The 144,179-nt window shown below is 46.4% G+C and overlaps 2 protein-coding genes across 5 annotated transcripts; one reads left to right on the top strand and one right to left on the bottom strand.

Moving 5' to 3' along the window:
- Positions 1-39,027: 39,027 nt before the first annotated feature.
- Positions 39,028-55,107, top strand: CCDC167 (coiled-coil domain containing 167). 2 transcript variants are annotated; one of them, XM_068960954.1, is made up of 4 exons: positions 39,028-39,104; positions 53,118-53,212; positions 53,404-53,456; positions 54,809-55,107. In XM_068960954.1, the coding sequence occupies exons 1-4, from the start codon at positions 39,063-39,065 to the stop codon at positions 54,952-54,954; spliced, it is 336 nt and encodes a 111-aa protein (XP_068817055.1). In that variant the 5' UTR covers positions 39,028-39,062; the 3' UTR covers positions 54,955-55,107. The 2 variants fall into 2 exon arrangements, with proteins under 2 accessions (XP_068817055.1, XP_068817056.1); XM_068960955.1 differs by having other exon boundaries at positions 54,783-55,107.
- Positions 55,108-56,283: 1,176 nt separating this feature from the next.
- CMTR1 (cap methyltransferase 1) lies at positions 56,284-116,086 on the bottom strand. 3 transcript variants are annotated; one of them, XM_068961096.1, is made up of 24 exons: positions 115,972-116,086; positions 113,827-113,964; positions 103,697-103,848; positions 101,352-101,510; positions 98,453-98,545; positions 96,940-97,011; positions 95,817-95,911; positions 95,622-95,694; positions 90,550-90,748; positions 89,704-89,822; positions 87,713-87,809; positions 87,266-87,398; positions 86,439-86,618; positions 66,110-66,166; positions 65,290-65,347; positions 64,771-64,839; positions 63,680-63,811; positions 62,683-62,805; positions 61,907-61,998; positions 61,106-61,174; positions 59,764-59,811; positions 58,842-58,954; positions 58,195-58,303; positions 56,284-57,598 (listed from the first exon to the last, which is right to left on the bottom strand). In XM_068961096.1, the coding sequence occupies exons 2-24, from the start codon at positions 113,957-113,959 to the stop codon at positions 57,466-57,468; spliced, it is 2,508 nt and encodes an 835-aa protein (XP_068817197.1). In that variant the 5' UTR covers positions 113,960-113,964; positions 115,972-116,086; the 3' UTR covers positions 56,284-57,465. The 3 variants fall into 3 exon arrangements, with proteins under 3 accessions (XP_068817197.1, XP_068817199.1, XP_068817198.1); XM_068961097.1 differs by lacking the exon at positions 56,284-57,598 and adding an exon at positions 57,655-57,909; XM_068961098.1 differs by lacking the exon at positions 98,453-98,545.
- Positions 116,087-144,179: the final 28,093 nt, after the last annotated feature.

Genomic DNA, 144,179 nt, shown 5'->3' with positions numbered 1-144,179 from the left:
CCAAAGGTTTCTTTCTTTCGGAGCACGAGAAGCCGCAGGCTGGGCACTTCTCCCCACCCACCCACCCCCAACCTCATCGCCAGCTGCCACTGGTCCCTCTCCTGGCCTGTACCGCGGTCAGGAAAGGGTCACGCGGAGTCAGGGTGGCTCCTCCACTCCGCTCCCTACCCCAGACCCCGCACCAGGCGAGCGGGGGCGGGGCTGCGGGGACGGGAAAAACCCCGCGGAGCGCCGGCGGCTCTGGTGCGCGGCGCGGGCAGCCTCCCTGGTAAATAATGCACGCCTCCCAGCGCCGGCTGCAGCAGGTAGTGTATCAAAGTAATATCGCGCCGCGAATTGCAGTGTAATCGCCGTAATTTAGGGCCCCGTGGGTGAGCCCGTTTCGGCAAGGCTGCGCGCCCGGACGGCCAAGGTGACTGGAGCGTCTGCTCTGGCTTTGACCTCTGGATTTCCTCCAAGCTAAGTGAGGCCATAAAAAATTCAGAAGCCCAGGCTGTCTCCTAGCAAATGGGGTGTGGGCAGAGAGATTGTATTATCTATCTAGACCCACCGAGACGGATGCAACCGCCAAGAATAAAGCGATGTCGCCGATCGCGCTTAGGAGGGCCGGCTGGGAGTCCTGCCCTGAGCCCATCCTCTCCCGGGTGGTCGAGCAAGGCCCCGGCAGTGTGTTGGGGGGGTGTCCAGCCCAGAACGAGGAGATGGTTTTTCATTAGACTCGGAGTGCCCCTGCCGCGAGCCATCCGATCGGTCCCTCCCGCGGGCTGCGCAGCAACCAGACCCTCCCAGGACCTGCGGGGCCGCCGTCGGCCTCCTCGCGGCGCTAGGGAGTCAGTCCGGCATTAACATTCCTGCCCAGGTCCTGCCGAGGGGCCTGCCGCCCGCCTGCCCTCCCCCAGCCCCGTCAGGGAAAGTCTGTCTGGGCTAGAGAGATGATAACAGGAAATGCATTTGCAGGCTCCCTTCTAACTTCTTGATGGGAGCCAGTTGGAAGCGCGCGGAGCTGTGCTGTCCCTCTGAGCCCGGCTCCCGGTGACCTGGAAGGTGATAATCATGAGCTTCTCTAAGGAAAGACAAAGAAATGGAAAAACTTATCGGGCCCTGCAGCTCTGTCACATTGCATTAGCCGAGAGCCTTGTGTCTGTGGCCCCAGCTCCGTGTTGGAGGGGCTGTTTTCTGTGTTCAGGAGCTCTCCACCCCACGCCTTACTCTCCGCACCCAGAAGTTCTCTCTCCTCCTCGCCCCTCTCCGAATCATTTTCATCTCCCAGTGAAGAGATGTGACAGATGGCAAGCTTTCTGGAACTGACACTCGGCTGATCGTCCCCAACCCCATCCCAATTCCCTGGTTGTTTCTCTTGCCTGGGCTGTGAACTTGGGAGCCAGGAGGGCCCTAGAAACCAGTGGTTCTGATTAAACAAGCCATGGGGCATTCTGACAGCAGAACGTTCTACAGCCCAGCAAGAAAGAAGGAGATTTGTGTGTGAAGAAAAATGTCCAGGATATATTGTTCAATAGAAAAAGCAAGTTGCAGAATAGCATATAGCGAAATATCTCATTTGTGTTACATTTTAAATAAAGGCTATATATACTCACAGGCTTGCCTACGCAGAGAAAATGTCTGAGAAGAAAAAGAGACTGTTAATGGCTGTCCCATGGGATAAGGAGGAGAAAGGGACTTTAACCTCTCACTTTGAAATTTTTGTTTTGTTCGATTTTTTTCAAAAATGATTGCATTACTTTCACAATTTCAATATAAATCTTTTTCCCAAAAAAAAAGAAAGAAAAGAAAAGAGACTTCTAGTCTAACTTCTTCATTTGAAACAGAGCCCAGGGAGGGAAAGGCACTTTTCCAAGTTGCACTGTGCTCACAGCTTGGCCTCAGGCCCTATCCTCTATGTCCCTTTACCAGACTCCTTCCCAGGCACGCAGCCTGGCCAGCCAGGCTCAACAGGCCCACAGGAGAATCAGGGACCCCTTTCCCAGAGCATGAAGGGCCCCTGAGAGGAGTGTGACCTGATCTGAGGGAGCAGTCTTTGATTCCAAAGACAGGAGTTGGAAGCAGATTTGGACACCTGGCTGGATGGCCGGCACTTGTCCATGACCCTGCCCTTCTCCAGGCCCCACAGGCCCAGTCTTACCAAGGGTGGGAATAGAGGGGCTATATGCCTGGGGTGACCAACCATTGTGATCTATCCAGAACTGAGATGGTTCCCAGGATTTGGCCCATGGAATTCTCCAGGCAAGAATACTGGAGTGGGTAGCCATTCCTTTCTCCAGAGGATCTTCCCAGCCCAGGGATTGAACCCAGGTCTCCTGCATTGCAGGCAGATTGTTTGCTGTCTGAGCCACCAGGGAAGCCCTGAATTAAGACAGTCCTAGGCAAATTGGGAAATAGTAACCCTTCTTGTGCCAGTTCTTGTCTATGGCAGCCCACTGACAGTTTGGCAACTCAAGGTTGACGATTCTAGAAGGCTGTCTCCAGGCAAGGACGGCTTGTCCTTGTTCTGACTTCCCTAAAAAGTGTGAAGCTGTAAGGGTTAATTTACTTGTCGGTTATGGTTTCCTCTCAGTCCAAGCACGCATACACACACCCCACCACGCTTCCTTGCCTCTCTTAGTCTGTCTAAAGGCACATCAGCCAGGGCCCAGCAATACCCCCCTCTGTCTCTTTGAGCAACATAATCCTCAAGAAATTCTGGAGCCTTTAATTACACACGGGGCTCATCGCAATTTCTCATCTCTCCCTCCCCACCTCAGGAGACAAAAAAGAAATTTCACACCCTAGTGAGCCCAGCTCATCTTTTCCTCTTTGATGCCAGCCTGGGGTTAAAAAGCAGGGACAAGCGACATACGCCTCCTCTGGGTTCTGATTCCTTTGCTGATTTTGAGATTCCAAGCATGCATCCTAAAGATCTAATCTGATTTTGCCATGCCCGCCTTACCAGCCGATTAATGGCCCCCTGGCTTCCGCACTGCAGCACCCAGTATTCTGCAGAGGGCCAACTTCCATCACCCCTCTCACCTGCCGCTGGCCCCACCTGAGACTGACAGCCCAGAGGAGAAAGAGTTAAGAAGGTGGTGGTTGGCAGAGGCCAGGGTGGGTTCAATTTTCTGTTCTGGTCACAGTTAGCTGTGTGACTTTGGACAAATTGCTTCTCCCCTCTGGTTTTCTCACTCATAAAATGGAAGGGGTTGACCTAAGTGGTCTCTAAGTTCCCTTTAAATGCTGTATGTGCTTAGTTGTCAGTCGTGTCCGACTCTTTGCGACCCCATGGACTGCAGCCCACCAGGCTCCTCTGTCCGTGGGGATTCTCCAGGCAAGAGTACTGGAGTGGGTTGCCATGCCCTCTTCCTGGGGATCTTCCCAACCCAGGGGTCGAATCCAGGTCTCCCACACTGCAGGTGGATTCTTTCCCGTCTGAGCCATCAAGGAAGCCCAAGGTCCCTTTAGACCTAATAAGCCAGACTTCTGCAGTTTAAATCTTGGCTCCCCCTCTAGCTGGGGGAACTTGAGCAAGTTACTTAACCTTTCTGTGCCTTGGTGTTTTCATCGACTTCACTGAATTGTTGCTAAGTTGTGTCTGACTCTTTGCGACCCCCATGGACTGCAGCACACCAGGCTCCACTGGGTTGTAGTAAGAATTAAATGAGTTCATATTTGAAGAGTGCTGAGAACAGTGCCAAGGACATGCTAAACCCCTTGTGACAGGGAGACTGGTGCCCCTGCCACATGCCCTCAACACTCACCAGTCCCATGTGTAGCACTTGGACTTGCTCCAGCTCCAAGCACCCGTGTCTCTCTGCCTGACAGCTTTCTCCACCTACTCACCCCCTCCCAGTCTGCTTGCCCTGAGCTCCAGGCAGGCTAGAAGTACAAGCAGTTTCAGTGCCCAGAGAAACCTTTAACCGGTGATCTTAAGGTGTTTGTGTATACATACCCCAGCAAGCTTGGCCCTCGTTGAGATAACCAAGGCTTATTCTACAGTCTCCCAGGCTCTGGGTGGTAACTGCTCTTCAGTGCACCCTTTGCTGGATTTCTGCCTTCCCTGTCTCCCTTGTGCAGTGCTTCTCAAGATCACGCACCAAATAAGCAACCCTGCGCTCAAACCCTGGCCTCAGTTGTTACCTGCACTAGTGCACCTCAAAGACAGGACCTCCACTCATCGCAACAAGCTTGTGAAGTCAGTGTGGTCATTCCATGCCACAGATACAGAGACTGAGGCCCACGGAGCTCAGTGCCCTGTCCAAGATCACACAGTAGGCGCGTGGCCCAGCTGGAAATTGAACCCAGGCGTTCAACCCAAGTTGACTCCATTGGCTTGTACATCTCCACCCGCCTCCCTCCTCTCCCTCTGAGGGGCTGAATCCTGTTTTGTGGTGGACACCTCATTCCTTCAGAGACAGGGTGGCAGCTCTTACACTCCAGGAAGGGAAAGGGGGTGCAAAACCAGGCCGTCTGTGAGACTGCCTCCCTGGCAGACCTGAGGGGCCACCCAAGGACTCTTTTCCAATCACACGGATACCCACAGAGCCCTGGAGTGGTGCAGTCCTGGGCAGAGCAATCAGGCTCTTGGTACCACTGCCTCAGTTTAAGTGCAAACATGTGGGGACCCTTGGAGGAAAGTGGCCTCCCAAGGTGCCAGGGTGGTACTCAAACATTGCCAGTCCTGAGGGGGCACCGTCCTTCTGTGCCTCCAACCAAGCCCCTGTCTTGGTCTCTGGAAGTGTGCACTGCCAGCAAGAGCAATGGGCCATATGCCTGAGACAGAGGGGGCCAAGCCTCACAGTCAGCCCCAGCAGAGGACCTCACTTCAGACTTGGGCTCATTATGGTTCCTGCTGTCCCGAGTCAGGCTTTCCACTTACCAATGGCTTTTATAGGCATATGGCCCCACATTCACAAAAGCATTCCTTCCTTCCTTCTCTGCACCCTTCTTTCCCTCCCTGGAGACAACAGCCACTGTTGTTGATTTACTGTGGATCCTTCCAGAGATGTTCTATGGATAGACAAGCACATATATGTAGGCGTTACAGCATTCTTTTTTCCTCCAAAACAATTTATCTTGGAGATTCTTCTATAGGGGTATGTGAAGAACTTCCTCATTCCTTTTTACAGTTGTCTAGTATTCCATAAGCATTTGTGTCTCATAACTGATTTAACCAGTCCCCACTGGATGGTTATTTTGAGTTATCCTTGATCATTTGCTAATAAGAACCTTGTACCTGTGTTTAGTTGCACACTTGGAAGTATATCTATAGGAAAAATAGCTAGATGTGGGATTGCAGGGACGAGAGATACATATATATACTTGTAATTTTGAAAGATGTTGCCCAGCTGACCTCCAGTCACTTAAACTCCCACCAGTTGTGTGCTCTGCAGAGGGCTAACTGTGCCAAGTGTGTACAGACATTGCTGACTTTGCCCTCATGACAGCTTAGGGAGGGTGGCGTTATTATCCTTGTCTGATGAGAAAATTGAGAGAGATTCAGTTTTGCCCAAGATCACCCCTCCCCCCATAAAACAAAATCTTGAGCAGTATTACCTGCCAAGCTCTAGGCTAAGTGCTTTACATTTGTTATCTTATTTAACCCTCCCAGTAACAGTATGAGGTGGTTACTCTTACAACCACCATTCATTCAGATGAACCAAGTGTTGGAGCTCAGAGAGACTGAGAAGCTTTCCTAGTATCACACAGCCAGTAAGTGGCAGAGTCCGATTTGAAATTTCTCAGTGTGCCTCCAAAGTCTGGGCTGTAGCTGCTCCCAGGAGGCTCTTAGAGACTCCCTGTTTAGAGCCTATCATGTGACACCAACTTTGCTAGGTGCCGTGGTGCTCAGTCATGTCCAGCTCTTTGTGACCCCATGGACTGTAGCCCACCAGGGTCCTCTGTCCATGAGATTTCCCAGGAAAGAATACAGGAGCGGGTTACCATTTCCTTCTCCAGGGGGATCTTCCTGACCCAGGGATCAAATCCACATCTCTTGCATCTCCTGTTTTAGCAGACAGATTCTTTACCCCTAACGACGCCATGTAGGAAGCCGAGGCACTGTGGGGGCGGGGCAACAGCCAAGTCCCCGTGAGGTGTGAGACATATTCTTCAGCAGCCAGAGAAAAGGTCAGAGCCAGAAAGGATTACAAAACTGTTTTTCAGGGACTTCCCTGGCAGTCCAGTGGTTAAGATTCTATGCTTCCACTGCAGGGAGGCACAGGATCCCTGCTAAGATCCCACATGCTGCGAGGTGTAAAAAATAAATTAAAAAATAAAAAAGACCAGGACTAGAAATTGCTCTGCTGACCCCCAGCCTGGGGCTCGGTGCTCTGAGCGCTGCACGGTGCTGCCTCCTTCACACAGTTAAACAAAGAGAAGCTGACCACGCAACTTAGTGTGGCGGTGGGAGGAGGGGTGGGCTCATCTATTAAGCGCCTGCTGCATACACACAACCATAGGTTCCACAATAACCCTTTCATCTTACAGTCCCCAGCTGAAGCGGGGTGCTAGGAGTCAAAAAGCTTGAGGGTAAGTGGAAGCGGATTTGCAAGAAGCATGAAACCCAAGCAGAGGGCTTTACATACACTATGGCATGAACTGCAGTGAGTGAACAGGGCTGATTATAGGTTACGAACCAGGACATGATTTCTATCAAATTTGTGTTTTAGGACACTGGGCCTGGTGGCAATGCTTGGCATGTGCTGTTCCTCTGGCTGGAATGCCCTTCCTAGGCTTGAAAGGTCTCTGTGAAGCATTCCCTGATCCCCAGGGAATTTGAGCAGGTGCATCCATACCCCCTTTGCCAGGTGAGAAATGCCCCAAGGCAGTGGCTGGCTCTGGTCCAGTGTCAGGCACATACTGGGAGCTCCACAAATGCTTATGGAATTAATTAATTAATTAATGGAGTGATGAAGGCTTGACTGAGACAATGGCAGCAGGAAGATAGAGGAAATGTGAAGCCAAGTTGAAGGAAGATGAACAGGGCCTCTTGAGTGGACAGATCTAAGAACAGCTTGCACTTACATGGTACTTACTGTATAATGGGCCCCATAAGGGAGGCACTATTTTTTATCCCCATTTGACAGATGGGGAAACTAAGGCTCAGTGAGACTATGCAGCCAGTAAGTGCTTGAGATCATAGCTAGTAGGTAGGAGAGTTTAGCTTTAAACTCAGTCTGGCTGAGGGTGCAAGCTCTATTTTATAGCTCTTTCATCTATTTTATACAACTTACAAGAGTTAAAGCTCCAACACTTTGGGCACCTGATGTGAAGAGCCGACTCATTGGAAAAGACCCTGATGCTGGGAAAAATTGAAGGCAGGAGGAGAAGGGGACAACAGAGGATGAAATGGTTGGATGGCGTCACTGACTCAATGGACATGAGTTTGAGCAAACTCCGGGAAATAGTGGAAGACAGGGAAGCCTGGCATGCTGCAGTCCATGGGGTCGAGAGTCAGACATGACTGAGCAACCGAACAGCAAGGGCTGAAAGAGGTGAGTAAAGTCGAAATTATCCGTCCTGGTAAACTGGGATAATAATGCTCAGAGACCCCAGGTATTCTGACTTATAATCAGTTGCTTTATCCCTGCCTGCTCACCTCCTTCTCATTTATCACCTCAAACATTCCGACAGGATCCAAGCTTCCATCCCTACAGATTGAACAGCTTGGACAGAAGGGGCAGAGTCTTCTCCTTTTCGAGACCCAGAGTGCAGAAGTGGGGGCTGAGGGGCCTGGCAGAGCACCAGCAGGAGTCAGCACCCCACCCAGCAGCTCCTTGCCTGCCCCAGTGGGCTCTGGGCGAACAGCCAGTCCAGCCCCTGGTGCCATCTCTCCGCTGCGCCTCCTCTCTCACCCAAGTCACACTCTGCACGCTCAGGTTCCTTTGTGGTGGGTGTTTTGATTAATTTTATTCTAATTAATTCAGTAATCTCAAGCTGTTTGCAAAATCTGCACCGAACGCTGCTCCGTGATGGATCTGCAGAAGGGGCTGCAAACACACGATTCATTTCTCCGTTGGCGCTATATATATCTTACGGCTGTAAGAGGGTGGGCTGGGGAAAGAAGCAAGACCGTTCCCTGCCTGCTGGCTCTCAATGTCATTTCCCAAATGCCCTCTCTTCCCCGGGCTGGGCTTGCTGGCTGTGGTCCCACTTATGCCTCTTCTTTTTGGTGGGGCCTGGGGTGGTTTGCTTAACCTCACCGACTTCAGCACCCTCACCTCAAACCTGGAGATGAAACACCTGCCCTGGCTACCTCATAGGCCCTCAGAACCAGCTAAAGTATGAGGACAGGCTTGAGAAGCTGTAGGGAAACCTGAAGGGCTGCTGACGTCTTTAATGGAGAGACAGGAGAGTGTGATGGCTGAGACGCAAACTGGATTTCCTTGATCCACCTCTTATTAGTTGGGTACCTTGGAGAGATGACGTCACCTTTTGGTACTCCAGTTTCCACATCTGTAAAATGGGAGGGAGTGAAAATAGCACCCTCCGCATAGGGTTCTTGTAAAGAGTAGTGAATATGGGTTTTTAGAACAGTGCTTGGCATGGAGTCAAGCGTTAAACAGAATGTTATCACGGTTATCTTAGTCATCTTCATCCCTTTAAACTCTTCCACATGCAACCCAAATATTCAGTTACACAAGAAGCCTTCTCTGACTAACCATAGCGAAACTTGTACCCTAGTCCCAAAGAATGCATCCTTCCTTCATTTCTCTGAATGTACTGAAGTTTTCACCCATAGTCCCCATGTTTCCTTTGGGTGGCCCACTTTTCTTCTAGCTCAATGGAACGCCTCAAGTTACAGGGCTCATCTTACCCTAAGTCCATAACTCTTATCGTGGTGAGATTAAAAGGGCTTGGTCCATGACTGTTTCAGAAACCCCATCTAAAGGGATTTAGAGGCAGCAAGATAACTAGAAGGGAACTGGCCTTGAAGCTGGGTTTGCTAAGTACACACAGTGATTTTAATGTAAATCTAAATAAATATAGAAAGTTTTTGAAATTGACACAATGTCAATTGTCTATATAAAGAATGATCCTCTTTTATATGGAGGGAAGTTTGGAAATGATAGAGACAAATCCTTCCCCATACATCTTTGAAATCTGTTCTAGTGCTATAAAGAGGAAAACCAACCAATAAAACAACCAACCAACAAGGTAAAGGAATGAGGAGGGAGGTGATGCTTTAGAGGAGCGGTCAGGGAAGGCCTCTCTGAGAAGGTGTCATCGGAGCCAAGCTTGAGAAATGAGAGAAAGCCCATTGTGTGACCATCTGGGCACCAGTACTTCAGGTTGAGGGCACAGCCTTAAAAAATCTTTGAGACAGGAATGAGCTTGGGGTATTTGGAGGAATGCGATAGTGGCTGAGGGGGATGGCAGGATAAATCAGAGAGGCAAGGCCACAGGTCCAGACCAATAGACCTTGTGGGCCAAGGAAAGAAGTTAGATTTCATCCTAAATGCACTGGCAGCCCCTGGAAGATTTTAAGCAAGAAAGTGACACAAACTTATTTATATATATATTTCTGGCTGCGGCATGCAGCATGTGAAATCTTAGTTCCCCAACCAGGGACCAAACCCATGGCCCCTACAGTGGAAGTGCAGAATCTTAACTGCTGGACCACCAGGGAAGTCCCCACAACCTTATTTAGATTTTAAAAGGTCACAGTAGCTGCCTTTCCAGAATTCATCCATCCATCCTTCCATCAATTCATTGACATTTACTGCACACCTACTGTGTGCCATGCACTGGTGGTTCAGAGTTAAGCAGGACATTACCCTCCCCTCATGGAGTTCAGCTGGCGACAAAATGAGCATAGACATGCTTTAAAGGCAGGGTGGCAAGTGGCATGGTAGAGCTGCATACAGGATTTGTCCCTAGAGGTATGGACTAGGGGTCTGGGATTGGGAACAGGAAAAGCTACTGGTTAGAGCAGTGGTTCTCCGAGTTGAGTGGCATCAGAAACCACTGAGCCCTTGTTTAAAACAGGTTGCTATGGCGTGCAGCCTCCCACCACTGATTCTGATGCATTCACTCTGGAGTGGAGCCTGGGAATGTGCACTGCTAGCCACTCTCCAGGTGTACTGGCTGGTCTATGCACTTTGAGAATCCAAGGCTGTCAGCTCCTGTGACCGAAAAAATGCTAGTTCCAGGAATCCATTTCAGAACTGGAGACTGGACAGCTCCCAGCATCTCCCTTCAGTGCTTATCTTCTGCCCACTCCCGAGACAGGGGAACCCACTGAGGACAGCCATTTCCCCACCATCTCCTTCCATCCACTGCCCCCTGGATTCCACTCACAGCCCCTCTCTCCCTTCTCCCTCCTTGGGAGGCACGTCTTCAAACTTTGTCCTGAAACTGAAGGAGCAATTTCACTCTCAGTTGCCTCCATTGATTTCTTTCAGGATGCAGAAGACCTGTTACCACTCATCCCAGCTCCCAGCCAGCCAGCCAACAGCCCTCATCTCCCTCCTTCTCACCTCAGTGCCCTGGGCTGGGGAATTCCAAGTCCCTCAGCCTTCATCTGCTTGTTGCAGCCTTATTCACCTCACGCCCTAGTAATTCTGCCCCCTGCTTTTCTCTATGTCCTGAACGTCCCCTCCTCTCCCTCACCAGCCCCCACCTCCCTCACCCCTCTGCCCATCCCATCTGTGCTGAATTTGGCAAGCTCTCCCATGGAAACCGAAACTGCCAGGTTCCTGGTAACCTCAGCCCTTAGTCCCTCAAATTGATAGAGCTAAGGCTTCTAACATCAATCAGAGCCCCACATTTCAAAATCTGCAAAAAATTCCTCAGTTGGGGGTTTTCCCAACTATCCTTCAAGACCAGGGTTCTCCTTGGATTTTCAGCAGTCAGCTGACCCCGCTCCCCACTCCCCCCACCCCCACCAGATGGTAAACGCCCTGAGAACAAGGAGCTTGGGTTGGCCACTCAGCCCTGAGATAATATGCTCGCACAGGACTGAGTAAATGCTCAGTAAACATGATGCCCCGTTATCATTCCCATTGCCATGTGTGGATTGTCGCTGTTTCTGTTGCCTCCTCCCCTCGTGCCTTGCCGAATGCCTGGCGCCATAGGTTCTCAAAGTCTTCCAGGGAAACACGTAACAGAATGCAGAGTTGTCATTCTCACCTCCCTGGTCTCACCTCCTACTGCCTCATTCATCTGTAACAGCTTCTCTCTCATTTGCCTTTTTTTTTTTTTTTTCTTTTTCTTTCTCACTGCCTCTGTGTTCTAAGCTGGAGACTTTGAATGGTTTTCGTGCAATAACTCCCCACCCCCAACAGCCAGATCTTGGAGGCCTGGGAGATGAGTGTCAGGAGATTTGGGTGGGTAATGTGTTCTGGGAAGTAGAAAACGGCCCCCCTTACAGAGATGCAGTTATACAGGTCACACGTCCTTAGCTTCAGGCACAGCCACAGAACCCAGAAATCCTGGAGTCAGCTCAGATGGTGCATGGGGCCACATTATACAGAATATTCTCCACTTGCTCTGAAGCTGTTGACAAATATATAAGAAACGAGATGGTTTTCTTTTTCTTCTTTTTCTCCCCCCACCTCCTTTTAGCCAAACACTGAAGGCCCTCGTGAGTCACAAAAGTTTTGAGATATTACTCAGGAATGTAGGAGGAAAACTCCATATTTTCCCCTGTCAAAGGTTTGGTTTTCTTATTTATTTACTAGTGTGCCACTGGGTAAATTGAACTCTGAACAACATTAAAAGGAAATAAACATATCTCTCAGCTGCTCACGGACTTGGTGCTCACCAGGGAGTTGGGTTATCAACAAGCCTCCCCAGCCAGGGATAAGCTTGCAGCCTGGAGGTGGGGTGGGGGCCTGGGAGCATGCAAAGCGGGGGACCTTCCACTGCCCACTGCAGGCATGATGGAGCTTCTTTTGCATCCACCAGCTTGCAAGACCCACAACAAACACCTGCATTCAGTGCCCACAGTAGCTTGGGCAGACAGAATGATTCCCTTTTATCCCCACCTTTCTACATCTTGTGCTTCTCACCAACCCACTACACCACACACACAGAGACACCAGCAATGACCAACAAGAACCACAAGAGGAATGTCTTCTCAGAGTCATATCTGCATGGTTGAACCAGAGGGTGGGATGCCTGAGAGCCTTGTTTACAACCACCGAGAATCGATACTTACTTTTGGGAAAGAAAAAATTATATATATATATACACATACACACACATATATATTTGTGGTGGATGGATGGATCCCTCTCACTCTGAAAACCATGACAGATGAGTTTTATTCACCTCTCTATGCATTTTAAAGGTGCCTTTAGACTCACGAAATTAGAACCTGGGTTGCCGGTGGCACCCATCCAGCCCTGACCTGGCCTCCGCTCTTTCTCAGTGGGGTGGGGGCAGCCAACCAGGGCCTCATTCAGAATTCTATCTCGCCTGAGTGGTGTGACAGCTTCTCTCTTTCTCTCTGTGCTCAGTTTCCGTGATGAGAAAAGCTGGATCCTCTCCCCAGGGGTGCAAGCGAGGCTTGGTGGGTTTACAGGGGTGAAGGCAGCAGCCCCACTGTCCTGTGGTCTTCCCAGGCCCCGGTCCCACCACAGCTGTGACTCACGGCTGTTTGGGATCAGGGCAAGCAGCCCCCGCAGGCTCCAGGAGTACGAAATATATTCTGACACTCATCTCCTGCTCAAGAACATGCAGTGGCTCCAATTTACCCATAGCAACTAAGTAGGCAGTGACCACCTGAAGCTTTGGGTTGAAAAGGACTCTAAGGCCGCAGTCAGTTTCAGCAGGGAGAGTGCAGTGATTGACTAGTAAATATCTGCCGTGAATGGAGGCAGGTTGGAGGCACTCGTGCTGAAGAGCTCTCTTGCCTGGCTTACAGAATAAAGTTCAAATACCTCTGCAGCTCGTCCACGTCTCTCCATTGTCAGGCTTCTCCAGCACCATTGCTTACTCCCATCCAATAAGCCTAGTTAAGCCAGGCTTCACAGCACACCTGTCATGTGCCACCTCAGTCCAGCCTCTCTGCCTCAAGCTGGCAGCCCTCCCCTCCTGCCCCTTCTCCATCTCTTGTGTGTATGAGTTTAATTTTTACTACTTCTTGAGGTTCAGCTCAAATCCTCCTCTCCCATTTAGCCCTCCCTCACAGGGACCACAACCCCGTTCTCCCCCTCCACCCATATAGATCACAGCTGTTCTGCCCCGCCCTCCCCCATGTGGCCACCACGAATGGTGATTACAAAAATTACGGGAATATATCTGTGGCACAGCTCAGTGCAGAAAGCAGGACACGGCACAGCATGAGCAGGAAGAGCAGCGTCGTGTAAGAAACGTGAGCAACCACATCCAGTAGAGGCTGAGGGGACAGGCTCTGAAGCCAGACTCCCTGGGTTTAAACCTCAGCTCTGTCTCCTCTACTGCATGACCTCTACAAGTCATGTAACCTTTCCATGCCTCAGTTTCCCCACCTGTAACATAGAGATGACTAATACGAGTACCCTTTCAAGCGAGTTGATCTTCAGAAAGCATTAAACACAATGCTTCATATCACCACAGGCGCCACTGGGATGCAAGCTCGGAAAGGTACAGACTTTTGTGCCTTTTATTCACTGCTTTAGCCTGACACCTAGGATAACACCCAGCACATAGGAGGCATCAACAAGTATGTGTGAATGAGAGAAGGGGGGATGGGGGAAAACACATGGACCAATCAGAGGCTGCCACACATCCACTCTGATGGGAGAGGCAAGCACACACTGGGACTGTCTACACAAGTCTGTCCACAAACACTGAGTGCTCACTGGCAGGGGCACAACACCGGGATGAAGGAGGCCAGGGCCCTATGGCAGAGGTTGCTAGTTACGTCCTTCCGTTCTTCCCTTCCTCCCTGCTCCTGGAACTTTTGGCTGGTCACATAGTCAAACAGAATAAAGACTACATTTCCCAGACTCCCTTGCAGCTAGACAGCCATGTGACTAAATTCTGACATACACAGTGTAAAAGGAGCTGTCAAATGATGGCTTCCAGAATTCTCCCTAAGAGATAGCTGATATTCACTCTTCCTCCAGTTGCCTGGAAAGTGACAATTGCTGGAATGGGAGCAGCCATGTTAGACTGTGAGGAGAACTTGGTCACGAGAGCCGCTCATCACAGAGCCGCAGGACGGTGGAAGCCTGAGTCCCAGAGGACCGCATGGGGCAGAGCTATCCTATCAGCCTCGAACTCCAAAAACTTCTAACGCACAGGCCAATGCTTGGGAGCTGGCTATCACCTGCAGACCATCTCAGTCCCAACTGATACTGACTCCATCACTGGAAACTCAGTCAGCTGGGTGTAGCTCCGAAGGAACTAGACCTGCTCTGCCAGGTGTGGTGGTAATGGCTCTGCACAAGACACTGTAGGAAAAGTCTCAGAGGAGGGAGGACCAGGACCCAGCTGGGAGGGGGATGTGAGGGAAGGGGATCCAAGAAGCCTTCCTGGAGGCAGTGTCACCTACACTGAGATCCAAGGAACGGGGAGGAGTTTTCAAGAGGGTGGGATGTGGCGGGGGAGGGGTGAATGTGGCGAGAAGGACTTGGAAAAGCCAAGGCTGGGAGGAAGGGCATTCCTGGCTGAGGCACAGCAAGTGCAAAGGCAAAGAGGCCGTGACTGAACAACAGGGCTGACCTGGTGCAGTCTGAGCACAGCGTGCACAGGAATGGGGTGGGAACAAGGAAGGAAGGAAGGTGAGTTACGGATGTTTTCATCCTTGTGTGGATGAAGACTTGGAAGCTGGGCACAGGTGCCTAGTGTGTAACGTGTATGCATGCGTGCACAGTTGCTTCACTCTTTGCGGCCACATGGACTGTAGCCTGCCAGGCTCCTCTGTCTATGGAACTCTCTAGGCAAGCATGCTGGAGTGGGCTGCCATGCCTTCCTCCAGGGGATCTTCCTGACCCAAGGATCTGTTACGGCTTCTTCATTGGCAGGCGGGTTCTTTTCCACTAGTGCCACCCGGGTGGCTTAACCTCACACAGCTTGTGTGGGACAAGTACTCTCGTAATCTCTTCTCACAGATGCAGAAACCAGGCACAGGGAGATTAGACCTCTTGCCCCAGGCTTCACAGCAGGGAACGGTGGGGCTTGGATTGGAGGCTGGGCAGTGGACTCTGCAGCCTGGTGCCCTCCTGAGCCCCTCTGCACTCTCACAGGAACATGGCTTTGCAGAAGATACTCTCAGCCCTTTCCATCTACCTACCCTGACCCCTTTTCCCCCATTTGGTATCGTCTGAGGGCAATATTAGTGCCTGGCTGGCTTACAGCAATACTGTTGGAGTGGGCTTTTGTCTAACACTCAGATATGAATTGTCCAGCGAGAAGTAAGTGCTGACAAAGCAAGAAAATTTACTGGGAAGGAGCGCCCAGGCGGAGAGCAGGAGGGTAAGGGAGCCCAGGAGAACTGCTCTGCCACACAGTTCATAGTCTCGGGTTTTCTGGTGATGGGGTGAGTTTCCAGGTTGTCTCTGCCCAATCATTCTGATCCAGGGTCTTCCCAAGTGGTGTGCCCATCACTTAACCAAGATGGATCCCAGTAACGAAGGACTCTGGGAGGTTGGTGGGGCGTGTGGACTGATGTCTCCTGTCTCCTTTCGACCTTCCTCGAATTCTTCCAGTTGGTGGTGGCTTGTTAGCTTTGCATTTCTTGACTGATGCAGGTGGTCCCTGTGGTGCCTGGGCAGGGTGGGCTGTTTTGGATAGTGGTTCCCCTAACAATACCAGGAGATTTTGATCTTGGTCCTTAGGGAAAGAGAATTGAAGGGGCTCCAGGGAGCAGAGAGAGAGTCCAGAGCAGCCAAAGAACAGGGCACATCTGAAAAGAGGACTCCAGATTCATTCAGGCAGGGTCCTCCTTTCATTTTAGGGGAAAGATTTCCGTCAGGAAGCTTCACAACTCTAATCCTGTGTCTATAAAAGAAGATAACCATCCTCCATATATTAGTGTGTTTCTCAGGGTATCATGGGGTTTCCCCGGTGGCTCACACAGTAAAGAATCCGTCAGCAATGCAGGAGACCCAGGTTCAGTCCCTGGGTTGGGAAGATCCCCTGGAGAAGGGAATAGCAGCCCAGGCCAGTATTCTTGCCTGGAGAACTCCATGGACTGAGAAGTCTGGAGGGCTACAGTCCATGGGGTCGCAAAGAGTCAGACACGACTGAGCAATAAGCACCCATGCTTGTATGTCATCTTATTTTTACCCTCCCATCAATCCCATGAGGTTGACACACTTACCATCATTTTACAGATGAGACAAGGCACAGAAATGCTAAGTAACTCGCCTGGCTTTGCTCAGCTCATAAATGACAGGACTAAGAACCGCCCCTGGTCTGCATGACGCCCAAGCCCACACCCACAATGGCCTGACTCTTCCAAGTCCTCAGTCAGAGATCTTTCTCTCCATGACAGAATTCTGTTCAGACGCAGCTGCCTCTTCCCTCAGAAGCTCCCTCCCCCTCCCATCCTGCTCCCACAATCTGTAGTCAACATATGCCTTGAAAAGGCGACAAAGCCACAGACGTCCTCAGAGGTTTTTTAAAATGTAGTATTATCATGCAAGAGCTGAGCGAATTGTTGCTAGAAACACGCCTTGCCTTACTCAGTCCGGGCACGTTCAGAAAACCCTTCCTAAGACATGAATCTGAGCGCCTTCGGGCACCAAAGACCTTGGACTGGCTCTCCTGCATCCCCTGCCTCTGGGAAGGAGGCCTCTTAAATACTGCTCAGCTGGAAGAGGGCCTTTTCTGAGATGGAGATGTGGGCTTCCTTCCCTTTGGCCACGAGTCTATAATAACCTCTCCACAGGCAGAGGCCATGCTGCACAACCCCAGGGGGCGCCGTCCCCATCAAGCATAGCGTGCTTCTGTCCCTGCGGTCAGCCCACCTCTTCAGCAGCTGGCCTCAGCCTTCCAGCACCCCACTGACCATCCCCTCAACCCTTCCGGACCTTGTACTGGCCTGAGGCCCGCCGGCTCCAGGCCCTGCAGCATCTTAAAGCCCAAACTTGAGTCTGACTGATGGCTAGATACTGGGTAGCCCGCATGTCTGGAGTTCTTCCCGGGAGAAGCCCCAAGTACAGCCCAGTAAATCAATAAACAAATTAATAAGCAAATACTGCTGTCTGCTGAGCTGGACTGGGACTCCTGGGCGAACAGATTTCAAATCAACAACAGACGGCCACAGGGCATGCCGGGAACCGGGGCACCATTTCTTGGTGGAATTTTCAAAGCCCCCCATGGCTCCCAGGACTAGAAGCGAGGTTGGGGGACAGGGACCAGCAGGGAGCTGTAGGCTGTTGTCAACGAAAACGCCTTTCCATCCTCAGCGTCATCTTTCATCCTCACTTGCTCCAGTTCGCTCTTTCCTGCCAAGAGCAGGGCTCGGTGCACAGCTGGCAGGAGCTTTGATCTGGGTACCAGGAATGATGATGTGGGTGACAAAGGAGCCCCGAATCACACGAGGCACCAAATTAGGGGAGTCGGCCCTTTATCACTGACTCGCAGCTACACGGCAGTAGCAACCGCGTAGCTGCTTCTGTGCACTTCTGAGTGGGTCTGGTGGGTCGAGGGAGGCCAGTAGGGAACTGATCTCTGTGGATGCCACCCCCATCATCCCCTCAGCTCTGGGCAGCCAGCATCCGGCCCTCCAGACAGAGAGACCCTGGCAGAAACCTCCCTGCCAGCCCCCTCCACCCCTCCACCCCCTCCGGCATGCAGAGGCCCAGGGGCCAGGGTCAGATGCAAACAGAAGTGCCTGGTGGCTGAAAATAGACCCAACCGGACCTCAGGAGAATCTCCAGCCAGGAGGCCTGCGGCGCCCTTTTCTGAAAAGGCCTCCTGAATGCCTGTGTCCTCTTTTGTGCTCACAAATGCCACCCAATCGCAGCGAGCTGCTGAAGCTGAATAATAAGAGAGAGAGAGTGTCTGCCTGGGGTGCTGGCCTCTGGGCTGTCTGCCAGGGCTGTCAGGCTGCCCAGACTTCAATACCAACAGAGTTAAGGGACAAGGAAACAGCTCCGGTAAAGGCTTGGAAGTCGGGGAGGGAAATGACCTCTCTTGTGAGGCAACAGAGTTCAGTTGCCCAGGGCTTTCTGGCACGAGGCTGTCGCGAGGCCCCACGCAGGCAGGCTCCTCTGGCGGTGGGCGCAGACGGTGCGTGCAGTCAGTGGAGCCGGCCCCGTGGCCCTGCTCCCTCTGTGTGCCCGAGGCTCGCACGGCGAAGGAGCCTGGGCCCACCATTTCCTTTCTGGCCGTCGGGAAGGGGATCCTGTCAATCTGCCACAGCTCTCAGCAACCACATTTCAGAAACAGGGGACAATGCCTCCCCTCCCCGAACACCCCGGGACACCTGGAGAATTCTGATCATGAAATGCACGTGCTGAAAAACCTCTGATGACCCGCTGACGGCCCACAGAACAACATCAGGACTCACAAACATCCCTCCATTCCTTTGCTGCTTCAAACAATCCCCAGGTGTCTCTCTGTGCCAAGCCCCTTTGAGGAAGTTGTCCAGCTGGTGACAGTGAGCAGGACAGACGTGGTTCCTACCCTCTCTGAGCTGGCAGTGGAAAGGGGAGCCTGGCTCTAAAATTCAAAAGGTGGGCTCATGTGGGCAGGGGAGAGATAGATACTCCCTAGAGCAGTGGTCCCCTGACTCTGGGATCTAGTGCCTGACGATCTGAGGTGGAGCTGATGTAATAACCACAGAAATAAAGTGCACAATAAATCATCCCCAAACCGTCACACATGCACACACACCCAGCTTTCCACGGGAAAATTGTCTTTCACAAAACTGGTCCCTGGTGCTAAAAAGGTTGGGGACCGCTGTTCTAGAGGGAGGGTGAGATTTCAACTGGGCCTGGAAGGCCAGGTAGGCTGGGGGCCGGAGTGCATTGCAGAGGGTGGGGAGGGGATATTGGCTGGAGGCAGAGGTCGGGAGGACCCAGTCAGCCAGGGACGGAGAAGCGGAGGCCCGCTGAGTGGAGGGCGAGGCTGGGGCAGACACACACCGCTCCTTCCTGCAGGCTGGGTGGACACGCAGAGGGGCTTGTCCCAGGCCCTGTCTCAGGCCTCTCAGGCCACTTGCTGTCAGGCGTCACCCCACTGCCAAGCCTCCCACAGGACCACCATCAACCACTGTTGGCATGTGAGAGGAAGAGAGAAGGGACTTGGAGACAGTGAGAGAGAGGCCAGCTTCGGGGGCACAGGCCGGTCCGCTTCCTTCCTGGCCCCGGGGAATATCGAAGAGAAGCCCCACAGCCTGGTGCGGGAGCTCAGGCGCTGGGGCCACACCTTGACCCTGCCCTTTCCTGGCCGTGTGGCCTCCGGAGAATCTCTTCTGCTTTTCACGCTCCTTGTGTCACTTCTCTGGAAAAAGAAGGTAAAAATAGCATCAGCGTTCTGAGGGTTGTTGTGGGGATTAAAGGAGTTAATGCATATTAAGTGGCTGGAGCAGCTCCCAGTTCCCAGCAAGAGCCCTGTAAGCGTGGCTCTGTTATTACCCGAGAGAACAAGGTGTCGGCTTCGCCAGAGGAAGGTGCCCCGGCCAGGGCACTTCAGCAACGTGGGGAACCGGGGACACGGGTGAGTGGAGAAGAAAGGGAGAGAAACAGCCCCGGAACAACAGGCCACTCTGGACTCCTGAGCAAACTGGAGAAAACAGGGGGCCCGCTGGGCCCAGATGTATGTGTGCATGCGCGTGTGTGTGTGTGTGTGAGACTTACATGCAGGCAAATGCACTCATCTCTCAGTGGCCAGCTTGATCAGTTTTTACACATTTCCATCACCCCAGAATGTTCCATCAGGGACACTGGTCCTCCACACAGGCTACATCACAGCAGGGAGCCTACACTCCAAGGGGGCATGAAATAATCTTTTGGGGCTTTACTTCTAACTCTCGCATCCTATTCTTTTCAACTTCCCCTCTTGTATATGCTCTATAGTGAACAGACTGTATTAGCTCAGTTGTGTGTGTTTAGAATTTATTAATAAATACACTCACATTTGCTGGGGTTATGAACTTAGTATTTCCTGCTTGTCCCCTCAGCCCACCTTCAGCCGGTCCTGAGAATCCCTGTCCTAGGGAGTCAGGGAGGATTTGGCTAATGGGAGACTTCATGGGAAGAGGAAAGTGCAGTCGGGGCCTTTATTCCCACGGCTCCCTCCCGGCAGGGCCTCTCAGGTGGCTGTGTCCCTCCAAATCTGGGCGCTCCACTCTCTCCCCTCCCTTGCGGACCGAGCAGCGGTCACAGCTCTGTGCCATCCCTTGTAGCTTCTCTACACCCACAGCTTTATAAAGAGGTTCTGGGGCTTCACAGGAGGCACTAGCGGTAAAGACCCTGCCTGCCAATGCAGGAGACATAAGAGACGTAGGTTCGATCCCTGGCTTGGGAAGATTCCCCTGGAGGAGGGCATGGCAACCCACTCCAGGATTCTTGCCTGGAGAATCCCATGGACAGAGGAGCCTGGCGGGCTACAGTCTATAGGGTCACAAGGGGTCAGACACGACTGAAGCAACTTAGCACGCACGCACGTAAATAAACTTGCTTGAATCACCCTAAGTAAAACAGGACATCTGTTTCCTGCTGGGACCCTGACTGATATACAGACACATCCTCAAAAATGTTTTACCCGCAGGGGTGTGTGATCAAGTTATTTGGAGATCACTGTTTGCTGCACAGCGTGGTGCCTATTTGTGGATCTGGTCCCATCGAAGCAGTCTTCTCCAGGCTTGGAAGCAGCAGGCATTCAGATAATCTGCTATGCAGGTGGAGTTGACTGGACTCCCACTCACGGCTCACTGGGGGTCCCACCCTCTCAGAGACTGATGGCCAGGGGGTGATGGCAGCGCCCTTTTGCTCAACCAGCCTGTCTCTCTCGGTTCCCGCCATTTCCTGCTGGGGATTCAGCTGTTCCTCAAGTGGCTGCTACTTGATTAGTTCAGGGTCTTGGGAGCAATGAGATGACAGCCTCACCCTGAATGACATGAGGAGAGTTTAATAAAGAGCTTGTTTGCAAAGGTGTATAGGCAAGGCTTGGGGAATCTGATAAGGGGTACTGTGGTACCCAGGGCGGGCAAGTGTGGGGATCCCTGGAGAGAGCTGCAGTGGAGGGAGGGGCTGCCCGCTGGTGGGGAACCGTTGGGCAGAGGGACATGGCCAGCCCGTGGTGACCTTGCAGGGGGGAAGCTGGGGTAATAGATTCCCCGTCCTCACTGCCTCCATTCCTGAAGCCCAGCTGGAAGCCAGAGGGCAAAGGAGCCCTCGCAGGCATCCAGAGAGGCAGCAGTCATCCGGGCCAGCGAGCCGGGCGCTGTAAACTCACATCCCCGCCAGCAGAGCTGGGCAGGCAGCAAGCTAAGCCATGATGTGGCTCACCCCAGGCTCCAGCCTCATCACCGCCAAAGGGAATCCAGGCAGGTGGTGGAAGGAGGGGTGCTCCTGCTCTCTGGTTCCTTACAACCTCAAAGAGAGGAGGCGAGGGAGATGGGAGGCTGTAGATAAAAACACAGTTGCCTCCAGCAAAGCCGTTTAGAAAGAGCTCCTGAGCCTTTGTTCAGCGCAAAACACACAGATCAGGTTCTCACTTCCTCGGGAGCAGGAGGGGGGCCTGAGTGAGAGCGGAGGGATTCTCTCCTTCATCCCTGGGAAAACTCAGAATCCTCAAACCCAGCTCTGCCCACGTCTAACTGTAGCTCCAGGCAGGATCCCGTATTTCTCTGGATCGCAGTGTCCTCCTCTGGAAAGTGGCAATAACAGCAGCCGCTTCCTGGGGTTCTTGGAGAAGTGAGTGTGACAACACTTGGGGAAGCGTATGTTCCTCACCAGAAGAGGCGGGGGATGGCGGGCACGTGCCGTTTTATGGAATACCCAAAAGGAGTACTCGTCTCTAAATGCATCTAGTTGAAATGACAGGACCTTTCCCTCACCCCCTAAGGGTTTGCTGAACATCTTAATGGGCGGCACTGCCTTGTGGGCTCCTGGAGAGAAGGAGGGGTGGGAAATTAAACACCGACATGAAAGAACGGGAGAACTCTGGGCTAGGGACAGGCAGAGTTTCAAGGAATTCTGAAAGAAATATTGTCCTTCAGTCACCTCCGACTCTTTGTGACCCCATGGACTGTAGCCTCTCAGGTGGCCCTAGTGTTAAAGAACTCGCCGAAGAGACTTGGGTTTGATCCCTGCATCAGGAAGATCCCTCGGAGGAGGAAATGGCAACCTACTCCAGTATTCTTGCCTGGAGAACCCCATGGACAGAGGAGCCTGGTGGCTACAGTCCATACTGTCACTTCAGTCGGGTCTGACTCTTTGTGACCCTGGCACTGTAGCCCGCCAGGGTCCTCTGTCCATGGGATTCTCCAGGCAAGAATACTGGAGTGGGTTGCCATTTCCTCCTCCAGGGGATCTTCCTGATCCAGGGACCGAACCCAGGTCTCTTGCATTGCAGACATGTTCTTTACCATCTGAGCCACCAAGGAATTCTGAGCAGGGGGAAATTGGGCTGGGGGAGGCAGCTCTGGAAAGGTCAGAATTCCAGGTGAGAGGAGTCACCTGGTAGAAGCAGGAGCCTGGAATACTAACAACAGCCAGGAAGGAAGCAGGGCACGGGGAAGGCCTGTGTTCTTGCTGTTTTTCCATCCTGCCATCCTCAATTAGGGGGCATCCCTGGCAGTTCAGTGGCTAAGACTCAGTGCTCCCAATGCAGCAGCCTCAGGTTCGATCCCTGGTTGGGGAACTAGATCCTAAGACCACTAGCCTCGCATACATTCTCAACAGCTTCCCAAGTAGAATTGAAGGGGTCAGACGGAAAAATGTGGGTGGACTTCCCTGGTGGCTCAGATGGTAAAGTATCTGCTTGCAATGTGGGAGACCCGGGTTCAATTCCTGGGTTGGGAAGATCTCCTAGAGAAGGAAATGGCAACCCACTACAGTATTCTTGCCTGGAAAATCCCATGGATGGAGGAGCCTTGTGGGCTACAGTCCATGGGGTTGCAGAGTGGGACATGACTAAGCGACTTCACTTTCACTTTTCAGAATGACTTTCTTCTCACATAGGTCTCTTACGGAGGAAGAGAATTTCCTAGAAGTCCCTGTATATTATTTCTCATGTCTCATTGCCTTAATGAGGCCACACGTCTACCCCTAAGCCAATCACTAGAAGAGGGAGATGAATGGCCGGCATGGATTTGCACCCATCGTGATTCACCTGGGAGCTGAGCGCATTGACTCCTGGAGAAAGCAGAGGCCTCCTAGCAAAGGAGAAGGAATGCTGTGGGATAGGCGAGGGACAGTGTTTGCCACCTCCTTCCCAGCTCCCACTGCGCTCTTCTTGCAGAACAAAGGAAACACACCACTTCAGGCTCCTTCCACCACCTGCCTGTCCTCCCACTTCCTCCGCCATCCTTCCAGCTGCACGCTGGGGCCCAGCGCTCAGGGCCACTGCCCCACAGAGCTCACAGTGGCTTCCAAACTCCGCCACTCTGCTGCTGGCTCTTCTGCAGCAAACGGCAACACCATCTGAGGCAGAAAGGTGGGTGGCTTCCTCGACTCTACCCCCTTACTTACTCCCACGTTCCCTCTTTCCCTGGCTTTGCCTGCGCTGGGTCTTCGTTGCTCTGCGCGAGCTTTCTCTAGCTGTAGCGCGCTTCTTGTTGCAGTGGCGTCTCTTGTGCGGCACAGGCTCTAGGGTGTGCGGAGTAGTTGTGCCACACAGGTTTAGTTGCCCCAGGGCACGTGGAATCCTCCCAGACCAGGGCTAGAATCCATGTCCTTTGCATTGGTAGGAGATTTCTTAATCTCTCGACTACCAGGGAAGGCCCACATTCCCTCTTTAATCACCTCCTTCCTAGGTCTTCAAGATGTCATCCCTTCCCATCCTTCGTGTGATTGCTTTGGCTCAAGCTCTGGGCCACTGCCACCCCCCCCCCCCCTTAACCAGGTCCCTAGCTCCAGTTTCACCCCCTTCCAGATCAGGGCTGGCAGGAAAGTGAGGCAAAGGAGGCACCTGGGAGGCAAGATGTGCGGTAGCCCTGCTCCCCACTGCCCTCCACGCTGCAACCAGCTGATGCTTCTAAAACACAAAGCTGATTGCAATGCCACTTAAGCTCAGACCTGCCCAAGAACTGCTCTCTACCTTGGTAAGGAATCAGACTCCCTAGAACCGTCTTCACCCATCTTCTGTCCTCCCTTCTTTTTTTTTTTTTTCTTTTATGAGATATTTAAGACCTACACAAAAGGTGTAAATCATAATAAAATGAATACTTTTATATGAGCACCATCATCCAGCTTAAGAAACAAAATATTACCAACACAGTAGAAGCCCCTTGGGTACCTCTCCCCAGTCACATCCATCTCCCCAATTATGGAGATAATCACTAGCCTGCCTTTTTTTTTTTTTTTTTTTGAGTGCGGAGTCTTAACCACTGGACTGCCAGAGAAGTCCCTAGCCTGCTTTTTTCTTCTTTTTAATAAATCTACTTTTTAAAACGATTCTACTTCTTTCTTCATTTTTGGCTGTGCTGGGTCTTCGTTGCTGCGAGGGCTTTTTCTCTAGTTGCGGTGAGCAGGAGCTACTCTCTGGTTGTGGTGCACAGGCTTCTCCCTGCAGGGGCCTCTCTTGTCGCTGAATACGGGCTCTGGGGCACTCAGGCTTCAGCACTGTGGTTCCCCGGCTCTAGAGCACAGGCTCAGGAGTTGAGGCACATGGGCTTGGTTGCTCCGCGGCATGTGAGATCTTCCGGGATCAGGAATGGAGCTTGTGTGTCCTGACTGGGAGGCAGATTCTTTACTACTGAGCCACCAGGGAAGCCCCTCAGCCTGCTTTTGATGTTTGCTATTTAAACAGCATATGTTTGAGTAGTGAAGCAATATATAGCATTATTTTGCATGTTTTAAAACTTTAGGGAAATAGTATCATATGGTTTATGTTCCTCTGCAACTTGTTTTTTTTTCCAAACATTATGTTTGTGAGATTTATCCATGTTGATGTGTGTAGCTCTAGATCAGAGGTCAGCAAACTTTTCTGGAAGAGAGAGGTGATAAATATTTTAAACTTGGTGGGCTGAACAGTCTGCTGCAACTACTCCACTCTGCCACTATACTGTGAAAAAAGCCATAGACAATATGTAGAGGGGCAAATGCGACTGTGTTCCTATACAACTGTAATTACAAACACCGTAATTACAAAAAAAATATAAAACAAAAGAGCAGTCTGGATTGGGTGTACTTTGCTAACCCCTGCTGTAGACCATCATTGCTGTATCAGTTTTCATTGTATGACTACACTGCACTTTATTGATCTTTTTTCTGCTGATTGATATAGGCAATTGAATTATTTTCCCAACTCTTGCATTCACGATGACATAAAACTCTACATGCACATCCTTTGCCATGTAGAGTGGATGGAGAACCTATCCCTACCCCGTTAACTTTGAGTTTGGCCTAATGGAATTTAACCAATAGAATGCTAGAGAATGTGATGCAAACATCGTTTTAAATGATTTAATTTGGCCTCTTGCAGTCCTGACATTTGTCATGAGAAGAGCTTGCTCCCAGCAAACTGTTATCCCTTCAGCCTGAGTCTCCAGATGAGAGACAGAGAGCAGGGGCAAACCTGGGCAGACTCACCCCAGCTAACCTGAAATCCTGTGGACAAGGAGCACTCCCTGGGCCATGACCTGCCCACGATGAAGGAAAGGGAGTGTGACGCCGTGTTCGAGGCCATTCTGGACACTGTGGATCCAAACAGGGACCTTGCATGAGTACTTGACCTTCATGATTAGCAGTGAGGCCGAGAAGGGAGACCAAAACCTCCGAAGGGAAGCCTTCTGTGACCAAGGGAGGAGCTGTGCCGGAACCTGCCTCAGGAGCAAGCCAACTGTTTCGTCTCCCCCGTGAAGCCTACACAGACAGCAAGGGCTGTGAGCTCCCCACTGCTTTCGACCATGTCAAGTGAACCCGCTCGCTCTTCATGAATTTCCTCTGCTCCTAGGTTAGCCTGGCCCACGCTGCTCACCTTGCGCTGACTTGCTGCCTGTCATCTCATCTCTGTGCTCTTCAGAAACATACTCCCAGCCAGTGATACTTCCCAACGTAACCTTAACCTGCTTAGCTTGGGATAACATTTAATAGAAAATGGTGCTTGATAAATTGCTTCTGGTCTAGTCACCATTGCCAGGTTGCTGTGGGGACCCAATTCCTGTCTTAAAGCCAGCTGCCCCTTGTCAACTGCAGAACAATCTAAGCAGCTGGCTGGTTCCCCTCTTGTTCTCCCTCTCCCAATTTTCTGTTTGAATGTAAAAAGCAAATGACTTGACTCCTCCCCTCAAAAAGGTAGTAAATGTTTGTTGTCGTAAGTCACTGAGAATTGTTTGTTACTCAGTATGGTTACAGCGGTGGCTGCTTAATACAATGGACATTTAAATTGTTTTCAAATCTTTGCTATTACAACAAAGTACACGATTGTAATATGTCAACTGATGCACCTTCAACTTTTTTAGTTAATGCTGATTTGTTTTCCATAGTTTTGTATCAACTTACACTCCACCAGCAGTGTATCAGAGTTTTCGTGATTCCGCATCCTTGCCAGTTTTGTCAGATGTCTGCTAATCTGATGGGTGTGAAATTGTATTCCCTGTCTAACTCTTACTCATCTTTCCTTTTCTCTGAGCCTCCTTCCCTAACTCCCCAGTGTGAACTAAGCCCAACATTCTCAAAGAATCCATAGCTCCTTCTGCTGCAAGGCACGAGGGATCTCAGCTCCTGGACCAGGGACTGGACTTGTGCCCCCTGCATTGGAATGCAGAGTCCTGACCACTGGACCGCTAGAGGAATCTCAGTCCAGAGCTCCTTAAGCTTGACTCTCTCACAGTGTTGGAGCACGGCATTGTATTTATCTTTTAGCCTGTCACCACACAGAGATCCTGTGTCCCCCAGCCCCAGTATAGGGCTCAGAACATAATCAGCTCAGTTCAGTCGCTCAGTCGTGTATGACTCTTTGCGACCCCATGAATCACAGCATACCAGGCCTCCCTGTCCATCACCAACTCCTGGAGTTCCCTCAAACTCATGTCCATTGAGTCGGTGATGCCATCCAGCCATCTCATCCTCTGTCGTCCCCTTCTCCTCCTGCCCCCAATCCCTCCCAGCATCAGAGTCTTTTCCAATGAGTCAACTCTTCACATGAGGTGGCCAAAGTACTGGAGTTTCAGCTTTAGCATCAGTCCTTCCAGTGAACACCCAGGGCTTATCTCCTTCCGAATGGACTGGTTGGATCTCCTTGCAGTCCAATGGACTCTCAAGAGTCTTCTCCAACACCACAGTTCAAAAGCATCAATTCTTCGGCCCTCTGCTTTCTTCACAGTCCAACTCTCACATCCATACATGACCACTGGAATAACCATAGCCTTGACTAGACAGACTTTCGTCGCAAAAGTAATGTCTCTGCTTTTCAATATGCTGTCTAGGTTGGTCATAACTTTCCTTCCAAGGAGTAAACAGCTTTTAATTTCATGGCTGCAATCACCATCTGCAGTGATTTGGGGGCCCAAAAAAATAAAGTCTGACACTGTTTCCACTATTTCCCCATCTATTTCCCATGAAGTGATGGGACCAGATGCCATGATCTTTGCTTTCTGAATGTTGAGCTTTAAGCCAACTTTTTCACTCTCTTCTTTCACTTTCATCAAGAGGCTCTTTAGTTCCTCTTCACTTTCTGCTATAAGGGTGGTGTCATCTGCATATCTGAGGTTATTGCTATTTCTCCCGGCAGTCTTGATTCCAGCTTGTGCTTCTTCCAGACCAGCATTTCTCATGATGTACTCTGCATAGAAGTTAAATAAGCAGGGTGACAATATACAGCCTTGACATACTCCTTTTCCTATTTGGAACCAGTCTGTTGTTCCATGTCCAGTTCTATCTGTTGCTTCCTGACCTGCATACAGATTTCTCAAGAGGCAGGTCACGTGGTCTGGTATTCTCATCTCTTTCAGAATTTTCCACAGTTGATTGTGATCCACACAGTCAAAGGCTTTGGCATAGTCAATAAAGCAGAAATAGATGTTTTTCTGGAACTTTCTTGCTTTTTCGATGATCCAGCGGATGTTGGCAATTTGATCTCTGGTTCCTCTGCCTTTTCTAACACCAGCTTGAACATCTGGAAGTTCACAGTTCATGTACTGCTGGAGCTTCACTTGGAGAATGTTGAGCATTACTTTACTAGCGTGTGAGATGAGTGCAATTGTGCGGTAGTTTGAGCATTCTTTGACATTGCCTTTCTTTGGGATTGGAATGAACACTGACCTTTTCCAGTCCTGTGGCCACTGCTGAGTTTTCCAAATTTGCTGGCATACTAAGTGCAGCACTTTCACAGCATCATCTTTCAGGATTTGAAATAGCTCCACTGGAATTCCATCACCTCCACTAGCTTTGTTCATAGTGATGCTTCTAAGGCCCATTTGACTTCACATTCCAGGATGTCTGGCTCTAGGTGAGTGATCACACCATCGTGATTATCTGGGTCATGAAGATCCAGTTCTACTGTGTATTCTTGCCACCTCTTCTTAATATCTTCTGCTTCTGTTAGGTCCATACCATTTCTGTCATTTATTGAGCCCATCTTTGCATGAAATGTTTCCTTGGTATCTCTAATTTTCATGAAGAGATCTCTAGTCTTTCCCATTCTGTTGTTTTCCTCTATTTCTTTACATTGATTGCTGAGGAAGGCTTTCTTATCTCTACTTGCTATTCTTTGGAACTCTGCATTCAGATGCTTATATCTTTCCTTTTCTCCTTTGCTTTTCACTTCTCTTCTTTTCACAGCTATTAGTAAGGCCTCCTCAGACAGCCATTTTGCTTTTTTGCATTTCTTTTGCATGGGGATGGTCTTGATCCCAGTCTCCTGTACAATGTGGCGAACCTCCGTCCATAGTTCATCAGGCACTCTGTCTATCAGATCTAGTCCCTTAAATCTATTTCTCACTTCCACTGTATAATCATAAAGGATTTGATTTAGGTCATACCTAGATAGTATATTGAAAAGCAGAGACATTACTTTGCCAACAAAGGTCTGTCTAGTCAAAGCTATGGTTTTTCTAGTGGTCATGTATGGATGTGAGAATTGGACTGTGAAGAAAGCAGAGGGCCAAAGAATTGATGCTTTTGAACTGTGGTGTTGGAGAAGACTCCTGAGAGTCCCTTGGACTGCAAGGAGATCCAGCCAGTCCATTCTAGAGGAGATAAGCCCTGGGTGTTCACTGGAAGGACTGATGCTAAAGCTGAAACTCCAGTACTTTGGCCACATCATGCGAAGAGTTGACTCATTGGAAAAGACTCTGATGCTGGGAGGGATTGGGGGCAAGAGGAGAAGGGGATGACAGAGGATGAGATGGCTGGATGGCGTCACTGACTCGATGGACGTGAGTTTGAGGGAACTCTGGGAATTGGTGACAGACAGGGAGGCCTGGTATGCTGTGATTCATGGGGCCGCAAAGAGTCATACACGACTGAGTGACTGAAATGAACTGAAAGGAACTGAACTGAACTGAATGGTCTAGTGGTTTTCCCAACTTTCTTCAATTTAAGTCTGAATTTGGCTATAAGGAGTTCATGATCTGAGCCACAGTCATCTCCCGGTCTTGTTTTTGTTGACTGTATAGAGCTTCTCCACCTTTGGCTGCAAAGAATATAAATCATCTGATTTCGGTGTTGACCATCTGGTGATGTCCATGTGTAGAGTCTTCTCTTGTGCTGTTGGAAGAGGGTGTTTGCTGTGACTGGTGCCTTCTCTTGGCAAAACTCTATTAGCCTTTCCCCTGCTTCATTCCTTACTCCAAGGCCAAATTTGCCTGTTACTCCAGGTGTTTCTTGACTTCCTACTTTTGCATTCTAGTCCCCTATAATGTAAAAGACATCTTTTTTGGGTATTAGTTCTAGAAGGTCTTGTAGGTCTTGATAGAACCATTCAATTTCAGCTTCTTCAGCCTTACTAGTTGGGGCATAGGCTTGGATTACCATAATATTGAATGGTTTGCCTTGGAAATGAACAGAGATCATTCTGTCATTTTTGAGACTGCATCCAAGTACTGCATTTTGGACTCTTTTGCTGACCATGATGGCTACTCCATTTCTTCTAAGGGATTCCTGCCCACAGTAGCAGATATAATGGTCATCTGAGTTAAATTCACCCATTTCAGTCTGTTTTAGTTCGCTGATTCCTAAAATGTTGACGTTCACTCTTGCCATCTCCTGTTTGACCACTTCCAATTTGCCTTGATTCATGGACCTAAGATTCCAGGTTCCTATGCAATATTGCTCTTTACAGCATCGGACCTTGCTTCTATCACCAGTCATATCCACAACTGGGTATTGTTTTTGCTTTGAATCCATATCTTCATTCTTTCTGGAGTTATTTCTCCACTGATCTCCAGTAGCATATTGGGCACCTACCAACCAGGGGAGTTCTTCATTCAGTATCCTATCATTTTGCCTTTTCATACTGGTCATGGAGTTCTCAAGGTAAGAATACTGAAGTGGTTTGCCATTCCCTTCTCCAACAGGCACTTAATAAATAATCGTTGAATGAAGGTTTGATGAGAAACTTTAATCAGTCTGGTCAGCTCCTGTCCCAGGGGAGAGTATGAGCTGAGACAACAATTCATCACAGGTACAACACACACATAAAGTTGTGTAAAAGGTCAGAGATGGATTACTTTTCATGTGGTATCTGACTTGGGCTTTGAATGCTACTTGTTTTTATGCTAAAAATGTGATCAGACCAAGGTGGATCTCAGGGGACTAGCAGTAGCTAGAGAAGTGAGTGAAAGCTAAACCCTAAGGGTCTGGGAATGTTTTGTGAGCAAATGCAATCTAAAAAAACAAGTTGCTTGCATAGTAAATAACTAGAGTTTCTTGCACACTATTCCAAGCACTCTATACATACATGGAATCTTATGATAACCCCATGAGGGTGAATATCAGAGAAGGAAACAGAAAAGTGATTTGCCCAAGGTACACAGCTAATGAGTGGAGACCAGGATTGATTTGAACTCAGACAGTCTGGCGTCAGTGCCTGAACTTTTAATCACCATCCTCTCCTGCTGTTCTGGAAACCTTTACACACACCCCCCAAGGCAATTGCTCTAGAGATTAAGGGACTTGACACCTCCCAGAAACCCCTTCTCTGAACCATGAGAACGCCTTTGGATGGTATGGTTTTGCATGGCATACCCAAAAGCCAGAGTTCTGAGAACTCCTTGGGAAGCATCTCTGCTGCCATTCAATGTGATGGAAAGAAAACAGGTCTGGGAGCCAGGAGACAGGTTTTAATCCAAGTTCGGCCACAGTCTTAGTTCACGTTATTTTTTGTTGCAAGAAGAAAAAAAAACAATAATTTAAAAATTTCCCAAATAAAGAGGGAAGATATGAAAAATGGGCAGTGCTGATAGAACACCCACGGGTTGATCCAAGAGACGGACTGTGGATATGACCATGCATTCATTCTGTCCCTTCTCTCTGGGCTGAGAACAGCATCACATTTCAGGGTCAGATTTCTGGGAAGGTGACATCTGATTGGCCCAGCTTCTGTCAGGTACCTGATTGTTATCTTTTCTGGCCCAATCAGCTGTGACAAGGAAGGTGAGATCACATAAACTTCAGAAAAGAGGTGCTGCTATGAACTAGGCAGATAGCTCTAGGTGTCTAACAAAGTTACTAACTCACTGTAGACCTTAGGAAAACCATCTTCCTTCCTGGGGCTCAGTTTTTCTCACTTGTAAAATGGGAGATTTGATCTGTATCTTGTTCACCATAACATCTACTATGCCTGACATATAGTAGATGTTTAACAAATGTTTGTTGAATAAATGATTGGACTCGAATGGCCTCTCATTACTTTCTGATTTTTGTAGTGTCTGTCTTGCAGAATTCTCATATGTGAGATGTGTGGGTGCTGAGAGCTGCCAGGGAGGAAGAAGAGGAAGAGGAGTGCAGATAAGCACGTGCTTGGTGCTCCTCTGGGCATCTTTCCAGTGCCAATCCTCTGTCCTCAGCAAGCTGTCTTCTGGACAGAATTTGGCTTCTCTAATGGACCTTGTCCCTGGAGGGATGGTGCCCTTTACAAGCTGCTAAACTGGCTTCCTGAGAATAGCCAGCATAGAGCCATTTGGTAACAAAATCCAAAGATGAGAACCTTGGATTTGTCTCCAAGAGCTAGAATCCAGACTCTTCCACTTATTTTTTTTCTAATATTTATTTATTTATTTGGCTGTGAAGAGTCTTAGTTGCAGCATGCAAAATCTTCATTGCATCATGCAAAATCTTTTGCTGTGGCACGCAGACTCTCTAGTTGTGGCATGTCGGCTCAATAGCTGTGGTATGGCAGCTTAGTTGCTCCACAGCATGTGGGATCTTAGTTCCCTGACCAGGAATTAAATATGCATCCCCTGCATATTTAATGGGGTTCTTAGCCACTGGATCACCAGGGAAGCCCCCAGACTCTCCCACTTATTAGGTGATATGAATGAATGACTTAACCCCTCCAGATATCAGTCTTCATCAGCCAAACAGATATGAGAATATTTGTTCTGCTTCATTCATAGGAGTTCTCAAGGCACAATACATGTAAAATTGTCCAAAATATTTGAACCACATTTATGGTGTGCTAATGAGGTATGAGGATTACCCTGGTAGTTCAGCTGGTAAAGAATCCCCCTGCAATGCAGGAGACGTAGGTTCGATACCTGGGATGGGAAGATCTCCTAGAAGAGGGCGTGGTAACCCGCTCCAGTATTCTTGCCTGGAGAATCCCCATGGACAGAGGAGCCTGGCCAGCCATAGACCATGGGGTCACAAACAGTTGGACATGACTGAGCAACTAAGCACAGCACAATGAGGTATGAGGCACAGCATTATGTGCTGAAATGGATTATTTTATATAATCTTCACAAGAATTTTATGAGATACCTACTATTTAGTTTATCCTCATTTTACAGATGAGGCAACTGAGACTCAGAGGTTAAGTAACTTGCTCAAGGTCATACAGTTGATGAGCAGCCGAGTCAGTTGCCCTGAACCACCAAGCTCTATTGCCTCTGCTTATGTTCCAATGATAGATGCCTGACAGTGTGCTGGTAATTATTATTCTTACTTCCCAGGGCCCAAGCTCCCTCACAGAAGCTAAACACTGAAATTTAAACATTGAGTATCCAGACGTATGAACATTCAGAAAAGCAGAACTTCAGGGTTCTCCCAGAAAAAGCAAACAAAAAAACTCAGTCTACAAATTATATGAAGTAAGAAATTTCTGGGCAGTCAGTGAGAGAAACACAGCTCAGACTGGCGTACTCAACAGGGGGGATGTGTTGGCCTCCATCCTGGGAGAGGCAAGGGCAAAGCACCTGGAACCTCAGGTCCAAACATCCACAAGGCACCGTCTCTCTCACAGTCTCTCACTAGCTGCTGCTTTATGGACTCTGCCTGCCTCACCTCATACTCCACAGGAACTTCTTTTCATGGAAGGCAGCACAACTAGCGGCAGTTCCAGGGTCACAGCACAATAGCCCTGCGACCAAAACTGAGACGAGGTTTCATTTCCCAGCTAGAGATGAAAAATCTCAGTGAAGATCTCCTATTGGCCCAAACTGAGTCATGAGTTCTCCCCTCTGAACCAATCACTGTGGCCAATGGCATATGGTTCTACGACTGGCTACCCTGCTCAGGGGGCTACATGGCCCCCCATGTGACCAGTGGGAGTGGATTTGTTATCAAAAAGGGGGGGCTGTAGAGATGGCAACACAGATATGGACTCTGGAGGAATCCCTGAAGCCAATGGTCACCCTAATTTGTGTCCCTTCCAACTTTTCCTCTTTCTCAATCCACACCTACTAGTAAAAAGTCACCTCGTGGGCTATTAGCTTCATATTTCCATCTCCTTCTTCAGAAGGGTTCAGGCCATCTTCTTTAGGGATGGAGGAGCGGGTCTGTCCTCTTTTGCAGGCCATTTATCCATGGATGTACCTAGATTCCTTGTCTGCAAAGGGAGGGTGACTGAGCCTGCCCAACCTTCCTTACAGAGCCATGTGAGGACCACAGAGCTAATGGATGTCAAAGTTTGCCTTAGAAAGAACAAAGTGCCATATTTACAAACACAGGATGTATTTATTGATTTATTTATTTTCCTTTATGTTCTAAAAAAGGATTTGAGGTAGTTAACCAAAATGTACACAATACAGTGGGATAAAAATAGATGAAGTGATAGAACAAAGGGAAAACAAGGGTAGAAAAAGAAAATAAAGCCAAGGAGAATGCTAGTACATGAAAATCTATGCTCAAAATCCCTGAACAAGTTCAGATCTGAGCTTTGTTGCGAGCGAAATAGTGGGAAGTATAATCAGCCACAAAAGGCACAGCAGCCATGAGGCAAAACCCGATTAGCCAGGAAGGGCCACATAGCTTCTCTTGATGCTAATATCTGATCGAAATCTCTTCTTATCAAGAAAATATTATGGAATTCCCCTGGTAATCCAGTGGTTAAGGATCCACCTGCCAATGCAGAGGACACAGGTTAGATCCCTGGTCAGGGAAGATTCAACCTGCTGAAGGGCAACTGAGCCCATTTGCCACAACTACTGAAGCCTGCTCACCCTGGGGCCTGCGTACCACAACTAGAGGAAGCCTGCACTCAGCAACGAAGACGCGGCGTGGCCAAAAATAAATAAATTAGTTTTTTAAAAATATTATGGGAAGGACTGGTCTGCATATTCAACAATATTTAGATTCCTGTCCTTTTATTTTCGAGATGTCCCCTGACATCTGCTTCAGGGTGTCAGGTGGGTTCATCATCTATTTATGATTTGGTTTAATTGAGCTAACATCACTGGATACCAACTAGGTAGAAAGCAAAAACATTTTTTTCATCTATTTTGCTTTTTTTTTCTATTTATGGGAAAATGAGGTTAGGTGCAGGAGTGGTACATGAGCTCCCCCGTGAAGTGTGGGACAAAAAAGTTCGAGCATCTTGGCTTAGCTGAAATATATAAAAATCACTAAGACATAAAACTGATCCAAGCAGGCTATAAAGACACTGCTGCCTTTGCCTCAGAACCTGGGCTATAATCTCCTGTCCTGGAACAAAATTCAAACATAAATCAGCCTCCACTGTATTTTTAACCACCTACGAAATTCTTCATTTCCTCCCTGTGATACTTATGACAATGAAAGATTTCAATCTCCCCCACTCCAGCTCTGAGAAGGTGCCCTTAGGGCAGTGGTAGGGGTCCAGGCCTGGGCCCTCTGGGTCCAGCAAGCCCACGATGCGGCTGGGATTGAAGAATAGACTTAGAGGTCTCCATGACAAATTTGCCAGGGCTGTGTCTAGCCAATACAGTGCTTTTGTGCAGGGTTGAGAAGGGCACTCCCTGTAGTGGAAATCCTTGGGTTCCCACCTGGAGTGCCCTCTCCCATCTTCAACTTACCCAATCTCATTTTTCCTCCAAGACCCATAGCCTCCACAAAGCCACCCTGAATATGCATGGCCTTCTTTTTCTACCCTGAGCTCCTAATGTATCAACAGTAAGTACCAAACAGCTGGCTTTTAATTATATGTTGTCTGGCATTCACTATTTCATGCTGTCAGTCTGTCTCTCTAACTAGATTGATGATATCTTGAGGGTAATGATTGCTTCTTATTTATATGTCCACCTTACAGTCAGCGAGGGTGCCTTTATCTGGGCACTTTACAAGTAACAAGGCCATTAAAAACAGAATCCTACGGTGTCTAAGCTGTCTCGTCTCCCCAGTGTGTCCATCACAGACAAGAAAATTGAGAGCCAGAGAAGAGGCTTGACTTGCCCAAGGTCAGGAAGTGAGAACCTGACCTGGCCAGGAGTGAAGCCAGTTCTCCTGTTTGCCAGTGTGGTGCTTGATTTCCCTTAAAAATTTAGCTAAAAAATTCCCAAATAGACCGTTCAAGACCACAGCTCACTGGAGAACGAAGACAGACAGACAGCTGGCCAATGGTAATCCATCTACATGTGGACAGAATTTCCGGCACAAAGCCAGGCCAAGCTGCGTTAGGTTCGGCAAACAGCCCCCATGGGAATCAAAGCTGGTCTTTGAACGTACCAAGGGGTGAAAGGATCTCGGTGAGTTACCTGAGGCTCTTTCAACCTCCCCCACACCCGTCTGCAATGTCTGGGCACATGAAACCCACAGTTGATGATCTCAGCAGGAGGGATGAGTAGAGAGGTGAAGAGGGCATCTCCTCTCTGAATAGAGTGTACGTGAGTGGCTGCATTTTGCAGTAAATGACACATCCTTAATAACAGGAAATAAACCAATATTTGCCCAAAACTCCTAACAGCAGATGGTTTACAATAATATCAAAGATGACAGAAACTAGTATCAAAACAATAGCAAAAAATACGAATGGCAACAACTGCTAAGCAAAACCCTATAATGAAAAGCTGGAAACAGGTGCCTTAGTCTTGCTATCTCTCGTGGTCACTCACAAAGCACAGTACCAACCACTTAGTATTTCTCACAACACCCCTATAAGTCTGACATGACGAGCTTATTTTATAGTTATGGGAATCAAGGCTCAGCGAGTTGAAGTGTTTTGCCCCAAATCACACCACAGCTAAGTGGCAGAGCTAGGACTGGAATCCAAGTCAGCCTCACTTCAAAATTCCCCCTTTTACTACAACCCACATAGGCTCTCATTCCAGCTTCAATTCAAGCATTTTGTCCCATTAGCAGATATGTGGGACAAGCTCTGATTTGGAAAATCCAAGGCTCCTTGGGGAGAAGGATGACAGCTCACCCATCAGTTCACCAGGAGTGGGGAAGAGAGACAAGGGATTGACATGAAGCATACCCATGGCTTTTTCTTGGTGCCAAACAAACGCAGAAGGAATCACTTTTAAAAGAACACAGTGTTTTTCCTTCTCTTCTCACCTCCCCTGGGCCTGTGCCTATGATAACTGGGAAGCAGAGAGTCTGGTTTTTCTGGGATCAGAACCAAAGCTATGAAGAGTGTTCTGACAATAAATGCTGTTGATTGGCAGTTGATGGACAGTGTTCTAGAGTAAGTTTTTCCTGGGCTGGGTGTTGCGCTAAAAACTGCACTAAACAACTGCTCAACAGCCTGCTTCCTTTTCAGACAGAATTTACTACGCCTTCCTGCTGTGGGCCTCAGTCAGGCAGCCGGGCGAGATGGTATCTCAGGTTCCCTCCAGCTCCATCATTCAGTGGCTCTATCAAGAAGAGAAAACAGATCTGAAAAGACTTTTCCCCCCAAACACTGTCAAGGTTATTATTCACACACAGAAACACAGACTCCAACAGAGAGATAACTGGTCAGAAAATAAGCTACAATGCTGTTCTCATACTCTTTGACCCAATAATTCCACTTGTGCGAATTTATCTTAAAGAAATAATTCAGAAGGACAGAGCTATGTACACAAAGATATTTGCTTTAGCATAATTTGGTGGTAACAGCCTATAAAATAATATAAGAAGATGCATTCGCTTGGTGGCAATATACCCCACTGCAAATGTTGATTTCAAAACATGGGGAAATGGGACTTCCCTGGTGGTCCACTGGTTAAGAATCCCCCTGACAATGCAGTGGACACAGTGGGGGATGTGGTGGGGAGGGACGGGTTTGACTCCTGGTCCAGGAAGATTCCACATGCCATGGGGCAACTAAACCCATGTGCCACAATTACTGAAGCCTACACACCCTGAAGCCCGTGCTCTGTAACAAGAGAAACCAACGCAATGAGAAGCCTGTGCGCTGTAAGTAGAGAAAACCTGTGCTCAGCAACAAAGACCCAGTCTAGCCAAACACGAATATAAATTTAAAAAAAATTTTTTTTAAGCTTTAAAAAAAGCACATTGGAAAATGTCTATTTCAAATATCTATTAATGAGTCACGATATAAACTTAATAGGTCTCCTGCCACTAGCTTTTTTCACTTGAACAGACTGGATTAGGAAATATTTGAGTGCATCATAGGTGGTAAAAGTGTGTATCAGGGAACATTAGTCTTGGCTATATGGGTAACTGGGTTACCAGACAAAATTGGATCCCAGTCAAAGCATTTCAAAGGACATGGGTCTACAGCATACTGTATGGACAGGACTGAAAGTGAAAAGTGAAAGCCAGTCGATCGAGTCCAGCTCTTTGTAATCCCAAGAACTGTAGCCTGCCAGGTTCCTCCGTCCATGAGAGTTTCCAGGTAAGGGTGCTGGAGTAGGTTGCCAATTCCTTCTCCGGGGGACCTTCCAGACCCAGGGATTGAACCCGGGTCTCCTGCATTGCAGGCAAATTCTTAACCGTTTGAGCCACCAGGGAGGTATGATAGGACTACAACCTCATAAAATATAATGTCTGAGACCAAGCCCGGACCAGAATACACGGGAACGAAGACAGGAACTGCACTGAGTGGCAGGATAAAGGAAGCTGCTTTTCATTTAAGTCTTCTCTGACGTTTGTAGGCTGTTACTGTAAAACAAGAAAAATAAGAACAAGACGAAAAGGATGAATAACAACAGATCATTATCAGTTCCCAAAGGGCCAAGAGGCTCAAGATGGGGCTTCGAGGTGAGGCAGTGCTTCAGTATGGGTCTTGAAGGTCCATAGTGAAGAAATGACAGAATTGAAGGGATGGGAGCTGGCTTCCTCAAACAGCGCAAAGTGGTCTCTAAAAGCTTGAAGGACACAGATGACAATGTGGTGAAAAAATAGCATCTCTTGTGCTGTAAAGCGGCTTTGGGTAAGGAAGGAAAGGGATAGCTCCACCCCTGGGCGGGACATCGTTCCTTCCGGACCAATCCAGGTACTCTCTCCCCACCGCCCTCTACGCTGAGGCCACAAAGAAGGGTTGCCCCTCACAAACATGGCCGTACCAAGATGGCCACGCCCCTCAGCTAGATAGCGACCGCCACTAGTCCCGCCTCCCGCCACCTCGGCGGCCAATGAGGGAGAAGCACGAGACTTTGCACATGCGTGGCGCCACCAGTGGGCGCGTCCAACAATGACTCCGGGAACCCGTCGAGTAACATGACTAAAAAGAAGCGGGAGAATCTGGGCGTCGCTTTAGAGGTGAGGGGAGAAACGGGGGCTGCAGCACTTCGTGAACTTCTCCCTTTGGCGGGTGGTGGGTCGGCCGGGCTACTGGTTGGAGGAAGGATTAAGGGGAGGAAATGAGGGCGACGTGGGTTTGGGAGGGGGACGCGAGGGTGAGACGGCCCCCTGGGAGAATCGAAGGTTGCAGAGCCCGAGGGGTCACGAGAGGTGGGAACAGAAGGTGAGGGGACTCCCAGAGGGGAAGAGACTCGCGGGTAAGGGGAGCCCCAAAGAGGGCGCGGTACGGAAATTTGGAGGCCCTGAGAGGAAACGTTTAAGTGAAAGGGGGAACCCAGAAGGGGCGGGTACTCGGAAGTGAGGGGGATCCCCAAGGGGTAGAAATCTGTATATGAGGGGACCCCCGAAGGTGAGGGTCCCCATACTGTTTAATGTATTACTGGTGGCCTGAGATGGGGAAGTTTTCTTCTGGGGTACTGAAGCATGAGGCTTGAAAAGTACTTTGTGGAAATCTGTAGAGGATTCTGGAATGGTGTTCTCAAAGAGCTTACAAATAACTGCATAAGGAAAGGAAAGAAAATTGACGCCTATTGAGCAAGTGCTATTTGTTACTTTATTTGCATTCCTGGTTAATCCTCACTACAAGCCTGTGAGATTTTTACAGATGGGGAAACTGAAGTTTCAAGTAGAGCCTGAGTGGAAATGCTTGAGGTGCCCAAAATCAAGCACAGGTGGTTTGCCCTCTGCTGCATCTTGTTTCTCCGGTTTTATGGTTCCCTTAGATCACCCTTTCAGCGGTTGCAGGAAATATACTGGGTACTTGTCTTCTTGAACTTACTCCCAGTTCAGTGGTTCTCAGTCTTAAGAATGCATTAAGGATCATCTGTCTTGTTAAAAATGGGGAGTTGAATTCTCCCCCATCCCATCCCAGGTAATTCAGTAGAACTTGGTTGTGTATTCTTAACAAAGTATCTGTATTTTTTTTTTTTTTCTTAATATTAGAATTGTTTATTTTTTTTATTATTTTTTTTTTTATTATTAAATTTTAAAATCTTTAATTCTTACATGTGTTCCCAAACATGAAACCCCCTCCCACCTCCCTCCCCATAACATCTCTGTGGGTGATCCCCATGCACCAGCCCCAATCATGCTGTATCCTGCATCAGACATAGACTGGCGATTCAATTCTTACATGATAGTATACATGATAGAATGCCATTCTCCCAAATCATCCCGCCCTCTCCCTCTCTCTCTGAGTCCAAAAGTCCGTTATACACAGCTGTGTCTTTTTTCCTGTCTTGCATACAGGGTCGTCATTGCCATCTTTCTAAATTCCATATATATGTGTTAGTATACTGTATTGGTGTTTTTCTTTCTGGCTTACTTCACTCTGTATAATCGGCTCCAGTTTCATCCATCTCATCAGAACTGATTCAAATGAATTCTTTTTAATGGCTGAGTAATACTCCATCGTGTATATGTACCAAAGCTTCCTTATCCATTCATCTGCTGATGGACATCTAGGTTGTTTCCATGTCCTGGCTATTATAAACAGTGCTGCGATGAACATTGGGGTACATGTGTCTCTTTCAATTCTGGTTTCCTCGGTGTGTATACCCAGCAGTGGGATTGCTGGGTCATAAGGTAGTTCTATTTGCAATTTTTTAAGGAATCTCCACACTGTTCTCCATAGTGGCTGTACTAGTTTGCATTCCCACCAACAGTGTAGGAGGGTTCCCTTTTCTCCACACCCTCTCCAGCATTTGTTGCTTGCAGATTTTTGGATCGCAGCCATTCTGACTGGTGTGAAGTGGTACCTCATTGTGGTTTTGATTTGCATTTCTCTGATAATGAGTGATGTTGAGCATCTTTTCATGTGTTTGTTAGCCATCCGTATGTCTTCTTTGGAGAAATGTCTATTTAGTTCTTTGGCCCATTTTTTGATTGGGTCGTTTAGTATCTGTATTTTTAACAAGCTACATCCATGCTTAATGCAGGAGGTTTTAGTACCACCACTTGAGAAATACTGGCCTACTCGGTAGGGAACAAGGTTGGTGGAATCTTCTTGCATTGGGATGGCCACAAATTTCATTCGAGTGTTTCTGTAAGATGTTGTGGAAAAACACAAACTTTGGGAAGACTGGGTTCAACCCCTGAGTCGGGAAGATCCGCTGGAGAAGGAAATGATGACTCACTCCAGTATTCTTGCCTAGAGAATTCCACGGACAGAGGAGCCTGGCGGGATACAGTCCGTGGGGTCGCAAAGTGTCAGACACAACTAAGTGACTAACGCACAATAAAATCGAATCTAGATGCTAAAATGAGATGGCACTCTGAAATGGGAAGAGGCTAGACTTTATAGCCTGTATTAGGACATGACAAGCTGCTGTGACAGAAATCCCAAAATTCGGGGTTTTGTTTGTTTATAAAGGATCAGATAGTAAATGTTTTCGGCTTTATGGGCCATATGGTCTCTATTGCAACTACAGTTAACCCTCATTGTTCACAGATCACGTATTGTGCATTTGTCTGCTTGCTAAAATGTGCTTGTTACCCCCAAATCAATATTTGAAACGCTTCTGTAGTAACTACCAAACTGACTCAAAGCATTGAGATTTCATTCACCTGAGGCACACATGTCCAGTTACGGTCAAACAAAGCAATAGTGTGTCTTTATTTTTCAACTCTTCTGTGAGCTATGAACTAGTGTCCTTTTTCTGGTCTAGTTAGTACCAAGTTTCTTGCATTGTTGTGCTTTTTGTTGGTGATCTTGCAGTTTAAAATGGCCCTCAAGTGTAGGGCTGAAGTGTTTAGTCTTCCAAAGTGCAAGAAGGCTGAGACGTGCCTTATGGAGAAAAATATGTGTGTTAGATTAGGTTTCCCAGTCATAGTTATCGTGCTGTTGGATGTGAGTTCAATGTTAATTAAACAACAATATATATTAAATAAGGTCTCTTTAGACACAAGCACACAGGGTTTTGTATTGATCAGCTGGTAAAAATATTGTGACCAGAGGCTCTCTGGAACCTAACTTGGTTCAGTATTTGCTAATTTTTTGTTGGCAACTTTACAGAACATAACTACCAAAATAATGAGACTCAACTATATTAAAAAATAACCAAAAACTATACTTAGCACAAAAAGCAGCCATAGGTGGTATGTAAATTAATGAGTGGTCCAATAAAACTTTATTTACAAAAGCAAGTCATACACCCAATAAAGCTTTGATTTACAGAAACAAGTCGTGGACCGTATTTGACCTGCAGGCCATTGTTTGCCAACTCCTGGTCTAGGGCACCAGGGCAGTAGTGGTTCTACCATATTCCTTCGGTCTTGTGGTTCTGCTGTCCCCCAGGGCCTTGTTGTCACCTCATGAAGGAAGCTAGGTTGCACCACATTGAAGTGTTCACTGACTGGAAAGATGGAGTGGAGGAAGCACACTCAGTGTCTTAAGAATATTGGGCCCAAAGTGCCCTCTCCCCACTGGCAAAGATTGCAGCTAGGATGCAAGGCCTGTAAGGGGTGGCTCGTAAATACATTCATCACCTAGGAGACCATGTGCCCAACTAGGGCTCCATTTCTGTGGAAGAAGATGGAAGTGTATTTTACTGGACAGCCTGAGTCTCCTCAGCAGACGGCATCTTACCTCACAGGGTAGTTCTGAGGATTAAATGAGAGAGTGTTTGTAAAGGAGCACGTGTGACACGCAGTGGATAATCAGTAAACAAGGCTTTCTGATCTGTAGCCATCCTTCCGTAGTAACTAAGTTTGGACTTTATAGTTTCCTCATTGGTGACATGAAGGACTTGAACATCACCAGGGCTTGCAGACTCAGTGACTGTGGTCCACATATAGATCATAGATGGCTTCTGTTTGTCTGATACTTGTTTTATTATATACCTTTCCTTTTTTCATTTTTATTTTTATTTACTTTCTTTGTTTTGGCTGCTTACTTGTGACAGCTGGGATCTTACTTTGGGTCTGTCTTTCGACAAGTGAGTTTTTTTGTTGTTGTTGGAGCATGCAAACTCTTAGTTGCAGCATGTGGGATCTAGTTCCCTGACCAAGGATGGAACCTGGGCCGCCTATATTGGGAGCATGGATTCTTAGCCACTGGACCACCAGGGAAGTCCCTGATGTGAATTTTAAAAGTGTTTTGATATGGTGATGTGCCTGCCCTCCTAGTGCCTTATACCAATCAGTTTTGCCCATTTTTTTATTAACCTGTCAGTGTCAGTATAAGTATTTACGCTGGTCATCTTGATGATTAGGTTACTTCTGTTTGGATATTCTAAGGTTTGATCTCTGCAACTGTGCGCGTGAGAAAAAAACTTGGCTTCTGGCTGTCTCCTCACCTTGCTCCTCCTTTGCCCCCTGCAGATCTGAGTATTGAATGTGCACTGGTGTTCGGGAGCAGCAGATACTGTCCTGTTATTAAGAGTCATGTGCTCCGAGCCAATGAAGTGGTGATTTAATCAAAAATGTTTGTTAATCTGACGAGTGCAGTAAAACCCCCACAAGTGAGTGATTTCAGGACCTGCAAACAGGCTCCACTTGCTGTAATGAAGCAATTACTGAGCAGGCAGCACTCCCCCTGAGGGCTGGCTCTGGCCAGCTGGACCGGACAGTCACCTCCCAGGACACCAAGGCATCTCTCACCCTCCCCAACTTGTGGCTCCTTTGAAAGCCTTTTTATCCAACTCATGTGCCACCTTGTGAGATCTCAGATTTGGGGAAAAACTGGCTACCAAGTTTTATTCTGAATAACAAGAGAGAATTATAATTCAGATGAGAAATCACCAGCTCTGGTACTGATTTTCAAATTGTGTGGGAGGAAGGAAAGATTGTATTTCCATCTAAACTGATAGAAGGATTCTGCCTGAGGGAAAGGTTGCATTTCAGTCTCAGTGGATAGGATTTTGGCTCACATAAAACCTGTTTGTTTTTTAGTATCTGATAGTAATGACCTGTTATTTGGTTACTGTACTTTCCCGCCACAGCTGGACCATTCACCTAGTGTCTTTAAATGTTTCAACAGTCTTCAGTTAACAGATGTGCAGTGTCTTGGCTGACATTTAGAGAGTTGGATCTGGGGCCCAGTACAAAAATCTATCAGTTTGGAAAACTTTTAAGCTACAAGTTACAGAAAACTGACCTCAGTGACCTAAAAAAACAAGAATACACTTTTTTCCCCCATCACAAGAAATTTGGAGAGAGAGGTAGCTACTGACTTCAGTTCAAAAGGTCAGCTATGTCAGGGCTGGTGTTTCTGCATTTTCTTAGCTGTTTCCTCTATTCACAAGATAGCTGCCACAGCCCCAGTCATCATATTCAACTTTAAGTCAGGGAGAACAAGAAAAAGGAACTATAACACTCTTTGTCCTTTTTATCAGTGAAGCATAAGCTCTCTTGGGAGTCTCCCAGCTGACTTCTGGATCTTCTCATTGCTTAGATCTGGAACGTGACCATTTCTGGCTGCCCTGAGGCTGGAAAAGTATCTTTGAGCTTTTCTAACTTCTGTGGTGGCATGCAAAGGATGAGGGGTTGGGAGTCAATGTTGTGTTGACCAACTAGAGGGAATAAAAGTGAGTGGTAGTCATTTAAAATTCACTGTTCTTACCAGAGAGGGAGGCCAGGATCAGTGATGGTGAAGGACAGGTGGTAGGATGAGAGGAAACATTGACCAAGGCAGGATGAGCCCCGGGAGGAGGGGATCCGGGACACTTGTGTTTGTGCGCCGTCAGCCCCCGCTGTGAACTCCCTGAGGGCAGTGAGCGGCAGCAGCACTGCGTGTGGATGAAGACTGTCTCGGTTCTGAAACAGGAACCTACCAACTTGCTTCGACAAAGGTTAGAAGCAGCCTAGTGGGCCATCAATAAATATTTACTGAATCGGCCTTGAAAAGCTAGAGGAGGCATTGAACCCTCACCTCTTGACTTCTGGGCCCAGTTGACTGGTTCATCGGTCAGAGGTCAGGAGGCCACAGTGGAGCAGGCATCTGGACACCGCCTTGCTGGCTGCTGCTGGGAGAAAGGCTTGAGGCCTGTGGACACAGTTCAAGGGCAACTGACCATTAAATAAGCCTCACCTGCTGCCAGGCACAAGCGACAGGTCGCCATTGGGCAGGTGATTTCTCTTGGGCAGCCTGTGTCTGGCTCCACTCCACTTGACGGGGGTCAGGAGACTAAAACCTCATTACCTAACACGGCTGGATGTCAGCGTGTGTGGAGTGGCTGTTTGCCAGCATCTTAATTAATGAATTCATAAGGCGTGGGGTGGATGCCAATTCTTAAAAAGGGCTCTGAGCCTTTCAGCGATGAAGAGGCTTTTGCTAATTTATCAAAAATTATATATTGGGGGAAAGAAGAGAAAACAAATCTCAGGTGTTCTGGTCTAGGGACGACTGAAGGCTCCAGGCACAGACTGACATGGATCTGCTTGTGAGCTGCTCGGAGGCCAGGGGGGTCTCAGAAGGCTTCAGAGCTTGTTAGGGCTTCAGCCCGGCCCCCAAGTTCTGACCTGGGGCAGGGAGTGACTCTCCAGAGAAATGACAAGCCCCTTAACTCTCTGCTTTTCCTGAAACTGTTCATTGATTAAAAACTGGGTGGGTTTGCTGTCGTCTGCCCAGCCTAGCAGAGAAACTTCTGATGATTTGGGAGCCATGGTGGAGGTTTTTGTTTTCTTCCTCCACAGAAAAACATCCCTTAGGGGCTATCAGGGTAATCCGTCCTCTGGGGTTTGAGGCTGGTCCCCTGGAAAATCAGAGCCCGTGACCCTCATGTGAGTTGGCTGTGTGGCTTCAAGGCCCCAGATGGGAAGCTGGAGACCATCTGGGCTGGCGGGCTGGCTTCTCTCCCCATCGTAATAAATGTCCTGGGGCTTCCCTGACATGTGAGAATGAGTGGGTTTCCAGAAATCCAATTCGCGGACTGCTGGGGCTAGAGATGAAACAGTTGACCCCACTCTTCGGGCTGTGGATTGTTAACAAGTAAGAAGAAAGGCTATGGGGAAAGAAGAGGTTTTCAGGCCCAACTAGCCCACCTTTTTCCTTCTCAGACATGTATTTGTTCTGTGTGCTTTGTCAGGGTGCTTTGGCAGCATAGGTCATTTGGGGGAGGGTGCCTCGGATGTCTGAAGCTCAGAGTTGGAAGGTAATAATTGCCTTCAGTGTGAGGACACGCTAGGCTCCCATCTCACTGTCTCCAGGCAAACAGATTCTTCCCTCACAGCGAGTATCTGTTATGTGGACAGAAACCAAGCAAAGCCCTTGTACAAGATTATTCAGAGCAGAGAATCTGTTAAAGCCCGATCAACAAGCTTAGATGGGCTTCAACTGGGATGTGTAATGATTTTGTTCCACAGAACCCTTCTTTGTCATGAATGTTTTCATGAGGGATTTTGGTGAAAGAGCTTGAAGTGGTGGAAAGAGCATGAGCTCTGAAGCAGAAAAACACCGATTCAGACCCCAATTCTGCAACTTCCCAGTGCTGTGACCTAAATCCGTTTGCATAAACGTGCAGGAGTTTTCTCCTCCGTAAAAAGGGGAAGGTCCCTTTCTTGCAGAGTTGATGCAGACAGTGAGGAGCATGCGGGAAGCTGCCCACAGACTGGCCCAGGGTGTAAGTGGAGGTTTCGCCTAAGAGCTGAAAGTGGCTACAGGCTGGTGGCTCACAGTGCTGACGCCCACCACTACCCCCTCAGGTACCGGCTGTGTGACCCTGGACAGGTTACTTCATCCCCGTGGCCCAGGTTTCCTCATCCGCAGGATGCGGACACTGACACTTCTCACCGCCCAGGGTTATCGTGAGCATCCTGTGAGGGAGCCACGTGAGGCGTTTAGAGCAGTGCCTGCTCCCAGAGTGCTGGCTGCTGCCGGTATTACTGTGGACCCTAGGCTTCCAGAGGCTGCTCTGACCGGCACGCTGCCATCCAGACACGTGTAAGGCCATGATTTGACTTGGGCTCGGGTCCCTCAACAGCATGCTCATCGTTAGGTCTCGGTGCAGGAAGGATCTGGCCAGGCCAGTGCAGGATATGCCCCGTGACCGCTGCTTGACCCTTAACTCATTCTCAGCCCCTTGTCACTTAGAGTCCAGAAGCTCCCAAGAGCAAGGCCAGCAAGACTGGAAACGACTTCCTAAACTGGAAAGCACAGTGGCTTGCCTGGCAGCGCCAAGCCCCAAGTGTGCCTCTGCCCTTTTCCAGAAGAAAGTCTGGCCCTAGACAGTGGCTTCTTAGGAAGTGGACGGGGGCCACCTCCTGGGCTGTCAGGATGCTTCTGGGAGCACCATTCAGCACCTTCAGTAGGAGAATCTTCAGTGGGAGAGCCACAGCCTACAGCTCGTGCTTGTTGGCAGATCTGGAAATGGCCGCCCCCGGGCTTGGCCTGACCAGGATGCTGAGTGCTTATCCTTCCCTGCCCCGAAAGGGGCCACTTCAGTACCAGGAGGCTCCACACTCCTGAAAAGATCCCCCCTGGGGATTCTGGGAGAATTTTACAGTTTCTCTTAACACAGTGGTGTTATGGCATATAGGACCCCAGGGAGATTTCCCTAAAGCTGTGAGGATAGGGTGTTATTCCCCAAGTCAGGCGGCAGAGGTGGTTTTGCTTAATACTGAACTGCCTGCAGGGAGCCCAGAGCTGCTTCTGACGGAGGGGCCCTGGCCCCAGTGCCGGCCAGCAGGAGCAGTGGCCTCACTTGGCTGGGGCCGGGGCCTCTTCTGACCTTAGCGTCAGTCTGCCTTCAGAACCCCGAGACCTGCTGCAGGAAACACCCCCGCCTCGGGGGAGAATCCTTGGTCTTACAGTTCTCACTGAGCCTGATTCTCTGCCCACTGCCCAGCCTCCAATCCCCCAGCCCAAGCCTGGGTGAGAAGGGCGGCAGTTCCCGTTCTGACTGAGAGGAATCCCTCGTGGGCTTCTGGTTAAAGTATTGAGTTGGCCAGAAAATTCGTTCAGATCTTTTCATACGATGGTACAGAAAACCCTGAGCAAACTTTTTGGCCAACACAATATAGACTTTCTGGCTCCCGTCTCCAGGACCTCCCCCGGGGCCCTCAGCTCCCCACTCCTTGAGAGAGGCTCCCTGCCTTTCTCCTCCTCCCTTCTTCCCCACCACGGCTCAGACTGGCAGTCTCCATGGGCAGGTTTTAGCCACTGCTGGTCTTGGGGTCGAGAGCAGACTTTACTCTCAGGACAGGCTGCCTGTTCACCACCTGTTTCCTGGCCCCCTGAGCTGCTTGCACACAAGTTTACACAACACCTAGCGGGTGCTTGGCTCTGTGTGGCGTGCCAGAAGGCAAACAGTGGTGTGGAGCTCACACCACGGCCTTACTGATCCCTCGGGCCCCTGTGCAGCCGTGCTTCGCCTACTGACTGAGACACACTGTTCTATTCCCCTGTAGTAAAACAGACACTTGGTCTTCTGAGTATAAATGTAATGCGTGGACACTTCTCTCATCCATGTTACTGCCCGCCAGGGGCATCCACTCTCTACTCCCACACAACCTGAATGAGGGGTTGCCTCAGTGCCCACCCTAGCTGTTACTGTACCTGTGAGAGTCACAGCCAGCAGACCGCTCCAGGAAAGTCCTACAACTGAACCAGTGGGGCAGCCATGCTCCTCCTGCCGAATGCCTACTTTCTAGCCTGTTGGGCAGGAGTCCCGGGAGCCTCCCTGGCCTCCAGAGTGTTATCTTCCCTTCCTGTCAGAGTTGGTCAGATCTCTGATGGAGCCTCTTTCTACCTGAAGTCCTGGGCTTTGCATTCCTGTTCCCAGTTTAGCTGAGCACCCAGCCCCAGAAAGCCGTGGCTTCAGGGAACCTGGGCGCCAGCTGCCAGCCCCCACCTGCTGTTCCGCATCTTCTCAGATGCCTGCTGGGGCTCAGACCACACTTGAGTCTGTTCTGACTCTAGCTGCTGCCCTTGCCCTCTTGACCTCTGCTTCCACCAGGCCCAACCTTTACAACATGGCACTGGCTCCAGACCACCCCAGGTTCATCCCAGGGCAGGGTCATAAAGTCCCCAGTGTGCCGCGTCCCAAGCCGGCTGGGGAGGCTGGTCTGGAGGCATGACTGTTCTGATGGCCGACCCTGTAGGCCCTGCTGACCCTCCATGGACAGGATGGCCGTACCTGAGCCGAGGGGCTCCCCTCGTGCTGCTACCAGCCAGTGACCAACGGGGAGTTCGCTCCATTTCACACCCCCGTTTCTTGCTCCTCTTACTCTTGCCACAAATTAACTCAATTTTCTTTTTATTCCCTAAAGATCTAGTTGAAAACCATTCTCTAATAATGATAGCAAACACTTGTTAAACCTTCACTGTGTGTGTGAGGCACTGTTCTAATATTAATACCTTACATGTATTGCTTTGTATCATCTCCACAACTCTTGGAAATAGGAAACATTATTACCTTTGTTTTACACTCGAGTAAACTGAGGCACAGAATTAAGGAAGTCACCTAGACACACAGCAGGTGACTGGCGGGCTAAGTCACCAGATTACAGCCCATACTTCCTGTTACCACACTTCTCAGAAACTACAGCTTCAGGCCTCTGGGCACTTGGTCTTCCAACTGCTTGCCCAGCTCTGACCCTTATGCTTCCAGAATCTTCTTGACATTTGTCTCCTTATTCTGGTCCTAACCCATGTTTTCTCTCCTGGTCCTGGCTGTCCTGTCCTCTGTTGCCTTCAGCCTGGTGGCAGAGAGGAGGCTGATCGAAGACTATAGATTTGTTTGGGGGAATCTGCAAAGTGTGTTACCTATGTGCTTGTCATTGTTGACTGAAAAGCCAACTAGAGGCTTATTTTAGGACTGCTTCCTGGGTGCTCGCCTATATTTCAGGTTCCATCTTGCTGGGCTAGCTCTGCTCTGTGGCCATCACTCCCTGACCCCAGTCACAACTTAAAAGATGCATCTTGACCTTCCCTCCCTGCCTGATCGGCAGCCAGTAGGTCACCAGAAAATTTATTTTTGCCTCTACTTACTGGGTCTTCGTTGCAGTGAGCAAGGGCTACTCTTTGTTTCAATGTGCCGGGTTCTTATTGCAGTGGCTTAGTTGCCCCGTGTCACGTGGAATCTTCCCAGACCAGGGATCGAACACATGTCCCTGCATTGGCAGGCAGATTCTTAATCACTGGGCCACTAGGGAAGTCCCTAGGTCACTAGAACTTTTACACCCATTATTATGGCTGCTTGAGAACCGGCTTCTGCTTCGGCAAGTGCTGCAGGGTGTTGGACTGCGGGGGGCCACCTTCTGAGGATGGGTCTGTGGCCTGCTGAAGAGCCTCCCGACAGTCCAGACTGCCCTCACTCTGCCCACAGCAGACAGCTGGGTTTAAAGGATTTGATGTTTAGAAGGGAATCAGAGAGAGCTGCAGCAGGCCATAAATATTCATGGAGGGAAGTTAGAACTTGAGTCCCTGAAACCTTGATTTGTGTTAGTCTGTTTATGTTCATTAAAAAGTGGTAAGTGAAAGTGGGGTATTCATGGAACTGCAGATAAATTGGGCTCGTTCAGATTAAGGCCTCCAGCTGCCAGTTCCACAGGCCCTGCCTGGAGCGTGACAGCAGACTGGCATGCCCACTTGCAGTTTGCCAACCTCAATTTAAAGGTTTTACTTAGCATGATGAGTTCCTGGCCCCCGGTAGCCTTGTAAAGGTGTTTAGGGATGGAAAGCCCCGAAATTCCTCCACAGAATGACATGCAAACCAGGGCCTGGCCAAAGGGTGGCAGGGAGAGATGTAACCTAGCACTAATACTTGCATGGGGTGGTCCACAAAGTATATAATCCACGTGCATGTACCACCGCTTCTCCTAGCTTCTCTCTGCTTCTGTGGGCATGAGGGGAGAGTTTCAGACGCCATGTGCTAAATGAGGCCTAGCCCCCCTCATTCCTCCATGGCTACAAACACGGACTGCAGTAGGCCATGCCTTATAGTGGCCACAGAGAGGGGACAGATGGCCACCACGCCTTCTAGGGCAGGCGCTACAGTCAGGCTTCCTTAGAGGCCAGCATCACACGTAAGTAGAGTGGGTTGATCTAGGCAAGACGTGACCCTGGGTTGCAGATTTGTATCATCTACCCAAGGGGCTCCCGGAGTTTGGCAAGATGAGGTTTGGACACCCACAGCTGGATGACATAATGTGCGCTTGGCTTCATGAGAGAAGGATTGGCTAATCTGCCCAGGGAAGGAGGCAACACCTTTCCAGCCAAGGGCCGCAGAAAAGGCCTCATGGAGGAGAGAGCGCAGCAAGAATTTGTGTGGGGCCCAGCATAGAATTTGGTGCCTTGATTTTGGTTTCTGCACCAGGAAATGGAAACCACAAGTCTCAGGGCCTGAGGGGCAGCTGTGTGTGTTGGGGGTGCTGCTGTGAAGTGCAGGCCTCGCAGTGGCCTGTCACCTGTTCCTCCTGGCTCCGTCTCCACTAACCTTCACATCAGGCTGTTTCCGTTCCCTGAGCCTGGCTCCCTGGCGCTGGTGTCCCTACAGCACAGGTTCAGGACGGCCTTTGGCCTTCCCAGGCACAGGCCCCGTCTCCTGGCTAGGGCTGTTCTAGGACAGCCCTCCCTTTGGAACCCACCAGCAGGAAATGACGCAATTAACCAAGCAGGAAATGACGCAGTTAAGGCTCTGCAGTGGCTCCCGCCCACAACGCCCTGCTTCCAGAGCTGGAGTCGGTGGCAGCGGGGCCTGCAGGGAACCGGGTAGGTGGTGTGTGATTTGGGCTGAGCGTTGGGACAAGGGAAGGAGGCTGACCCAGAAGGACCGGGGTGGGTGTGGGCCAGGAGGAGGGGCTGAAGGCCCAGTCTTCAAGGGAAACTGACGCTGTCCCCAGAACACCAGGGATGCTGGGATTGGTCTGTGCAGTCATTGATTTCCGTCTGTACAGGGGCCACTCCAGAAAGGGCTGGAGCAGAGCTGGCTGAGACCTTCAAGGAGAGGGGCGTTCTACCCTAACTTCTCAGTAAAGTCCTCCCATCTGGGGGACCCAGTCTCCCATTTGTGAAATCGACGTGCTTACTTGCTATCCCTCCCAGGGTTGTGGTAACAGTGAGTGAGGTCATACGGAAGATCGAGCATGAGCTGGACCCAGGGCACTGTTCAGTCAGCTGCTGTGAGGGACACAGGGCCCCTGAATTCCCACCCACTGCAGTCTGGACTCCACCAGCAGGGCAGAGGCGCAAGAAGCAACAGGCCCAGACCCAAAGAGGTGTGGCTGACAAGACACCTGGAGACAGATGACAGGTGAATTCTGAAAGCCAAACGCGTGACACCAGGACCGTGAACGACCCAATCTAGTATTTCATAAAGCATCTCCCCGTAATTCAGATGATTTCCCCAAGAACACATCTCTGAAACTAGAATCAAAATAAATGGGAGAGCTGGCACCTTTGGCATGTAGTCTTTCAGGAGCTTAGCTATTTTACCGCATACGTCACAGCTACCTTGATGCTGGTCAATGCTTTTGCACAAAAGCCAAGTCAGAAACTTTTGATCTGTACTTTCAGTAATTTTTATTGAATCTCATGGGAAAATGTGTATTGTTACAACTTGGGTTACTTTAAAATGAAGTGTACCAATGTGAAGAAATGCCCCTGCTTTTTGGCCCCTAGATGTCTCATCGCGCATGGAGTGCTTTGGAAAGGCAGAGGCTGCCCGTATCACCTCATTCATTCTAGGCTCCGCCTGTGTAGCAGAACCTGCCACATTCAGGGCCCTGGTTGTTCCTGCTGTGGGGCCCAGCTGGGGACACAGCTGACTGAAGGGCTGCTCCTGTCTGCCCCATCCCGTTTGGCCCGGTGGGTCAGGGCAGCTCGGAGACCCTGAGCAACACTCACAGGTGTCTCCAGCCGGGCTCAGGCTGTACCACGTGGACGTAGAGGACAGCAAAGCATGGACTCGGGGTGTGGATGCTGTCCTAAGACTCCGAGAGACTCCTTCCTCCTCATCCCAGGATCCCAGCTGTCTTGAAAACTGGAAGACTCTGCCACCCATCTCTATCTGCTAGGTGTGCTGTGTTTTTCAGATTGATGGGCTGGAGAAGAAGCTGTCACAATGTCGGAGAGATCTGGAGGTGGTGAACTCCAGGCTCTGTGGGGCGGAGCTGAGCTCAGAGGCCAGGTGATGCCCCTCCCCACGGCCTCCACCCTTTCGTATCTGTCCCTGGGTCCTGACCTTCACATTCCACCCCTCCCCTACCCCTGCCTCCAGAGACCTGGGCCCTTGTTCCTCTTGTCCATCCTGCCATGGCACGCCTGCTGCTCCTTAGGTGGGAAAAGCGCTCGAGCTATTTTGACCTTCCCCCCTCACAGGAGGTCTCTGGAGAAGGAGAAAAGCAGCCTGATGAACAAAGCCTCCAACTATGGTAAGAAAGCTCCTTCCCATTGCCAGCATCCCCCTCCAGTCCCAGGATCAGCAATGGGCAGACAGCCTAGGGAGCCCACAAAGTGATGGGGGTCAAGGGTGCACTTCAGGAGGGGGCCAGCCCTCAGGACCCCACTGAAGGCCCAGCAGCCTAGGAGAGGAGCAGGGTTGCTCTTCTGTTCCAAGGGAGATGGAGAGGCCAGAGGGTCTGTTCTCTCCCTAGGATGGAGGGGGTGGCTGTAGCCGGGTTGAGATCCCTCTCACTCTCCTGACTTGGGAAGCCTGTTCTGGCCCTCTCCTTGCAGACCTCCGTTCCCTCCCAGGAAAACCTTGCAATGGGAAAGATGGTAGTAGGGTCTTTGGGATCCAGGAGGGACAGTGAACCTCCCACATGGGTGCTGTGAAGGGCTGCTGTGGGTGGAGCAATGCTGCCACCTTCTGGGTGCCGGGCGCCGAGCCAGGGGGAGCCCACACCCGGCTCAGAGCTGGAGGGTGGCCGCTGCCCCCCACCACCCCAATGTCGCCCTGCCCAGTGGCCTGGGAGGTAAAGGGTCTGCACAGGCTCCTCGGGCTCTGTTCTAGTCACCCTGGCGGGCCAGACCTGGCCCAGAATCAGCCCTAGAATAGTTATACGGCGGGGGAATTTGAATCAGCACTATAAGCACAGTGCGTGTCACATACCCCTGCCTGGGTCCTGTCTGGCCTCCCCAAGGCTGGTTTGCACATGTCCCCACTCCCTCACACAGGGAGAAATGAGACCTCAGTTTGCCCCTCAAAGCTGGCGGTTTTCACAAAATTGTAGCATTTATCACTCAGTTTAGCCCCCAGAGTACCAACCACCTCTGTGTCATGAACGGACACAGCGTGGCTGTAGAGCAGCTGGGCTGGCGTCCTGAGACAGCCTGACCACCCCGTGAGCACAGGCGGCCTCTCCCCATCACTAGTCCCCGCTTAGCTGGGCATCCAGCAGGGGGCAGACTGAAGCACTGCTCGTGTGGCCCTACTGTGTGCCTGCTCCCTAAGGAGGGCCCAGCTGCCCTCAGTCTCTGCTTGACCGGATGAGACGCCCCGGAAGGAGGGGCGCCACGGGGCCACTCAGGGATGAGCTGGAGGACCCTTCTGGGGAGGCCACGCCACCACCTCGCTGGGCTTTCAGGTGTAGCCCTTTTGTTGACTCTCGCACACATGCTGTCTTCAGCTGCATTTGGAGAGAAACGGTTGAGCCACATTGGGGGTTGGGGCTTTTTTGGGCCCAGCACCTATAGCCAGAAGGTTGTGAGGATCTATGCAGATCAAGGACACCTGTCCACCACCCCTTTCCTCCCAGAGAAGGAGCTAAAGTTGCTTCGGCAGGAGAACCGCAAGAACATGCTGCTGTCTGTGGCCATCTTCCTCCTGCTGACGGTCATCTACGCCTACTGGGCCCTGTGAGGCTGCGATTTCTCCGGTCAACCCTGGCTTCCCCTCAGCTCCGTGATCATAGCCAAGCAGGCCCTTGAGCCTCGAGAGGACCAAGGTACAAGGGCTGTTTCTCCCTGACCCAGACATTGGAGCAGGGCTTCCTGCTGGCCTGGCCCCTCTCGCCTCCCATTCCCGCTGTGGGGCTTGGGGCTCCAGAAGGACTTTGTGCTGGCTTGGCCCAGGAGAAAGGCAATAAAGAACCTGTGTGCCGAGAAAATGTCATGGGGTGGCATTCAGGATTCAAGGGAGGAGAGGGGCTGTGAAGGTGAGCCCCCACCCCAGGTGGGGAATAAGGCGGTGACAAAGCACCTGCTCAGGCAGAGCCGCAGTGGGAGCCACATCGAGAGCTCGGGCTGCTGGGCGGAGGCCGACCTGACACCACTTGTCCCTGTGCCCCCCAGATGCGGTCTGGCACCCCAGTTGGTGCCTGCCTGTGATCACAGCAGCAGAAGTGCAGCCTGTGTGCTGAAGGGCAACCTGGGGACTCGTGCTTGTGTGGTGGTCCCGAGGGCAGTTAACCCATTCTCTTCAAGAGGCAGCAGGCCGGGGAGGCATCGCAGGGCCAGTGGGCAGCCGGGGCCACGCTCATGACCGGACAGGCTCCCGGTGAGGGGCCAGGAAACCTGGCGGAGTTTGCAGGAGGGGCAAACGCAGACCACCTGGCCCCTGCTCACAGCCTCTCTTCCAGCACAGGCGCGGGAGGCTGGAGCAAGGCCAAGTAGGGCAAGCAGAAGGGTGCAGGGGCTTGGGAGCCGAGATCACACCAATTAAGTCAGAAGAGCTGGGAAAGGCATTGCCTGGGTGCTCGGGCCATGGAACGTGAAGGAAGGACCCAAGCAGTGTGTAGGCAGAAGGCTCTAGGGGAGGACCTGCCGGGGGGGAGGACCCCTGGAGAAACGCGCCTAGAGCACAGCGGGAGAGGCGCCTGCGGCCTCCAGTGCAGACGCGGAGCTCCCTCCCCGTCTAGTGGCACTAATTGGTCTGACGCCTGTTATTTTAGTCACACAGACTGATCCCGGGTTGTCACGGTGCCACTGGGAGTAGCTGAGTGATTCACATGAGGGGCAGGGGCCTCCTGGGCTGTGGGGTCTCATTCTCCAACCCCTGCTTCTCACAGGAGCCACAGCATTTTCTGACTCTTCCTTGGGCCCCTCTTTGGCAGCAAGCAGCTGCCCTGGGAGCCCTGAGCTCGGACACGGCGCTAATTAAACCAACCCTCTCTCCTCCCCTCTTCCCTGAGGAGAGCTTCCTCCCCTTCACCTCCCAGCCCAAGACCACAAAGCACAGAGGACACACAGCAGCAGCCCCAGCACAGAACCACACAGGCGTTAAAAATATGTCTGTCTTTAATGATCCAAGGTTCTGCAAGACACACTGATACCCAGAATTGGGTGGAAATACAGCATCTCAGCGGTGCTGCTGACAACCGGGGGGAGGGGCTGAATGCAGGCTGGAGACCCCTGAGGTGGAGTCAATTCCAATCTCATGGGACGCCTCCGTGCCCTCTATCTCCATGGAAACCAGTCTAGTACTGGGATGGGGCCCTAGGGAGCCCCTGTGAGCATCTCCGAGAGGTATTTCCCATTAAAAACAACCACAGGTTCCCTCCCCCACCCAAAGCGACTGCCCAGCTTCCCCCTCCGCCTGCCAAGATAGAGGACGTGGAGTGACCACATAAGGACAAACAAAAGCAACTGTGCCTCCTGTTGGGGAAGAAAACAAAGGAGGGAGGAGGGTGGCAAGGTGTCTGGGGCAACCAGGAGTGCCATGATCGCCAGAGGACTGGGTGCCACCCAACCCTGGAGGACCCTGTTACAGGGGGCCACCACTGATGGCCACAGAAAACACAGCTCTTCAAGGCTGCTTCCTCCCCTTCTAGAGCTACCCAAGGTTTACACTGAGAGGGCTGGGGCACAGAAAGGCTCTACAATCCCAGGAAGCAGTCACACCCACTCCCAGACATGCCACCTGCACCCTATGTAGTATCAGACGGGGTCCACATGCTTCCCTTCCCGGCCTGCAGGATGGTCAGAGGTGTGGGCTGCGAAGAGCTCCAGGGAAGACCAGGGCAGGGCAGGGGAGGAGGCAGTCTTCTCCAACTTGGCATCAAAACAGAACAAGTTCAAGGAAACAAAACTTTGATTTATATAGCAGCTGCTCCGGCCAGCTCACAACAGTGGGCCTCTTCCCTCAGAGTTTGCCCAATAAAAAGTTGGGCAAGGCAGGGGCACGAGCGCCCTCGGGCAATGCACAGAACTCAGAAAAGTGAGTGTGCGCTACAAGCGAGAAAGGCAGAGCCCTGCTGCCCCTGACAGTCCGCTGCTGGGCCCTGACCTCGACCTGCTGCAGGAGCTGACGGAGCCCTGTCCTGGCAGAGGAGACAGTTCCCAGGCAGCGGTCCAGGGAGGAAAGTTCAGAGTGTCCCACAGAAGGAACATGTGTCCTCTAAAGGCTCCAACTGAGCTCTTCAGAGGAGCTGGAGGGGCCACCGCCCTCAAGGCCGGGCTCTGGACGACAGGGCGCTGGGCAGGGTGGGCGTGCCCAGGCCCTCAGGCGCTGTGCGTCTGGATGAAGGAGAGGACGTCCTCCTTGGACAGCTTGTCTGGGTCCTGGGGCTTCTGGGATTCGTGCACACGGATGCCATCCCCCCACTCCCAGAAGAGCCGGCCATAGTAGCAGATGCTGGGGGAGAGGGGAGGTCAGAGGCCACACCCAGGAGAACAGGGCCAAGAGATCCCCGCCTACCCAGCACCTGTGACAGGAACGATTCCCTCTGGCAGCCAAAACATACCCTGTAACCCCGCTCCTGCATTCCGGAATCCGCTTTTCCAGCAACACAGCTGCTGCTGCTATCGGCATCCTACTGGATCCTCTCATTACTGATACTCCTGGCTTATCTGTCTCTGCTGCTCTAGCTGAACAGCATTAGTGTGGTGACAATAATTACGGGCCCATTAGGGCTACTGCTACTGTTTAAACCTATGACCAAGAGTCTGGCAAACAGACACTGGGTCTGAGAGCAAGGCTGTGGGCCTCGCCACGTTCCCACACCCAGGACACCTACCCAACTTTCACAGCCAGTCCTGACATCACCCGCCTCTCCCTGAGCTCACTGCCCAGTCCCAGACACACCCTGCAGAAACCACCATCCTGCCCACGGGGGAGGCCCCTGCCTGGGCAGCAGTAGGTCTCAGGGTGCAGGTGTGCCCCAAGAGCTGGCATCCTGGTAGGAGTTCCCGGGGCTGCTGAGGGGGCAGGCCTGGAGGAGGCCTACTTACTGAAATGGAGCAATGGCATCTGGAGGGAGGTCAAAGGTAGAGTTCTTGGTTTTCTTGTTGTAGAAGAACTTCCTCTTGAAGCTTTTGCTGAATCCCATGGTCCATGGCTCTGATGGGAGGAAGGGGACAAAGGCTCAGAAAGGACACACAAGACCCTTGAGGGATGGGTCACGCCTTCCTCTCTGGTTCCTCCATGCCCCTCCCCCAGACAGCAGAGAACAGCCTGGGAGGACACAGCCCTCATCGTCAGCCCAGAGGGGCTCCTGGAGGACGCCTAAGATGACTACTACTCAGCAGCCCCACCTCCCACCAGGGCTAGCAGAGGGAACAGGGTTCTATCAGCCAGAGGGAAGAAGACTCGAGAGGAGATACAAATGGCCAGGTCTGTCTTTCTGGATCTGCCACTGCCCATGAGGAAGGCCCTTCTCCTGCCATAAGGACACCCTATGTACAAGCTGAGCCCCACTCTCCAGCCCCAGCCCAGCCCCCAGGACCACCAAAGACACAAAAGCTCAGGGAAGACAGTCCCCCTCAACATAAGCCTGGCTCTGCCCACCTCAGTAGGAGGCCCTGCGCTCTGGCCCTGGCAGGGTGTGGGCCAGTCGCCCTGGCTGAGGGAGGGGGTCAGGGAGGGGCTCATCACCCACCATTCACCGTCCTGACGATGTAGAGGCCAGTGGGCACGAAGTGCCGGTCATCCCGCCCTGTGTAGCTGAGCTTTGGTGTGCCACTGGAGCCCTTAATGATCTTCATTTCTAACCTTGATTTTCCCAAGCAGGCGTGCAAACAGGAAGTGTGTGTGTGTGAGAGAGAGAGAGCGAGAGAGTCAGTCCTGACGCTGATCTCTGACTAATGTCAAAACCAGCCAACCACTTGCCTCTTGGCTCAACATAAGAGAGACTGAGGCAGAGACTTGAGTTGCTCCAGGTCACACAGTGGGGTGCTGGGTTTAGAACTCGGCATCTGAACTCCCAACTGAGCAGTGGAGGCAGGGGAATGGCACATGCCTCTGCTATGTTGCTGCTGTTTGCAAGGCGTCAGGGTTATACCAGCTGGGGTGAGATCTGAAACCCCAAGTGCCACGAGGCCTTCAGCTCACCAGCCATGGTCTCAGCGTGGCCACTAAAGAGTTAATTGAGGAGCAGTGAGACCAGGTCTGGCTCCAGTGGGCACACCCAGGAAGAGCCCCCCAGATCCAAGCACCCCGCACAACGGCTGAGAACATGAGGAAGCACTGAGACCCTCCAACCCCCAGGCTCAACCCCTCTCAGCACCAGGGGCTTGGATTTACAGTGTTTCAGGCAGCTTGTGCTCTGCCTCTCGTGGGGACACTCGTAACTGTTACAGCATCAATGAGCCTGTATTTCTGCCTGACTCGCACCCACCCTGCTCCCCTCTGGCTGCCAGGCAGCCATGCAGACAAAGGAGGGGGGGTTAGAGGAGCCGTGGGGCCGCTCAGCGCTGCGCCCCCAACCCATCTCTACAGAAAAGCAGAGGAGGAGTCCTGGACGCTGCCACACGCCCCACCCCAACTCCTCAAATCCTGAGCTCCCTGGCTGAGCCACTCACCTAACAAAAATCTTCTCCATCTCCTCCAGCCGGTACACCTCCTTCACCCTGTGGAGAGAGGTGCAGAGATGATGAGGGCTTCCTGGGACACCTGTCTGGGCAGCAGGGGGAGGCAGGAGGCTGCGCCTGCAGGCCCAGCACCACCAAGGCCACCAAGAACAAGGACCCCAGCCTGGCACTGCCTCCACAGACAAGCTCTAGGGTTCACAGCTGCCAAGCACCCTGGAGCCTGACCCAGGGCAACTGGGAAGCAGAGCCACGGCTGAGGAGGACAGGAGGGAGGGAGAGGAAGGTCTGGAGGCGATGTCCCTGTCAGTGTTACAGCCTCACGTGCCCAGCACCAGAGGCCAGGACACTAAGGGCCAGGCTCTCGTCCAGGTCCGTCTGCATGGATTTTAGGCCTTTGGGTAGCAGACTTCCAAATCGTCCTAACAGGCCTATTTCCGTGACGGGCGAGGAGACCACTCAGGCAGCCCCTCGGCCCTGGGGGCCGCCGAGCATGCCTTTGGACCCACTACTGGGTAAGGTGCCCAGAGACTGAGCAACCAGACCACACACAACAGAGGCAGGGTCCCTGAAGCAGCTTCTCAGTGCCTGGCAGACAGGACCTTTTCAAGCACGGGAAGAAATCACTTAGGCTTTCAGAAGACTTCTATAAAGTGCATTCTTACTACTGGATTTAATTCTAAGTAAATCTGTATTAAAAATAATAATGAAAATTATTTTTTCAGTCTCTAGACACACGAAGCCCCAAAGATAATAACATCAGACCTCAGCCCAGACTGGAAAAGTCTGTTCTCCATCTATCTACTGACTGTTCTCATCCTCCTTGCCTCCCACAGGGTCTGGACCTTTCATATCACCTCACATGGCAACAAACCGTGGCCTTCTTTCCATGCACCAAGGATCCCATTACTTCAAACCACCCTTCTCTTTATCACGTTCAAAAACTCCCATTCCCTCAGCACCCTTTTCTTACCTGAAACAAATGAAAAGGCCAGGATGGATATGCTAATGATACCCAAGCACGGATGTGTGGCTCACAGGTGTGTTAGCGCCCTCAGAAGCGCGTGCATCTGAAATGAGGGCACCTGAACCCCGAGGATGAGTCTCTCCGCTGGAGGCTGGCCCGCTGTGACAGGTGGGACGGGGAGATACTCTGGGGCAAGCAGGCACCTCTCCAGGACCCTCAAGCACATCACTCATCAGGGCGGTCTGACCTCTCACGCTGGCCTGGCCTGGCCTCCACTGAGCCCTCTCTCACCTCACAGGACGGGGGCAGGCACTAACCAGAAAGAAGCAATGGGGAAGGCGGATATGGGGGGAGAGGTGATACGCTCACCTGATGGGATTCATGTCAGGCCGACTGGGCTTAGAAACAGCTTTCACAAATTTCTCAGCAAGCTGAATCCTACAATCCAACGGAGTCTCTCAGAGGCAAGTAAGGGTACCTCTACCAGGACCCCCACCCCCAGAGCATCTTCATGGCACCAGTGGGAGGACACTCCTGAATCTGCAGCAAAGCTGCTCTAAGAGGCGGCACCCGCGTCCCCCTGGAGGCCCCCTCCTGCCCTGTGGTCAGTCACCTCCAGCAGAACTTCAAGGGTCATCTTTATTGTAAACGTCTGCTCCTTCACCCCAAACCACTGATCCCACAATGCACCCAACTCAGATGAGCCAGCTCAGGAGTGATGCCAGCAGCATGGTGGTGTAAGGGTGTTCTGTAACTCCCTTTAAACAACTGATTAGCATCCATCCGTGAACCAGAGTGGGAATTGTGGGACCCAGGTGAACTGACTTAGGTGGAGCCACCAAGCACAGAACACATTCTTCAGAGGAGAAGACCCTCCCTCTCCCCATAAGGTCACCCTCTCGCTCAACCTTAAAGCAAACATCACTCCTGATCTAAACGGCGGCAAAGTGGAGTGTGCTGGTATCTATGAAATCAAGGGTTGTCCCTGGTGAATGAAAGTGCCAACACCAACTTCTCACCCTGCCCTTGGAACCAGCTAGTGGACAGAAGAGGGAAACTAAGGATGTTCTTAAGCAGAGAAGACCTGAGTGAGGAGCCAAGCCACAGAGGCCGCAGCCATAGCATCGCCCCGGCCCACCTCCCCCTCTGCCCCCAGGGCCCCGGTCAGACCGTTGGTTAAAGTGCTGCTCCCGCACGTCACTGCCGTTCAGCACAAGGACATCAAGGATGTGGATCGCACTTATCTTCCGCTGGGCCTTCCCCTAGAAGGACAAGGACAATGCCCACCCCGCCAGGCACTGGCCTGGGGCCCACTCCGCCCAAGGTGGCCTGCTGGCCTCCATTCTACCTAGAGCTGGGGGGAGGTGCTCTGAACACACTTCTCTCACCTCCCTCCCAGTAGATGCTCAGCCCCAGACTGGCCCAGGCTTCTGAGCAGACAAGAGATCTGAGGTGCTGGACCAGCCCCCTTAAATCTCAGACCCAGTGAGACTGCCACCATGGTGCTCTGGGAGGAGCTGGCTTCCCACTCTGCCCCTCTACTCCCACTGACTGTTCTGAAAGTTATGTGTGTGGTGGTAATACCCAAAGCTCAAGGGAAATAAGAAGTTGCTTCCTTCCCAAGGGATCCTCGGTCAGTAACAATATCTAAAAACTACACGGCAGGTTGACTAGGGCCTTTGCTGCCCAGAGATGATTGAGATTTCCTGCACAGAAGGAGACTGTGAGCCTTCCTACCTGAACACGCTGGTTTAAAGCAACTACTGGAGGAGGAGGAATGATCACAAAGCCTTCGTTGGGCCCTGGGCCCTGTCAACAGCCACGTGCAGTGTAAGCCAGTCAACTCGGGATGTGTATGTGGTGGGAGGCAGTGAAGGGCCAAGCCCAGCTGTGTCTCAGGTCCCTAGATGGCAGAGCCACAACACGCAAGCAGAACCACCTCTGACCTCCCCTTTGAGCTCATGGACAATCTCCACAGAGAGCAGAGTATCCCGGGGTAGTTCTGTCTTCAGATCCAGCTTGACCCAGCGGTCTGACTGGCGGCCATCCCACGTGTAGATCTGAGACTTCTATGGGCAGAGAGAAAAGGTTAGGTCAGGCAGAATAGGGACTGAGCGGTGAGAGGCCAGTTCTCAAAAAGGCTCTCAGTTGGTGGCTCCAAGCTGATGGGGCTGGAGATGCTGAGGAGGTCTGGAGAAAGGAGCTGGTGACACTTCATACACGAGGAGGGCAGTGTTGTCCTCCGCTGCCTCGGCGGAAGAGGCGCGCTCTGACTCGGTCCCGCCACCATTCAGGAGGCCTGAGTCCTGATCAGAGGCCCTCAGGAAAGACCCAGCTTGGTCTATGTGTGAAGAGGGCTTAGTGAAAGATCCAGAGAGCAGAGCAGAGAGAGACAGTGAAGAGAGAAAATGAGAAAAGGTAAGAGGACACAGAAGGGAAGCGAGGAAGAAGAGAGAAACTATACAGGAAGAGCAGTCAGAGCGGGGAGAGCGGTGAGGCAGACACAGACCTGCGGAGGCGTTCCCTCACCTCACGTGGGACTCCAAAGGCACCCGAGTAAGGACAGGCGGTGTCTGCGAGACAGGGGAGGCAGGGGTGGGGGCGGTGCTGCAAAGAAACGGCTGCCGGGGCTCGAGCCGCCGAGCCTGCCGACCGTCCTGCTAGCCCGGGAGGCGCCACGTCACCAGGAGGAGGCAGTACTCCCGTCAGCAGTGCACCAAAGTGAACAAGCAAATACGTGAGTAAGCGAAAGAACGAATGACATGGGTAACAGAGGCGGAAAGGAAGGGAAGTTTCAAGAAATACGTTCCCTGGGGTCAAAGCGTCAGCTCCTCAGTGCCAAGCAAACACGCACCAAGTGTGGCAGGCGGCTGTCCAGATTCCCACAGACAGACAGCACGGTTCCACCACTCAAGCCTGGGAGGGAACCAGCTGCAGACTTACCCCCAGGCCGATGAGGAACTTCTGCTCGCTGCCAGACACCATGCAGCGGTAGTCGAGCACTGGGCGGATCTTCTCCAGGGTCTTGGCAGTCAGCAGCGTGGGCTTATAGCTGAAGATGTCAATCTCAGTGCCCTGCAGCCCCAGGGCAGAGAAAACACAGCTGGGTTGGGGAGAGGGACAGGCGCTCAGGACGGGGGCCTGGGGGTTGGGGGCAGAGGTCAGGACAGGCTGGGGGGCGGGGGTGGGCGGGGACAGGAAGCACTTGCTCTGTGAAACATGCCCCCTGTTCTACCTAACCAGGAACAAACTGGGATCTAATTCCATCTGCTTGGAGTGTTCCTTTAGGACCTATTAGAAGAGGCTGGAAAAGCAAAGAACACCGAGTCCCTGAGTACAGATCGATTTACCAGAGCTATAAGGAAATGTCACCAGAATATAAAAGCCTCCCTTTCAATAAAACTGAAAGCAAAGACTTGCAAGCAGTTGATTTGAAAGTAGTTAGGTGATCTCTCCACCTGGTTCAGAAAAGTTTACACATGCTGTTTTTGTGAGGCCATCTTGAACCTCATTCTCCAGTCCCTGACCTGCACAACAGCTCAAGATTTGGGCCAGATTTAAATGAAGCCCAGGGAAAAGCTGGAATTCAGGTGGCAGGAAAACACAGGGCACAATTCCGGAGACCACTCACCAGAAACAGAGCCTAGGTCTGGGCCGCTCCACTGTGGAGCTCTCTGGCAGCCCCTCCTGCCCCTCTGACCAGCTCCCGGCCTAAGATCACCTCACACTTCACGCCTCCCCTGCAGGCACATGGCACCCTAAACTTGCCAGGGAGTAAGAGCCAGTACCACACTTGGGGCAGTGGGAATGCTGATCACAACACATCTCAGGCCAAGAATCTTCAGGCAGCCTGGTGGGCTCTGCGGGAACTCAACACTCTCACCAAAAGTCCCCGCCTGTAGGAGGTCTCAGCCCACCGCTGAACCCCACATGGTACCTGCACAAGCCCCCTGGAGGCCAGGCACCAGGGGTCTCAGTGATACCACCTCTTATCAGGCCTTTCTAACTCTATTTTCACCAGACACCAAGCTTACCTGGATGAGCTCGAAGAACTTAGATTTGGGGTCTGTGGAAGAAGGAGCAACTCGAGCCTGGTCTGGGATCTGAAACAAGAAAGCAAAGAACTTCGGTTTTCAAGTGCACTTTTGATCAGGGTTGTGTGTGAGCCTACACAAAGGCTCAGACTGGGCAAGAAGAAATGGCACCCAAGGAAGCTGGAAAGGGGGGCTGGGGTGGCCAATTCAGTCACTGCTCCCTTTCAGGCCTTGTGGTAACACTCCTTCAAAGGCATTTACCTTTCTCTGGGGCTCTCTGTGGTCAATACTGCTACCCAGGGCCACCAGCAGGAAACAGGCCTGTTCACCCACCACCCTTGTCCTTTGTGACCAGTCTGCGGGGCTAAACTAGGAGTGAAAGAGCCAATGAAGTAACTCCCGACAGTGCTGAGACGTCCAACTCTTGAGTGCTGTGGGGGCTGGCCAGGCTGGGAGTCGGTCCCAGTCTTCTCGAAAGCTGCCCTGCCCTGGAGCAAAACTGGGTGGGGGGACACTCACCCCCCAGAGCCGGAGGCACTCTTTCCGGATCTCTGCCTGCCGAGGCTCGATCAGGGTCCTGGGAAAATGAAGCCAGTAAATGACGGAAACCTCTGTACAAGGAGTGTGCCTCCTGCATGCCCATCAGAACCCCAGGGAGAGGAAGTCGTGTGAATGAACATGTGCATGCCCACATGAGGCCAAGCCGCCCTTACTCAAGGTGCTTGTAACATTCACACGGCTCTGTCTCCGGGAAATGAGCGCACAGGGGCACAGGAAACGAGACGATCTCCTTGTTCAACCACCAAGGGAAGGGAGGAGCCACCCTCCTGACCACCCTGGATGGCAGGGTCCCCAAACACCCTTCTTCCAAGTACCCATCAGAACACACTGGTTGCTTTCTTGACACAGGCCACAGTAAGTCCATCCCGTGGACGTCACCATGCCCGAGAAAGCTGGACGAGCTTCTGCTCACCCCCACCAGAGGTTTTCTTTGACCAGGCCTCCCTCTCCTTGCCTGAACATCACTCTTTATGTCCCCTGAACATCAGATCTTCTACACATGCCCCTCTATATTCTCTGATGCACTGGTAACAATTTTTCCTGTATCCTTTGCCTGGGTCACTCTTATCTGTCCAAAGACAACGTAAAGCTTTGAGGCTGAGGTTCATGCCATATGCTTCTTTGGCATCCTTCACAGAATAAGGTAAAGTATGAGATTTAAAAAGTAGGTATTTTTAAATGTTCATAGAAATGAAGTGAAGAGTTGGGGTTGGGGGGTGGGGAACAAAACAAAGATCTTCCCTTGAAATAGGTGGATTCTGGAAAGGGCAACACTCACGTGTCTTGCACAAAGGCACGGATTTTGGCCAGAGCTTTGATCTGCAGACTACAGTGGCTGGAATTAAAAAAAAAAAAGGATTTTATCTCAGAAGGATTACCAAAAAAGACAGCCTACGGTCATCGGGACAGAGAAGTTTAGCCAGAGCAGTGGGCATCTACGTTTGGGGAAGGGGTAGAGTCAAAAAAGAACCCCTCTGACCATACCCTTAAGGTACAGTTACATGGACCTGATGAAAACTTAGGGTGAAACAGAACTGAGTCAAACCCTCCAGACACTCAGATCCCAAGCCCAGCCAAAAGGAAGGTTCTGATCTCATTCTTAAAAATTTGAGCACTTCCCTGTGGTACAGTGGATAAGAATCCACTGGCCAATGCAGGGGACATGGGTTCGATCCCTGGTCCAGAAATATCCCACATTCCGCAGAGCAGCTAAGACTTTGCGCCACAACCACCGAACCCAAGCTCGAGAGCCTGCAAGTCGCAACTACTGAAACCCATGTGCCTAGAGGCCGTGCTCTGCAACGAGATGCCGCTGCAATGAGAAGCCCGAGCACCTCAACAAAGAGTAGCCCCCTCTCACCACAACTAGAGAAAGCACGCTAGCAGCAACAAAGACCCAGAGCAACCAAATAAATTAAAAAAAAAACAAAACTGAAAGCCGTAGTGAAATGATTTTTTGGGCTGCGTTGTGCAGTTTGTAGGATCTTAGTTCCTCAAGCAGGGATCCCCAAACCTGCAGCCTTTCAATTAGAGTCCTCACCACGGGACCACCAGGAATTCCCTGACCTGATTCTAAATGGAGCAGCAACACAGAGCAGACTCAGTTCAAGTACACACTAAACTGACTCACCTGCGCTAAGAGCCACCCTTACTGCTTAGCCGCCACGACTCTTAGAGACAAATTTTTCATTTAAAAAGTGAGACATGATAAAGCAAGAAAATGTGACCCACTGACAAGAGAGGGAAAACAGTCCAACAGAACAAGACCAAGAGATGATCCAAATGTTGAAATTATCAGACAAGACCTTTAAAATAACTGAAACATATGTTAAAGGATCTAGTGAAAAAGGTATAATATACTTAAAAAGATGGAAAAATACTGGCAGAGATATATAAAAACTGTTTTTCAAAAGCAAAAATTCTAGAAATGAAAAATATATTAGAGATAAATGGTATTATTTAGCTGATTTACAGAAGTATAGTTGATTTACAATGTTAGTTGCAGGTATACAACATAGTAAATCAAATTTTTATATATTATACTCTATTTAAAGTTATTATAAAATACTGGCTATATATCCCTGTAGCTTATATATTTTACACATAGTAGTCTGTACCTCTTAATCCCCTATCTTGCCCCTCCCATCCTCCCTCTCCCTACTGGTAACCCAATAGTTTGTTCTCTATCAGTCACTTTCTGTTTTATTATTTATTTTTTTGATTCCACATATAAATGATAACTTATCTGTCTGACTGATTTCACTAAGTTCCACTGCTCGAGGTCCATCCATATTGTGGCAAATAGCAGAATTTCATTCTTTTTTTTTAATGACTGTGATATTTCAGTTTGTGTGGACCCATCAACAGTGTACTAGGGTTTCCTTTTCTCCACTTCCTCATCAACATTTGTTATCTGTAGACTCTGATGATGGCCATTCTGACAGGTGCAAGGTGATCACATTTAATTTGCATTCTGATTATTAGTGATGTTGAGCATTTTTTCATATACCTGTTGGCCATCTATATGTCTTCCTTGGAAAAATGTCTATTTGAGTCTTCTGCCCATTTTTAATTGGGTTGTTTTTTAATTGCTATTGAATTATATGAATTATTTATATATTTTGCATATTAACCCTTTATCAGTCTTAACATTTGCAAATATTTCCTCCCATTCAATAGGCTGTCTTTTCATTTGGTTGGTTTCCTTTGCTGTGCAAAAGTTTTTAACTTTAATTAGGTCTCATTTCTCTATTTTTGCTTTCTTTGCCTTAGGGCCTGATCCCTCCACTCTAAAATCTCTACTCTTTATGTCAGAGTATTCTGCCCTTGTTTTCTTCTAGATTTATGGTTTATGGTCTTAAATGTAGGTCTTTAATCCATTTTGAGTTTATTTTGGTATATGGCGTGAGAAAATGTTTTAATTTCATTCTTTTACATGTAGCTCACCAGTTTTTCCAGCATCACTGTCACAGAGACACAAAGACACAGAGACCGTTTTTTCTCCAATGTATATTCTTGCCTCCTGTGTCATAGACTAACTGACAAAATATAAAGGGAAAATCTTGAAAGCAGTCAGAGGAAAAAGGACACATGACACACTGACAAAGTTTATCCCCACGGCTAGTTTATCACTATGACTAGTCTATCCCCATGGCTAGTTTATCACTATGACTAGTTTGTGAGTTTTTAATCATGAGTAGATGTTTAATTTTGTTGAATATTCTTTCTGGATCTATCAAAATTATTATATTATTTTTCCTCTTTATTCCTTTAATACAGTGAAGTACAAAAAATGGTTTTCAAAAGGTACACAAATCTTGCATTTTTAGATAAACTCCAGTTGATCATGAGCATTACTCTTACACATTGCCAGATGTGATTTACTAATTTTTAAACAGTTTCCTTTACGTTTTTGGCTGTGTGGGTCTTTGCTGCTGTGCAGGCTTCTGTCTAGCTCCGGAGAGCAGGGGCTGCCCTCCAGTTGCGGCTCCCGGGCTCTAGCACACAGGCTCTAGACTGGGGGTGCACCTCCTTGGTTGCTCCATGGCTTGTGGGCTCTTCCTGGATCAGGGATCAAACCCATGTCTCCTCCAGTGGCAGGTGGATTCTTTACCACTGAGCCACCAAGGGAGGATTTTTCTGTATAGGCTCATGAGGGGTATTAATCTATAAATGTGTAATCTTTAGAATTTTGGTGAGATGGTTGGATGGCATCCAAACTCAGTGGACATAGTTTGAGCAAACTCTGGGAGATAATGCAGGACAAGAAAGCCACAGAATCAGACATGACTGAGCAACTGAACAACCACAAATATATATATTTAAATGCTATAAATTTCCCTTTATTAATCTTTTTAATTCCTTTAGGTGTATATGTAAATAAAGGACTATATATATTTATCTATTCATCTGTCAATGGACATTAAAAGACATTCAAATTGGAAAGGAAAGCAAAAAATTATTTACTTGCAGAAGATATGGTTATATACGTAAAAAATCTTAAGGAATCTACCAAGCTACTAGAACTAATAAGTAAATGAAGCATTCACACAAAATATGTAATCAATATACAAAACTCTACTGTATTTCCATACACTAGTAATGAACAATTAGAAAATAAAAATTTTAAAACACCATTTACATACCCATAAAATTCTTACAAATAAATTTAACAAAAGATGTGTAACATCATTATACTGAAAACTATAAAACTGCTGAAAGACTAAAGAACCTAAATAAAACTTCTAGGTGAAACTTCCGACTGATACTCTAGTCAGAATATTTTCATTACTTTAGTACAGTGAAAGTTTTTTAGACAAGAATCACCAACAAAAATAAAAAATTGATAAATTGGATTTCAACATCAAAATTTAAAACTTCTTGGCAATCAAATTGAAAAGGAATAAGTAAAATTATCTCAGTTTGCAGATGACATCTGTTATGCAAAAAACTCTGAAGATTCCACAAAAAAAAGTTATAATAATCAGTCACATTTCTACACACTAACAACAAACAATCTGGAAATGAAGTTAACTACTCCATCTACAACAGCATCAAAAAGAATAAAATACTGAGGAATAAATTAAATCAAGAAGTGAAAGATTTGTACACTGAAAGCTGTGTAACCCTGCTGAAGAAAATGAAAGATGGATAAATAAATGGAAGGGCATGCTGTGCTCACGGACTGGAACACTTAATGTTGTTAACAGGACAACACTACCCAAAGCGATCTGCAGATTCGATGCAATCTCTACCAAAATCCCAGGGGCAGTTTTTGCAGAAATAGAAAAACTCATCCTAAAAATCATATGGAAACTCAGGGGACCCCAAATAGCCAAAACAATACTGCAAATGAAGAACAAAGCTGGGGGCTCATATATCCTCAGTTCAAAAACACTTACTACAACACTACAGTAAAAAAGTATGGTACTGGCATCAAGACCAATGGAACAGAATAGAGAGCTCGGAAATAAACCCTCACATGTATGATCAAATGATTTTCAAAAAGAGTGCCAAGATCATTCCATGGGGAATGCATATAGATAGTCTTCAACAACTAATGTTGGGAAAACTCAATATCCACATGCAAAAGAATACAGTTAGACACTTACTTCACGTTACCTACAAAAATCAATTCAAAATGGATCAAAGACCTAAACATAAGAAATAAAACTCTAAAACTTTTCTTTCTCTCAAAAGAAAACACGGAGAAAAGCTTCACGACACTGGATTTAGCGATGGATTTCTTGAATGACACCAGAAGCACAGGCAATAAAAGAAAAAACAGATAAACTGGACTATATCAAAATATAAAACTTCTGTGCAAACGGCATAATCAGTACAGTAAAAAACAAAAACAAAACCCCACAGAATACAAGAAAATATTTTTGAATCATACATCTGATTAAGAGATTAATACCCAGAATGTATTAAGAATTTCTATAACTAAACAACAAAAATCAAGCAAATCAATTTAACAGTGGGCAAAGGGAGGTCTGTCAAGATGGCACAGTAAAACCCGGAGCTCACCTCTTCACATGGGACACCAAAATTACAGCACAGGAACCTGGAATGTCAGGTCCATGAATCAAGGCAAATTGGAAGTGGTCAAACAGGAGATGTCAAGAGTGAATGTCAACATTTTAGGAATCAGCGACTAAAATAGACTGGAATGGGTGAATTTAATTCAGATGACCATTATATCTGCTACTGTGGGCAGGAATCCCTTAGAAGAAATGGAGTGGCCATCATAGTCAACAAACGAGTTCGAAATGCAGTACTTGGATTCAATCTCAAAAGTGAAAGAATGATCTCTGTTCATTTCCAAGGCAAACCATTCAATAACACGGTGATCCAAGCCTATGCCCCAACCAGTAATGCTGAAGAAACTGAAATTGAATGGTTCTATGAAGATCTACAAGACCTTCTAGAACTAACACCAAAAAAAGATGTCCTTTTCATTATAGGGGACTGGAATGCAAAAGTAGGAAGTCAAGAAACACCTGGAGTAACAGGCAAATTTGGCCTTGGAAGTACAAAATGAAGCAGGGCAAAGGCTCATAGAGTTTTGCCAAGAGAACGCACTGGTCACAGCAAACACCCTCTTCCAACAACACAAGAGAAGACTCTACACATCGACATCACCAGATGGTCAACACCGAAATCAGATGGATTATATTCTTTGCATCCAAAGACGGAGCAGCTCTATACACAGTCAGCAAAAACAAGACTGGGAGCTGACTGTGGCTCAGATCATGAACTCCTTATTGCCAAATTCAGACTTAAATTGAAGAAAGTAGGGAAAGCCACTAGACTATTCAGGTATTACTTAAATCAAATCCCTTATGATTATACAGTAGAAGTGAGAAATAGATTTAAGGGACTAGATCTGATAGAGTGCCTGATGAACTAAGGATGGAGGTTCGTGACATTGTACAGGAGACAGGGATCAAGACCATCCCCATGGAAAAGAAATGCAAAAAAGCAAAATGGCTGTCTGAGGAGGCTTTACAAATAGCTGTCATAAGAAGAGAAGCAAAAAGCAAAAGAGAAAAGGAAAGATACCCATTTGAATGCAGAGTTCCACACAATAGCAAGGAGAGATAAGAAAGCCTGCCTCAGTGATCAATGCAAAGAAATAGAGAAAAACAATCGAATGGGCAAGACTAGAGATCTCTTCAAGAAAATCAGAGATACCAAGGGAACATTTCATGCAAAGATGGGCTCAATAAAGGGACAGAAATGGTATGGACCTAACAGAAGCAGAAGATATTAAGAAGAGGTGGCAAGAATACACAGAACTGTACAAAAAAGATCGTCATGACCCAGATAATCACGATGGTGTGATGGCTCACCTAGAGCCAGACATCTTGGAATGTGAAGTCAAGTGGACCTTAGGAAGCATCACTACAAACAAAGCTAGTGGAGGTGATGGAATTCCAGTTGAGCTGTTTCAAATCCTAAAAGATGATGCTGTGAAAGTGCTGCACTCAATATGCCAGCAAATTTGGAAAACTCAGCAGTGGCCACAGGACTGGAAAAGGTCAGTTTTCATTCCAATCTCAAAGAAGGGCAATGCCAAAGAATGCTCAAACTACTGCACAATTGCAGTCATCTCACACACTAGTAAAGTAATGGTCAAAATTCTCCAAGCCAGCCTTCAGCAATACGTGAACCATGAACTTCCAGATGTTCAAGCTGGTTTCAGAAAAGGCAGAGGAACCAGAGATCAAATTGCCAACATCCGCTGGATCATCAAAAAAGCAAGAGAGTTCCAGGAAAACATCTATTTCTGCTTTATTGACTATGCCAAAGCCTTTGACTGTGTGGATCACAATAAACTGGAAAATTCTGAACAAAATGGGAATACCAGACCAACTGACCTACCTCTTGAGAAATCTGTATGCAGGTCAGGAAGCAATAGTTAGAACTGGACATGGAACAGACTGGTTCCAAATCGGGAAAGGAGTACGTCAAGGCTGTATATTGTCACCCTGCTTATTTACCTTATATGCAGAGTACATCATGAGAAATGCTGTGCTGGATGAAGCACAAGCTAGAATCAAGATTGCCAGGAGAAATATCAATAACCTCAGATATACAGATGACACCACCCTTATGGCAGAAAGTGAAGAAGAACTAAAGAGCCTCTTGATGAAAGTGAAAGAAGAGAGTGAAAAAGCTGACTTAAAGCTCAACATTCAGAAAACAAAGATCATGGCATCCAGTCCCATCACTTCATGGAAAATAGATGGGAAACAGTGTCAGACTATTTTTTGGGGCTCCAAAATCACTGCAGATGGTGAATGAAACCATGAAATTAAAGGACGCTTACTCCTTGGAAGGAAAGTTATGATCAACCTAGATAGCCTATTAAAAAGCAGAGATATTACTTTGCCAACAATGGTCCGTCTCATCAAAGCTATGGTTTTTCCAGTAGTCATGTATGGATGTGAGAGTTGGACTATAAAGAAAGCTGAGCACTGAAGAACTGATGCTTTTGAACTGTGGTGTTGGAGAAGACTCTTGAGAGTCCCTTGGACTGCAAGGAGATCCAACCAGTCCATCCTAAAGGAGATCAGTCCCGAGTATTCATTGGAAGGACTGATGTTGAAGCTAAAACTCCAACACGTTGGCCACCTGATGTGGAGAGCTGACTCATTTGAAAAGACGCTGATGCTGGGAAAGATTGAAGGCGGGAGGAAAAGGGGACGACAGAGGATGAGATGGTTGGATGGCATCACCCACTCAAAGGGCATGAGTTTGAGTAAACTCCGTGAGTTGGTGATGGACAGGGAGCCCTGGTGTGCTGCAGTCCATGGAGTCGCAAAGAGTCGGACACGACTAAGCGACTGAACTAAACTGATCAGACCATCTATCTGTGAGTACCTCGTGAAAACCGGCAGAAAAGATTTTCCAGATATAAAGAAGAAATCACAATGAGATGGGTATGAGGGGCAGAGATGAGGTGTAGACAACACCCAAAGCCCTGTGTGGGTAACTCACAAATGGAAAGAGGACCACGACTGCAGGGGTTCTCCCCAAGGACTGAGGCATCCGAGCCCTGGATGGGACTCCCCGACCAGGGACTCTGCGCAAGAGAGCTGCAGGGCTGCAGGAAACAGACTCTTAAGGGCACCTGCAAACCCTCACACACCCCAAGTCCCAGCACTCAGATGGTGATTTGAGAGGAGTCTGGGTGAGACCCACCTGCCGATCTTTAAATTAGAGAGCCTCCCTGAGAGACAGGAGGCCACTGGGACTCCTCCTGGGGACATATGGTTGGGGAACTAAGATGCCATGAGGTGCGGCCAAAAAAAAGAGCAAAATTAATAAATTGAAATCTGTTGCATTTCTATACACTAACAACAAACTATCAGAAAAAGAAATTAAGAAAACAATACCATTTACAATTGCATCAAAAAGATAAAATACCTACAAATAAATCTAACTCTAAGAGGTAAACCAAGAGGTAAAAGACCAGTACTCATAAAACTATAAGACACTGATTCATTCAAGAGACTGAAGATAACAAAAACAAATGGAAAGATATAGTGAAGATACCGGAAGAAAATGACCACACCACCTAAGGCAATCTACAGTCAATGCAAACCCTATCAAAATACCAATGGCATTTTTTACAGAACTAGAACAAATAATTCTAAAATCTGTATGAAACCATAAAAGACCTCAAATAGCCAAAATAATCTTCAGAAGAAGAACCAAGCTGGGAGTGTCATGCTCCCTAATTTCAAACTAGGAAATATGGGCAATTAAGCTATGACCAAGGAGGCAAGAATATAGACTGGGGGAAAGACAGCTTCTTCAATAAATGGTGTTGGGAAAACTGGAGAGCTACATGTGAAAGAATCACAATGGCCTACTTTCTCACTCCTTATACAAAAATAAACCCAAAATGGATTTAAGACTTAAATATAAGTAATACTTGAAACCATAAAACTTCTAGAAGAAAAGCCAGGTAGTATGCTCTTTGATACCAGTCTCAGCAATTTTGGGGGGACATATTTCCTTAGAGAAGGGAAACAAAAAACTAAACAGATGGTACTAGATCAAAAGCTAAAAAGCTTTTGCACAGCAAAGGAGACTACCAACAAAACAAAAAGGCAGCCGACTGAACGGGAGGGAGATAGTTGCAAACAATGTATCTGATAAGGGGTTACAATACAAAACATAAAAAGAACTCACACAACTCAACATTAAAAAAATGCCCAGGTAAACGAAGATGTGGTGTGTGCATACACACCCACACACACACACACACACTGGAATATCAGTCATAAGAAAGAGTGCAATAGGGCTTCCCAGTGGCTCAGTAGTAAAGCATCTGCCTACCAATGCAGGAGGTTTGGATTCAATCCCTGGTCCAGGAAGAACCCAAATTCTGCGGAGCAACAAAGCCCACGCACCCAGCTCCGTAGCCCGTGCTCTGGAGCCTGTGCAGCTATGGAAGCCGGCACGCCCCAGAGCCCTGTGCTCTGCAACAAGAGCAGCCACCGCAGTAAGAAGCCCACACACGCGGTGAAGAGTAGCCCCCTCCCCGCAACAAGAAGAGCCCACACAACAACAAAGATCGAGCACAGCCATAACTAAATACATTTTTAATTATTAAAATAAACCACGTGGAAGGGAGAGGCTTCCCACACCAAGTGATTCTCTGTAGACAACTTTAAAAGAATGAATAATGCCATTTGCAACAACATGAATGGACCTAGAGATTATCATACTAAGTGAAGGAAGTCGGACAAAGACAAATATCCCACAATATTACTGTGATGTGGAAACTAAAAAAAAAGATGCACAGGTACTTATTTACAAAATAGACTAATAGACAGTGACTCACAGTCACTGAAAACAAACATGGTTACCCAAGGGGGAAGAGGCAGAGAGTGATAAACTAGGAGTTTGGGATTACCAAATACAAACTACTACATATAAAACAGATAAGGAATAAGGTCCTACTGTAGAGCACAGGAAAGTATATTCAATACCTTGTAACAATGGAAAAGAATCTGAAAAATAATATATATACATACATACAGCAATCACTTTGCTGTACACTAGAAACACAACATTGTAAATCAACTATATTTCAACTTAAAAAACACTTGATTAAACTATAATTTTAAAAAACGGATTAAAGAATAGGCAGAGGATTTAAATATTTTTCTGTGGAAGACATACAGATGGTCAATAAACACATGAAAAGATGTTCAACATCACTAATCTAATCAGGAAAATGCAAATCAAAACCACAATATCACCTCCCCCTGTCAGAATCAGTTCAGTTCAGTCGCTCAGTCATGTCCAACTCTTTGCGACCCCATGAATCGCAGCACGCCAGGCCTCCCTGTCCATCACCAACTCCCGGAGTTCACTCAGACTCATGTCTATCAAGTGGGTAATGCCATCCAGCCATCTCGAAAAGACAACAAATAACTGTTGGCAAGGATATGGAGAAAAAGGAACTCTCATGCAGTGTTGGTAGGGATGCAAACTGGTACAGCTACCATGGAAAACAGTATGAAGGGTCCTCAAAAAATTAAAAGCAGAACTACCATGTGCTGTGTTGTACTTAGTCACTTCAGTCATCATGTCTGACTTCGCAATCCTATGGACTATAGCCCACCAGGCTCCTCTGTCCATGGGGATTCTCCAGGCAAGAATCCTGGAGTGGGTTGCCAGGCCCTCCTCCAGGGGATCTTCCCCACCCAGGGACTGAATCCAGGTCTCCCGCATTGCAGGTGGATTCTTTACAGTTTGAGCCACGAGGGAAGCCAAAGAATGCTGGGGTGGGTGACCAGCCTATCCCTTCTCCAGGGGATCTTCCCAATTCAGGAGTCAAACGGGGTCTCCCGCATTGCAGGCGGATTCTTTACCAGCTGAGCAGTATACCAGGGAAGCCAGAATTACCATATGACCTAGCAATTCCATTTTTGGCTATTCTTCTGACAAAAATAAGATATACGCATCCCAGTGTTCACTTCAGTATTATTTACAATAGCCAATATATGGAAGCAATCTAAGTGTCCATCAATAGATAATTAAAGAAGATATGGTATATATACACAAAGGAATATTACTGAGCTATAAAAAAGAAATGAAATCTTGCCATTTACAACAACATGAATGGACCTAGACAGTATTATGCTAAGTAAAGTAAGTCAGAGAAAGATAAATACTATACAACTTCACTTATATGTGGAATCTAAAAACAAAACAAATGAACAAACATTAACAAAAGAAACAGATTCTTGAATACAGAGAACTAACTGGTGGTTTGCCAGAGGAAGGGGAATGGGGAGTATGAGTGAAATGAGAGATTAAGAGGTACAGACCTCAAGTTATAAAATAAGTCAGTCACCAGGATGTAATGTATAGTACAGGGAATAAAGTTAATAATATCTTAATAACTTTTTATGGTGACAGATGGTAATCAGACTTTGGTGAACATTTTCTAATGTATAAAAATATCAAATCGGACTTTCTGGTAGTCCAGTGGTTAAGAATCCAACTGCCAATGCAGGGCACAAGGGCTCAATCCCTGGCCTGGAAGATTCCACATGCCTTGGGGCAACTAAGCCTGTGGGCCACAACTGCTGCCTGAGAGTCCTAGAGCCTGTGCTCCACAACTAGCGAAGCCACCGCAACTAGAGGCCTAGCACCCCAGTTAGCCTCTGCTTGCTGCAATTAGAGGAAAGCCCATGTGTAGCAATGAAGACCCAGCACAGCCAAAAATACATAATTTTTAAAAAATCAAATCATTATGCTGTATACCAAAAACTAATATGATACTGTAAGTCAATTATACTTCAATGAAAAATAAAATTTAAAAAAAAATGGAGAGGAGCATAAAGATGGCGGAGGAATAGGACGGGAAGACCACTTTCTCCCTCACAAATTCCTCAAAAGAACATTTCAACGCTGAGCAAACTCCACAAAACAACCTCTGTAGGCTGGCAGAGGACAGCAGGCAACCAGAAAAGCAGACCATTGTCTTCAAAAACAGCGCGACTGAACTAGTGAGCCTGAAAAACCAGCAAACGGAAGAAGTTAAACAGAGGGAACCACCTTGGAAGTGATCCCACACGGCCCAAAACATCAGAGAAGAGCCAGATATATTTTTACTATTTTAAAAATCACTCCTTTTTTTTTTTTTCTCTTTTTTTTCTAACTTTTTTTTTTAATTGTTAAGTCTTCTATTTCTCCTCTAATTTTTATTACTATAACCTATTATTACTATTTTTTAAAAAAAAGACTTTTTTTTTTTTTTTTAAGGCAAACACCATATATAGCCTTTGGATGGTTGTTGGTGGGGTTTTTTTTGTTTGTTTGTTTTGTTTTTTTTTGTTTGCTTGTTTTTTTTTAATAATTCTTGGTTTTTTTTCTTTCTTTCTTTCCTGCTTTTTCCTTCTGCTTCTTTTCTTTAATATTGTATTTTTGAAAATCCAACCTCTACTCTAGATTTTTAACCTTTGCTCTTAGGTTTTTGTTGTCAATTATGTTCATTTAAAAACCCAAACTTCACTACCCAAGTTTACCTGAGAGCGAGATTACTGGCTTGACCACTCTCTTCTCCTATGGACTCTCCTTTTTCTCCACCAGGCGGCCTCTGTCTCTTTTCTCCCCCATCTCTTCTCTATCCAACTCTGTGAATCTCTGTGTGTTCCAGACAGTGGAGAACACCTAAGGAACTGGTTACTGGCAGGATTTGTCTCTCTCCTTCTCATTCCTCTCTCTTATCCTCCTGGTCACCTCTGTCTACTTCCTCCCTCTCCTCTTCCCTGTATAACTCCGTAAATACCTGAGCGGGCCAGACTATAGAGCGCACATAAGGAAGTGACTACTGCCTAGCTTGCTCTCTCCTCTTTTGATCTCACCGCATCTCATTCCAGTTACCTCTAACTACCCCCTCCATCTTCTCTTCTCCTTGTAACTCAGTGAACCTCTCTGAGTGTCCCTCAATGTGGAGAAACTTTTCATCTTTAACCTAGATGTTTTATCATCAGTGCTGTATAGATGGAGAAATCTAGAGGCTACTGTAAAAACTGAAGACCAGAAGCAGGAGGCTTAAATACAAAACCTGAAAACATTAGAGAACTCTTGAATTCAGGGAACATTAAGCAATAGGAGCTCATCAAATGCCTTCATACTTACACTGAAACCAAGCTCCACCCAAGGGCCAACAAGTTCCAAAACAAGACATATCACTCAAATTCTCCAGCAACACAGGAACACTCCCCTGAGCTTGAATATACAGGCAGCTCAAAATTATTCCAAAACCTTTGACGTCTCATAACCCATCACTGGTCACTCCACTGCACTCCAGAGAGAAGAAACCCAGCTCCACCCACCAGAACTCCAACACAAGCCTCCCTAACCAGGAAACCTTGACAAGCCACTGATAGAACCCCACCCACAGTGAGGAAGCTCCATAATAAAGAGAACTCCACAAATTACCAGAATATAAAAAGACCACCCCAAACGCAGCAATATAACCAAGATGAAGAGACAGAGGAATACTCAGCAGGTAAAGGAACAGGAGAGTTGCCCACCAAACCAAACAAAAGAGGAAGAAGTAGGGAATCTACCTGAGAAGGAATTCCGAATATTGATAGTGAAAATGATCCAAAATCTTGAAATCAAAATGGAATCACAGATAAATAGCCTAGAGACAAGGATTGAGAAGATGCAAGAAAGGTTTAACAAGGACCTAGAAGAAATAAAAAAGAGTCAAAATATAATGAATAATGCAATAAATGAGATCAGAAACACTCTGGAGGCAACAAATAGTAGAATAACGGAGGCAGAAGATAGGATTAGTGAAACAGAAGATAGAATGGTAGAAATAAATGAATCAGAGAGGAAACAAGAAATACGAATTAAAAGAAACGAGGACAATCTCAGAGACCTCCAGGACAATATGAAACGCTCCAACATTCGAATTATAGGAGTCCCAGAAGAAGAAGACAGAAAGAAAGATCATGAGAAAATCCTTGAGGAGATAATAGTTGAAAACTTCCCTAAAATGGGGAAGGAATTGATCACCCAAGTCCAAGAAACACAGAGAGTTCCAAACAGGATAAACCCAAGGCAAAACACCCCAAGACACATATTAATTAAATTAACAAAGGTCAAACACAAAGAACAAATATTAAAAGCAGCAAGGGAAAAACAACAAATAACACACAAGGGGATTCCCATAAGGATAACAGCTGATCTTTCAATAGAAACTCTTCAGGCCAGGAGGGAATGGCAAGACATACTTAAAGTGATGAAAGACAATAACCTACAGCCCAGATTACTGTACCCAGCAAGGATCTCATTCAAATACGAAGGAGAAATCAAAAGCTTTACAGACAAGCAAAAGCTGAGAGAATTCAGCACCACCAAACCAGCTCTCCAACAAATTCTAAAGGATATTCTCTAGACAGGAAACCGAAAAGGGTGTATAAACCCGAACCCAAAACAATAAAGTAAATGGTAACGGGATCATACTTATCAATAATTACCTTAAACGTAAATGGGTTGAACGCCCCAACCAAAAGGCAAAGACTGGCCGAATGGATACAAAAACAAGACCCCTCTATATGCTGCTTACAAGAGACCCACCTCAAAACAAGGGACACATACAGACTGAAAGTGAAGGGCTGGAATAAGATATACCACGCAAATAGAGACCAAAAGAAAGCAGGAGTGGCAATACTCATATCTGATAAAATAGACTTTAAAACAAAGGCTGTGAAAAGAGACAAAGAAGGCCACTACATAATGATCAAAGGATCAATCCAAGAAGAAGATATAACAATTATAAATATATATGCACCCAATATAGGAGCACCGCAATATGTAAGACAAATGCTAACAAGTATGAAAGGGGAAATCAACAATAACACAATAATAGTGGGAGACTTTAATACCCCACTCACACCTATGGACAGATCAACTAAACAGAAAATTAACAAAGAAACGCAAACTTTAAATGATACATTAGATCAATTAGACCTAATTGATATCTATAGGACATTTCACCCCAAAACAATGAATTTCACCTTTTTTTCAAGTGCTCATGGAACCTTCTCCAGGATAGATCACATCCTGGGCCATAAATCTAAACTTGATAAATTCAAAAAAATCGAAATCATTCCAAGCATCTTTTCTGACCATAATGCATTAAGATTAGATCTCAATTACAGGAGAAAAACTACTAAAAATTCCAACATATGGAGGTTGAACAACACACTTCTGAATAACCAACAAATCACAGAAGAAATCAAAAAAGAAATCAAAATATGCATAGAAACTAATGAAAATGAAAACACAACAACCCAAAACCTGTGGGACACTATAAAAGCAGTGCTAAGAGGAAAGTTCATAGCAATACAGGCATACCTCAAGAAACAAGAAAAAAGTCAAATAAATAACCTAACTCTACAACTAAAGCAACTAGAAAAGGAAGAATTGGAGAACCCCAGAGTTAGTAGAAGGAAAGAAATCTTAAAAATTAGGGCAGAAATAAATGCTAAAGAAACAAAAGAGACCATAGCAAAAATCAACAAGGCCAAAAGCTGGTTCTTTGAAAGGATAAATAAAATTGACAAACCACTAGCCAGACTCATCAAGAAGCAAAGAGAGAAAAATCAAATCAATAAAATTAGAAATGAAAATGGAGAGATCACAACAGACAACACAGAAATACAAAAGATCATAAGAGACTACTATCAGCAGTTGTATGCCAATAAAATGGACAATGTGGAAGAAATGGACAAATTCTTAGAAAAGTACAATTTTCCAAAACTGAACCAGGAAGAAATAGAAAATCTTAACAGACTCATCACCAGCACGGAAATTGAAACTGTAATCAGAAATCTTCCAGCAAACAAAAGCCCAGGTCCAGACGGCTTCACAGCTGAATTCTACCAAAAATTTCGAGAAGAGCTAACACCTATCCTACTCAAACTCTTCCAGAAAATTGCAGAGGAAGGCAAACTTCCAAACTCATTCTATGAGGCCACCATCACCCTAATACCAAAACCTGACAAAGATGTCACAAAAAAAGAAAACTACAGGCCAATATCACTGATGAACATAGATGCAAAAATCCTCAACAAAATTCTAGCAATCAGAATCCAACAACATATTAAAAAGATCATACACCATGACCAAGTGGGCTTTATCCCAGGGATGCAAGGATTCTTCAATATCCGCAAATCAATCAATGTAATTCACCACATTAACAAATTGAAAAATAAAAACCATATGATTATCTCAATAGATGCAGAGAAGGCCTTTGACAAAATTCAACATCCATTTATGATAAAAACTCTCCAGAAAGCAGGAATAGAAGGAACATACCTCAACATAATAAAAGCTATATATGACAAACCCACAGCAAACATTATCCTTAATGGTGAAAAATTGAAAGCATTTCCCCTAAAGTCAGGAACAAGACAAGGGTGTCCACTTTCACCGCTACTATTCAACATAGTTCTGGAAGTTTTGGCCACAGCAATCAGAGCAGAAAAAGAAATAAAAGGAATCCAAATTGGAAAAGAAGAAGTAAAACTCTCACTGTTTGCAGATGACATGATCCTCTACATGGAAAACCCTAAAGACTCCACCAGAAAATTACTAGAGCTCATCAATGAATATAGTAAAGTTGCAGGATATAAAATCAACACACAGAAATCCCTTGCATTCCTATACACTAATAATGAGAAAGTAGAAAAAGAAATTAAGGAAACAATTCCATTCACCATTGCAACAAAAAGAATAAAATACTTAGGAATATATCTACCCAAAGAAACTAAAGACCTATATATAGAAAACTATAAAACACTGATGAAAGAAATCAAAGAGGACACTAATAGATGGAGAAATATACCATGTTCATGGGTTGGAAGAATCAATATAGTGAAAATGAGTATACTACCCAAAGCAATTTACAAATTCAACGCAATCCCTATCAAGCTACCAGCCGTATTTTTCACAGAACTAGAACAAATAATTTCAAGATTTGTATGGAAATACAAAAAACCTCGAATAGCCAAAGCAATCTTGAGAAAGAAGAATGGAACTGGAGGAATCAACTTGCCTGACTTCAGGCTCTACTACAAAGCCACAGTCATCAAAACAGTATGGTACTGGCACAAAGACAGACATATAGATCAATGGAACAAAATAGAAAGCCCAGAGATAAATCCACACACATATGGACACCTTATCTTTGACAAAGGAGGCAAGAATATACAATGGAGTAAAGACAATCTCTTTAACAAGTGGTGCTGGGAAAACTGGTCAACCACTTGTAAAAGAATGAAACTAGATCACTTTCTAACACCGCACACAAAAATAAACTCAAAATGGATTAAAGATCTAAATGTAAGACCAGAAACTATAAAACTCCTAGAGGAGAATATAGGCAAAACACTCTCAGACATAAATCACAGCAGGATCCTCTATGATCCACCTCCCAGAATTCTGGAAATAAAAGCAAAAATAAACAAATGGGATCTAATTAAAATTAAAAGCTTCTGCACAACAAAGGAAAATATACGCAAGGTGAAAAGACAGCCTTCTGAATGGGAGAAAATAATAGCAAATGAAGCAACTGACAAACAACTAATCTCAAAAATATACAAGCAACTTATGCAGCTCAATTCCAGAAAAATAAACGACCCAATCAAAAAATGGGCCAAAGAACTAAATAGACATTTCTCCAAAGAAGACATACGGATGGCTAACAAACACATGAAAAGATGCTCAACATCACTCATTATCAGAGAAATGCAAATCAAAACCACAATGAGGTACCACTTCACACCAGTCAGAATGGCTGCGATCCAAAAATCTGCAAGCAATAAATGCTGGAGAGGGTGTGGAGAAAAGGGAACCCTCCTACACTGTTGGTGGGAATGCAAACTAGTACAGCCACTATGGAGAACAGTGTGGAGATTCCTTAAAAAATTGCAAATAGAACTACCTTATGACCCAGCAATCCCACTGCTGGGCATACACACCGAGGAAACCAGAATTGAAAGAGACACATGTACCCCAATGTTCATCGCAGCACTGTTTATAATAGCCAGGACATGGAAACAACCTAGATGTCCATCAGCAGATGAATGGATAAGAAAGCTGTGGTACATGTACACAATGGAGTATTACTCAGCCGTTAAAAAGAATTCATTTGAATCAGTTCTGATGAGATGGATGAAACTGGAGCCGATTATACAGAGTGAAGTCAGCCAGAAAGAAAAACACCAATACAGTATACTAACACATATATATGGAATTTAGAAAGATGGCAATGACGACCCTGTATGCAAGACAGGAAAAAAGACACAGCTGTGTATAACGGACTTTTGGACTCAGAGAGAGAGGGAGAGGGCGGGATGATTTGGGAGAATGGCATTCTATAATGTATACTATCATGTAAGAATTGAATCGCCAGTCTATGTCTGACGCAGGATACAGCATGCTTGGGGCTGGTGCATGGGGATCACCCACAGAGATGTTATGGGGAGGGAGGTGGGAGGGGGTTTCATGTTTGGGAACACATGTAAGAATTAAAGATTTTAAAATTTAATAAAAAAAAAAAGGAAAAAAAAAAATGGGCAAAGGACTTGAATATATTTCTTCAAATAAGATATACAAATAGCCAATTTGCATATGAAAACATATTCAACATATTAGTCATTAGGGAAATGCAAACCAAAACTACAATGAGAGCCAGTTCAGACCTACTAGAATGGCTATTATGGGAAAAAAAAATCAAACAATAACAAGTGTTGGTGAAGATGTGGAGAAATTGGAACCCTGATGCATTGCTGGTCGGAATGTAAAGCAGTGCAGCAATCCCACTTCCAGATGTATACCTGGATGAAGTGAAAGGAGGGACACAGTTACTTTTCACACCAACATTCACAGCAGCGTTACTCTCCATAGCTAAAACGTGAGGAAAATCCAAATGTCCATCAACAGCTGAATGGATAAACAAAATGTAGTATGCACATAAAATGGATTATTACTTAGCCCTAAAAAAGGAATGAAATCCTGACACATACTACAACATGATGAATCTTAAAAGCATTATGCTAAGCGAAACAGCCAGAGGCAAAAGAACAAATACTGTATGAATGCACTTATATGAGGCACATGCAATAAGCAAATTCAGAGAGAAAATAACAGAGGGTACCAATGGCTGGGGATAAGGGGAATAGGAGTTGTTATCTCACAGGTATAGAGTTTCTGCTTTGGATGATTAAAAAGCTCTGGAAATGCATTGTGGTATGGTTGCAGAACAGTGTGAATATATTTAAGGCCACTAAATTTCACATTTTAAGAAAGGTTAAAATGATAAACTTTGTTATGTGTATTTTACAATTTAAAAACGGACTCAAAAATTTTTTAACTTCTGCTTATCAAAAGACATCATTAAGACAATGAATAGGCAAACCACAGATTGGGGAAAAATATTCCCAATATACCAGACACAAATCAATTTACCAGGCTGCTTAAACACTCTGCAACTGGGAGCTTTGAGACCAGTTCTGCGATGCATCCACACACACCCATATGAAACTGCAGCATGGCTCAACAAAAAGAAGTCCAGAAATGTGACACAGCTTTGGCTTTGCCGATTTTCAGTCCCAGGCCTGCTTCCTCATCTACAACACGCTGAAACCTAGTACAGGCTCCGCCTTGGTGCCGATTCTTACATCAAGATGAGAGAGTTTATGTAGCAGTACCACAGAATGGAAAATTAAAATACTGAGAGAAGATGGATAAAGACTTCCTCTCCTCCTATGTTCCCCTAGGGCCACCCATACATTCAACTTTCTCTGGGAGACTTGGGATTCCACTTACAAATGACCTTTCCAGTACATGTTTGGCCCCCTAAGCAAGCACTTCTATTGATTCATTGCTACTAGACAGCTCTCCAAGCTTCCTCAGAAAACTGTTCAATGAGGTTTGCCCACTTAGAAAACTGAGCCAACTCTCACAACTTTAAATTATCACTACTAACAAGGAGGGGGAAAACAATTAATGAAGGTTAAAACAAAAACAAAACCAGCATTCAGATGGCCTATTTGAGTAACTCATGGTCTGGCAAAAGTTTTGATACCAGAAACTTCCAAAAGCATGTTATATACTTGCTTTCCAGCCATCTCTTGCTTCCAACTAAGGGACTTCATGGGACAGTAAACTATGATGGTCTTCTACAAATGCAAGCAATTAAAGGGAGATTATTCCTTCCTCCAAGGACGCAAAACAAGTCTGCCCTCTAGCTTCACTATCATACTCAGGCTCCCACGGGCAGGGCTGTGCCAGCCAGGCTCCCACCAGCCACCCTGTGACAAGGCATGGGAGCAGGATGAAAGTCCTCAAGGTACTCAAAGTCCTAGGGAGCCCTGGAGCGAGCAGACCAATCTCAGCTACCAGTTTTTCAAAACGGACAAAGTGATACCAAGAGCCAGTCATTCAGTCCTTCATTCTCTTCATCCCTAGGGCTTTCCTGATACCCTAGGGATGCAAGCAAACAACAACAACAAAAAGAAACGAAGGAAAAAACACATTGGTCTGCTTACCCCTCGTTGGACCGTATCATGTAGTCAGTAAATTCATGGTCTCCCTTGATCACCTCCAAGGGGACCACAAGGTTGACATCAGAATCAGTGTTCCGCAGCTGGTTGAGTTTAATGTTGACTGAGAAGAGGTAATCCCGCACTTCATCTATGCCCACCTTCAGGCCCTTGCACACCACATACCTGAGAGGAGAGACCCTGTCACTCCACTGAGCAAGGGCTTCCCCGGCGTAATTCCTCCTTCCCGAACCACCTGCTGAGTCACAAAACCCCTGTCTACACACCGAGAACAGAGTGCTGCAAAGTTCACCTCAAACCCTTCTCATGTTGGGCTGTGTTTCTACTCTCTACGGCAGTGGTTTCCAATTACCCTGTGCCAGGCTGGCTGAATCACCATCAGCTGGGGAAGTCTGCTAAGTTAAAGGCAATCAGACTCTCCAGGGATGGGGCCCAGAAATCTGTGTTTTGAACAAGCCACCTAGAAATTCGGATTGGCTGCATCTTCTCTCACAAGATGCATGGGCACTGTGTCCCATCTGGGATGCAAACAGGGACTCTGGTTAGTGGCCCAATTGTCCTTCAGGTAACCCTTCCTTGGTCTCCTTCACCCTCCTGGGCCAAGCCAAGGATCGCCCACAAAAGTGTGGTGAACAAGGTTGGTGGAGGAGGCAGAGGCTGAACAAGAAAATCCAAATCCTCTTGGCTCCAGTCACTTTTTTTAAATCAGGGTTTTTTAATGCAGCTTGAGTGCTCATGCCAGAGATGCACCAGGTTTTCTTGTTCTGACATTTAGCCAACTAGTCTGATTCAAAGGGAGAGGAAAGCCTCACCTCTCTGAGTTGGCAGGACGGCTGGTAATCGGCTTAAAGAGACAGACTCGTTCAAAGCAGCAGTACAGCAGGTAGATGAGCCCCACGCTGAATGGTGTGAAGAGGTCGAAGGTTTTACAGATGAAGTGGCCTCCTAGGTTAAGGGAAAACACCAACGACAGTCAGCAGCTTCCACTCCAGGAAATGGGTTGGGTCATCTCAGGGACTATGACAAAGTCAGGGCCCAGATACCTGGGCCCATTAAAAGTCACAGGCCACAGAAGGGAAAGAGTTGTAGAGGGGACTTTGGGGATTCCATAGCACCTTCCCCCCCTAAATCCCTCATTCCGCCATGTGTCATCTCATACAAGCAGACCATGAGTTAACTTTCAAGCCAACCCCAATACATGTTCTTGTACAACAGGGCCTCTGGTGGGTCTGGGTGGGGAGACGGCAGAGGAGTGTCACCTGTCCGGACAACAGACAGCGCCATGAGGAACTGACAGAGCAGCAGCTGTTTGCTGAGGATCTCCTGCAGGTTCTCCTGCCCCTCCACTGAGAAGCCCTGCAACGAGAGCACAAGGAGCAGAGCAGAAAAGAGAAGTGATGAGGACTGCAGAGAGTGCTCCCACCGCACCTTCCCTGAGACCTCTACAGGTGTTTCCATTGATCTCCACCAACTGACCGACACAGATACAGTCTGGTGTTTAGATTCTCCGGCGTGGTTGTATGGCTCCCTGTGGTAAAGACAGCACCTGGGACCCAGGCCTGCCTACTGAGCCAGTGCTGTTTTCCTGCTCTATCGCTCCTGGGGATCTGCTCCTCCAAGGAGATGGTCCAGAAAATTTAAAAACTCATGCTGGAATCCAAGGGAAGGATACGGCAGAACAGAGGCAAAATACGCTGGTCTCAAGCCAACTACAAGACAGGAAACTGAATGCCCTGGTGAGTCCAGTGAGACCCAGGGAGCACGTGTGGCTAAATCTGTGTGGGCTCCCTCAGTCCTGGGCTGCACTGAACAGGCCCCAGTCTGGTGACAGGAGAAAGTCTGCCTGACTCTGAGAGTCACAAGAATCTTTCTTTCTCTGCTGACCACAGATTTACTCACAAAACCCCCCCTCCTGTCCCAGGACCATGGAGCCTCTTCCTCCAGCTGGCAGAGTCTCTGGGCAGGCTGTTTGTATGAAGAATGTATGTTGCTGTTCTTGGAGTGGTCTCCCTCCCTGTGAGATCCCAGCAAGGAGCAGAGAGCCAGGCTCACAGGGGAGTGAGGGACGCCAGGGGCTGTGACGGGAAGAGAGGCGAGTTATTGTTTAATGGGCATAGAATTTCAATTTTGCAAAATGTAAAAAGTTTTGGAGATCTGTTTCATGAAAGCATGATTATAATTAACATAACTGAACTGTAAACTTAAAAATGGCTACAACAGTAAATTTTATGTTATGTGATTTTTATCACAATAATTAAGAGACACAAAGAGGCTGGTCTCCAGAAGTAAAAATGTTCGGTAATGTCTTCCAGATTTACAGATGCTTCTTAAAATGCACAGCTGTTTACAGGGAGAGGGGGAAAAAAACACACACACAAAAAATCCCACATGGATCACCAGTCTATGTTGCCTAAGTCAGAGGGACAATCCTTGAGTTTGCCACTCGAGCTGATGCCCTGCCCGGCTGCCTCCCAAGCGTATCAGACTCCGACAGGCTCAGCGGAAGTGGCCCCTCCCTCCACCCAAGCCTATCTCTTGTCCCTTGCTAGGCACCAATCTTTGGGGGCTGAGGGCATGCTCGGCTCCTGTGCTGACATCCTAAACATTTCTTCACCTCTCCACACAGCTACTGCTTATGAGGTTGCCCAGGGGGATCCAGAAGCTTCTTGCAACTCTGGCCACGTGACCCTGGAGCAACTGCCGCGTTCTCTGACCTTTCTCCACACTAAGCTGTGACTCACAACTTTTCTGGTAGTCCAGAGAAGACTACTGGCAGCATCAGATTACTAAGGGAGAAAGCTGTAGGGGCTGCCTCTACGCCTCAGGTAACTGCCCAAGAAATGGACAACCTGAGTATCTTCTTCAGCCCAGCCACTGACAGAGCCTCTTGCAGAGTCTTAATATGGAGTCTTAATATGGAGCAGCTGCATTTGGTTACGTGGTCACCTATCAGCTGCTCCCGAGGCTTAGGAGTGGTCGTGTACAGACAGCCTCTCCGAGAGCAGCACCCGGGTGACAAATGATGGAAACGTCCTTCCCGTTGGCTCTGCTGAGTCCATCTTAGTCACGGTGCCCCCTCACCAGGCCTCCACCCTCACCCGAGGCCCATTGAGGAAGTGAGTTGGGAAGATCCACCTGCCCCAAGCAAAGATGCCTGTAATAGCACAGCCTTGACAAAGTTACAAACTGAAAAGATGTACAAAAAGAATAAAAACATACGTCATCACCCCACGAAGAGCAGGTCACCTACCCCGTCAGCCATCAGAAAGTGGACACCCTTGTGATCGGTGTTATCCAGGACGAAATTCCGAAAAGCATTGATGTTCTCCGGGCGGGTAATGTCTCCGTCTCCATCGATCCCACCCTCACCTGACAGGACACAAGGTTCACACTTAGCTCGTCTGCCCTGTGCATCCCTGGCACCGGGACACAACCTCGCCAGGGCTGTGAACACAGGTACCAGGCAGGCCTCAAGGCCCAGGAGAAGAGCCTCTGTGAGGAGCAGCTCAGGACCCGTCACACAAGGCTGCCCTGCAGTGATGGGCCAGGAGGCAGAAACAGGGCCCTGCTACAGTAGAGGAGAGCTCAGGCGGAGTCAACCAGCCGTGAGCCATCAACTGAAAGAGAAGGTCTTCATGTTCAAGATCAAACGTGTTTAAAGCACCTACATTTAGGAAGCAATATCAATTTCTTAATAAGTTCTGTTAACAAAGGACTTGGGATTTCCTGCCAAATCACAAGAAGCAAGACAGAGTGGAGGGAACTGCTAGGGGGTTGCTGACCATCTGGCATACAGGGCTGGGGATGGGTGTGGGTTTGTATTTGTTAATAACCCTGCCAGTTCTCAGCTAGAGATCGAACGGTTTTATTATCTCCTGTCACCACAAGAGAAGGAAGGAGAAATTAGCATGGATCTGCTGCGAGTTTGCCTACTGGAGGGTTTAACCTGGATCCCACAGGCCTGGGGTAAAAGGCACAGGCAAGGGGAGACCAAGACCTCATGACGTGGGCTGGGAGCCCCGGACTGAGAGCCCCGGGACAGAAAACACGTAAGACTCGTCCCTCTCGGTCCCTGGGGCCTCCTCCGTGTCCCTACCGTAGTAGGGCTCGAAGAGCTCGCTGGAGGCAGAGTAGAAATCCTCCAGCTTGAAGTCGTGAGGGCCCTTGAGAGTCAGCCCGAAGCCCTTGGCGTGCCACCTCTTCCTCCACAGCACGTACTCCGAGAAGCCACCCGGGCCCGCACAGACGTCAGCAAAGTACAGAAGCTCCGCTTCCCGGTCCTTCACCAGCGGCTTCTGCAGGGGCAAGTGGAAGCCAGGGGAGGAAGAGGGGAAAATGCCTCAGTGGGGAGCAGGAAAGAGAAAGCAGGGGAGTAAAACAAGCCTTTCAGCAAGCACAGTGCAGAGTTCCTGCCAGAGCCACAACCACCAGGAAACATGTCCTCTGAGACCACTGCCTTCAGAGTCACCCATCCACACCTCAAAACACCCCTGATGCCTTTCACACCACCATGCCCAGCTCAGACTCCTTAAAAACACCCTAATGGGCACCCAAGCGTGCATGTTTTCTGAGCATCTTTTCCCCACCGCATCCTGCCTTACAAGAGTCCCAACGAGCGGAGTAGATGTTCTAGCCCCCCACATGACAGACAGGGAAAGAGAAACGCCAAGACACAAATCGACCTGTTCAGTCTGCAGCACCGCTTAGTCAGCATCCCGTCAGCCTGAGCAGGAGACACAGGCTTCCCGTCCAACCAGAGTCTGAGGGGCTCTCACATCACTTCCTCCCAGCTCAGGGCCTCATCTTCCAAACAGCAGTTTCTGCGTCCCTTCTTCCTCTCCTCCTAGCCACTATCTTTTTTTTCCCCTCCAATTAAGTTTTTACCATGGAATAATTTTAGATGTACAGCTAAGTTGCGAGGACAAAGTTTGCACATATCCTTCACCCAGTTTTAGTAACATCTTACATGGTCAGCTGTAAAAATTAAGGAACTGACATGCACGGGTACATTTCTACGAACTACATCCCAGATTTGCTTCAGATCTCACCAGACCCCTTGTTCTGTTCCACGACTCCATCCAAGACCCCACAGTGCCCTGTGTGTCCTCCTTTTTTGCACACCCCTGCTCCTACCTTTGCCCCTCTGCTGACCAGGGCCTGCACAGGGCAGAGCTGGAAGCTGATAAGATTGAGAAAACAGGAGACACTGACCTAGGCAGCCATCAGAGCATCCACCCACCTAAAGAACAACTGAATTACACTATCATCATTTGTATCTGATGATTAGTTTCGGCCAGTTAAGTGGCTTTAAATTCTTAATATAAAATGCTGGGCATTCCCTGGTGGCCTAGTGGTTAGGATACTACGCTTTCACTGCTGTGGCCCAGGTTCCATCCCTGGTCAAGGAACTGGGATCTCACAAGCTGCACAGCTTGGCCAAATTAATTAATTAAATTTAATGTATGCTGAATGCAGATCTAGATTGTGTTTACACTTCTCTTCTACACACCTGGGCCCTCAAGGGTGAATTCCACTTGTCTCAAGCCTCCACGGCAGAGACGTGCCATCTGCACTGGTGACAAGAAGCTGAGCTTCAGAGGAGTGACCGCAGGGGTCCCTGATGAACATCCAGCAGGAAGGGCTAAGACAGCTCAGCCTTCTCTCCCTCAAAGTCTGGCACGGCTGGGTGCTTGTCCAGAGCTCTCTAACTGCCAGATAAAGATCAGAAGGCTTCAGGGGAAACAGTTATAGGAAAGAAATGGAAATACTAATGCTCACAGTCCAGTCACTTTTGAGGTGACAAGGGCTTTGCATCTGGTGGTGGTTTATCTAGCTTGATCACAACAGTGGAAAAAGTCTCTGGAGAAAGGGCCTGTAGCTAAAAATACACTCCATCGCCCTGTGACAAGCCCACTCAGTGTGCTGGGCGTATCAGCTCCTTCTCCCCTCCCTCTGCTCCATCACCCTAACATTCTTTGTTCCTGAGCCATCAATTATTCATATTTTCTTATTGTATTCATTTGCACACTAAAAAAGACCTAATGGCATACGCCAAGAATATTATGCAGCACTTCCCAGGCTGCAAAGCGCTAGTGAGGCAGGAGTCACAAGTTTAAGGCCTGCACACACTGCAAAGAGTGAAGACACTGTTTCTCCTCACAGGTCAAGCCCTAGCCCCGGGCGCCAGCTTCTCCAGGTGAGAGGCTGGCCCAAAGAAGACTGTGAGAAGAAAGGAGAATGAATCAATGAAAGCGTCTCACCTCCAAAAAGACGGCATAAATATGATCTGTTCTGTAATTTCAGGACGTGTCACCCTAGCAGGCCACGGCCAGTGGTCCTTTCACAGAAAGGATGGCCAGGGTTCTCACCTCTGCCACTGACTGTGCAGTCAAAAGCAAGAACACGATTTATGTCTTTAAGCTTGAGCTTCCTCAATGACAAACGGGAACTAATGTAGGTTATTTCTTAAGGCTATTGTAGGATTAAACAAAGTACCTTATGTCAAAGACCCTTAAAAACTGTACAATACTGAACAAACGTTAAGATGACACGAAGTTCAACTCGATCAGCCAGCTCCCTGAGAGTCAGGCCCTTGCCCCTCCCCTCCCTTTCTCTCTCTGGCGCAGTGCTCCACAGGCAGCAGGGAGTTTGTAAGTGCTGTCTAATTTCTTCTAAGACAGCGCTGAGACTTCAAGATCTACATTCAGCTTTTGTATCCTGTTACGCTTCATAGCCAATGCTTTCTTACCACAACGATAACTGCAGGCACACAAGTCCCTCACGTAACGTTTATATATAATACGCTTCCATATACCCAAAGAATCTAAACGCCCTTCTCTTCCTGGCCCCTTCCAATTCTTGTTTATGATCTCTTTATTTCCCTAGCCTCTTTTCTCCTTTTACCACAACCTGTAGAAGCAGAAACATGCTGAAAAACCTCAAAGAGCCTCCCTCCAGCTTCCCATCTCCAACCTCCTCACACTTCGCTAGGCTTCACGTAGTCTGCACTCTTACTCTGATTTCCCTGATCCAAGAGCCACTGAGGCTCTAACAAACCTGGGCGTGTGCCTGGGGCTTCTGCCACTCCCACGTCTGCTGGGACTGCTCTAAACACAACAAGCCTGCTGGGCTTGGCTGTCACTCCAGTCCTTGGGAGGAAACAGGGGTGAACAGACAGAAGCAAACACTAGGAGCTGAAAAGAAATCACTTTTATAGTGGAGTATAGAAGAACTTCTCTGGAAGGGCAATTCTCCATGGCCACTATCAATCAATGCAAGTCAAGAAGCTGCCTGAAGCATCACAAACACAGCCACCTTTTCCTATGTAACATCTCCACCCTCCACCTGAATGGTACGACCCTGATGCCTACCTCATTTTCCTGACAGCAAAAGACAATAACCAGATCCCAGCTGCTGGAGGCGTTTACATTCAAAAGCCCAAAATGACGCTGTGATTTCCCATCAACCTGACAGAGTTCCTCTGCCAGGCAGGGGTTTAAGGGAAATCATTGGGAGCTCAGAAAATTAAATCAACATTGTATCAATGTAATTTTCTCAAGATGCTAATTCCAAGAGCCGTTTTGTACAGCTTGCTGGTACTGTAAGGTGGGAGGGAGACCTGGGAGAGAGAAATAACTACAGACTGGAGGGGTCCACCTGCCCTTCTGCCAGCATAGAGGAGACAACCAGGCAGGTGAGGCTGGAGCAGTGAAGAACTTGGAAAACAAATTTCTTTAAGCAGTGGATAATCGGGGGCCTAGCAGGAGGAGGCTGAATGAGGCAGAAACTGGACTGGGAACAGCCGGCTCCTGACCCCTTCACTGTCAGAGACTAACCTTCTAGGACAGGGTGAAAATGCTTTGAAACTCTGAAGGGAAAGCTGGAATGAAATTTCCTTTTTTCTTTCTCTATCATATGGAGGGTCTGTGTTCAGAAAAATGAGAGTAGTAAAGTAGAAAATCATTCCGATCCACCACCTGTAATTAGGATTCCACATGAAGCTTGTCCAGAGAAGCAGAAAGGGAAAGTGGCCACATTTGAAGTCACAGATTTTAGAGCTGGAACAAACCTTAAGAGTCTCTTGGTCCTACCCTGGTTCTCTGGCAGGTTAGTAGGGCTAATTTCAGAGATGAGGTAGCTGAGATCCAAAGGAGGTATGAACCTGAGTGACACCACCTGTGACTAAGTGCTGCACTTCCTACCTGCCCCCGACCATGAGCACAGACCTTCAGACATGATCCTGATTGTAAACAGACGCGTGAAAGAACCCAGATGCCCACAATTCATTCAAAACTCAGACATTTCCCAGAGTACTGCCCCCTCATACCAGGAACAGCAGCAACCAAATCAGATGATGTCACAAGTTTCAACCTGGAACATTAACTCACTGTAAGGACTGCTCACAGTCATCCCTCAGTATTGACAGGGCATTGGTTTCAGGTCCCCCCCACAGCCACCAGAATCTGCAGATGCTTGAGTCCTTTACGTAAAGTGGTGGTGTACAGCCGGCCCTCTGCATCGCAGAGTCAACAGACACAGAGGGCTGACTGCACTCAGACTCCTGTAAGAGGCAGGCTCAAGCTCCCTGGTGGCAACTGGCCTCTACACGTCGACAAGCATGGAGAGGCTCTACACACACCCGACCTCTCAAGCCCCCCAGAATGTCCAGACCCTAAGCACCACGGGGAAAGGGATCACATCTATGTATTCCTGGTGCCTAGCACTGTGCCTGGCACAACGTAGGGGCTGGACAAATACACGTTTAATCAGTGCAGCAGGGAGGCCGATGCACTCACTCATGCCCTCACCTCCCTGCCCCCTTGGCCTATGGAGGCTACACCTGCTGGTCTGGTCAGGAATGCCCCTCCTCCACTGCTGCAAGCCCTGTGCTCCTCTACCCGGAGTGAAGAGCAGGATCTACAGAGGCAGGAGCTGGGACTCCGGGCCTGAAGCCCTAGAGATAACTGCTTACTAGGGCACTCCTGGGACCACAGGAAGCACTGTGGAACCCTAGCTAAAGAGCTCAAAACAAAATATATCTCATCACAAAATGCATCTCCATCACCCAGCAGGAATACTCTCCTAGAATTGTACAAATGGCAATTTCTGAGCCACTGAAGCTGAAGCCTATTTAGCACTATGAATTCAGAAGCAAAATCTTGTTCTCACCCCATAAGAGTCCCTTGGATTTGTAAACATGCGATCGAACACAAAATCCATGTTAGCCATCTTCATTGCTGCCCTGAAACAAAGCAAGACAGAAAAGCATACCTCAGTACCAGACAGATGGGAGAGCTGAGGCTCAAATGGAAACATCGACCAGTGCACATCGGAGGAGGGGAGGGAAGGGAAATGCCAGCAAACCTGTTGAGGAAGAAGACTCCTCGGATCATCTCGTAGGGATTGGCCCGAGTCCGAGCTCGCCGCATCTCCTCCCCATCCAGGACATCAAACACACTCTGCCCGGAAAGAATCAGAACCACAGGGTGAGCATCACCCTCGGGATGGAGCTTGAGGAGCCGGATTCACAGCCCTCTGAAAAGCTAGGCCTCTGCTGCAACCCAGCTCTGAAACGACCAGATGTGTGACCCCAGACAGGCGGCTCGATCACTCTGCCTCTCAACTACCTCACTTATAAAATGGTACAAAATAAAAGGGAAGCAAGCACGTGCCTGCCACGTGCTTGTGGTATTAATCCTCCTGGCACTGCTAAACCTTGCTGCAAGCCTGCTTCTCCACTCCAGCAGCAACTCAGCAGGGACCAGAGTTTTGCTATGAAGGGTGTACCCAGAAAGAGGGCCGGCAAACCAAGATCAGGCTTTTCTGAGGGCACCTACCTCCCAGCAGGGAACCCTTCTCTTTCTGCTAATTCTCTCTGGAAAAAGAAAGCCTCACTTTACCTGAGGATATTTCCAACACTCTACCTGCCAGAAAAATAAGCTCTGTGAGGCTCGTCTCAGGCCTTGCTTCTCCTCCAACTCATTTTCTCCTCAGTTTCCTTGGCTCACCCTGCCCCAGGCAATGCACCTCCTGACCAAAGTCAGGTCAGGTCAGAAGACATCAAGGGGAGAGTAACACCAACTATCTCTTTTAACTCTAACACTGAGTATTTTTTTCTTCCCAATTTAAAGATAAGGAAACTCAAACTCAGAGAAGCTAAAGCAAATGGTCCAAGGTCACTCAGCAAAGAAAAAAAAAAAAGCTGCAAAACTAGGATTTGAATTCAGCTCTGATACTGAAGAATGATTCCAAATCTTCCACTATGCCAGCCCCTCCTCAGGATTACGATGAACCCACCCACTGAAATTAAGTGGTTCCCTTCCTGGCTACTGACCACAGAGACAGAACAACACTGCAGGGCAAGGGAAACACCAAGAAAAATTAGCTAAATTTCAGGTTCCCCAAAACCAACTCAAAAGAACAAGAAAAGCCCAGCACAACCCCTCACACAAAATCTTTAGCGCCAGCTCTAGCCACGAGGACTTACCTTACACTTCAACACACTGCGAAGCAGGCCTTCCCCACAAAACTCTGTTTCATCTTCAATAATCATCTTTCTCTACAGGGAGAAGAAAACAATCCACAGTGACCACATGTGTCTGCATTTGGGGGGAAACTAGGGTTCTGAGTGAGCAGAGCAAAAGGGGGCTTGAGTCCCTGCCAGAGAACATCAACCCCGAGGAGTCGGAAAGAGAAAAGCCTAAATCCCTCTGGCTTGGCTCCAGACGGGGCTGCGAGAAGGAGCCCCCTGGGGGCTCCCATGAAAGCACCATATGGATACAAGACTCGTGAATGCCAAGGCTGAGAAAAGCAAACAGGGAGGAGACACCCAAGCTGTCTGTCCCTAGAGCGCGGGGGCAGAAGGAAGGGGGATGCTTGGGAACACCCAAAATGACAGAGGCTGTCCTTTAGCCAGGAAGCCTCTTGCTCCTTGGTGAGTATGAAGGCAGGACCTCAGGCACCAACTTGGCAGGCTCACAGAAAACAAGGGTGTGGGAGCCTCATGGGGATGTTGAGTTCAGTGTCAAGTACGAGTGAGAATGCCTCTAAACCAGTGGTACCAAACTCGGTATTCTCAGGTTTTACACTCTTTAAGATCACTGAGGATCCTCAACAGCTTTTGTTTCTGTGGGAGATAGATGTGTATATGTGTGTGTGTGTATTTATATACCTTATTATTAGAAGTTAAAACCGAGATGTTTAAATATTTACTAGTTCAGTTTAAAATGTTGTATTAATATAAATAAACGTGTAAGAAAATTGTATTCCAGAAAAAAAATGATTGAGAAGAGTGGGCACTGCTCTCCATGTTTGCAAAGCTCTCAGCACCCAGCTTACACGAGACAGGGAGAGTCTCCCGCCCACATGCGCATTCAACACATGCTATCACATGTCATAGCTTCTGGAAGACTTCTCAGGACACTTGCAAGAGAGAGAGAATGAAAAAGGCAAATAACTTTTCAGAATTATGAAAATAAATGACCTTGTAGACCCTCTGAAAGGGTCATGGAGATCCCTCAAGTCCCTATACTTTGAGAACTGCTCTCTGGAACATGCTGATCTGGTAAAACTGTATACTTAATTCTTACAATTTTCCAGAAAGAGAACACACAAATTCCTTTTGTAACAACTCCCTCATTCCTTTCTGAGGACATGAGTAGTCTTTTTTTATCTTCCTGGAACAGTGCCCAGTAGTGACCAGAATATACACAGGTGTACAATAAGCTACTCTAAAAAGCATCCAAGAGGAAGACAGAAGTTACGCATTTTGTGCTGCCTTGCAAGGTAAATGACTAGGAGGAAAAAAGCCCCGCATGCCACATCTCCCAGGGGCATATCCGTGAAGCTCTTGATACCCTCTTGATGCAGCTTTATTCCTGCCAGAAAGCTTAGATTCACACTTTTCTAATACTGTGAGTATACAGATACACACACCTGATTTGAGGAGGAGAAATATCAGAAGTGTCAAGAATTCAGAGTACATTTTCCTGAACTCCTACCTTCCCCACAACCATCCAATCGCTCATTTCCTGAGTGTCAGGAATTTCAGTGGTACATTCTGGGAACCATGACACCTGCTCACAGGCACTGGGCTACAAACAAAAGAGAAGCAAGTAAGTCAGGTAAGGCAGACCCTCAGGGCCATGCCCCAACTCACCAGGGCTTTCCCCAACTATCAAGAGGGGCTCAGAGAGAGAAGTGTCCAGGAAGCTGAGGCCAACAGCAGTGTCAGACCTAAGAACTGAGCCAGAATTCTGAAGTTCAGCTTCTAAAGGCCGGGGCCAATTCTGCTTTGAATTCTAAGAAACTTCTCCACCTTTCAAAGTTTCTTTCATTTGTTCCAATATTATTTGATGAACACCTACTGTGGACTAAGAGCTCAGTACACAGAGGTAAAAAGACATGGTCTTTAACTCAAGTGGCCTATAGTCAGAGCAGTGGGGACGCAGAGAAGAACATAAGTCTACAAGGCAATTACATCAGGAAGACAGTGCAATGAGCCTCACTTCCTGATGCCTTTTATTGCAAGACACAGTAGAAACTGGCTTCTCTAGTGCTGCTTTCTCTTAATTTTTCAGTCACTTTCCTTACCAGGCTAAAACTGTGGTTTTCGTCCTGGCCACACTTAGCATTATCTGTAGACCTTTTAAAAAGTACTGATGCCTGGGCCCCACCCTCGGAGTATATGATTCTGCTGGTTTCAGGTGGGGATTGGGTATAAGGACATTTTTAAGAGGTCGCCAGGTGATTCTAATGTGCATCCAGAACTAAGTTCACAGGGCTGCAAGAGACAACGATTATAAAACCTAAATAGGTGGCTAACCTGCATTGGCAGCTCCACATTTTCCCTCCAAGTAAGTGAGGAGAAGAGATTCACCATTGCGAATTGAAGCAATGAGATTAAAGGTAATATTACATGCTCTGAAAGGCATAAGATTGTATCTCAATGCAAGGTCTTGAGGGCAAGCCAACTACCATCAACAGAGAAAAAGTTTAAAAGAAAAATTACTGAAAACTTTGTCAATGAATCTAGCAGTGAATCATGGCTTCTCCTCCTGGTCAAATCCGGTCCCTTTAGGTATAAACGTTGTGAACTATAACCTGTAAAATGAGCTCATACACAATAGGGATGCTCCTTTGGAGAGGAATAGCAGACTCAACCTCTCCATGGAAGTGTGAACATTATGGCTGCCTACAAAGTGAACTCTACTTGAAGCTCCACACCTTACACTCCGTATTCCTGGACAGCGCCACTGGAGCATTCTCCATGCGGTGATTCAGGAATCGGACGCTCGCCTCAGGCCGCCCAGACTCAACTACCTTAAAGAAGCGGCACTTCCCTGATGATCCAGTGGTTAGGACGCTGTGCTTCCACTGTAGGGGGCACAGGTTCAATTCCTAGTTGGGAAACTAAGATCCCACATGAGCTGGCATGTTCAAAAATAAGCAAACAATTAAAATTTAAAACAAAAACAAAAAACAACAACCACAAAAAAAAAAAAAAGAAGTGGCCACCAACAAATAGTTGAGGCAAACTCTTAACCAAAAGATTATCTTTAAGCAAAAAAAAGTGAATTATGGTAAATGGTGATTAAGTCAGTCTTGCCTCAAACAAATTATTCATGGAATTCCCTGGTGGTCTAGTGGTTAAGACTTGGAGCTTTCATTGGCATGGCCAGGGTTTAATCCCCAGTCAGGGAACTAAGATCTCTCAAGCCATGTGACAAGGCCAAAACCCCCCCCCTTTTTTTTTCAATAGCCTGTCTCTATTAAAAACAGATTTTAAAAGCAAATTTCAGATTCCAAGTTTAGCAAAGTTCTAATTCTGCCCCATTGAGAGGGTAGGGACTTTTCACTCACTTTAAATAAATGAGGACATGGAAAGTACCAAGGAATTTGGAGGTAGAAACCTACATCTAGCCCCAATTATAAATATTTGCTTATTTTGCATTGTTGCGTCTCCTTACAACTACAAGGCAACACAGCAGAACCACTCTCAGAATCCATCAACTCCTGGTTTGTTAGCATCTTACTCTGACACTTTATTAGGCTTTTATCATGCACAGGTTCACAGAACTTCTTTGCTGCACCGGAACATTAGGGAGACAAATAAAATATCTATTTTCCAGAGTTCAGAGCAACATCTGAAGCTCAACTTACAGCAACTATATGGAAGGCTAGACATTTGTGTTTTATCTTCTCTAGTTTCAACTCTATAATGGTAACATTTTACCATTATTTTTAGGTATTTTTTATTATACCCACTTCAAATCCTCTGTGAAATAAGGTAGGGCATAAGTAAATGAATAGACATAAAATCTCAACATTATCTATGCCATCAAAAGGGAATCTCTTTAGATATTCAGGATTAAAACAAACTCACACCCAAGGAGATAAGCAGAATAAACCCACAAGAGAAAAGCTATTTGGCATAAACAAACACCTATTTAATATCAGGATATCATAAACCTGAGGCAGTGCAAGGACCTTGGCGGGCACCTGATCCAGCTACTCACACAGTGGGAGAGTGGCCCTCATCTGTCACATGAATCCTTTCAGCAGAGGGTGCTCACTACCTCCTCAGGCATGTTCATCACTGGTGAAAAGCTGTTATCTATTTATTCAAGTTCTTTGTGGAGACACACTCTGCCTTTCTGTATCTTCTACCCACTGGTCTTAGACCCAGTCTTCTATGAAGTAACAGGAAACAAATCCATATCCCACCGTATCTCCCCCAGGCTCTTTTCCATTTTGGACACCCCCAAATCTTCCATGTAAGAAACTAGTTCCAATCCCCACCAACCACCCTGATCATACTGCCTCTGAGGACTTCTAGTTTGTTAATATGGTTTCATAAAAACATAAATGGCCTTCCCATCTCCTCTCCACATGAGGTACCTCTGGCTCATCTCGCCAGTTCACATTCAGCTCTTGGTCAAAGCCTTGCAGTGTCAGACCCAAGCCTCGTCGACCTTTCTGATTAGAGGCCTCAACGATGTCCTTCCGACCCTGGCTGTATTTACCCAATCCTTCACCTTCCTTGAAGCCCATCTTGGCCTGAAAAAGAGAAGTAAATGGTGTATTTACATAAGCAAACAGAAGTGGAGCACTTACATAAATAAGACATTTATTCAGTTCTTCTACTGTGTCAGACACTGTATTAAATTGTGAGAAATATAAACGAGTAAGGCCTAAAGTTTTCCTTCTAGCCTAATAACTGCAATCTGATTGTGAGCCCTGTGGCTGTCTATTCTGGGGGTGAAAAGTCTAGAGCAACCAGAAGTTGGATAAATGAGAAGGACCTCATAGCTGTAATTAAAGGCACCAAGAGTACATAATGAATCTCACTGGACATTTGCACAACTACCCTTCCAGCTAATTTGTCTGATTAAGTGAGAAGTAAATCGAGAGCAGAGTTGATAAAGAGAACATAATTTAAAATGGAACTGCTTCCAGCGGCAACTTCTAAACCTTACCCTTAACCAGTCAAATGGCCTTACTAGGGAAGGACAATGAGGGCTTGTAGGAGTCCACTTAATCAAATGAGTAACTGAAAAATCACTTCATGTAAAACTGAGGCATGGGAGGTACTGTAAGACTGGACAGAAGCATCTGTTTAAATGTCACAACTAACTAAAAAGCTTACACTAAACTCTACAGTCCTGGGCCCAGTTACATATGCCTAAAACCAGAGACCCCAAACCCACATACTCTTGTCTAATGAAAGAACTCCAACTCTGAGGACCTGTTTCCTCTAGAGGCCTGTATTCCCTGTGAAAAGGCACTGCAGGCTCAGCAGCTTGATGAAATTCCTACAGTAGCCACAAACCTTTCCCCATGTCAGAGCCTGAGTCACCAACCTTCCCATCTCCTACTTCCCCGAAGTTTTTGGCCCCCAAATCAGAATCCTGACTACGACTTCAGAAGTGGCAGTTCTTGTTCTCAAATGACTCCAACAGAAAACGAAGACGTCAACTATAATATTCGTGAAGCTAGACAGAAGACAAACTTGGATTTCCCTGACCTTTGCACATATACTGAAGTCTGATAAGAGAAATAAGCAAGTCTTTTCTTCCACCTTCCTCCTGTGGTATATCAACAGGGTACGAAAGCTGGAAAGGAAAACTGGACCCTCTTCTGAACCTGGGAGTGAGCAGGATTTTAGTCATTTTAAGATCAATCACTAGAGCAAAAATCTCAGCATGAAGGCTCCTAATCCACCAACACACATCCGTGTGCTTCAGTTCAGTTCAGTCGCTCAGTCGTATCCAACACTTTGCGACCCCATGAATCGCAGCACACCAGGCCTCCCTGTCCATCACCAACTCCTGGAGTTCACTCAGACTCACGTCCATTGAGTCAGTGATGCCATCCAGCCATCTCATCCTCTGTCGTCCCCTTCTCCTCCTGCCCCCAATCCCTCCCAGCATCAAAGTCTTTTCCAATGAGTCAACTCTTCACACGAGGTGGCCAAAGTACTGGAGTTTCAGCTTTAGCATCATTCCTTCCAAAGAAATCCCAGGGCTGATCTCCTTCCGAATGGACTGGTTGGATCTCCTTGCAGTCCAAGGGACTCTCAAGAGTCTTCTCCAACACCACAGTTCAAAAGCTTTGCTCATAAGAACTCACTACTAAGTGTAAGGCCCGACCCCGGGGCTATGATGGCCCGCCCCTCCTCTCGCCTGCTGGCGGGGGAAGTCCCTAACAGAAGGAGCCTCCCAGATCCTGGGGACCAATGGCAGCACACTTCGCCAGCTAAAGCCGCCCCGCCCGAGCCACGTAGAAGGACCTGTCACCTATCCGAACCCCCGTTCACTAACCGTACCTTTTTGGGCGATCTAGCTCGACCATACCCTGCAAGGAACGCATATAAACCACTCCCCAGCACAGTCCGGGCGCAGACTCCCTCGACCGGCCTCGTTCGGGTCCGGGAAACCCGCCCGGGAGTGCTTCAGCATTAAAAGCCTGTTAGACACTCTTTTGGTGTCCTGGTCGTCTTTTACCTAACACTGAGACCAAAGGCTGCCCCAGCTCTAGACAGGAGAAGCAGGCCTGAACAGCCACACGGATGATTCAGATGTGATACGTGTATCAAGAAGGAGTTACGCTCTCTCTACTGAACTACAGCAGCTGGGAAGCAGAGGGAAAACTTACGCCCTCGCTTTGCTGCTTCTACCAACACAGTTTCCCTCCTCTCATTCTGCTGGTAGAGCTTTAGAAACCCAACCCAAGCGCTGACATACCATGAGCTTCTGGGACACACTGTTATACATGGAGTATCGAGAGGAAGTTCCCTCCACAAGAGAGTCTGCTTTGAATGCATCGTCGAAAGAGTCCGAGCTGCGTTGCTTCCCCTCAGTCTCGCTGTCAGACCCACTGAGGCTTGTAGCAGATGCTAGAAAAGAAAAAAGAAAATGTTTTGGTGTGTTTATGGCACAATATATCCTCTAAAAGTTCAAGTTTCATTTATACAACTAGTGTTCGGTATATGCATTGCACACACACAGTTCATTAAGTGACCCAGATCAAATGTATTCTCTCCCTCTTCTAAACTGTGTGATCTTGGGCAAGGCCACCGAAGGTTCCTAAGGGTATCTGACACACAATGGGAGTTCAAAATATCAGTCTTCCTTTCCCATCTCTTACAAAACTGGGATGATAATACCTTCCTCATAGAGTTGTTTGAAGATTAAATGAAAAAATGTATTTGGGAGTGCAGTGTCAAATAAAAAATTTATTAACAATATGATTATTATTTCTGCTGCTATTTATTAGTTGAACATCACTTTCCAAACACTGATACCTGTTTTCATTTTCAACAATTCTATCATGGGGACTACTAGCTTGCGATTGTCTAACCTCGTAGCTTTCTGTTTTCATGGTCCTTCAAACTTGTGGGTGAGAGGGGGGCGTCTACAGCACAGCCCCAAAGAGCTGGCTCACAGAGTGAAAGTTGGGGAAGAGAAAGGAAGAAGTGAAGGGGGTGGTGGGGGTAGGAAAGGAAGAGGGTTCAAGCAGCTGCAACTGAAGGCTCCAGGAGGGAGCTGCCAGCCTGGGTGAGTCAAGCCATTAGCATCATTTGTCAGCAATTTTGTTGCCAAAAGACTCCAAATAAGACCCATCTTAGCAGCTACTACCCGCCAAAGGCGGGATAAGCCACAGTCTAGATAATCATTATAACTGCATCTTTCCTTCTCTTTGATAGATATGTGAATCTCTTAGAAGATTTTAAGGCATTCCCTGGCAATCTAGTAGTTAGGACTCAGTGCTTTCATTGCCAGGTTGCTTAGATCCCTGGTCAGGGAACTAAGACCCAGCAAGCTAGATGGCATGGCCAAAAAAAAGAAAAAGATATCTCAACCCAATATAGTTTTATGCAGGTAGCTTCTTAGGCAAATCCACCCAAATTTGGAAATAAATTCTATCTCAAAGATCAGTTAAACAGGGGACTTCTTTGGTGGTCCAGTGGTTAAGACTCCACGCTTCCACTGCAGGGGGCGGGGTTTCGATCCCTGATCAGGGAATGAAGATCCTCCATGGTGCACAGAGAGAGCAAGGAAAAAAAAAATCTGGTAAACAATTTCTGCATATTCCCACTGAAAATGGTATAAACCACCAAGCCAGGAGGAATACAGAACAGGAAATGACAGTGGTAGCATTCAATCTGATCCCAAGGTTAAAGAAGCTGTACAGTGCTCAGGAGTACAGAAATCTCATTAATAGGCAACTGTGCTTACTTAAGGATAAAATTCTGGGGGCTTCTTTGGTGGAACAGTAGATAAGACTCCGTCTGCCAATGCAGGGGTCACAGGCTCAATTTCTGATCTGGGAAAATTCCACATGGTGCCGGAAAACTAAGCGCCTTCATCCCAGAGCCTGTGCTCTGCAACAAGACAAGCCACTGCAGGGAAAAGCCCTTGCATTGCAAGGGAGAGTAGCTCCTACACATCACAACTAGAGAAAACCTGCACGCAGCAACGAAAATCCAGTGCAGCTTACAATAAAAATTTCTTTAAAGAATAAAATTTTTTAATCTCTTCAATTTATGAATATTATTCTTGCAAACATCTGGTAGGTATTAGGATATAAATGCTTGCTATTTAGACCTAAATACTAACAAACCTGTTAGGTATTTCTTTGGGTATTTTAAAGGCATAGTGAAAAAAGTTAAGGCAACACTAAGAGTGTCAAGAACCAAGAAAACTTGGGAACCTCCACTCTATGTATTGAAATGATGAGACCACCAAGACATGTTGTCAACCGGGTAACAGAAGACCAAGACCATATCCATGAGCATGGCATCCTAACTTTCATGTTCTCAAAAAGGACAATAAGAATAAAATAGAATAAATTTTTATTTCTTATAATTACAAAGTTTTTGGAAGGCAAGATATACAAGACCAATAAAAGTGATTAGCCACACATGTGTGGTTGAGGCATAGAGGAAAAAATACCACAATGATTACTTGGAACAAGTGGAAAAAGTGAAGCCTGATTTCTATTTTTATATCACTAGAGTTTATAGTGGCTATCTTTTTATATTTTTTGATTTATGAACCATGTGAATATATTAGCTATCAAAATTTAAAATAAATGTTAAAAAAAACCCCTAACTTAGCAATGTAGCACAATTCTTTTAAGAAAAAAAGGAGGTCCTTGAGAAGAAATGTTGACTCAAAGTTTGGCTGCTTGTGGGAAGCATTTGAGGACAGGCACAAAAGACAGCCATTAAAAAAAAATTCTCTATATACCCAAAATGGGCTTTATACAGGTATTCATAACTTGAGGATTACATTCTAATTCTAAAGCCTGTGTACACTGATCCATCCATCTCCCTGTGAGAACACGGAGTCGCAAAGGGTTGACATTCAGAGAAGAACGAAGTCTTCCCTAGCACCCAGGCCTGACTTTCCCTTCCACAGAGCTCCAATAGTACCAGTATTCACACCAGTAGCACAGCATTCATCACACTGCCTGAGAGCTAGTTGCCAGATGCCATCCCACTGGACACAGTCACTCCTAGGGAGCAATGACTGTGCCACAATTAACCTTCTATCTCTAACACTTGAACTGAGGCTTTGCATTAAAACAAATAAACTAGGTACTCACTGTAGTGAATTTAAAGAACTGGCACCCAGTTGTCATCTTTGCTAAGGATCTACTGAGTGTACAACTCCTTAGGACATTCCCTTTTACAATACCTCAAACATGTGGTGTAAGACATCCAGCCCTCAGAAATACAGGGGAAGGATACATGTCATTATATATTAGGTTGGAGCAAAAGTGATTATGGTATTGGATTGTGAATTTTAAAACCGTTATTAACTACGCTCAGACACATCTTTATTCATCAAAATAGGAACCATTATAATCAACACATTTTTGCCAATGAGAAGTAAGTTGGTTTATTCCTATAGCATAAAAATCCATGCTTTGGGGTTCAACAAACTCTTGCAAAGCATTTTCTGCCTCCCACTGGTTGTGGAAGCGTTTTCCCTGCAAAAAGTCATTGAGATCCTTGAAGAAGGGGTATGGTGGATGAGGCAAAACTTGGTAGCCCAATTTGTTCAACTTTTGAATCATTGGTTGTGTGACATATGGTCAGGTATTGTCATGGAGAAGCATCGGGCCCCTTCGGTTGACCAATACTGATTGCAAGCGTTGCAGTTTTCAGTGCATCTCATCGATTTGCTGAGCATACTTCTCAGATGTAATGGTTTCACTGGGATTCAGAAAGCTGTAGTGGATCAGATGGGCAGCAGACCACCAAACAGTGACTATGAGATTTTTTGGGGTGCAAGTTTGGCTTTGGGAAGTGCTTCAGAGCTTCTCAGTCCAACCACTGAGTTGGTTATCGCTGATTGTCATATAAAATCCATTTTTCATCATACATCACAATCTGATCAAGAAATGGTTCATTGCTGTTGCACAGAATACAAGAAGACGACACTTCAAAATGACAATGTTTTTGATTTGCAGTCAGCTCATGAGGCACTCACTGACTGAGCTTCTGTACCTTTCCAATTTGCTTCAAATACCAAATGACCATAGAATGGTGGACACTAGGTTCTCTGACAGCTTGTGTAGTTCTAAGAGGACCAGCGTTGATGACTGTTCTCAGGTGGTCGTTATCAATTTTCAATGGCCAGCCACCATGATCCTCATCTTCAAGGCTCTTGTCTCCTTTGCAAAACTTCTTGAACCACCACTGCATTGTACGTTCAATAGAAGTTTCTAGGCCAAATGCATTGTTGACGTTGCGAATTGTCTCCACTGCTTTATGACTTCAAACTCAAGAAAATAGCTCAAATTTGCTTTTCATCTAACATAATTTCCATAGTCCAAAAAGTAAAGATAAACAGCAAGTAAACAGACATTAGCAGGAAAAAAAAAAGGCAAGAAATGTGCATTAAAATGATGTATAATATCACATTTATTAAGAATGTATTCCAGTATCAAATGGCAAATTTCAACAATACAAAAACTGCAATTACATTTGCACCAATCTAGTATTTGTCCAAATACACAGAGTGTACATCATCAGGAGTGAACCATAATGTTGTATCAGCATAGGTTCATCAATTTTAACAAACACAGCACTCCGAAGAGAGATGTTGCTAATGAAGGAGGCTGTACACACAGGGGCGGGGGTGTAGGAGGTCCCTTTCTACTTTCAATTGAGTTGTGAAACAAACCGCTGTTAAAAAAAAAAAAAATGAAGTCTTAAAAAATTTTTTTAAGGTTCAACAAAAAATTTAAGCATGAAGATGGAATATCTATATCCTGACAGAGAACTGTGTCCCCCTTGGACTACTCTTTAGCACCCTGTACCAAGGCCAAAAAAGGACACCTTATACTGTTTAATAGATCAGATAACAACTTTGGTTGAGGGGCTGTTTTTATAAACTGTCCGTGTTATATACAATGGAGTACTATCCAAAAGTATCAATCCTACTCCCAGAGAGCTTAAAAATCCAACAGCTAAGATAAACATGCGTTTTTCAGTATATATGACATTCTGCAAAAGAAAAGCAGGTGAGTATGGGTGAAAAAATTAGAATAAACTTAAAACCAAAATTCTGGCTTCTGAGGAGGAATGTTGGCTGAGAAAATCCCTGAATGAGAGGCACCAAATCAGCCTTTGTCCTCTTAAGGTGACCCTCCAATTCCCTCAACAAGGAGCCGACGTGCTTACACGGGCCAATGCAGCACACGTCACAGAGTGCTACTCAGAAGGACAGACCCAGAACGTTAACAATGAGTAACCATGGAAACTGAGAGGTATGGTGATATTTATTTTCTGTCTTGGCTTTTCTGCATTTTCTGTGTGAGAAATAAGAATATATTAGTTTCAAAATTAGGGTTAAAGGAAAATAAAACGATAAAGAAATAAAGTCTCATTCAATAAGTCCTGTGCAGAATTTGTCTCCAGAGTAATCTTCAGCAGACAGCATATGAGGGAAAAGACCTGAGTAGCTCAAGACGAACCCTAGGCCTCTCATTGCCCATGCAGAGGAGAGATGTGAGCTCAACAGAGCTCCCACCCGCTGAAGAGCTGTGCTTCCCAAGGTGCAGCGTCTTCCTCCTCAGTTGCTCCCTGACTCTAACCTGTACTGCTCAGTAGCGGGCAGCTCCCTGGGCACAGCCCTAGTTTCCCAGGGAAGCCCAGGGATCCTGCCACCGGACTAGCCATGTTATATCAGTTGTTATTTCGTTCACCAGCTATATGCAGACTCACACGTCTATCTATACAAAGGTTAGGAAAGCCTGGTTTCCTTCTCACAGGACAATGTGCCCTTGATCCAGCTCTAGGGAGCTGCCAGGCTGTTAGGTTTGCTTAACGATCCAACAGTGGGCACCCATCAACAATATGATTACCATTCCTGGGCAAGCAGGGTTCCTGCCACCGTCAGATCCCAGAGAGAGAGAGAGATCTTTTGTTTTGTCTTCATAACATTTTTGGACCAAAATGACAGAGAGAACCAAATTTGGGCGCAAGGCTCACTGGACAAATCCTTGGTGGCTCAGGTACAATATTCCTGGACCAGACTCTGGCACAAAGCTTTCCACTCCATTTGTCTTTCCAAGGTGTCACCAAGAATACAGTTGTCCCGCCCAAGGTCTGAGAATGAGGTTGATGGGAGCTAAAATATCCAACTAGGCTTTTCTTTGTGAGATGGAGAAGTGTGCTGGATTAGCAGATAAGCCTTATTTCTCTATTTCATGTGCTATTTAAAGCCTGTTCTTAGCCTGACACCATTGAAGCCAAGTGCCCTGGAACAGTCTTGATGTCCACAGACTGCCACGGCCACTCTTTTCACATGAAAAGAAGACACCTGTCTCTGCTGCAGCAAGAGCTAAAGAGGAAGTTTAGCCTCCCAAGACTGATAAGAATTTAGCAAATATTGAGCAATCTTATAATGAGGATATAAATTAACAGGAGTAATAAGGTTGGTCTATTAAAATCATGAGTTTCATTAAGAACGTGCCAAAGCTGGGTGGCATTCCCATTTACTCCCCAGGAGCTTCCCTTCTAAAACCTACCAGAGAGCCTAAGACATTCTTCCACGTTTTCACTTAAGATTTCTTCTCTACCCGACAGAAATCATTACTCTTAAATCATTTTAAAGACAAGAGGTTTATTTTAGAGAAGAATCAGAGGTATCCCAGCTACTGACAGAACTGTTCATAACAGAACAGTAGGTCAAACATGTCAGGATTAAAAATGACAGTGACAGCACACGAGGGGCAGCTCTGGCAACAACGGCCACGGTGAGCAGCACACAGATGCGGGAGAATAAACTACGCACTGCCATAAACACCACATCCTGCCTAACAACTGCTGAGGAGCACACTCATTCCTGTTTAAAGACTCAATTTCTCCTTCATGCCGGACGAATGGTAACTCGTTAAAGCAATTTAAACAGATACCGATAAAGGAAGTTTTTGATTAAGGTCATGAATCTGGGCTGACAGGAAAACGATGGCGTTTCAGGGAAAATAGCCTATTTAGGGAAGAATTAAACCTGGTGGAGGGGAAGGCACTTTCGGCTAAAGGAGCCCAGAGCAACACGCTGTGGGAGGGCTGGGAGCCCACACGGGATGTGCAGCTGAGAAGAAAAGGAAATCATCTCGGGGTCTAGACCAACCTATCCTGTGACAAACAACCAAAAAGAACAAAATGACTGCCATCTGCCGCTCCTTGCTTAATTTCCAAGAGTATATTTAGGCTTGAAAATGCCTTGAAACTCCTCTTAAAATACTCAAAAGAACACACGATGACCCAGTGGCCATGACAACAACATGCCTTTTCTTTAGTCTGGTCAGATGTCAGTCTCAGACTGGCAATGCAGCTACCCTGTCAATAATGCAAAATAAACAAACTGATTAAACTAAATAGACCTATTAATGAGTCACCACATTGATCTAGCAAAGGAAGCACAAACAAGGCCCAGACAGAAACAGCAACTACTGATTTTTTGTTTTTCTATCTGCACTCCCTAAAGAGCATTTTTCAATCATCTGTTCAACAGTGTGTCCAGGTGGCAGTGGTGGAGAGGAAATGCACCTGCTTTAATGCAGTGTGCTGAGCAGCAAAGCCACACAGAGCTCTCAGCGGATATGCAGTTTCTGGGGAGACAGAAAACTACCGGAGCACACTGTCCAGGGAATGCCTGGGAGAAGTCACCACAGACGGAGATGACAGAGACACAAGGCACTTAATGAAATGATCCTCTGCAGACTACAGGAGGGGTGGGCACAGTCCAAGAGGTGAAGCATTTTAAGGCTCTTAGAAAAGATACCACTGTTGCCTTCCATCAGTTCTATTCAGTAAATATTTCAGTTCAGTTCAGTCGCTCAGTCGTGTCCGACTCTTTGCGACCCCATGAATTGCAGCACGCCAGGCCTCCCTGTCCATCACCAACTCCCAGAGTTTACTCAAATTCATGTCCATTGAGTCGGTGATGCCATCCAGCCATCTCATCCTCTGTCGTCCCCACTTACTGAGCCATTTATTCCATGCCAGGCATGGGGCTGCAGGGGGAGGGGCACAGACAGCAGTCTTGCTGATGAAGACACCAGACCCTCATCCTCAGAGCTTTCTGTGGAGCTGCTGCTGCTGCTGCTAAGTCACTTCAGTCGTGTCCGACTCTGTGCGACCCCATAGACGGCAGCCCACCAGGCTCCCCTGTCCCTGGGATTCTCCAGGCAAGAACACTGGAGTGGGTTGCCATTTCCTTCTCCAATGCATGAAAGTGAAAAGTGAAAGTGAAGTCGCTCAGTCGTGTCTGACTCTTAGTGACCCCATGGACTGCAGCCCACCAGGCTCCTCCGTCCATGGGATTCTCCAGGCGAGAGTACTGGAGTGGGGTGCCACTGCCTTCTCCATCTGTGGAGCTGCCCCTCCCTAAAATTAGCTGACCCGGGAAGTTAACAATGTTTGCCTCTGCCTCATTTTTCTGCCAATCAAAGGGACCAAATGGCCTATTGCCAGACATATACAATGTACTGGCCACCTCTAGATTTCCATTCTGTACACACACCAGGAACAGTCAAACCTGACTGAGTCATATGGTGCTACTTCTGAAAAGGTTAAAGCCATTTGGCAGAATTAAGGGGAGTTTGTGGGAGAATGGGAGGGAGGGGGGATAATCTCCACAGTCACATTTTTAAAAGCTTGAAATTTAAATTAGACTGGTTCCCTTGAAAGAGTCTTAAGTATACACCTTCATCTCCTGGGAGTCATTCTCTTGAGAGCAAATGTCCCTGGAGATCCACTTAGGACCAGATACCTCCACCACCTAAGTATTCCCCTAGGCACACACTCCCCTTCTCCCTTACAGGCCATTTCTCCTGCTCAGGACTAAAGATTCTACCTTCAAGCTGCTCAAATCCCAGGTGATAAGCAAAATTCCCTTCCTCAACAGTTGCCAGAACCGATTCACCCAATATATTTTTGCCTTCCCAAGTTAGCAACCTCAATGACATAAATCCTTTCCCACCCACCCTAAAATCCATTGTGACAACTTTAAAGCCACACCTATGCCCACACAGAAGGTTATAAGAAGAGTCTCTTATCTAGCGGGGATCATGGCCGCACCAAATGCTTCATTAGCTGTCTGCAAGGTCTGTCAAGTTCCTCCCTTCTGGACCAGCTATTCAGTACACCTGATGAGTAACCGCCCTTCAATTAGCCAGCCTCTTGAGAATAAACTGTATTTTCTATCACCCTCAAGGGAATCCTTTACACTATTTCAGTCACCAATCTGTCACCAAATTTCATTCCAATTTACCATTGATCCAGCAGAGGATACAAAATGCAAGACTGCTGGGGGTATTGGGTGTCCAAAACGTCATATCCACCCAGCACTGGGAACATGGCATTTGGAAACAGGGTCTCTGCAGATGTAATCAAATTAAGATGAGGTCATACTGGACTAGAGTGGGCCCTCATCCAATGACTGCTCTCCTCCTAAGAAGAGGGAGATCTGAACACAGACACACACAGAGGCAAAGACTGGAGTTATGCTGCTGCAAGGACACCAGGAATCGCCAGCAACTAGCAGAAATGAAAAGAGGCAAGGCAGGATTCTTTCTTAAAGTCTTGGGAGGGGGCATGACCCTGCTGTAACCTTCATTTAGACTTCCAGCCTCCAGAAGTCTGGAGAATGTATTTCTGTTGTTTTAAGCTACATAGTTCATGGTACTGTTAGGAAATTAATATAGCTGGCAACTCAAGGAAAATGCAAACAGAGCTACTTCTAATTGTTTGATATTTCAGGCAAGCTCCAAGACAGAAAGCTTCACAGAAAGCACCTGTGGAAACTGTGAACATCTGTCACCCTAGAAAACAAGCAAAGTAAAATGCTAGTTTCAACCAGATCAGTGAAATCCTTAAAGCTTAATGCAAACAGTGAACTCAGGGATGCTCCAATTCCTTCGGGTGTTTCTGACCATACCTGCTAAGGGAACTGAGAAAACAGAATGCAAAAACCTGAGGGAAATTAAGCCAGATCACCACAGCAAAGAGCCCAGCCCTGTGAAAGAGCCCCAGGATCATTAACAGCTGACAGCAAGGGGCACTCAAGGCTCACCACTATGTCTACCTGGCTAAAGGCAGCAAAAGAGTGCTACTCACTGAAGGACCACAACAGAACTAAGGCACACTTGTAGAAAGTCCAGTGTTTTAGTTACAACACATTCCCAGCTCCCAACAGGATAATGGCAAAAGAGAAAGTCTACAGCCGCTATATCTCGGTAGAATTTGCCGAATTTTCCTCATGGGGCAGTGGACTGTATTCTGCCCAACTGAGGCATCAGGGATTCAAGCAGCCAGATGGTCAGTGGTCTCTGACCACAGAGGCAAGCTTACCTTTTGCTGCATGATTGACAGAGGAGGGAGGCTCATCATCAGATGTGGAGCTGAGGCTCAGGGCAAGCTCAGCAACTCTTTTCTTCTGTTTCTTGAGAGGGGCAGTGCATTCTGAATCATTTCTCCTCTTCATTGTTACTGTAACCATAAATCCAGATAGTCAGCTGCCCTGGTCAGAGCCACTAGGATCACAGCAGGGAATTCCAGAGTAAACCATTAATGGGATGAAAGCTGGCAACTCCAAACAGCTCCCAGTGTCAGTGCTTGAACAGCTTCTTCCTCAGAATGATACCCAGGAAGGCTAGCCAAGCTCTGGTTTTCAATAAGAGCTGTCAGTTTTACTGGAAAATGTGGTGCTCACAGTCCCAGAGGTCTCTGGGCCACTGGTGTCAAATACTAAAAAGTCATGGATCAACTCCACAAGCCACAAGGGAAAAACGGCCTTAAGTACTTGCTATTCTATAGTTTTGATGCAACAAGGGACACGTGTGATGATAAGGTACACTGGAAATTAATCATGAAACCTAATGAATATCAACAAATATTTTCAAGGTAAAAAGACCATCCCAGAAAGGCTACTCCATCGCCATTATTATTTCACCAGGAAAATTAAGAGATTACACAATATGATACAAATACTGGTTTTTGGTTTACTTCAGGATGTTTGAAAACATGGGAGAACTGGGAAAGTTTTTAAATGGAGTAAGGAATGGAAGCAGTGGTTGACTTGACTGAAAAAATGGAAGAGTGGGAAAGCTAGCAGGACCAGACTTATCATATCATAGGATTCAGGTACAAAAACAGCAATTTTAAGAACAAGAACCCGCCTCCACAAAAAGAGAATGGAACGAGGCGAGGCACCGTGTCACCATCATCCATGCTCATGGGTAAGCATGAGAAGCAAACATGACGGGGGAAATGAGATGGAATGAAGTAATAATGAGATTCCTGAAATCATTCCTCAAGGAGTGATTAAACTGAAAAACAAGAGTAGGTGAAAACAGAGTGGCTATAAGAGGACTCAGAAAAGAGAAAGTACTCAAAAATAAGAGCAAACAGGTGGGTGCTCAGCTGGCCTGCAACTGCTTGGGGAAGGGGAGCTGCAGGGGCACAAGAGCAGGCGAACAGCATGGGTCAGGGCAGCAATGTTGAAATCCAAAGATATCACTGATCCCTCATGATTCAAACATGAATCACGTTTCACTTCTCTCCAGCTCAAGGATGAGCCAGCCAATCCAACACATAATCTCCTCCTTTTTAAGGAGGCAGCCTTTTAACTACACACAGGCAGGAGCTATCCTGAGGAAGAAGGAAGAACAGGAGATGCTGAACAAACAGAAAGCAAAACCAGGCTAAGCTACATTTAACTTTAAAGTACGGTCTTAAAAATCCCACTCCCCTGCCCCCGCAACCACCACCACCTCCAAGGCCCATAACCTAAGCAAAAAAGGCCCTCTGATTCCTAGCACCTCTGGGGGAGGCTAGAAGCACAGGATACTCAAGAACTGTGTTGAGATGGATGCAGGAAAAGGAGTGGAAATAGTGTGCGAAAGGCAGGAGGTGCTGCTGCTCCGCCCCTACACATCCTAGATCTGGACCTTCCAAACCACCTCATCCAACCCTCTTTCCTTTGCCACTGCCAGGAACTGAGGCCCGAGAGGGGAAGGCCGCGCAGCCAACCGACCTACCTACCACAGCTCAAGTGACCTACACATCCAAAAGAATGTGCCCTGGCAGGGAATTCCTAAGAGGAAGGCAGAAGGCCGGCTTCGACTCGCTGCTCTCCCAGGGAAGGGGTTCAGATCCCCTCTCTATCTCCCCAGGCCTGGGTTTCGCACGGCCACCCGTTATCACAAGAGGGAAGAGATGAGCTCGCGTCCCTCCCGGCCAGCCCTCTCATTTGTAGACAACGTGAGTGTGTGAAGAATATGTGCGCAGAGACGTGTCAGCAGCGGCTGGTGGACTGGAGACAGGGCGCGGGGGAAGAGACAGGGGATATAAGGGAGGAGGGGAGAGAGAAGGGGCGGCAGGGGTCACGACCGCCAGCGCGGGGGCCGAGGCGGCGGCGGCGGACGTGAGGATGCTGAGCCCCGCGTGCCCGCCCGCTCGCCGCCCCCCCCCCCGGGGCCGCGCGTCGGCACTCACGCTGAGGGAAGAGGGCGACCTGCCAAGGAGCGGAGAGGGGGGGCGGTCAGGCCGCCGATGCCGCCGCCACCAGGCCTGGCCCAGCCGCTGCCAGAGCCGCCGCCTCCTCCTCCCTCAGTTTCGCTTCCCCACTAGCCCGCCCCGGTCCGCGGGCCGCCTTGTCGCGCTCGGGTCCCGCCCTGCGGGCCGCGCAGCCTGATGACGTCAGGGCAGCCCGCTTCCCTCCACCCCTCGCGGGCCCTGGCCCCGGGGAAGACCTGCTCGGCATCGGGCCCGCCCCACCCCCACCCTGCCCCGGGGCCGTCCAGGGCGCCTGCGCAGAAGACCCGACGCGGAAGGGCTATAAAAGCGAGAGTAACAGGGTCTCGTCTTCTGGCTCTAGAGGAAGAGAAACAAATGTGGAAAACAGAAAAGGCCAAGTGGCATCACATCAACTCCTCTCTCAATCAGTTATCCTCTTAATTTTACAGATTAAGAACAAGTTTAGAGAGGTAAAGGGTAAAATGGTTTGAAGGCACACACACCCAACCTTGTTCACTGCTGTTATCTCCAACACAGAAACAGTGCAGCCTCTACAGATACTGAAGTAAGGTCCAGAGGAAAGAAGGAGAGCTGTCTATGGCCTCTTACCGTATGGACACAGATGGCTTCCCATGCCAAACTCCTCTTCTGATCTTCAGACCAGTGGAGCCAGAAGTTTGCTGAGCGTCCTCGGTGTCACCTTGTTACTGGAGTCCAAGCTTGCTCTGCTCGCCCCGGGACAGGCCAATGACCGGAGACCAGGGGTTGAGGCAAGGAATGCAACTTCATTCGGAGAGCTGATTGAGAAGCTGGTAGACTATATCTCAAAATTACTATCTTGCCAGGTTTTTTTAATAGATCAGCGATGGGGGGAGGTGAGGAAACAAAGTAAAAAGGCCATTGATCTTTCAAAGACTTCCTAGAACAGCGAGCCTCAGGCAGGGGATGTGTTAATTTCTTACATCTTGCCATCTACAGGTGGACGGGGCTCTGAACAAAGGCACTTTAACAGTCAGGCAGAGGAGCAGGATTCTCTGAGGCAGGGCTAACAAAAGCAACAAAGAGCAAGTCTAAGAAACACCTCCAACATGGAGTCAGAATGGGCCTGCAACAACTTCACACCCATAAATTCAAGTCTGACCTTACGTTCTCCCATAAGCCTGCTCTTTTTCCACTGAATGGCACTGAGGTAGGAGATGGATGGGCCCCTGGGCTGGACAGCTGGTGTTTTTCAACTGGAGTAAAATTGAAGCTTTGCTTTCCCCAGACACTCCAAGGACAGAAGCTGAGCTGTGCTGAAGGAGATAAAATGACCACTCCTGAGATCAAGGAAGACTTCCCTGTCTGCACATGTGCAGGAAGGCTCCTTAGGGGTCAAAAAGGGAGGGGGCGCCACCCCATAGCAAGTGTGGACAAACCCCCTACAGGTTTCTGTGGTGGAATCCATCTTCGCAAAAAGTTCTGCATGCCTGTTGAGGCGGGTTCTAGAACAGGTCAAGTGTGGGAAAAGAAATGAGATAACTGACCAAAGATTAGAAAAAAAAAGGGAAAGGACTTCTCTGGTGGCCCAGTTAGCTAAGACTCCATGCTCCCAATGCAAGAGGCCTGAGTTCCATTTCTGGTCAGGGAACTAGTTCCCACAAGCCGCAACTAAGACTTCACAATCTGCAACTAAAACTCCTGCGTGATGCAATGAAGACCAAAGATCTGCATGCTGCAACTAACACCTGGTGCACCCAAATAAAGAAAAATGAAATTAAATATTTTTAAAAGATTTATTTTTGCAAATGATATTAAACTTTCAACAATTTTTTGTATCAAGGCAAGAATAATGCTTTTTCAAGGAATTCTAGAATTCCTCCAGTATGTTTAAAACTTCAATTGTAGTTTTTTGTTCTAAGATGAATGAATTCATCTTTGATTAGATCAGCATCTTAATCTCTTTGATTCAGTTTATTTAAGAAAGAAATGGACTGCATATCTGTGGTTCAACTTAGAAGTCATAAGATAGAAATAACTTTTGAAAGCCTTCTAAAGTGTTCCGGAAATTTGCAGATTTCTCTTTTCAAAGAAATTTGATAGAATTTTATATTACAACTCTGTCTTAGAGAAGCATATCTTCCAGTTTCTTCCTTATTAATCACTTAACTGAAAATGTTTTTTAAATTTTTTAGGAAGCATTATAACATTGACCTCATAACATTGAAAGGTTTAACTCATTCACATGATCACAAGTATATGTCAGGTGAGCCACACATGAAAAGCAAAACTCTCATAATGTCCCAAGAGTGGATTTTCTTTTCCTTCTTTGTTTTTAAACTTTCTGTTCAAGTGAAACTTCTGCCCTTAGTTTGAAAATGTGCTTGAAGGCACATCTTTACGAAAACCAGCAAACTTACATGTGGTACAGAAGGAATTTATATTTTGCTCTCGTATCTTTACAAAAAAATTTTTCAATGCATTCGGACTCAAAAAGATCTGCCTCTGATAAAGTTGATGGCATTTGTGACTATTGAAAAAACCTCTTTTTGAGGGCTGTTAGAAAAAACTCTTTGCCAGTGCTTGTCTGAGTAGAAAGACAATGAGTGGTGTGAAGAGTTTCCTTTCTTATAAAAGTAGTAAAATGAGATGCTTTACCAAGCGTCTCAGGGGCTCCATCTGTGCAGAATACAAAGTTTCCTTCCCAAAAGTTTTATTTGGTAAACAACGTTTACTCTTTGCAAAAGGTTCATAGCCTTTGTAGTTTCCAAAAGGACTCACAGGATAAGAATTCTTCCTTGATGGCATCAGTATGAGTACAGGATACAAAAAGAGGAAGCTGGTGACATTGAGAGCCACATCTTACTTAGATGCCCTTTTAGGCTGGGAAAATGTAAGACGCTCTTTCAATTTGCTTACATTACACTTCAGTTCACATTCATTTTTACACATGCACACGCACCATTTGTGTTCTAACACATTGGATAATTCAAGTAAAACAATATAATACAAGGCTGTCATCATCAATTACTTTTCCTTGACATTTCATTTTAAACTGGCTTTGTGAAAAATAGCTGGCTTGAAACTCAACAATAAAAAAACTAAGACCATGGTATCTGGTCCCATCACTTCATGGCAAATATAAGGGAAAAAAGTGGAAGCAGTGGCAGATTTTATTTTCTTGGGCTCCAAAATCACTTTTGATGGTGCCTGCAGCCATGAAATTAAAAGACACTTGCTCCTTGAAAGGAAAGTGTCCTAGACAGCGTATTAAAAAGCAGAGACACCACTTTGCCAAAAAAAGTCCCTATAATCAAAGCTATGGTTTTTACAGTAGTCATGTACAGATGTGAGAGTTAGACTATAAGGAAGGTTGAGTGCAGAACTGATGCTTTCGAACTGTGGTGCTGGAGAAGAGGTGACAGTCCCCTGGACTGCAAGGAAATCAAACCAGTCAATGCTAAGGGAAATCAACCCTGACTATTCACTGGAAGGACTGATTCTGAAACTGAAGTTCCAATACGTTGGCCACTGATGCAAAGAGCCGACTGATTGGAAAAGACCCTGACACTGAGAAAGACTGAAGGCAAAAGGAGAAGAGGGTTACAGAGAATGAGATGGTGGGATGGCATCACTGATTCAATGGACACGAACTTGGGCGAACTCTGGGAGAGAGTGAGGGACAGGGAAGTCTGGCATGCAGCAGTCCATGGGGTGGGATAGTTGGACAGGACTTAGTGACTGAACAATTGAAAAACAATATAAACACATTGTTTTTATGAACTGTTTGAAGTAAATTATATAGGCATGATACCTTTTGATCCCTAAATACTTAAGTGTTTATGTCACAAGAATAAGGATAGTCTCTTCCTTAACCATAGTATAATTATCAAAATCAGGAAGTTAACACTGACACGATATTTTAATCCCCAGATCTTATTTATATTTCACCAATTGTCCCATAATGTACTTTGCAGTAAACAATTTTTTTGGATAAGTGAATAAAGAAAATGTGGTATATTAGAGAACAAACTTATCATTGTTAGGGGGAAGGGATAGTTAGGGAGTTCCAGATGGACATGTACACACTGTTATATTTAAAATGGATAACCAACAAACACCTACTGTGTAGAACATGAAACTTTGTACAAAGTTATGTAGCAGCCTGGATAGGAGGGGAGTTTGGGGAAGAATGGATACATGTATGTGTATGGCTGAGTCCTTTTGCTGTTCACCTGAAACTATCACAACAGTGTTAATCAGCTATACTCCAAATCAAAATAAAAAGTTAAAAAAAAAGGATAGAAAATGTGGTATTTACTTACATAATGGGATAAAGAAATCCTGTCATTTGCAGCAACATAGGTATAACTAGAAGGCATCATGCTAACTGAAATAAGCCAGATAGAGAAAGAGAAATACTATATGGTATTACTTATATCAGGAATCTGGGGGTTGGGGGGCGTTCGATATCAGGGAAACAGTAGAAAAGTGATTGCCAGGGTCTGGGGGTGTGGGGTGGGGAATATAAGGAGAGGTTGGTAAAAGTGTACACAAACTCCCATTTTTAATATGAATAAGGTCTGGGGATCTAATGTATAATATGATGACTATAGTTGATATTATATTGCATAATTGAAATCTGCCAAAACAGTAAAACTAAAATTTTTTCACCAAAAAAAAAAGGGAGTAACTATATGAGGGGATAGATGTGTTAACTTCATGGGGAGGGCGACTCATTCACAGTGTACACACAAATCATCACATTGCACACTTTAAATAGCTGAAATTTAATTTGTCAATGATATCTCAATAAGCTGGAAATTTTTTTCTGGTCCAGGGACCTACCCAGTATCATACATCAAATTATATAATGTCTCTTTAGTTCTCTTTTATCTGGAACAGTTTCTAAAAGTCTCTAGTTTATAACCTTGACATTTTTTAAAAGCTGTTTCGTGAGATGGACCCAAATTGGAATCTAATGTTTCCTCAGGATTACACTGGAATCATGTACTCTTGGCAAGGATAGTATAGAAATGATATTGTGTCCCTCTTATGGCAGGGGAGGGGCATGATGTCTATCCGTACCATTACTAGTGACAGTAATGTTGACCACCTGTTCAGCTGTTTAAGGGGGTGTCTAAGTTTCTCTACCATGACATTACTATTTCTTCATTTTCCATTGACAAGTATTTTGAAACTATCTGCATGTTCTGTCCCTCATCAAACCTTTACCAACAAGTTTTAGCTTTTGAGGATGATGCCTGCCCATATCAATTTTCACTGTGTAATCTACTAAATGGTAGCCTTCTAACTCCACGTTAATGGTTGTCATTCTATTGTACGTTTTTCTTCTCCCTAATGGATGCATGTATATATGTATGTGGTTATAATAGCATTAGATCATTATACGTTACTATTGTTATTTATTTTAATGCTCCAAGTGACATTTTTGAAAGAATTTTTGTATGGTTTTTAAATAAATTGCTTTTGTGAACCTATAGATAAGTAATTTGTGTGTTAAGTAAAATGATATTTAAGAAATATGTATAGTAAGTTGTAGCAGATGACAAGTTTTACATTTTATCTGGTTTCATCACCATGAATGACTTTTAATCCTCAGACACAGATTATAGCAGTAGTAGTAGCTCAAAAATTGAGAGATTGGTTCAAGATGTCAGAGTAGAAGGACACGTACCTAGCTCTTCTCATGGGAGCACTGAAATCACAACTGCGGAACAACCATCAACAGGACGACACTGGAACCCACCAAAAGAGGTACCGCACTTCCACAAACAAAGGAGAAGCCACAGTGAGATGGTAGAAGGAGTAGGAATCCCCAGAGGATGTGACTTTGAAGGTCAGTGGGATTTGATTACAGGACTTCCACAGGACTGGGGGAAACAGAGACACCGCTCTTGGAGGGCACATACAAACTCCTGTGCACACCAGGACCCAGGGGAAAGGAGCAGTGACCCCACAGGAGACTGAACCAGACCTACTTGCTAGTGTCAGACGGTTCTGTTACCGAAAGCTTGGTCTATCACTGGTCCTGAATCAAATCCCGGAGACAGAGTCTTAGATGAAGTAGAAAAGGATAACTTCATTGCTTTGTCCGGTTAGGGAGGCTTCTGCTCTGTCTCAACCCCAGAGGATATGATGCAGGGTTTTATAACAGTGGTTCAGAGGTGGGGTCTGTGACAAGAGATTAGGTTGTGAGCAGGGTTTACAGTCTCAATCTACAACCCTATGGATGGAGGAGCCTCAGGTGGCCATTTCCTAATCTTGATAAGCTACTCTGGTCCCTCTGAGAGAGTCCCTTGGACTGCAAGGAGATCCAAACAGTCAATCCTAAAGGAAATCAACCCTGAATATTCATTGGAAGGACTGATGCTGAAACTGAAGCTCCAATACTTCAGCCACCTGATGTGAAGAGCCAACTCATTGGAAAAGACCCTGATGCTGGGACAGATGGAAGGCAGGAGGAGAAGGGGATGACAGAGGATGAGATGGTTGGATGGCATCACCAAATCAATGGACATGAGTTTGAGCAAGCTCCTGGAGATGGTGAGGAACAGGGGAGCCTGGTGTGCTGCAGTCCATGGGGTCCAAGAGTAGGACAAGACTGAGCAAGTGAACAGCAACAATCTCAGGTAGTCATTTCCTAATCTTGATAAGCTTCTCTAGTCCTTTAATCTTGACTAGGGTAGTTTCTTGGCTGCCCCTATTTTTTTTAATTAAATATTTATTTATTTTTGGCTGGGTCTTCATTGCTGTGTACAGGCTTTCTCTAGTTGCAGTGTGCTGGCTTCTCATTATGGTGGTTTCAACTCCAGAAGATGGTGAAGGACAGGGAAACCTGGCGTGCTGCAGTCCATGGGGTCGCAAAAGTCGGACATGACTGAGTGAACAACAACAATAATTCTCGTTGAGGACCACAGGCTCTAGGTCATGAGGGCTTTAGCAGTTGTGAAACTATAATTGTTGTACACTGTGTTGAACAGTTTACTGTCCCTTCCTAGAAATACTAGTTCTTATTTTTATATCATTCACAATTTTCTTACAAAGTTTTTATCATATATATCACATGGTAATACAGTGTTATAATCTTGTGGGTTTTAGGATAGTTAAGAAAAGAAGGAAAAATACAGTCTTTCATATTAACCCACATTGAGCAGGCACAGGAGGGCCTAGAGAACTATCCCACGTTGAAGGTCAGGAACAGCGGCGGTAAGGAAGGAGATACCCTTCGTCCAAGGTAAGGAGCAGCGGCTGTGCTTTGCTGGAGCAGCCATGAAGAGATACCCCATGCCCAAGGTAAGAGAAACCCAAGTAAGATGGTAGGTGTTGCAAGAGGGCATCAGAGGGAAACCATACTCACAGAAAACTAGTCAATCTAATCACACTAGGACCACAGCCTTGTCTAACTCAATGAAATCAAGCCATGCCTGCGGGGCAACCCAAGATGGGCGGGTCATGGTGGAGAGGTCTGACAGAATGTGATCCACTGGAGAAGGGAATGGCAAACCACTTCAGTATTCTTGCCTTGAGAACCCCATGAACAGAATGAAAAGGCAAAATAATAGAATACTGAATGAGGAACTCCCCAGGTCTGTAGGTGTCCAATATGCTGCTGGAGATCAGTGGAGAAATAACTCCAGAAAGAAAGAAGGGATGGAGCCAAAACAAAAACAATACCCAGCTGTGGATGTGACTGGTGATAGAAGCAAGATCAGATGCTGTAAAGAGCAATATTGCATAGGAACCTGGATGTCAGGTCCATGAATCAAGGCAAATTGGAAGTGGTCAAACAAGAGATGGCAAGGGTGAACGTCGACATTCTAGGAATCAGTGAACTAAAATGGACTGTAATGGGTGAATTTAACTCAGATGACCATTATATCTACTACTGCAGGCAAGAATCCCTCAGAAGAAATGGAGTAGCCATCATGGTCAACAAAAGAGTCCAAAATGCAGTACTTGGATGCAATCTCAAAAACAACAGAATGATCTTTGTTTGTCTCCAAGGCAAACCATTCAATATCACAGTTATCCAAATCTACGCTCCAACCAGTAACGCTGAAAAAACTGAAGTTGAACGGTTTTATGAAGACCTACAAGACCTTTTAGAACTAACACCCAAAAAAGATGTCCTTTTCATTATAGGGGACTGGATGCAAAAGTAGGAAGTCAAGAAACACCTGGAGTAACAGGCAAATTTGGCCTTGGAATGCGGAATGAAGCAGGGCAAAGACTAATAGAGTTTTGCCAAGAAAATGCACTGGTCATAGCAAATACCCTCTTCCAACAACACAAGAGAAGACTCTACACATCGACATCACCAGATGGTCAACACCAAAATCAGATTGATTATATTCTTTGCAGCCAAAGATGAAGAAGCTCTATACAGTCAACAAAAACAAGACCAGGAGCTGACTGTGGCTCAGATCATGAACTGCTTATTACCAAATTCAGACTCAAATTGAAGAAAGTAGGGAAAACCGCTAGACCAGTCAGGTATGACCTCAATCAAATCCCTTATGATTATACAGTGGAAGTGAGAAATAGATTTAAGGGCCTAGATCTGATAGATAGAGTGCCTGATGAACTATGGAATGAGGTTCATGACATTGTACAGGAGACAGGGATCAAGACCATCCCCATGGAAAAGAAATGCAAAAAAGCAAGATGGCTGCTGAGGAGGCCTTACAAATAGCTGTGAAAAGAAGAGAGGCGAAAAGCAAAGGAGAAAAGGAAAGATATAAGCATCTGAATGCAGAGTTCCAAAGAATAGCAAGAAGAGATAAGAAAGCCTTCCTCAGCGATCAATGCAAAGAAATAGAGGAAAACAACAGAATGGGAAAGACTAGAGATCTCTTCAAGAAAATTAGAGATACCAAGGGAACATTTCATGCAAAGATGGGCTCAATAAAGGACAGAAATGGTGTGGACCTAACAGAAGCAGAAGATATTAAGAAGAGGTGGCAAGAATACACAGAAGAACTGTACAAAAAAGATCTTCGCAACCTGGATAATCATGATGATGTGATCACTAATCTAGAGCCAGACATCTTGGAATGTGAAGTCAAGTGGGCCTTAGAAAGCATCACTATGAAAAAGCTAATGGAGGTGATGGAATTCCATTGAGCTGTTTCAAATCCTGAAAGATGCTGCTGTGAAAGTGCTGCACTCAATATGCCAGCAAATTTGGAAAACTCAGCAGTGGCCACAGGACTGGAAAAGGTCAGTTTTCATTCCAATCCCAAAGAAAGGCAATGCCAAAGAATGCTCAAACTATTGCACAATTGCACTCATCTCACATGCTAGTAAAGTAATGCTCAAAATTCTCCAAGCCAGGCTTCAGCAATACATGAACTGTGAACTTCCTGATGTTTAAGCTGGCTTTAGAAAAGGCAGAGGAACCAGAGATCAAATTGCCAACATCCGCTGGATCATGGAAAAAGCAAGAGAGTTCCAGAAAAACATCTATTTCTGCTTTATTGACTATGCCAAAGCCTTTGACTGTGTGGATCACAATAAACTGTGGAAAATTCTGAAAGAGATGGAAATACCAGACCACCTGAACCTGCGTCTTGAGAAATCTGTATGCAGGTCAGGAAGCAACAGTTAGAACTGTACATGGGACAACAGACTGGTTCCAAATAGGAAAAGGAGTACGTCAAGGCTGTATATTGTCACCCTGCTTATTTAACTTCTATGCAGAGTACATCATGAGAAACGCTGGGCTGGAAGAAGCACAAGCTGGAATCAAGACTGCTGGGAGAAATATCAATAACCTCAGATATGCAGATGACACCACCCTTATGGCAGAAAGTGAAGAGGAACTAAAAAGCCTCTTGATGAAAGTGAAAGAAGAGAGTGAAAAAGTTGGCTTAAAGCTCAACATTCAGAAAACGAAGATCATGGCATCCGGTCCCATCACTTCATGGGAAATAGATGGGGAAACAGTGGAAACCGTGTCAGACTTTTTTAGGGGGCTCCAAAATCACTGCAGATGGTGACTGCAGCCATGAAATTAAAAGATGCTTACTCCTTGGAAGAAAAGTTATGACCAACCTAGACAGTATAATTCAAAAGCAGAGACATTCCTTTGCCGACTAAGGTCCGTCTAGTCAAGGCTATGGTTTTTCCTGTGGTCATGTATGGATGTGAGAGTTGGACTGTGAAGAAGGCTGAGCGCCGAAGAATTGATGCTTTTGAACTGTGGTGTTGGAGAAGACTCTTGAGAGTCCCTTGGACTGCAAGGAGAGCCCACCATTCCATTCTGAAGGAGATCAACCCTGGGATTTCTTTGGAAGGAATGATGCTAAAGTTGAAACTCCAGTACTTTGGCCACCTCATGCGAAGAGTTGACTCATTGGAAAAGACTCTGATGCTGGGAGGGATTGGGGGCAGGAGGAGGAGGGGACAACAGAGGATGAGATGGCTGGATGGCATCACTGACTCGATGGACGTGAGTCTGAGTGAACTCCGGGAGTTGGTGATGGACAGGGAGGCCTGGCGTGCTGTGATTCACAGGGTCACAAAGAGTCGGACACGACTGAGTGACTGAACTGAACTGAACTGATGATACACAAATTCTGGTGCTCCTCATTTTTACCTATGGATTTGGGTCATTTTCTGGTATCATTTCCTTTCAGCCTAAATTATTTCCTTTAGTCTATCTTATAAGGGAGCATAGCAATGCTTCCTGTTTTTACCTAGTATTGTCTTTATTTTGGCTTCGTTTTTGAAGGACAGTTTTGCTGGATATAGAATTCTTCATTCAGCACGCTGAATATGTTAACCCACTTGTCTTCTCTCTTGTTTTGGATGAGATTCAGAAAACAGTTGTATTAATTAATGCTCTCTATATGTGGAGTCATTTTTCTCTTGCTAATTTCAGATTCTCTCTTTGTCTTTGACACTAGACTCAGGTGTGTCTAGGAGCAGATCTCTTTGTATTAATCTTACTTAAGGTTTGTTGTGGTCTTGGATGTATAGATTCATGTTTTCATCAGATTTGGGAAATTTATGATCATTATTTTAAAACAAAGTTCTGCCCCTTATTCTCTCAACTCCCCTTTGGATACAACCATTAGACATATGTTGTATGTCTAATGTCTGTAGGATGTTGTCCCACGGGTCTTTGACCATCAATTATTGTTTTCAGTTAAAAAAAAAAAAACTTCAGGTTGGGTAATTTGTATGAATTTATATTTGAGTTCAATGATTCTTTTTCCTGCCATCTAGAATCTGCTGCTAAGCCCCTCTAATGAATTTTTCATTTAGTTATTATACTTTTTGTGGTAACATATATTACATATAGTTTACTGTTTCTAAAGGTATATATCTCAGTGGCATTAAGTACATTCATATTTTTGTGCAACCTTCACCACTATTCATCTTGAGAACATTTTCATCTTCCCCAAATTGTTACCATTAAACAATAGCTCCTTATTCCTCCTCTCCCCTTAGTCCTTGGAAATCACCATACTTCTATCTGTATGAACTTGCCTATTCTAAGTATTGTATATAAGTGGAATCATACAATATTTGTCCTTTTGTGACTTTTTTGCTTAGCATAATGTCTTCAAAGTTTATCCATGTTGTAGCATGTGTCAGAATTTCCTTCCTTTTTAAGGTTGAATAACATTCCATTATATATACATATATATGTATATCACATTTTGATTATTCATTAATCCATCAATGGGTGCTTACATTGCTTCTACCTTTTGGTTATCATGAATAGACTTCTTGAGAAATGGGTATACAAGTATCTGCTTGTGTCCCTGCTTTCAATTCTCTTGGGTATATATCCAGAAATGGAATTACTGGATCATATGCTAATTCTATACTTGATATTTTTAGAAAATGCCATACTATTTTCCATAGCAGCTGCACCATTTTACATCCCCACTATCAGTGCACAAAGGTTCCGATTTCTCCACATCTCTACGAACACTTGTTGTTTTCTGGGGATTTTTAGTGGGGTGTTTTTTGTTGTTGTTGTTTCATAATATCTGTCTTAATGGGGGTGATAATGAAGTGACACTGCAATCTCATTATGGTTTTTAGTTGCATTTTCCTAATGACTGGGGGCTTCCCTGGTGGCTCAAACAGTAAAAGAATCTACCTGCAATGCAGGAGATCCAGGTTTGATCCCTTGGTTGGGAAGATCCCTTGGAAAAAGGAATGCCTCTCCACTCCAGTATTCTTGCCTGGAGAATTCCATGGACAGAGGAGCCTGGCGGGCTTACAGTGCATGGGCTAACAAAGACACGACTGAGCGACTCACAATGATTAGTGATGTTGAACATCTTTTCACGTGCTTATGAGTCATTTACATATCTTCTTTGGAGAAATGCCTATTGAAGTCCTTTGCCCATTTTTCATTTGGGTCTTTGGGGGTTTTACTGAATTATAGGAGTCTTTATATATTCCAGATATTAATTCTTCATTAGATATATGATTTGCAAATATTTTCTCTCATTCCACAGGCCACCTTTTCATCCTTTGATTAATTAAAGTTTCTATTTTTATCTTTTTAGCTTCTGGCATCTTTTATTTTTCCTAGAATCTGTATACAATTAACTCTAGCAGGGCAGTACTCAATACTGTTTAAGCCTCATATTTTAGAGTACATCATGAGAAACGCTGGGTTGGAAGAAACACAAGCTGGAATCGATTGTCAGGAGACATGTCAATAACCTCAGATATGCAGATGACACCACCCTTATGGCAGAAAGTGAAGAGGAACTAAAAAGCCTCTTGAAGAAAGTGAAAGTGGAGAGTGAAAAAGTTGGCTTAAAGCTCAACAATCAGAAAACGAAGATCATGGCATCTGGTCCCATCACTTCATAGGAAACAGTGGAAATAGTGTCAGACTTTATTTTTTGGGGCTCCAAAATCAGTGCAGATGGTGACTGCAGCCATGAAATTAAAAGATGCTTACTCCTTGGAAGAAAAGCTATGACCAACCTAGATAGTATATTCAAAAGCAGAGACATTACTTTGCCGACTAAGGTCCGTCTAGTCAAGGCTATGGTTTTTCCTGTGGTCATGTATGGATGTGAGAGTTGGACTGTGAAGAAGGCTGAGCGCCAAAGAATTGATGCTTTTGAACTGTGGTGTTGGAGAAGACTCTTGAGAGTCCCTTGGACTGCAAGGAGATCCAACCAGTCCATTCTGAAGGAGATCAACCCTGGGATTTCTTTGGAAGGAATGATGCTAAAGCTGAAACTCCAGTACTTTGGCCACCTCATGCGAAGAGTTGACTCATTGGAAAAGACTCTGATGCTGGGAGGGATTGGGGGCAGGAGGAGAAGGGGACGACCCAGGATGAGATGGCTGGATGGCATCACTGACTCGATGGACGTGAGTCTGAGTGAACTCCGGGAGATGGTGATGGACAGGGAGGCCTGGCGTGCTGCGATTCATGGGGTCGCAAAGAGTCGGACACGACTGAGCAACTGAACTGAACTGAACTGAACTTAATATTATAAATGTGAATGCACATCCTCATAACTGGGAAACTAAATGACATAGATTCACTCATTATTTATGTAACCATACAAAATTTTATATGCAATGGGAGCTCTTATACCATAGAATCTGACCTTACAAACTAGCTTACATATAAAACATAGTTACTCTTTGCTCATCTGTCCTAGCCTAGAAAGTGTTGTACCAGTGCTTAAGATGTGATTAAAACAGATGAGTTCTCAACACAAGGTTAACAAACTTGAAGCTCCACCCTAGAAATACAAACCTATAAATCAAAAATTGTTTCACCAGAAATAGGTTATGAGCAACTCTTACCAAAGTAGTGCTATAGGCAGTTACAATGCTGACCAAAAGAAGACACAGGTTTCTCACTGAACTTTTTTTAATGGGTCTCAAATTTTGTAACAGATTTTTGGTCAAGTTGTTTTCATTAAAAAGTACTGATTTTAAAAACTAATAACTTAAACTGCCACACACAAAACATAGGGTTCACAAAAACATTCTCCTTTCCTTCTGAAGGTTTTACAGTGCATTGTTGTCATTAACCGGTCTTTTACTATTAAACTTAAATGGCCAATTGAGACAAACAGTCTGAGACCGGTCTTCCACCGCTGATTAAGACTGGGGTGGCAGGTATTGGGGATAGTATTCATTTAGCCTTCTGAGCTTTCTGGGCAGACTTGGTGACCTTGCCAGCTCCAGCTGCCTTCTTGTCCACTGCTTTGACACCCATAGAGACTGTCTCATATCACGCACAGCAAAATGGCCCAGGGGAGGATAGTCAGAGAAGCTCTCGACACACATGGGCTTGCCTGGAACCATATCAATGATGGCAGCATCACCAGATTTCAAGAATTTAGGGCCATGTTCCAGCTTTCTCCCAGAATGATGATCAATCTCGTTCAACCCAGCAAACTTGCAAGCAACGTGAGCTGTGTGACAGTCCAGCACAGGTGCATATCCAGCACTGATTTGGCCTGGGTGGTTCAAAATAATCACCCGAGCTGTGAAGCCAGCTGCTTCCACTGGTGAGTCATTTTTGCTGTCACCAGCCACACTGCCACGACGAACATCTTTGACAGACATGTTCTTGACATTGAAGCCCACATTGTCCCCAGGAAGGGTTTCACTCAGTGCTTCATGGTGCATTTCTACAGACTTCATTTCAGTTGCCACATTGACTGGAGCAATGGTTAAGACACCATGCTTCCACTTTGGAGGACAGGGGTTCAGTCCTTGGTCAGGAAACTAAGATCCCACATGTTGTGCAATGCAGCCAACAATTAAAGAAAAAAAATTTTTTTAAGTCACTTGACCATATGGGTTTATTTCTGGGCTCTCTGTTGCAGAGGTCCCCAATCCCTGGGCCACAGACCAGTACTGATTCGAAGTCTGTTCGGAATGGGACCACACAGCAGGAGGTGAGCGGCAGGCGAGTGAACAAAGCTTCATCTGCCACTCCCCATAGTTCACATTACCGCCTGAACTATATCTCCCCTCATTCCATGGAAAAAATGTTTTTTATGAAACTCATCCCTTGTGTCAAACCACTGCTCTATTCTATTCCATTGGTTGATATGTCTGTCTTTATGCCAGCACCATACCGTTGTGATTGCTAGAGATTCCATATGAATTTTAAGATGGATTTTTCTGTTTGTGCAAAAAAAAATTAATGTTGTTGGCATTTGGATAGGGATTGCATTGGTTTTATAGATTATTTTGGGCCGTTACTGTATTCTTCAACTCCAGAATATCCTTGGGTTCTTATTATTTCTATCTCCTTATTGAGAATCTCTATTATTGATTCATTGTGACCATAATTTCTTTGAATTCTTTAAATATAATTTCCTTTAGTTCTTTGAACATCCTTATAACAGCCTCTTTGAAGTCTTTGTCTGCTAAATTCAGTATCAACAGTCACTCAGAGTCAATTTATATTAACTGTGTTTTTCCAAGTATGGGTCATGCATTTCCATTTCTTTGTGTGTCTTATAATTTGTTGTTGCTGTTCTTGTTGGAAACTGGACATTTTAGATAATATCTTGTAGCAAGTCTGAATTCTAATTCCCTGCAGGTTACTGTTATTTCTGTTTGTTTATCTGTTTATTGTTTCTCTGATTAGTAACTTGTCTGGGCTAAATCCATGAAATCTGTCTCTCCAGCAGAATACAGCTACAACTTCTGTCTTTTTTTAGTTATTTTTATTTCTGTCTTCCTGAAGTACTTGCCTCATGTACTTCATAACTGAGTGACTAGCCACTGACCAAACAGAGCTTGTGTCCAACCACCTCAAGCCACTAAGCAATCTTCTGTCCACTGACAGATCCGTGTGTTGGGGGAGGGAGTGTATTCATAGTTTAGGCCACCATTTTCACTCTTATCCAGCTTTTACTTATTGTTATGCCCTTTTGTATTTCCTCCGCACATACACAACCTCAGGGTTGGCCAGGAGTGTGCAGCTGATTGGGCCCTCTGTTATCTCTGTGCACGCATGCAGCTTCATCCTGGAAGCTTGCCCCAACCAAGACTACAACCTTAAGATGGTAGAGCCACCGGCCCCTCCTCACTGCTACCTCTGAGATTGTCCCTTCATCAACAACACTGTTGGGTGTTTTTGATCACTATCCTCTGTCCCCACTAACCAGAGCAGAGAAGGTACTGGTCCTGACTGTCTTAAAATTTAGAACCTCTGTACCAAATAACTGAGGGAGACAGTGATGGAGCAGCCTCAGGCCAGAAAATCACAGATTCCCACTATTCTCACCTGAAGTTCATCAGCAGTTTTTCAAGCATAAATGCTTCTCAGATTGTTCTATGATTTTGTTTGTATGTTTATATGATGTATGTTTCATTTCTGGGGAAATGAAATGGGTGTTTTGTCATTTTTTCTTTATGTCAACTATTGCTTTTGTCCCAGTTTCTTTTGGGGTAAATGAGATGCCAATCTCTTCTCTTGGCCATACCTGAATATCTTGCCTCCAGTTTTCTTAAATGCTCAGGGAAATTCCTTGGTGGTCCAGTGGTTAGGACTCTGAGCTTCCACTACAGGGGGCACTGGTTTGATCCATGGTCAGAGAACTAAGATCCCACAAGCCACACAGCTAGGCCAAACCAATAAACAAAAGACCTCTCAGTATTTTCTAAGGAAAATTAATATGCAAATACAGCCTGTACAAATACTATGTGTTCGTTTATACATTTACTTCAAAACACAGACAATGTACAAAGAGAGTTTATAGTGCAAAACAAAAGCACCTGTGCTACTTGCAGAATGTGTAACATGGCCTATATTGTGTTAACACTACTAAATTATCTTAAATAATATCCAGTAACAGTTACTTCAACCATTAGACAGGTTTGAAAACAACACACTTCTTCACTGCACACTTGCTCACATTACCAAAGGTCAAGCTGCCTTATGGAGTGTTAAGAATTCTCATTTGGACTGTCTGGTTTGCAAAACCTGAACCAACAATGGAAACAACTTACCCCCTCTGTTTGATCTTGTTTGATCAACAAGTAATTTTTGATAGAAATTCCTCAAAAGCAACAAAGATATCAGAGTTATCAGTGTGAGAAACACATTGATCCCTAGATCCAGAGTTGCCCAGTAGCTGGCCTACTACATAACACAAAAATGCAAGACCGTAATCATGTATTGTTGTCGTTGTTCAGTCGCTAAGTTGTGTCCAACTCTTTCTAATGCCATAACCTGCAACATGCCAGACTCCCATGTCCTTCACCATCTCCTGGAGCTTGCTCAAACTCATGTCCATTGAGTAGGTGATGCCATCCAACCATCTCATCCTCTGTTGCCCCCTTTTCCTCCTGCCCTCAGTCTTTCCCAGCATTAGGGTATTTTTCCGATGAGTCAGCTGTTCCCATCAAGTGGCCACAATACTGGAGCTGAAGCTTCAGCATCAGTCCTTCCATAAATATTCAAGGTTGATTTCCTTTAGGACTGAATGAATCCTAAGGAAATTGAGTATTATCTAATAGTAAATCTAATAATACTGTAATTCTAAAGGAAGGATGAGTAGAAATAATATTTTAAAATATCTACAGCAACTTAAATATATTTAAACAGCTATGGTTTCTATTGGTGACAAAGATAATCTAATATTCTGTGGCTTGTTGTCTACCGTATTAGTTATTGATTGCTGCATAACAAATCGCCCCAATGTTTAGTAGCTTAAAACAACAGAATCTCACACCATTTCTGAGGGTGAGGCGTCTAGGAGCAACTTAGCTCAGTAATACTGGTTTCTCATGAGGTTGAAGTCAAGCCATTGGCCATCTGAAGGCTTGACTGGGCTGGAAGATCTGCCTCCAAGCTCATTCGTATAGTTGTTGGCAGAATGACTTGAGGAACCCTATTTCATTCTGAGTGGCAATTTGTCCAGCTGAAAAACTTTAATTCTCGTTTTACTTGCAGCTAGATGTGACTTTATACTACATGCTGGACAATGATGTGCAATTAGAAGTTGTTGGGTGGAAATTCCAGGAAGTCTTAAAACTTTTGCTGTCATGGGCTACTAGGCAACCCCCAAGGATGGTGAAGGACAGAGACAGGAAGAATTTGAGTCCTTAGTAACAACTCAGTCTCCCTTCAGCTTTTATGGGGGTAGGGGTAATGGCTTGTTTAGGGCCATCTATTAGCCTAACCTAATTCTGAAATGCATATACTATCTCATTTCACCCTCACAGAAACCCTGAGTGGAAGGATTTTTATTTATTTATTTTCATGGAAAGGAAATGAGGAGAGGTAACCTGACTTGCCCAAGCTCATATGAATAGTAAAGACAGAGCCAGCTGTGTCTGACTCCCTGGCAAGCGCTCACGACCACTGGACCAGACAGCTATGTACCCCGGGCAATAATGGTAGTAATAGCAATAGTTAACGCAGGAACTCTTGCTATGTTCCAGGCACTACGCTCCAGGCTACATACCTACCATTTCATTTAGTCTTCACAAAAACCCCCATGACATAGGTATTACTATCCTCATTTTATAGATGAGAAAACTGAGGCTTGGAAAATGTAATTCATTTGCCCATGACTCAAGGAGATACACAGGGCCAAGACATGACCTCATGTATACTTTAGAAAGCCACCTTGGGATAAGGTATGGTGCATGGATTAGAACAGAAAAGAGCAAAGACTAGGCACTTATTTAGAAAACTTATCGAAGGATTTTGAGAAGAGAAGAGGAAGGGCTGAGCACGGCACACTCTGTTCCAGGACCTGGCACTTAAGATGCAAAGTATGTTGGCTGAGGAAGCTCCTTGTAAGAAGCCATATGCAAGAGGATAATGTTAAGGACACATCTGTCTCTCCTCCCTGAGCTTTTAGGAAGTTCCTTCCATTCCCCTTAGTCTCTCATCTCCTTTAACTTTCAGAATGTCCACTGTCCCAGTCTCACCCAGTGTTTTTGAAGGGAAGATGATGAATAGAAGAGAAGACGTGATAAATCTAGATGCTTTAGAATGTTATGAACTTAAAATAGAAGCTTCCAGGGACCTCCCTGGTGGTCCAGTGGTTAAGAATCCACCTTTCAATGTCGGGGACATGGGGGTCCATCCTTGGTCAGGGAATTAAGATCCCACATGCCAGGAGGCAACGAGGCCCATGACCCACAGCTCCTGAGCCTGATCACGCTAGAGACAGCGTCCTGCAACTAGAGAAAGCCTGTGCTCCACAACAGAGACCCAGCACAGCCAAGATAAAATCTAAAAGACAAGACAGAGAGAGAGAACCTTCCATGGGCAGCGGGAAGGGGTGGCATCAACAATGAGCAGTTCAAGCTGTCCCTCATACTCAGCACAGACCTTTGAGAGAGAGATCACCCAAATCCTATAACCAGAGCAGGTCAGAAGGAAGTGTCCTCTTATCTTTTAGAGCTAGTAACTGAGACTTCCGCTTCATTGACTATGCTAAGCCTTTAACTGTGTGGATCACAACAAACTGTGGAAAATTCTTAAAGAGATGGGAATACCAGACCACCTTACCTGCCTCCTGAGAAACCTGTATGCAGGTCAGGAAGCAACAATTAGATTCGGACAGGGGACAACGGACTGGTTGCAAATTGGGAAAGGAGTACGTCAAGGCTGTATATTATCACCCTGCTTATTTAACTTCTATGCAGAGTACATCATGGGAAATGCTGGACTGGATGAAGCTCAAACTGGAATCAAGATTGCCGGGAGAAATATCAGTAACCTCAGATACGCAGATGACACAACACTTACGTCAGAAAGTGAAGAGGAACTAAAGAGCCTCCTGATGAAGGTGAAACAGGAGAGTGAAAAAGCTGGCTTAAAACTCAGCATTCAAAAAGCTAAGATCATGGCATCCAGTCCCATCACTTCATGGCAAATAGATAGGGAAACAATGGAAACAGTGACAGACCTTATTTTCTTGGGCTCCAAAATCACTGCAGATGGTACCTGCAACTGTGAAATTAAAAGATGCTTGCTCCTTGTAAGAAAAGCTATGACAAACTTAGTGTATTAAAAAGCAGAGACATCACATAGCAGAGACATCATAGTCATTGCTATGGTTTTTCCAGTGGTCATGTATGGATGTGAGAGCTGGACCATAAAGAAGGCTGCATGCCAAAGAATTGATGCTTTAGAACTGTGGTGTTGGTGAAGACTCTTGGGAGTCCCTTGGCCAACAAGGAGATCAAACCAGTCAATCCTAAAGGAAATCAACCCTGAATATTCACTGGAAGGACAAATGCTGAAGCTGAAGCTCCAGTACTTTGGCCACCTGATGCAAAGAGCTGACTCATTGGAAAAGACCCTGATGCTGGGAAAGATTGAAGGCAAGAGGAGAAGCGGGCAGCAGAGGATGAGATGGTTAGATAGCATCACCATCTCAATGGGCATCAGTCTGAGCAGGCTCAGGAAGTTGGTGATGAATGGGGAGGCCTGGCATGCTGCAGTCCATGGGGTCGCAAAGAGTCAGACACAACTAACCAATTGAACAACAACACCTGAGACCCACAGAAGTTGGGTAACTGGCTAACGGTCACAGAGCAAGTAAAAGGTAGCCTCGAAGCTCAGACTCTTCCCCATCACATCTGCCACCTACACAAGTAATAGAACCTGATGCAGCCAACTCAAATCAAAAGAACATGTTTTGGAAGGATACAGGCCAGCTCACAGGACTAAGGCAAGGCTGGACCAGGCTGGGTCAGTCTTCTGACTCAGGTGTATGCAACAGAAATGACTTCTGGGTATAGTAATTAGAAAAAGGATATATTGAAAGGATTAAAAGGATATATCAGAAAGAGGTTTAGCAGCTACACAGCTAGTGGTAACACCCGAAATTGTACTACAGAACCAGTTTGGTGGTTCTATAGTCAGCACTGCCCCCAGCATCTGGCATACACACCAGAGCTTATATGGCAGATACCCTTGACCAGGGACCATCCTGCAAGCGCCACTGTCACAACTGCTTCTAGAAATTACTTACAAGCCACCTCTCTCACAGAACATGATTCTGCTGGTCCCAGCATCTTTAAATCCCATTCCCAGTTCACAGGTTGAGAGTGCCAAATTAAGGCATCCTTGTTATGTATGTAGCTCTAGCCACAAGGAATTCTGGGAAAGCAAGTACTTTCAGCTTCTTTGTGGGGAAGTGGGCTTTGCTTCATAAGGAAGGGAATTAGTGATTAATATGAAAGTAGTCTGGGTGATGAATAGTCAAAAAAGACAAATGTAGGTGAGATAGATGCAAGAAAAGGACAGGAACCAAAGATTTTTGTAACAGCATCTTAATGCTTAATTTGTTTTGACTGTTGCAGCTGGAGATTAAGGTGGAAAACAAAGTGAGTGATAAAGTAAAAATATATCAAAAAAATGAAGCTCTTACATATTATTTTAAAATATGCTATCTTCAAATGAATATATAAGAATATATCCATAAGAACAATGTATTAACATATAACATAGAAATATATATAAATTATAATTTTATTATTTAAATAAATTTATTGTATAAACAATAATATTAATAAAATACATATGATCTATATAATTACAGGGGCTTCCCTGGTGGCTCAGATAGTAAAGAACCTGCCTGCAATGTGAGAGATCCAGGTACGATCCCTGGGTCGGGAAGATTCCCTGAAGAAGGGATGGCAACCCACTCCCGTATTCTTGCCTGGGAAATCCCATGGACAGAGGAGCCTGGTGGGCTACAGTCCATGGAGTCAAAAAGAGTTGGACAGGACTGAGTGACTAACACACATATATAATTAAAACAAATGAGGTTACTTTCATGAAGGAGAGTGCTCATGAAGCAAAGCCCCATCATTTTATTTTGAGATAAGAACATGATTGTTGGGTTATAGAAATATTCCAGTCTTTAAATACTAAATCCACACATCAGTTCTCCAACTCCCAGCTCTCTCTTTCAGATACTGTTCTTTGATCCTGTGGTACCTCCTGCAGGCCCTGGACTCATCTATAGTCTAATTATCACCTCCCTCCTGTCTTCATTTTCCACCCTAACCAGGCTTGAATCCAAGCTCCATCACTTCAACCCTTCTTCACCGCCACAGGACCCACTTATCCAAAATCCCATCTCCGGAAACATGTGGATGAAGGCACACCCACTATGCTGGCTTTTAGGTAGGCAGCACTGCTAAACCACCTCCAGAGGATCTGATAAAACCTTTGTGGGAAGCTTTTGATCTTTTGACTCTCTACTAGAATGTAGCTTACAATGGCTTTTTTTCTTTTGTTTGGGGCATAAACACCTAGAGCAGGACCTAGCGAAAAATGGGCATCCAACAACTATTGCTGAATTGGAGATATCCAGAATTCAATAAGCGACTAGATGACAGAAGTCACTCGAGACTTGAGTATTCACAGGTCCTGGGGAAGATGGGCAGCAGGGAGAGTGGGTCTGGAAACTGGACTTGACGTGGGGATCCAGATTAGACTCTGGTAAAGCAACAAGCTGAAAATCCTGCTTGGAGATTAAACTGATGAGCTTGGGTAACCCCTGGTGGGCACACTGTTTGGGGATGGTGCAGACAAAAGAGTTCCAGCATCTGTGTATTTATTGTGCAGGATTCATAGGCTCATCTAAAATGAAAGAATCAGATAAACAAGACAGTTCATTACTTTTCATCAACACAAGGTCCCATCTTCTCCTCAGGAGCTCCTACTGCTTCAACTCCCATTGATGGAAACAGTTAAAAAGAGTTGACCAGCTGGGAAGGTGTCTGGTGTTCAGGAGAACAAGCGCTTGGCCTCCAGTTACCAGCGGCAGCATTCTGCTCAGATCAGGCCCCGCACCTGTTAACAAGACTGCTTTTCTGGGTAAGAGACAGTGATACTAGCATTTTAACCATCTTAGATTCTTCTTAGGTTAGGACCACAGTGCAAGTTAGACATTCCTTCCTTTAATTTCTATGTCAAATAGATTAATTGTAGACTTTTTTTTTTAGAAGCCTAGGGGAATGAGTTGTTGAGACAGACAAACCTAGGGGACGCCTGATTTATCTTCAGATAGGAAATGAGGAGATTCTACACAGAGTCAGGCTATAAAAAGCCAAACAGGCAGTTGGAGAGAGGTGCCCATCCCAGGCACTCTTGGAGCTGCGGTGACTGCCTGGATGGTTCTTCATAGAGCAGAAAGTAGTGAGAGAAGGGCTGGAGATAACGAGGGGATTTAGGTCCTTCTATAAAAACAGCAGTTTCCAATCAGAAAATCAGATGACAGGTATCCAGCTATCCAACCCACAAAGGGCAAAGTCCCCCGCCCTGGCAGAGTCTGATTGCTGGCGTGAAGACTGCCTAGAGCTAGAGTGAGCCCTTTCTACGTTAACATAATCAGACGGATACAGGACACCTGCTACTCACTGCAAAGCGCTTCACAAGAGCTTGCTGACTGCATTCATCTGCTTAATAAAGCCAGAATCTGAAACAAACCCTCTTTACTGTTTCTCAGAGCCCTGTTGCAGAGAACATGCCTTTAATTAGAGCCAGAATGCACAGTGGTGGGGTTCAGCTATACTGTGGTTTGGTGCTGCAAGGCAGAAAAGTTACCACATATCTTCCTAGGCAAGCAAAATGGAGATGGTGTTTCATATCAGATATCGCTTCAGGAAAAGAACATATTGTGGCTGAGAGAAACAATGCAAAAGTTTGGGTTAATTTTTGGTTTGTGTCCTTTAATAATGGAACATTTGTTTCTGAGCAGTGCAATAATTGGAATATTTAGACCTCACAGATCAGGTTATTTTAGATATGAAGAAACTGAGGCTTAGAGAGGTTGAGTAACTTGCCCAAGGTCACACAGTTACAAATAGCAGGACTGGGATTCAAACCCAAGTTTTCAAAGTCTTTTTTAAATTTAAGAACTCACTTTCTGAACTTGTGTGCACCCTTGAAACATGTGTTTTAGAAGGAGAGGTTGCAAGTCACTGTGTCCAACAGCCAAGGAAGAGAAGAGAAGGATCATTCTGTGAGATCAGTCTCTGCAGACAGCCTTTAGGCTCTTGAGTTGAGATGTGTCTCCTTTGAGGATCTTTCCTCCAGTGATGTATAAGGGTGTTCCCTGCAGCACTGTTTTAAAACAGAGTAAAAAGAGGGAAGCTACTTGTCCCCAACATGGTAAAAAACAAAAAGTGGAAGTGTTGTCACTCAGTCGTGTCCGATTCTTTGTGAACCCCTGGACTGTACCTCTGTCCATGGAACTCTCCAGCATGGTAACCACCTGACTATGCAAGAACCAGTTAACTATAGTTTTAACTATACAGCTCATTTGTAGTCACCCGACACAATTATATACCATGCAACATAAATTATAAGGATTTTAGTGGCAATGACACAAATCTTACTAGAAATGAAATTGATTTTCTCAAGCCTGGATCTTGTCAAAATGTAAATGGCTATTCATACCAAGTGATATCTTTTTCTTGGTTGGTTGGGAGCAGACTGATTTTACCTTGGATACTCTGCCTTGGTTTTACTGAAGTTTTGTACTGTAGGGTTTGGTGGAATTGGGAGCCTAATAGATTCTGTTCTTATTTCAGTGTAGATTATTGGAACTGCAGATGGAAGTAGTCAGATTACTATGGAACCAGATTTACTAGACCATTACTAACATTTAGAAAAAGCTATATCCATGAATTTCTTTTTAAAGATTCCAACTCCTTGATTTTAATAAAGAACTCCCACTAGGTGAATTTCCAGATTTCTTTTTTTTCATTCTTCACATACCACTTTATGGGGTCTATGTCATTTTTATTGCCATTATTTTTTGTTTGTTTGTTTTAGTTGAAAGTATATATTCTGAGATATATTTAATAGGTCTTTGAGAGTTGTATGAAAAAGAGTAAAGGGTTTAAAGCACCTTAGATTTAAAAAGAGAAAAACTGGAAAAACAAGTTTATGGCATAAACACATAACAGAGTAACAGGCAGCTGGAACACAGAAAGAGAAGATTCCATACGTTCTGACACGGACCCGTCTTCAAGATGTAATTGAAAACAGCAAGGTACAAAGCAGTGTACAGTTTGTTACCGTTTGTGGAAAGGAAGGGAAGAAGGCCTACATGTATGTCTTTGCTTGTATAGACAGAGAACATCTCTGGAAGAATACACGAGGAACCAGCACCACTCATCACCTCTGTGCAGGGAAGTGTCACTGGGGGACAAAGGTGATGGGCTTTTCACCCTAGCTCCTTTTTAACCTTCTGATTTCAAAACATGTAACCATAGTGTCAGATGACTTCAAAATATGTGACCCTATTACCAGATGATTATATGCAGATGACATGATTTTTTTTACATTGATTTACTGATCTATTTTTGGCTGCAATGGGTTGTTGTTGCTGCGTGTGGGCTTTCTCCAGTTGTGGCAAAGAGAGGTTACTCTTCAGCTGTGGTGGCTTCTCTTGTTGCAGAGCATGGGCTCAAGAGCACAGGCTCAGTAGTTGTGGCGCACAGGCTTAGTTGCTCCAAGGCATCCAGGGATCTTCCCGGACCAGGGATTGAACCGGTGTCCTTGGCATTGTGACATGAATTCTTAACCACTGGACCACCAGGGAAGCCCGGCATAATTCTATACATAGAACACCCTAATGACTCCATAGAAAATTACCAGAACTTATAAATGAATTCAGCAAGGTAGCATACAACACACAGAAATCGGCTGCATTTCTTTACACTACCAATGAAATATCACAAAGGTGATGTAAGAAAAAAAACAATACCTGTCACACTCCAAAAAATAAAATACTTAGGAATAAACCTGACCAAGGAGGTGAAAGACTTCTACACTGAGAACTATAAAAGATGAATAAAAGAAACTGAAGATGACTCAAAGAAATGGAAAGATATCCCACAGTCTTGGATTGGAAAAATTAACATTGTTAAAATGGCCATACTACCCAAATCAATCTATAAATTTAATGCAATCTTTATCAAATTACCCATGACATTTTTCACAGAACTGAAACAAACAATCCTAAAATTTATATGAAACTATAAAAGACCCAGAATTGCCAAAGCGATCTTGAAGGAAAAGAAGCAAGCAGGAGGCATAACCTTCTCAACTTCAGACAATACTACAGTAAATTAAAACAGTGCTGTATCTGCACAAAAAAACAGACACGTGAGGCTCAATGGGACAGAACTGAGAGCCCAGAAATAAACACACACACCTATGGTCAATTAATCTTCGACAAAGGAGATGAGAATATACAAGGGGAAAAAGTCTTTTCAGCAAGTGGTGTCAGGAAAGTTGGAGACCCACATGTAAATTGATGAAGTTAGAACACACCCTCTTACCATACACAAAAGTAAACTCAAAATGGCTTAAAGACTTAAACATAAGACATAACACCATTAAGGACTTCCCTGATGGCTCAGAGGGTAAAGGTCTATCTACAATGCGGGAGACCTGGGTTCGAGCCCTGAGTTGGGAAGATCCCCTGTAGAAGGCAATGGCAACCCACTCCAGTACTCTTACCTGGAAAATCCCATGGATGGAGGAGCCTGGTAGGCTACAGTCCATGGGGTCACAAAGAGTCGGACACGACTGAGTGACTTCACTTTTATAACACCATTAAACACCCAGAAGAGATCACAGGCAAAACATTCTCTGACATAAATTGTACCAATGTTTTCTTAGGTCAGTCTCCCAAGGCAACAGAAATAAAAGTGATGCAACCAGTAAGGAGTTAACTTTCAAAATATACAAACAGCTTATACAATTCAACACAAAAACCTCCAAACAATTCAATCAAAAAATGGACAGAAGACCTAGACGTTTCTCCAAAGAAAAAATACAAATGGCCAACAGGTACATGACAAGATGCTCAACATTGCTAATTATTGGAGAAAGGCATATCAAAATTACAATGAGGTACCACCTCGCACCGGGGTCAGAATGGTCATCATTAAAAACTCTACAAATAACATGTAAGAGAAGATGTGCAGAAAAAGGAAACCTCCCACACTGTTGGTGGGAATGTAAGTTGGTACAGCCACTACAGAAAAATGTGTTGAGGGTCCTCAGAAAACTAAAAATAGAATTACTGTATGATCCAGCAATCCCACTCCTGGGCATATATCCTGACAAAACTCTAATTCAAAAAGATACCTGCACCCCTTATATTCATAGCAGCACTACTCACAACAGCCAAGATATGGAAACTAAATATCCACTGACAGACGAATTGATAAAGATGTAATACATATATACAATGGCATACTCCTCAGTCATAAAAAACGAATGAAATAGTGCCATTTGCAGCAACATGGATGCAAACAGATGTACTTCAATCATACTAACTGAAGTAGGTCAGAAAAAGAAAGACAAATCCCATATGCTATCACTTAAAGGTGGAATCTAAATTATGACATGAACAAACCTATCTACAAAACAGACTCAAGGACACGGAAAACAGACTTATGGTTGCCAAGGGGAAAGGGATTAGGGGAGGGGCTGGGCGAGAGGCTGGGGTTAGTAGATGGAAGCTATAATACAGAGAACGGATAAACAACAAGGTCCTACTGTACAGCACAGAGAACTATATTCAATGATAAAATATAATGGAAAAGAATATTACAAACAGAAAGTATATATAACTGAAGGAAATGGCAACCCACTCCAGTATTCTTGCCTGGAAAATCCCATGGGTGGAGGGACCTGGTAGGCTATAGTCCATGGGGCTGCAAAGAGTTGGACACAACTGAGCAACTTCACTTCACTTTGCCTCACTGCAAAGTAACAACACTTATCAACTGTACTTCAATTAAAAAACAACAACAACAACAATAAGCTCTCATAGCTAACCAGAATTTTTGGAGTTGGTCTCTGGACATGAGTCTACCATCTCCCCAGATTGTCAGCTTTTCTGATAAAAGCACCTTTCCTTTCTACAAAAAGTATTTATCTGTACAATTCTAAAAATATTTATATCCCATGCAACGTATAAACAAAACACATGGACAGGAGATAAACAGACTGTTACATCAAGATGGAAGTAATCTTCCTTCTATTTCTCCAGAGTTTTTTGATTTGGTTATAATGGCTATTTTTTTTAAGGTTTTAAAAAATTTTTATTTATTTTTATTTATTGGGAGGATAATTGCTTTACAAGATGGTGGTTTTTTAAAGTATTATTTTCTATGTTTAACTTATTCTTCCTTGACAGCACCAGTATTTCAATCAG

This window comes from Capricornis sumatraensis, chromosome 22 (assembly GCF_032405125.1).
Source record: "Capricornis sumatraensis isolate serow.1 chromosome 22, serow.2, whole genome shotgun sequence".
In the NCBI taxonomy this organism is placed as follows: Eukaryota; Metazoa; Chordata; class Mammalia; order Artiodactyla; family Bovidae; genus Capricornis; species Capricornis sumatraensis.
Note: the sequence above shows the minus strand (reverse complement) of the source record. Positions and strands in the feature narration are given on the sequence as shown.

Coding starts and splice junctions, on each gene's coding strand:
- CCDC167 (XM_068960954.1), top strand. CDS start 39,063: ATGACTAAAAAGAAGCGGGAGAATCTGGGCGTCGCTTTAGAG. Junction 39,105..53,117: donor ATCTGGGCGTCGCTTTAGAG/GTGAGGGGAGAA, acceptor TGTGTTTTTCAG/ATTGATGGGCTGGAGAAGAA. Junction 53,457..54,808: donor GAACAAAGCCTCCAACTATG/GTAAGAAAGCTC, acceptor TTGCTTCGGCAG/GAGAACCGCAAGAACATGCT.
- CMTR1 (XM_068961096.1), bottom strand. CDS start 113,959: ATGAAGAGGAGAAATGATTCAGAATGCACTGCCCCTCTCAAGAAACAG. Junction 90,749..95,621: donor ATCCAAGGGACTCTTATGGG/GTGAGAACAAGA, acceptor TTGCCCCTGCAG/AAGCCGCTGGTGAAGGACCG. Junction 87,810..89,703: donor ACTTTCTGATGGCTGACGGG/GTAGGTGACCTG, acceptor CTCTCGTTGCAG/GGCTTCTCAGTGGAGGGGCA.